This window comes from Lepus europaeus, chromosome 13, assembly GCF_033115175.1.
Source record: "Lepus europaeus isolate LE1 chromosome 13, mLepTim1.pri, whole genome shotgun sequence".
Taxonomy (NCBI): domain Eukaryota; kingdom Metazoa; phylum Chordata; class Mammalia; order Lagomorpha; family Leporidae; genus Lepus; species Lepus europaeus.
Genome location: NC_084839.1, coordinates 80,854,055 through 80,967,435, shown reverse-complemented (window position 1 = coordinate 80,967,435; position 113,381 = coordinate 80,854,055). Strand labels below are relative to the sequence as shown.

At 53.4% G+C, this 113,381-nt stretch overlaps 7 protein-coding genes across 9 annotated transcripts; 3 read left to right on the top strand and 4 right to left on the bottom strand.

The window, feature by feature from the left end:
• The first annotated feature begins 38,863 nt into the window (after positions 1-38,863).
• Positions 38,864-45,545, top strand: SFTPB (surfactant protein B). The gene is made up of 11 exons (XM_062208729.1): positions 38,864-38,933; positions 39,237-39,364; positions 39,587-39,658; positions 39,894-40,019; positions 40,237-40,374; positions 40,568-40,657; positions 43,116-43,299; positions 43,456-43,616; positions 44,426-44,506; positions 44,981-45,059; positions 45,458-45,545. The coding sequence occupies exons 1-10, from the start codon at positions 38,864-38,866 to the stop codon at positions 45,041-45,043; spliced, it is 1,113 nt and encodes a 370-aa protein (XP_062064713.1). The 3' UTR covers positions 45,044-45,059; positions 45,458-45,545.
• Positions 45,546-46,546: 1,001 nt separating this feature from the next.
• Positions 46,547-80,525, bottom strand: USP39 (ubiquitin specific peptidase 39). The gene is made up of 13 exons (XM_062209776.1): positions 80,227-80,525; positions 79,136-79,205; positions 76,823-76,917; positions 75,217-75,353; positions 71,886-72,038; positions 66,839-67,064; positions 64,952-65,029; positions 61,384-61,451; positions 60,714-60,902; positions 56,101-56,243; positions 51,624-51,759; positions 47,784-47,870; positions 46,547-47,006 (listed from the first exon to the last, which is right to left on the bottom strand). The coding sequence occupies exons 1-13, from the start codon at positions 80,492-80,494 to the stop codon at positions 46,959-46,961; spliced, it is 1,698 nt and encodes a 565-aa protein (XP_062065760.1). The 5' UTR covers positions 80,495-80,525; the 3' UTR covers positions 46,547-46,958.
• A 969-nt stretch (positions 80,526-81,494) lies between these two features.
• On the top strand, positions 81,495-86,912 carry C13H2orf68 (chromosome 13 C2orf68 homolog). Its single transcript, XM_062209775.1, has 4 exons — positions 81,495-81,669; positions 81,749-81,867; positions 82,625-82,776; positions 83,017-86,912. The coding sequence occupies exons 1-4, from the start codon at positions 81,563-81,565 to the stop codon at positions 83,137-83,139; spliced, it is 501 nt and encodes a 166-aa protein (XP_062065759.1). The 5' UTR covers positions 81,495-81,562; the 3' UTR covers positions 83,140-86,912.
• Positions 86,913-89,047: 2,135 nt separating this feature from the next.
• TMEM150A (transmembrane protein 150A) lies at positions 89,048-93,020 on the top strand. Its single transcript, XM_062209769.1, has 8 exons — positions 89,048-89,115; positions 89,695-89,852; positions 90,248-90,295; positions 90,567-90,653; positions 91,183-91,250; positions 91,591-91,718; positions 91,899-92,076; positions 92,254-93,020. Exons 2-8 carry the CDS (start codon positions 89,788-89,790, stop codon positions 92,493-92,495), a joined length of 816 nt encoding a protein of 271 aa, XP_062065753.1. The 5' UTR covers positions 89,048-89,115; positions 89,695-89,787; the 3' UTR covers positions 92,496-93,020.
• Positions 93,021-93,690: 670 nt separating this feature from the next.
• RNF181 (ring finger protein 181) lies at positions 93,691-95,424 on the bottom strand. Its single transcript, XM_062209770.1, has 5 exons — positions 95,268-95,424; positions 94,582-94,712; positions 94,296-94,405; positions 94,060-94,134; positions 93,691-93,838 (listed from the first exon to the last, which is right to left on the bottom strand). Exons 1-5 carry the CDS (start codon positions 95,351-95,353, stop codon positions 93,779-93,781), a joined length of 462 nt encoding a protein of 153 aa, XP_062065754.1. The 5' UTR covers positions 95,354-95,424; the 3' UTR covers positions 93,691-93,778.
• Positions 95,425-97,290: 1,866 nt separating this feature from the next.
• VAMP5 (vesicle associated membrane protein 5) lies at positions 97,291-105,852 on the bottom strand. Of its 3 annotated transcripts, none has more exons than XM_062209773.1 (3): positions 105,787-105,852; positions 98,269-98,406; positions 97,291-97,746 (listed from the first exon to the last, which is right to left on the bottom strand). In XM_062209773.1, the coding sequence occupies exons 1-3, from the start codon at positions 105,787-105,789 to the stop codon at positions 97,537-97,539; spliced, it is 351 nt and encodes a 116-aa protein (XP_062065757.1). In that variant the 5' UTR covers positions 105,790-105,852; the 3' UTR covers positions 97,291-97,536. The 3 variants fall into 3 exon arrangements, with proteins under 3 accessions (XP_062065757.1, XP_062065756.1, XP_062065755.1); XM_062209771.1 differs by lacking the exon at positions 105,787-105,852 and adding an exon at positions 105,351-105,545 and having other exon boundaries at positions 97,537-97,746; positions 98,267-98,406; XM_062209772.1 differs by lacking the exon at positions 105,787-105,852 and having other exon boundaries at positions 98,269-100,763.
• Positions 105,853-108,533: 2,681 nt separating this feature from the next.
• On the bottom strand, positions 108,534-112,854 carry VAMP8 (vesicle associated membrane protein 8). Its single transcript, XM_062209768.1, has 3 exons — positions 112,745-112,854; positions 111,234-111,389; positions 108,534-108,962 (listed from the first exon to the last, which is right to left on the bottom strand). The coding sequence occupies exons 1-3, from the start codon at positions 112,745-112,747 to the stop codon at positions 108,819-108,821; spliced, it is 303 nt and encodes a 100-aa protein (XP_062065752.1). The 5' UTR covers positions 112,748-112,854; the 3' UTR covers positions 108,534-108,818.
• Positions 112,855-113,381: the final 527 nt, after the last annotated feature.

Below are 113,381 nucleotides of genomic sequence, written 5' to 3'. Positions count from 1 at the left end.
ATCCACAGAACACAACAGGAGCACGCAGGCATTCTGCTACATCGCTACCTTTGGGGGTGGCTTATTACGCACCTGGAGAGAACCGGCACATAGGGTAAGAGCCAGAATGGAGTTTGGTCCCTCATGTCCTCTCTGGTCTCATCCCTACCCTATTCCTTTACCCTAACTACTCTGGGTGCCTTGAATCTACCCAGCAGGCTCCCACCTCAGGGCCTTAGCACTTTGCCCGGGATGCTCTTCCGGGTGGCCTCCTGGCTCTGGGGTTTCTGGGTCCCCTCCTCAGTGAGGCTGTTCTGATGCCGCCCCCTTCAGTGTATTCCAGCTCCTCCCGCATTTAGGCTTTCAGCATGTCCACCATCCGCCGCACCATACACACACATTACTGTCTCGTGCGCTCACTTCCGTCTCCCCCTGCCCTGCAATGGCTGGGGGCTGAGATCTCTGTCTGCCTCAGTCACTGCTACGTTCCAGCTTCTAGAACAAACCATAGGCACTCAATCATTGCTTAAGGAACAGTGCCCACCCAGCTCGCCCGCCGGCTGCTTTGACAGAAGAAACAGTGGCTCCCGGGGCAGACACCGCTGCTCTCCCCCTGTGAACCCTGATGGTGTCTCGAATTCACTCGCTCCTCTGGCTTTGGGTCTCCGAGGGGACAAGGGCTTCACGTGAGCCGGGTCATTCTCCCTATGGATACATCTAGAGCCAGGAGGCTTCCACCAGCAGGAGCCCACCTGTGGAGGACAAGCAATCCCCGTCCGGCGGTCTCGCTCCAGTGCCACCTGCTGGACGCTGCACTGAGGCTGGGGATCTGCAGTGATGAGAACAGAAACTTCAGCAAGGAGGCACAGCGTCCCCCTCAAGGGTTCCACGTCCAGTGGGAAAGATCATACAACTGTGACCCCCAGTGAGGTGGCAGGGGCTGCCGGAAAAGTGGTGGGAATTTGGAGTGGGGCAGAACAGCGCCGGGGGACTTCCTGGAGGAAGGGGTGTTTGAACCAGACTAGAAAGAGGTGGGATTGGGCTAGGCAGATGAGTGCCCATGGCTTGCTCTCTCCCGTCCTCTGAACCTTTGCTGCTCACCCCTGCGGCCTCCCCACGCTGCAACTTTCCCCCGTGGAGCTGCAACTTTCTCACCTTGAGCTCCCTCCATCCACGCTTTGTTTGCACACTGCCCAAGAAGCCCTGCCCCAGGAAGACATGGCAGTGCCAGGCTGTGCTGGACCACAGCTCAGAAGCATCTGCAGGCTGCCGGGAGCCGCTCACCCGCAGGCTCTCAGCTTCCTCTGTCCCGAGTCTGACTCGGGCCTGCCCTCTCCTGGTCCCCTTCCCTCCCCACAACATCTCCCCGTCCCCTGGAGTCCCCACGCTAATGGCCTGTGATGGGGGCCAGACTGGAAGGCCCCAGCCCCCGACCAGTTCTCTGCCCCTCTTGCACACCCCATGGGATTCTGTGTCAGCGAGACGATACTCCCCATCCTGTGAGCCTCTTGCTGTTAGCATTCGGATCACTTTTGTAGTTCTGTTTGCCTTCATTTATTAATTTGTTCTGGGTTTATAATTATCTGAGAATGAAAAGCATGAAGTGTAAGAGTTTAATTCAAGCCCTGGGGCACTGTGGCCACACGCTGCTTTTCATGACTCAAGTTCAAGGAGCGCTGGGCTGGGAGCACTCTGAGCTTCCTGCTGGTCTGGGCTCAAAGGGTGATGCATTCTCTTCCCAGGACCTGCCCTGCTCCCTTGGGCCTCCCACCCCTGCCCCCTGGAAGCCCCAGATCCTCCATCTGTAACAGGAGAGGACTGGGGAGCAGGCGGAACCCGCAGACCTCCAGCTCTTCGCATCCCTAGCAAGCAAGGATCTGTCTGAAGCCTCTTCCCAACGCGGAGCCGGACAGCAGAGGGGAGAAGGGAAACCTTCATGTTTGGGGGAGCAAGCTCAGCTCTGGCCCTCCTGAACTGCATGGGGGTGGGGGGGCAAGGGCCTCATTGGAGCCGTCCCCCACCCCTGGAACACGCAGGCTGCGCCAGCCAGGGGGCGGCCGGGGCCGCTCACTCCTGCTCTTCAGGGCTTTGTTCATTGGGACCCAGTTGTCAGCGGCCTAACAAGCCTCGGCTTAGCTGGTGTCTCCTGGGAGCTGTCCCCAGTCCCCGCGCAAGTGCCCCATGGCGAGATGTGAAACCAGAATGAGAGCTGCTGCAGCCGCCGCCGCTGCTTTTAGAGGGAAAACAGCGTTCAGTTCTCTCCAGAGTACATTCCTTCACTGTGAAGTCTTCCCTGCCCATCTCCCCCGGCCCTCGGAAGAGAAACAAAACACCCTGGGCTGCTGCTTCTGTACACATACGCACACGCACACACACATGCACACACACACCACCTATTTTTACAGCTCTCTGAAAAAGTCCCAGCTGATGGCGGCAGCCAGAGAACATGAGGGGGCAGAACGGAGCTGACGCAATGCCATTTATTAGCAGGGAGGAAAATTAATAAGGCACCCGCTGGAGGGCTGCTCCCCAGGTCTGGGAAGCCCCAGGGACAGCTGTGGATCTGGTGGTCTCCTGGCCGAGACCTCGAGACGCCCAGGCAGTTGCAATCTTAGCTCAGCACAGCTGGAGGGAGGCTTGCAGATCATCTGGTCCACCAGCCGTGCCAAATCAAATTGATTGGTAAGGGCTGCCTGAAGCTCTGTGTTGAAAAGGATTCTGAGGCTGCCCCTGGGGCCCTTGGGAATGAGTGCTGTGATTGATTAGCCATGTCTGCCATGGAGAGACCAGGAGTAGCAGGATTCACACCCTGTGTTCACCATTTCCATTGCATGGGTGGCAGAGACAGAGTCCCCAAGCTCGTTCACGGGACTTTCCCTTCTCAGGCATCTGGCCACTGGTGCTTGGTGATGGGTGCTGAGTTCCTCTGAGGACTGGAGGTGGCATATCCAAGGCCGTCTCCAAGAAGCCAAAGCAACCTCTGGGTTTGCTTCTTTGGTCAATTGCCTCTTTCCTGGAAATAATTGGTAAAGGTCTCATAGAAGTGACAGTCCGTTCAACCAGTGCAGGTGAACTGGCAGACCGGGTCAAAAAGAATCCACGGGTGACTCTAACTCACCATTTGGGCTTTTGACAATCAAATCCCCAAGTGGCCAAGGGCATGGTTCTAATCAGATGGGTCACCGACCATCTGATCTCTGCCCAAGAGGCTCGCATCAGACTGGCTTAACCACTTCCTCTCCCCCAGCTCCTCCTGCCCTCCCAGCCTGGCTGACTTCCTTCTGTCGAGCCTGGGACAGACCCCAATTCCTCGGCCAGGGGATGCTTCTGCAGCAGGCTGGACACCCGTGGCAAGGCTTCCTGACAGCGGCACTTGCACACACCCTCACACATACTCACACATGCACTCGCACTCCCACACTCACACATTCACGTTTACACCTACACTCATACACACATATATTCATACACACACATACTCACATACACACACATATATTCACACTCACAAACACATACACAAAGACACATACACACGCAAACACACTCACATACTCACACACATTCATACTTATACATACACTCACACTCATACACACATATGTACTCACATACACGCACACACACTTACACATTCTCACACACTCACATACTCATACACTCACACATACACACCTTACACCTTCACTCACACACACAGACACACACTCTCCCACATACATTCATACACACAGACACACGCACTCACCTTCACACACATACACTTACATTCACACTCATACACTCACCCTCACACTCATACACACACAGAGACACACTCACACATATGTTCACACTCACAAACACATACACACAGACACATACACTCTCACATACACACATTCATACTTACACATACACTCACATACTCAGTCACTCATACACACACTCACATATGTACTCACACTCACATACATGCACACACACATTCTCACGCACTCACATATACACACTCATACACTCACACACATAGGCTCACACTCACACACACACGTACACACACATTCACATACACCCTCACTCACACACATACACACACTTTCCCACATACACTCATACACAGACACTCATGTTCACACACATTATATTCACACTCACTCACCTTCACACTCATACACTCACACTCAGAGATACACTCACACATACAGACACACACTCTCCCACATACACTCACACATGCAGACACACACTCATGTTCACAACACACATACACTTACATTCACACTCATACACTCACCCTCACACTCATACACACACACAGACACATTCACACATACACGCACACAAACTCACACAACACCTGCGGCTCGATTCTGCAGCCTTCTAAAGCGGACTCCATTTGCAATAGCTCCAAAGCCAGTCAAGTCCCTCCTTAGTGTAAAGCTGGGGACACTGAAGTCTGGGAAGGCCACGAGCCGGCTTCACGTGCCCCGGGAGGGACAGCGGCTCCGGGTCTAAGGGCTTCTAAGGGAACTCAGTTTCCTCCTTTACCAAGTCCAGGTGGAGAGATTGCTGACCCCCGTGGGGTTGTCGTGAGCATTGATCATCAGTGTTTTCAACGGTTCACACTCGGCACGTGGCACCTACTAACAGTACCTTGGGCTTCTCTCCTTTCAGTGCAGTTCTACATACAGAGAAGAGGCCGCTGCTGTAGTAGGTTAAGCAGCCGCCTGCAGTGCCAGCATCCCATATGGGAGCCGGTTCAAGTCCCAGCTGCCCCACTTCCGATCCAGCTCTCTGCTCTGGCCTGGGAAAGCAGTAGAAGATGGCCCAAGTGCTTGGGCCCCTGCACCCATGTGGGAGACCCGGAAGAGGCTCCTGGCTCCTGGCTTCGAATCACCATTGCAGCCATCTAGAGAGTGAACCAGTGGATGGAAGACCTTTCTCTCTCTGCCTCTCCCTCTGTGTCTGTAACCCTGGCTCTCAAAAAAAAAAAAAAAATAATAATAATAATCTTTAAAAAAATAAAAAGCAAGAAAGAAAGCAAAGGAAGAATAAAACTAAAATGCATAGTGCTGGGCTCAGACCCTACCACACACACTTCCTCCAGGCAGCCTTCCCTGAACACCTTCAACCCATTCATGCCCCCTGCATGAACTTCTAGGCCGGCCTGCCTGGGGTCTGTCCTGAGAGCCCTGTTCCTCCAGAGTCTACAAGTCACTCAGCTCTGGGCTGAGGACACAGTGGGTGCTCAGTCAAGGGGGTACAGGAGGCCCTGGGCCCCCCCCATACACCTCACCCCGCCAGCCTGCCCATCGCATCCCCTGGCTCCTGGCTTTCCACCCCCGGTCTGGTTTGTTCCTGCCGCTTGTCTCCACGTCTCCAGGGCTCTGTTTGCATGAAGGGAAAGTCGACACACACAGAGCCCAGAAAGCATCCAGTTGCTCCGGGCAAGCTGCCAGCGATTGAGTGACCTGCAGCTTCCTCCCCAAATCACATTCCACTGGCACGGATCTTGCCCCGCCTGACGCCAGGCTCCTAACTCGCCCCCAGAGCAAACATTTCCAGTTGGCAGCTCAGCCTTGTTTTTCTGAGGCCCTAATTCAGGCTCCCTTGTCGAAAACAGAAAACAAAATGCATGGGACCAGAAATGAAATAAAAATCAATGTAAAAAGGGGTGAGGGGGTAGCACTGGCTCTGAAGAGGAGATGCTTCGGGCGGGCGCGCAAAAGCAAACACACAAGCTCGGGTGCGCCGGCTCTCCCGCCGACTGGGAGCCGGGATCAATTCATTCAGGCTGCCGCCCCCTCCCGCTCAAGCCTCGCTCTGTTCTCATTCACAGCTCTGAGCTGGGCGGGGGAGGCAGCGGAGCCCGGAGGAGAGGGGGGTCGGGGCTCCGGGACCCGTTTGTTCCATCTGGGAGAGTGGAGGTGGAGAAAATCCACTCGGCCAGCCGGCTTTGACCCCCCAGTGCAGTCGGGGCACAGGGCCCGGCATATGTATGTGGGGCACGCGGGCACCGCTGGGTTTGCCTTCTGCTGGGTAGAAAGATGTCACAACCCAGGCTCTGCAGCTGGAGGCCTGGCCAGCCAGGAAGGGCTGAGGCTGGCGCCCAGGCCTGCGCAGGGGGTCGGGGAAAGGCAGGGAGTACAGCCGAGGCCCTCAGTCAAGGCCTGGGCTCCTGGGGTCGGGACTCCCATGGTCAGCCCCCAATAGGGCACTCAGAGACCCCTAGGAAGGATGGGCTCAGGCAGGGGTGCAGGTGCCCGTGTGGACAGCTGGAGGGCCGGGAAGCAGGGAGGCAGAGCCAGGGAGGCTCCATGGGGGAGTAGGGGCTGGGTGAGGTGTGGAGCGGGCAAAGGACAGCAGAGCCCCAGGTCTGGCTGAGCCACAGGGCTGGTGACAGGGCTGGGAAGAGCTAGCTCCCTGTCCAGGAACGAGGGGAGTGGGTCCTGCAGAGGAGTGCGGGGTTCCCTGGCCCAGGACACGCAGGGCTGGGCTGAAATGGAGGGGCTCAGGGGAGGGGGCATCACACAAGAAGCTGAGAGGCATGAAAGAGGAGGCCAGTAGGCACTGGGGGCACACACGAGGACCCCGTGGCCAAGGACCTACTCCACGGTGTAGTGCCCCACATGGGAAAGGGCTGGCACCACGGAACCTAGGTGTACAATAGAGCCCTGGGGAGTGCAGCCTGAGGCAGGGTACCCCCCAGAAGCCGATGGCCAGGCCACCGGTGTCGCAGTCCCCTGGGGCATGGATGCGCCTCCCTGCCGGACCCTGGCCGCCCTGCTGGATCAGATGAACTGAACATTCAAGTGGAGGAGTCCCTGCCTTGGGCAACGGCCCCAAGCGCTCTGACCACCCCATCTGTCCTCCCCTGCCATGCCCCTGTCTACCCAGAACCAGGAACCACAAGACTTCTCACTTCTCCTCTGTCATGAAATAAAAATCTTCAGAACATAGTGAACAAGTGAAAGAAATGAGTCTGTAATGGTGGAAATCGAGGCCCGGCGAAGGCCAGAGGGAGAGGTTTTGAGAGCACGCAGGGAGTTTTCCAACCAACTCTCAAATCCGCTGTCTCCCGGGGAAGCCCCAAGGGCAGCTTTTTAAAAAACCGTTTTCCTCTCTCAGCTCCCAGAATAGTAAGCTGACTCTCTAAGCATCCTCCAAATGTCTTTTTTTATTGTCATTTTGGACTCGTGGACTTTTTTACGATATGTGCTGTGAATCGATTCATAGCGAGGTTTCTGCTTATCTGTCTCCACTTCGATCCCACTTTGCCCAATGGAAGCCCCTCCACGCTGGCCCCCACGAGACCCTGCTAGCTTCACGGCCTTCTGGTCTCTGGTACAAGATGTTCCGGGCTCAGCGTGTCCATTCCCTATTCCAGACGGCAAATGGGCAGCTCTCCAAGAAGCCTTCATTCCCTGCAGTGAGAAGGGAGACTTAGAGACCACACTCTGGGCACTTGATGTTCTCAAAGACACTAGAGTCACTCTCTCCTTTTTTTTTTTTTTTTTTTTTTTTTTTTTTTTAAGATTTATTTGTTTATTTGAAAGACAGAGTTACAGAGAGGAAGAGAGGTCTTCCATCCACTGGTTCACTCCCCAAATGGCCACAACAACTGGCCCAGGTCCAAGCCTCACTCAGGAGCCTGGAACTCCATCTGAGTCTCCACGTGGGTGGCAGGAGTCCAAGCACTTGGACCACCTTCCGATGCTTTCCCAAGCTCAAGAGCAGAGGGCTGGATCAGAAGTGGAGCAGCTGGGACTCGAACAGACGACCATATGGGAGCCTCACCACAGGTGGCGGCTTCACCCCTTCGCTTCATTTTCTCAGTCTTCTAGCAGACCTTGAGTCTGGCCTCCAGAGCAAGCCACACCTGCCCTTTAAGGCTTTCTCTGAGATCCCAGGCTTTCTCTTCCTTAAAGCTAAGCTCTGCCCACCCGAAGCCAGCTTCTCCCATCTCTCCCCACGACCCAAAAACAAACCTCAGTCCCAGGGCTGGCCCACCAGCCCTCAGCCCTCGTCACCATCGCTCTTGATGAAAAATGCAACTGTGAACTTCTCTTTTGCTTCTGCTTTTTCACAGACTTTCTCTAGTTTGCTCATATGTTTTTTTTTTTTTAAGATTTATATATTTATTTGAGAGGCAGAGTTATAGAGCGAGAGAGGGAGAGAGAGAGAGCGGTCTTCCATCTGCTGATTCACTCCCCAGATGGCCTCAACAGCTGGAACTGGACTGATCTGGAGCCAGGAGCCTCTTCCGGGGTCTTCTGCATGGTGGCAGGGGCCCAAGGACTTGGGCCATCTTCTACTGCTATCCCAGGCCACAGCAGAGAGCTGGATCAGAAGCGGAGCAGCCGGGACTAGAACCGGCGCCCATATGGGGTACTAGCACCACAGGCAGATGCTTAACCTTGTCCACCACAGCGCCAGCCCCAGTGTTTGTGTGTTATAAAGTGAGGGACACTGACACCAAAATCAGACCTCAAGGGAATGGCCTTCCCCTCTCTGCCATAGTGTTTCTCCTCTACAAAGCGAGGCTGAAAGTATTTTCAATGAGAGAATTCAGACAAAGTTGTTAGCACAGTGCTTGACAAAAGTGAGTTCCAGAATGCGTTTGTTATAACCTGCCGTAGAGACCCACTCGGGCTCCTGAGTGCCCAGGGGCAAGGCCTAGAGACCTCACGGCGCTGGTCAGCAGGAACACAAAGCAGTAGGCCTTTGAGAGAGGGAAGCTCCAGCTTCTTATTTCAAAGGAAATACGAGCTCTGTGGATGGCTTACGTTGCAGCTGTGTGCGTGGGGGGCCGTGAGGGGACAAGCCAGGACCACTGCATGGCAGGGCCTTGGGAGGTCTTGTCCTGTGCGGCCCGAGGCAGCGGCGAGCCCGGCTCTCCTCTGCATGCAATCAACGTGGCTGCCTACAGACACGGCTCTTCCTCCTCTGTCCGCACTCCACCTGCGCACGGAGACCCTGCCGTGAGGCTCACCTTTGCCCACAAACTGTAAGCAGGAGGGGGCCTGTGTCGCCTCCAGACAGAAGCCTGGGGCTGAAGGGACAGTGGCCTAGTCTCCTTTGCAATTGTGGAAGCACAGGTCAAGCTGGAGCCTCCCTCCACCTGCGCTCTCCCAAGCCGTCCCTGCCGGCTGTGAGGGACAGGTCAGGGGTGGGCCATGCTGCCCCCGGGGACCTGGGCTTGTCCCGTAGCAGCCCGGAGCCCATCCTGGGCAGCTCAGCTCAATGGCTTGCTCCCTGTCCCGGGGAGCCTGCTTGTTTCTGTCAATCAGCTCCAACCCCTTCTCCTCCTTAGCGGTGAGCTAACCCTCTCTCTGCAATCTGCAATCTTTTCCTGTCGCCTCCACCTGCTGCCATAGAGCTCGTACTTGCTGATCAGTCTCCCGCAGCCCTGCCTCTACTGTGTGGCTCTGCCCCTCGCTGCTTCGCTCTTCAGGATATCGTAGCTGGAGACGAAGCCAAAGACGGCCTAAGTGCCCCAGCTCATCTCTCCATGTCAATCTACACGTGGGCTTTCCCCACCCCCAGCCTGGTTCTCTGAGCTAAGTACCAATCCCTGGTCCAAATAGCTATGGAGATGGAGGACAAGTGAGGGTGTGGTATTACAGGATGCAAAACACAGCACCTGCCCCAGTGCGGGACTCGGGCACAGCCACCTGGGAGGAGCAAGGAGGTGGGCAGGCGCCAGCCCTGGGTGCGGGACAGGTGGGAGAGAGGGAAGGAAGTTTGTGCTTAAGTAGTAAATCATGTTAGCCTTCCATCTGCGAGATGCTAAACATCTGGCTGAAACCAGAGTGCTGTTGCAGAACATCTGGATCCTCGCTCGGCACGGTGTGGAGCAGCTGAACCCTTGGCAGCATCTGTGGGAGTGACTGATGTGGGGTCTCCTCTGTGTGTTTAACATCACATGTGTGCTTGCCTTTGCCTGTAACACAAAACCAGACTCAAACTACTTGAAATCTGCAAAGAAAAACTCGTGGCTCACTGGGCTGGGAAGTGCAGAGAGGAGGGTGGCTACAGCAAGAAGTTATTCCAGGGGCCGGCGCTGTGGCTCAGCGGGTTAGCACCCTGGCTTGAAGTGCCAGCATCCCATATGGACGCCGGTTCGAGACCCGGCTGCTCCACTTCCTGTCCAGCTCTCTTCTATAGCCTGGGAAAGCAGTAGAAGATGGCCCAAGTCCGTGGGCCCTGCACCCACATGGGAGACTGGGAAGAGGCTCCTGGCTCCTGGCTTTGGATCGGCACAGCTCCAGCTGTTGCGGCCATTGGGGAGTGAACCATCGGATGGAAGATCTCTCTCTCTCTCTCTCTCTCTCTCTCTCTCTCTCTGCCTCTCTTCTCTGTGTAACTCTGACTTTCAAATAAATAAATAAATCTTTAAAAAAAAAAAAGAAGAAGAGGTTATTCCAGTAACTGAACAACATCACCAAGTACCTAGGGTCATTGCTTCCTGCTATCCACTTTACCCCCAAACCAGCTCCCCTCAGAGGTCCCAAAAAGGCTGCCGGAGGTCCCCATGGTTATACTCATCCTGTTCACATTGAGAAAGCGGCATCATATTTTCCCAGCATTCCCAGCAACAGGCTTGACATTCGCTCTGATCGAGGACATGCCACGGCCAGTCCGACGGCTGTGACCACAGGATGATGCAACGCGTTGACTGGCTCAGTCACAAGCTCTGTCTTGGACCCAGAGATGGAGCCAGAATCTTCAGAACTATGTGTGTCTCCAGGGTCGAGCTGGAGAGTGTCAGGAGGCCGGAAACTGTGTCGGGAGGCAGGTGTGTCTACTGCTGCTGGCCCAAGGCAGGACAGAGGGCGAGGGAGAAGTCCAGGGCATGGCTCCCTCCGCAGGTCACATGCTGACCCTGCATGTCCATAACTCTTGAAATGAGCATGCCCCCTGGATTCTGTACCCTGGTGCCAGGCCTGGCTGCAGAACAAGTTACTCCAAGACCTGATGGCTTCAGACAATGAACGTGCATGCTTTCACGGTGTGTGAGACTCCAGAATTTGAGAGTGGTTTGGTGGGGCAGGGGGTCCTGGCCTGGGGACTCCATGACGTTGCAGTCCAGACCTCCAGGTGGGAGCAGGCACTGCTGTCATCTGAAGACCCGACTGGGGAGGGGGAACCCACTCCCAGCATGGCGCCCCCACGTGACTGCTGGCAGAAGAGCACCTCCCCACCCGGTCTCCTCACAGGTGCTGCTGGAGCTTGCTCGCATCACGGTGTCCCCCAGAGTATGAGATCCAAGGGAAGACCAGGTGACAGCCACACTGTTAGGACGGGCCTCAAGGTACCCCATGATGCCCTGAACCGTGGCTTCTTCGCTTCCTGTCCTGGAAGGCTGAGCTGACACACGTGCTGGATCTGTGCCAGTGCTGTGTGTCGTGGGATGACTGAGAGAGAGACGCGATTGATTTTTTTGCTTATATATTTATATGAAAGTCTGGGAGACAGACAGAGCACCATCTGCTGGCTCACTCCCCACATGTCACTTTGGCCAGGACTAGGCCAGGTCAAAGCCGGGAGCTTGGAACTCAATCCAGGTCCCCCATGTGGCCAGAACCCAACTACCTGAGCCATCACTGCTGGCACTGGCAGGAGGCTAGAAGCAGGAACCAGAGCTGGGAATCAAACCCAAGCACTCCGATGTGGGTTGTGGACATCCTAACCTCCAGGCTAAAAGCCCACTCCTGATTGATTATTGATGCCTGCCCTGACCCAAACCCGCAGCTATTGTTCCCTATCCCATTGACAACAGAATTCGTGCATGTGCTCAGAGGAGGTAGGCCCCTCCTAAACTATCCATCCCTAAACTATCCATCCCACGGAAGTGCATAATCCCATTCATTCCTGCACAGACTGTCTTAGGGCTAGCGTCTGGCCAGGCTGGACAGGATAAGGAGAATTTTGGTGGCCAGGTTCTGGGAAAGTATTTTCTCCCAGATTTCTTGCGGGAGAAAGCTATTTCCTTGGAAGGCAATTTCAGGATCCGATGCTCAGAGGTGCAGCTGCCACCTCACAGCCACAGCAGAAGCTATGAGAATCCCTGGGAGACGGACCCAGAGCCCAGACATCACGGGGCTGTTCGATCAACCAGAACTGGAATCGCCCTCGTTTGGACATCTTGCTTTGCGAATCAGCAAATGCCCTTTTGGAATCTTCTGGGTGGCTCTTCTGTTCCAGGAGCCCCGAGGGGCCCCGACCCCACCCATTTTGTGAAGGCCAGCCGAGTTCCTTGCCTGCACCCTGAAAGAATGTGCCTGGGTCGGACGGATGGCGCCCTCTGCACCAACACAGGCACACCCTGGAGCCTCTCCTCGGCCAAGTGCAGAAGGAAGCCCTGCCCTTGGTCCTCGCCCCTCATGCTAGACAGACCCAGGAATCCAAGCCCCACATGCTGGGGCTCTGTAGCAGGCTTGTCAGTCTCTGGGCAAGGGGAAAGGCCCTGGGCCCCAGAGAACTTGTCCACGGCAGACCCCTAGACACTCAATCACCCAGGGTGGGAGCCAACGTGCTGGGAGGTCAGAGCCGGCAACGTGGGATCCGCTCCAGGCAGCCCTCCCTCCTTCCCGTCCTAGTCTCCCCCCTCTCCCCCCTAAGAGCTTCTTCCCCAACACCCATCGCCTCTGTCTTTCTCAGTGAGGTTTTTCCTCTGGACGCGTGGACGCTAAGGAGAAGGAGCACACTTCCAACCTTGCTTGCCGCTGGATGGCGCCACAGCAGGCAAATTGTGGCCAGTGAGCTGTCCGGGGAAGGATGGCATCAACTCTCACTCCCCAGCCCTTCCTCCACTCTGGGTGGGCCTTTGGGGTCATGGGACTGTGGGCAACACCCTAGAAACGGTGGCAAGACAAGGAGCCCGGGATCCCAACTAGTCCTGGCCCTCCCGCCTGGGGCAGTTACGTGAGCGCAGCTCCCATCTCGTCTGAGCTTCTCTGCCGCTGTTCCCTTCCTTTCTCCTCCCCATCCTCACATCCCCCTCCCTTCCCCATCTCAGCCCACTGGCCCCTTGCAAAGTGGCAGGTGACGGGAGCAGGCAGCCAAGGGTGCAGAGGGCCCTGCTGCTCCCCGGTCCCCATGAACACGTCCCTGTCCCAAGGGCCCTAAGCTACAGGGGATTTGTTCTGCCTCCAGCCCCCAGGAGCCTCCTGCTGTGTCCAGCTCTGTGCTCTGTGGATGACCTGCTCCTGGAGCTGGGGCTGAGAGCCAGCCAGGGCACCAACCCCAGGCAGCCGAATGCCCAGGGCCCCACTCCCAGCTCATGAGCCCACAGGGACCGCTGTGATGCCTGGAACTGGACGCCGGCCTGGGCTCCAGACCATCTGGCTGTGCCCTCTGGCTTCCCCGGAAGGCAGGCTCTTAGACGTCAGGGGAACTGAGCCAGCCCAAGCTCAGGACTGACACCTCCAACTCTCCCCTCCAGCCCAGTTCCGAGCTTTTCCCGGGTGGGTGAGGTGGCGGGAGAAGGGGGGACAACGAGGCGTCTGTCTCACGGGGAACCTCACAAAAACCACTGTGCAGGCCCCTTCCCCTCGCAGCCCGGCCTCTGAGCCCCGTGCCAGCCTTCTGTCCCCGCTCAGCCCTCACAGGCGACAGATGGTGCCTTGAAGACCAGAGCTGGGACAGGGCCCAGGGGTGCCGATGTCAGCTGCACCAGGGCTCCCCTTTCATCGCCCAGCCTGTGGCTGGGGCAGCCCCAGCTCTTCGCCCAGCTCAGTGGGGCTTAGCAGAGCTGGGAGGCTGACAGCAGGGGGCCCCCTGGGAGTGGAGGCCTGGTTGGGAGGGGGAGAGATGGCCCAGGGGGTGGAATGGAGGCCAGAGCAGCCTCACTGGGCCTCCGTCCAGGCAGTGATGTGAGCACAGGGAGCAGAGGACGGCGCCCCTCTGCCTGCGGCTGTCTGCGGATACAGTCTTGCCCTAGGCCGGCCCCTGGCTCTGGAGACCCCCCCCCCCCCCCCCAGCAAGCTGCGCCAGTCCTTGACGGGAAGCCAGGCTGGGAGTGGCTTCGCCTGACCGTCCCCAGGTCACTTACTGCCCCATGCAGTGCCCTGGTGCTGTGACGTCACCTCAAAATTCCCGAAACACTTTCCATCTGGAGTCAACGCCGCTTGCAGCTGCTCCGAGGACCGCGCCCCACGGCCAGCCACGGACTGGGATCGAGTGTCCGTCCTTGGGGAGACCAAGCTTAGGGCAAGCTTAGGAAGAACAAATTCAAAGGCAGCTTTTTTTTTTTTTTTCAAAGAACAGACTCAAAGCTGATTGCCGCTAGGGGCACAGAGAAGCTCTGAGCCCAGAGGAGCAGGTGAGGCCCACAGGGCTCAGGACTGGGCCAAGGGCACTGGGGAAGGGAGGAGGAGGAGCCAGAGACCAGCAGGCTTCAGAGAGTTCCTGGAGGGGCCGAATTGTGGTGCAGTGGGTTAAGCTGCAGCCTGCGGTGCCAGCATCCCACGTCAGAGGGCAGTTTCAGCTGCTCGGCTTCCCATCCAACTTCCTGCTGATGCGCCTGGAAACTGGACAGCACATTGTGGCCATCTGGGGAGTGAGCCAACAAATAGAAGATCTCTCTCTCTCTCTCTCCCTCTCTCTCTTGTTCTCTCTCTCTCTCTCTCTCTCCCTCTCCCTCTCTCTCTTTTCTCTGATGCTCTGTCTTTCGAATAAAAAAAAAAATAAAGAAATACTGAAGTGTTCTCATGCAGAGTTACATCTTTTTTTAAAAGTTCCTGAAAAATTGGATTAAAAGATAAGCTTATTTTGGTGCAAAAATTTTTGAAAACTCACGTATAATTTTTTCATAATGTGTATTTTCCATGCACTTTGAAGTCGCCCCATAGTTGGGAAGCTCTCTCATGCACACACTCACACACCCCATGCCATCCTGCATGCCATGCGCCCCCAAGCCTACATTCTACTCTGCCAGGAATACCCTCGGTCTATCCCAGAGGCTGCTCAAATGTCACCTCCCGGTGAAACGTCCCCCCTACGCCGGCCCCACCTTCTGGCCCTCCCCGCCAGCAGATTCACTGGTGGGCGCCTTCCTCGGGGCTCCAGCAGGGCTCCCTCAGCACGGCCACAGCGCTGGGTCAGAAGATGGCCTCGCAGCCTGTGTGTCCATCAATCCAGGGCCACCAGGCCAGGCTGAGGCCCAGCGTGACCGCCCCAGCGCCTGCCCTGCACTGGCCACAGCCCCAGCGACTTCCTCAGGCCATGGAAGACCCAGGACAGGGGTGGGGAACCTGTGGTCCAGCCCGTGGGCTGCAGAAGGCCCTCAAAAGCGGCTGGTCTGGCCCTGCCAAGGCAACGGCAGGCGGGACTCGACTTCCAGTACGTCTACAGCAGGCTCATCTTTACGTTGATCATTTCGTGTGGCTCACGAACAGTGCTAATCTCCAAATGGCCCGCTGCTCCAGGATAATAATATTCACGGTGTTGTCCTAAGAAATTGGCGAGATGACAGGAGGCAGATGGCACACCCATGGGATGGTCTCCTTCAGCCCGTTTAAATCGCCAAGTGTGAGGGTGCGAATCCATGGTGTTCCAGAGACTACGGAACAGGGGCTGACTGGCTGCTTGTTGTATCCTGGGAAGACTCTGAATTCCAAGTGTGCAAACGTTCAAGTGCATTGAGAGTGGCCCTTATTTAGCCAGCATGTCTCCACTCACTGGAACTCCGGCCCCGGAACATTCCAGATGAGCAGAAAGAATTCTCTCTGGGAAAACGGAGAGCCAAATGACAACAAGCCTGACTTCATTCACCCTGTGTCCCCACAGCTGTTGGACAGGGATCTGAAACCAAGGACAAACATCACTCAGGCCAGGAGAGCCAGGGTCACTTGGAAGTTATCAACCAGAATTTCCCTCATTTGAAGACGTGCATTTTTTTCATGTTTTTTTTTTTTTAATGTATTTATTTATTTGAAGGCAGAGTGATGGGAGTGCAGGTACAGAGAGAGAAGTTCTGGGCCAGGCTGAAGCCAGGAGCCAGGAGGCTCATCTGGGTCTCCCACGTGGGTGTCAGGGGCCCAGGTCCTTGAGCCATCTTCCACTGCTTTCCCAGGCCATTAGCAGGGAACTGGATCAGAAGCAGAGCACCCAGCACTCAAGTCTGAGCTCCCACATGGGATGCCAGAGTTCAGGCAATGGCGGAACCCAGTGCACGGCAACACCGGCCCCTTGTCTCATGTTCTAACGTTTTTAAAATCTGAATGCATCGCTGGGTTTAATGAGGTCATGTTTCTTGCTCCTTAAAAAAGCAGTAATGTCCTTACATCAGTGGTGCTTCCTGTAGTCGACAGCACCTTAGAACTGAGCAGGTAAACCAGCCACTTAACTCGCTTTAACTAGAACTGGAGGGGCAGGTGGGCACAGCAGGTCAGGCTACTGCCTGGGACACTTGGATAAAGTCCCGCCTCCACTTCCCATCTGGCTCCAGCGGCGGGTGATGGCTCAAGTGCTTGGGCCACTGCCACCCTTGTGGGAGACTCAGATGGAGTTCTAGGCTCTTGATTTGGGCCTGGCCCAGACCTGGCTTTTTGAACATTTGGGGAGTAAACCAGTGGATGGACAATCTCTCTCTCCTCTCTCTGCCTCTACCTCTGTAACTCCGCCTTTCAAATAAATAGATAAATCTTAAAAAAAAAAAAAAAAAAAGTTGTCTGGGCAGAGACCTGGAATCCCACTGAGGACTCCAGTTCCCGTCTGAGGGCAGCATGGGGGCTGGTCTACCCAGAGAAGTGGGCAGGGCTGGCTTCCCTCTTCCCTGGAGCTGCTGGCTGCAACCGTGCACCCCATAACAGCCTCCTCACCCCTGCCCCGCCACTGGCCATCTCCCTGAGCACAGGGCCGCCCCACTCCACCCATCCACACCCTCGAGCGGCTAACTGGGCATCTCTAGGACACGGGACGTGTCCCTGGCACCTAACACTTTTCAGCATGGGACTCTATACCCAACATCCTTTGAGCCTGGAATTCTCAGTCCCTGTCTCCGCCTCAGGTCGAGTGACCCAGGCCCGAGGGCCACCTCCGAGATCCCCCCCCTCCCCGCCCGGTCCTGCCCCCACTTCCTGCTGCTGGCACTGGTCTGTCATTGCACGTCACCGCCTGGCTGATCTACTCGGGCGCCAGCAGGCAGGACCTGGGGTTTCTGGGGGTTCGGTTGCTGATTTCATCTCTACAGCTCCGGGCGGGCCCCGTGCCTTACACACCGGCCGCAGGAGCCCACGTCACCCCCAGAGCTCCGACCTGCCCGAGGAAGATGGAAAAAGTGCTCCGTGAGCAGGATTACGAAATGACAGGGGTGACGTGAGGGGCTTTCGAAACCCGGGAAGGAGCCTGCCCATGTGAACCACAGCCCCTTGCTATTCTCGGCCGCCACAGGATTTCAGCTTTGGACTCAAGACAGCTGCCCCAGCACGCAGTCAGCTGGGGACAGAGCGGCGCCGCCACCGCGGGCCTCTGCTGCCCCCTCGTGGCCGCGGGCCGGCAGCTAAGCCGGGTCAGACGGGCCCGGTAGCCGTTCTCTGGGAGACAGATGTGCACCTCGAGCTTCCGGGCGGGACCTCTCTGCACCAGGACTCCAGGGACAGCTGAGAGACGCCTTCCGTGTTCTTCAGATTCCCAGCTTTGCAGTTTAGCTCGAGGGCTGAACTTCGCTGACCTCCTTCACTTTCCTAAGCCTCAGCTTTCCCGTCTGTAGAATGGGAATGATGCCACGGCTGCTACCTCTTACGGAATTGTTCGGCACACAGTGAAGGCCCAGAGCAGTGGCCACGGCTATGATGATAACAAAGAGAATCTCGCGGACCCGCCGCTTCTCTGTTCTTCCTCGCTGCCCTCAGACCCCTCTGCCTGAGCGGGATTTCTGGGCAGGCTGTGAGCAGGTGTCTTACCCACCATTGGATGACCGGGAACAGGTGACTGCTCCTAGGTATCAGGTGGTTTTGCCTTTTTCTTGTATGCTCCAAAATTTCTACAAGAAACAAGCTTACTTTTATGTTCACAATCAGTTGTACTTTTTTTAAATAAGGAAAAACATAAAGAAGAAGAACATATTCTGCTACATGTGTTGTATAGAATGTTCTAGCATGTAAGGGTAACACAAAAGTTCACAGAGCGATGGGCAGCAGATGCCACCTGGGAGGCCCGTAGTGGAGTGCCTGGTTCCAGCCCTGGCCACTCCACTTCCGGTCCAGCTTCCTGCCAGTGCACAGTCAGTGCCCAGGTCCTTGCATCCACATGGGAGACACAGGCAGCTCTGGGTTCCAGGCTTCTGCTCAGTTCAATCCTGGCTGTTGCAGGAATTTGAAGAATGAAGTAGCAGATGGAAGATCTCTCCCCACCCCCGCCTCTGGCTTTCAAATAAGAATGAAAATAAAGAAAAATTAAAAGAAAAATTAATGAAAATGCATACTTTTAAGAGTTATGCATGGATTTCAAAACCTTTTTGCACCAATATAAACATGTTTTCATTCCATTTTTTCCTTAAAGAACCCCTATAAAATAGATTTATCTAATCTCAGACCATCAGTGATTAGTTCATGTCCAGTCTTTTTGCAGTTCTAAATAACACTACAATTAGAATCCTTTTAGAAGGGCCGGCACTGTGACATAGCAGGTAAAGCCACCACCTGCAGTGCCTGGGAAAGCAGTAGAAGATGGCCCAAGTCCTTGGGCCCCTGTACCCGCATGGGAGACCTGGAAGAAGCTCCTGGCTCCTGGCTTTGGATCGGCCCAGCTCCAGCCATTGCAGCCATTTGGGGAGTGAACCAGCAGATGGGAGATCTCTCTCTCTCTCTCTCTCTCTCTCTCCCTCTGCCTCTCTGTAACTCTGCCTTCAAATAAATAAATAATTTTTAACTCTTTTAGATTATTTTTGATCAGCTGTGATCACTTCTCTATAATATTTCCTAGAAAATAAATTCTTAAATGAAGTGGAGTATTTGGAAAAAACAAAAAAGTTGAATTCTGATTACAAAGTGGATGGGAGTGCTCGCTTTCTTTCTCTCTTTCTCACTCCTCAATACATAAAGATTCTTTAAGACACTTGGGGTTGGCGCTGTGGAGCAGTGGGTTAACGCCCTGGCCTGCAGTGCCAGCATCCCATATGGATGCCGGTTCTAGTCCCAGCTGCTCCTCTTCTGATCCAGCTCTCTGCTCTGGCCTGGGGAAGCAGTGGAAGATGGCCCAAGTCCTTGGGCCCCTGCATCTGCATGGGAGACCCAGAAGAAGCTCCTGGCTCCTGGCTTTGGATCGGAGCAGCTCCAGCCATTGCAGCCAATTGGGGAGTGAACCAGCAGATGGAAGACTTCTCTCTCTCTCCCTGCCTCTCTTCTCTGTGTAACTCTGACTTTCAAATAAATAAATAAATCTTAAAAAAAAAAAAAAAAAAAAAGGACACTTAACCCATGAACCTTGGAACCATGCAGATTCTCCGCTGCCCTCTGCCACCCTGCATTCATCCGCGGCTGCCCACCCCACGCTCATGGTCACTAGTGTGGCCCAGCCTTTCTCCTGGGAGCGTGGCACCATCCCGCCCCACCGGGAGTCAGGCACGGGAGGGAGAGACATCTGTCTTTCCACATGAGGGATTTAAGAGCCCACACACTTCCCTGCCCACCCCCTCCGCCGTGGGGATTATGGAAATCGTGTTGAGATGGTCTCCCTGTGGCCTGATTGCTGAGGGATTAAGATGAGCAGAGCCCCCCTGCTGACTCAGACCACCTGTGATGCCAGCTGCTCCACTTTCCATCCAGCTCCCTGCGAATGCACCTGGGAACGCAGCAGAGGATGGCCCAAGTGCTTGGGCCCCTGCCAGTCACATGGGAGCCTGGTGCCAGGGCTGCTCAGTGCCACTGACGGGCTTAGATCACCCTGCGGGCTGGCTCCTGTCACACCACCTGGGCCCAAACTCCTCCTGAGATGCTTTATTTCCATGAGAAGCTGAAGTGCCTCTGAGCTCCTGGGATCCTCCAGGGGCCCAGCGTGGCCTCTGTCCTCTCCCTCTGCTCCAACAGCACGCTCGGGGACAGCCCGGCTTGGAGCAGGTCCAGCCAGGGAGTGGGCAGCCGGCCGCAGTGGGGACACAGCCATCCTGGAACACAGCAACCTGTCTGGCTCTGTGCAACAGCCCAAGGCCAAGGTGGCCGAAGGACGGTATTTCTGCCCACAACAGATGGAAGAATCTAGGGGGGTTCCGTTCCTGCATTTCCCTCTCACTCCACTTCTGGGGGAACTGACTCTGGCTAGGAACCCCCGATTTCCAGGGGCCCTTCTGTTCATCATTGCCCACAAAGAACCCACATTTCCTCCCGTGCCCACACTCCACACATTCCTGGGGGCGGGAGAGGAGACCCTACCCTCCTCTCCCTGTAGCTCTGTGGCTCAGGTTAGGCTAAGGGTCTTCCAAGGTCACATGGTGAGCTGATGGATGAACTGGAATTCAAGCTTAAAGCCCAAGCCCAGGTGTCTTCGCCCATCAGGGCCTGCCACCTGCGGGATGTATGGTTACAGTCCTTCAGCTCTCTCCAGCACCTGCTCTGATCTGTGTCACTCGCTCTGGAGGACTCTCAGCCTGTGAGCTCTGACCCTCTTCCCTGGATTTAGGAGAATAGTTTAGCCTCTTAAGCTGCTCACCTCAGCTGATTTCCCAGGGAGCCAGCTCTTGTCTGCCTGAACCCCTGGCATCCGTCTCCACCTCTGGGCCTGGAGCCGGTGCCCACCCATCCAGCTCCCTTACCAGACCTTACAGCTGAGCGCTCAAGCCCACTACCCCACCCCTGAAACACCCCCTCCTCTGGAGGTTTCTCTTCTTTTTCTTTTTTAATCATTTTTTGCCTCTACTTCATGTTACACTTTTTCAAAAAAAGATTTATTTATTTATGTGAAAGGCAGAGTTACAGAGAAAGAGAGAGAGACAGAGACAGAGATCTTCCATCCACTGGTTCATTCCCCAAACGACCACAACAGCTGGAGCTGGGCCAATCTAAAACCAGAAGCTTCTTCCAGGTCTCCCATGTGGGTGCAGGGGCTGGACCCAATGGATCGGAAGTGGAGCAAACCAGTGCCCATATGGGACTCAAACCAGTGCCCATATGGGATGCCAGCATGCACCCCAGGCAGCAGCTTTACCCACTACACTACAGTACCAGCCTGCATGTTTCACTTTTTAAAACAACTGTTGGCAAGACAGAGAGGGAAGGGGTGGGGGAGTAGAGAGCTCCCATCTACTGGTTTACTCCCCAGATATCTACAACAGCTGGGGGGCAGAGTGTAGGTGGGTGCAGCTGGAACCAAGAGCTGGCTCTCAGCTCAGGTCTCCCATATGAGGGGCAGGTACCCAATTAGTTGACCAATCATCGCAGCCTCGCAGAGTCCACATAAGCAGGAAGCTGGATCAGCAGCTGGAGCCAGCCTCAAACCCAGGTGCACCCCTGTGTGCCACACCCATCCTAACAGGTGTCTCAACCACTAGGCCAAATGCCCACCCCTGGAACTTACTTGAAGATATTGGAAAACAAACAGCAAATCGGATTTTTTGCGCTGTCTGTAAACTCGGTGAGACAGAGCATCCCCTGGGTGACCCAGCTGCCAGCGGTAGTTGCCCTGGCCTTGCTCACAGGGAAGTCCACAGCCAAGGTCAGCTCATCACCACCATCATTTTTGAGGGCTGACTCTGTGTCCCAGAAGCCTCTTCCCCAACTCCCGGATTGGAGTTTACTGATGAGAGGACCTTGCCCAGGGTTTGGAAGACAGAAGTGAAGCCCGGGGCTGTGAGAACAGAAGCGGTGGCTTCAGCAGGTGCAGGGGTGGCCTCTGTGTCCTGACCTCCTGTGGCCACTGCCACGGCCCTGGGGCCCTCTCTGCTCTCTCTGGCTCTAATCGCCAGCTCTACCAAGCCTCACCCTGAGGGGTGGTTCCTTGCTGGGTTCCCTTGGGCCAGCTCAGCACTGACCCCTGCAGGGAACTCAGTCACCCGGCTCTCAGAGCTCCTTTGTGTGTGCAGCAGACTCCACAGATGGCTTGGGGGTTACCGGAAGGGTTTTGTCAACCTGCACAAACAATGTATCTAAACCTCAGATATCAATTCTTGATTCTTATGAACTGCTCCACCCTGCTCCTCCACTGGGCTACAGTTTGGCCTCTCCAAGCTCACACTGAAATTCATCCCTGTGGGAGGTACCAAGAGGGTGAGGCTTACAGAAAGGATTTGGGGGCCGGCGCCGTGGCTTAACAGGCTAATCCTCCGCCTTGCGGCGCCAGCACACCAGGTTCTAGTCCCAGTCGGGGCGCTGGATTCTATTCCGGTTGCCCCTCTTCCAGGCCAGCTCTCTGCTATGGCCCGGGAAGGCAGTGGAGAATGGCCCAAGTCCTTGGGCCCTGCGCCCGCATGGGAGACCAGGAGAAGCACCTGGCTCCTGGCTTCGGATCGGCGAGATGCGCCGGCCACAGTGGCCATTGGAGGGTGAACCAATGGCAAAAAGGAAGACCTTTCTCTCTGTCTCTCTCTCTCACTATCCACTCTGCCTGTCAAAAAAAAAAAAAAAAAAAAAGGATTTGGGGAGGTGACCAGGCTCAGACAAGGGGATCAGGGCTGGGCGCCCACGATGCACAGGCTCCCTGTGTCTTGTCATGATGCCCTGAGCTGCCTAAGGACTCTGCCAGATGTGGGCCCTCCACCTCAGACCAGAGATGTGAGCCAAAATAAACCTTTTTTTTTTTTTTGATAACGTATCCTGTCTGCGGTATTGCGTTATCAGCAACAGAAAATCCACACCCCTGTCTCAGCACCAGGCCTGCTGCGTGGGCTCTGCTAAGACTCCGGGCTGTGTGCCTCAGCAGGGCGAGGTGCTGCCGGACCCCCGGAGCCTCTCCCTTTCCTTTCTCTCCCCCTCCCCAGCCTCCATGAATCACAGGGCTCGGTAGAGAGCCATCTGGCCCAGCAGCTGAAGCTGCTTGGGATGTCCGCGTCCCATGTCACCGTGCCTGGACTCAAGTCCCTGCTGACTCCAGCTCCCAGCTCACACAGACCCTGGGGGACAGTGGTGATGGCTCAGTTACCAGATTGGGTTCCTGCCACCCACGTGGGAGACCTCGATGGAGTTTCCAGCTCCCTACCTTACCCTCTCTTCTTATTAAAAAAAAAAAAAAAAGCATCCCATATAGATTCTGGTTCAAGTCCAGGCTGTTCCACTTCCCATCCAGCTCTCTGCTATGGCCTGGGAAAGCAGTAAAAGATGGCCCAAGTCCTTGGGCCCCTGCACCCACATGAGAAACCCAAAAGAATCCCCTGGCTTCAGATCAGTGCAGCTCCAGAGGTTGCGACCATATGGGGAGTGAACCAGTGGATGGAAGACCTCTCTCTCTCTCTCTCTCTCTCTCTCTCTCCCTCTGCCTCTCTGTAACTCTGACTTTCAAATAAATAAATAAATAAATATTAATAAAAAAGAAAGGAATCACTGCTGTACTTTCTGCTTTTTTTCATTCACTTTCTCCCACTACGCTAGATTTTTTCTTCGCAGTGGCTGTCACTGACTCGGAAACATTATATTTTAGGGGGATGTGTGTCTTCATTACCCATGGCCACAAGACGTAGCTGCTTAACATGATGAACTGCTTCTGTAGGCCAGGAATCCAGGAGTGGCTTTGTTACATGGTTCTGGCCCAGAAACTCCCACAGGGCTGCCTGCACTCCAGACCTCAGCGGGAGGACCACCCTCGGAGGGCTTGGCTGGGGCCTGCTTGTCTGCCTTGGGGGGGGTGGGTGCTCGCTGGAGGCTGCTGGAGCGTCCTCATGGCTGGTCAGCCGGCTTCTCCCAGAGGAAGTGATGCAAGAGAGACAGCAAGGCAGACGCCACAGCACCGTATACGATCCAGTTCCCCAAGTCACGCACCGTCACCTCTCCCCACGGTCTCGTCATCAGAAGTGGGTCGCTAAGCCCTGCCCATGCCCCAGTGGAGGAGAATTAAGCTTTGCCTTTAAAAAAAAAAAAAAAAAAACGCTGGGCAGCAGAGAGGAAGAGAGGCAGACAGACAGAGGACACTCCCATCCTCTGGTTCACTCCCCAAATGCTCCTAAGAGCCGACTGGCCGGCCCGGAGCTGGGAGCGGGAGACTCAAGGCAGGTCTCCCACCAGGGCGGCAGAAATCCAATTACTTGAGTCATCGCCTGCATGACCAGGAAGCTGGAGTGAGGACAGAGAGCAGGCACTGGCACCCGGGCACCCGGATGTGGGCTGCCGACATCCTAACCGCACCTGAGCTGCTGGGCCAAAAGCTCGCCGCAAGCTTCGCTATGTGGGCAGAGTTTAAGGCCGGTAAAGTGGGAAGAAAGAGCAGGATGAGGAATCAAACTACCTATGTTATTTTTCACTCTTGAGAAGAATTTCATTTATTTGAAGGGCAGAGAGATGGAAAGAGACGGACAGAGATCTCCCATCTGTGAGTTCACGCCTCAAGTGCCCGTGACAGCCAGGGCTGGGCCAGGAGCCCAAAACTCCATCTGGGTCTCCCACACAAGTGGCAGGGACCCAAGGACTTGAGGCATCACCTGCGGCCTCTCAGGGCTGGGACAAGGGCACCACGGTGTGGAATGTGGGCCTCCCCGGCAGCAGCTTAACCACCACACCTAAAGCCCACTGCAAGATGCCCACTTTTAACTTTCCTTTCAAGCATGGATGCCTTGGGCAAATGACTTCATCCCTTGAGACCCGCTTCTTCTGCATAGTGAGAGGACTGACTTGGGCGACCGCTAGAGTTGGATCTCAGTGTGTCTCTGTGCCCCTGTCCTCAGAACCCCAGGCCTGGACCCCAGACCTCTGACAGCTTTCCCTTCAGCCCGCCCCCATCCCAGCAAGCCTCAGCCCTCTGCTCTCCAGGTGCTCCTCCAAGGCTCAAGGCCCTCCCCCGACCCCTCCCCAAGGTGCTCTGTCCTGGGCACACATGGGATCACCGTGGATACTGACACTCAAACCATGTCCCAGCTCAGCCCACCACCTCTTGCTAGGAGCCAGGTACCTGCAGGCGCCACAGCTCCCCCAGGAGACTCCAACGTGCAGCCCGGGCTGAGAACCACGGCTCCAACGTGATTCGCCCTACATCCAGGGGAACTGTCCAACAAATCAAACAACACCGCTTGTGCCTAGTGACTGAGTGGCCCTCTTCCTCAGGCACACGTACACTCTGAGAGAGCTTACGCTGCTGGGGTAAGAGGTCCAGCAGAGCCTCGCAGCCAGAAGTTCCACATTCAACCAACCACAGACCACAAAGATTCACGGAGAAAACTTGTGGCTGTATGTTGGGACCAGCATTGTGATGTACCAGGTTAAGCTGCTGCCTGTAGCACCAGCATCCCTTCTGGGCACTGGTTAAAGTCCTGGCTGCTCCACTTCTGATCCAGCTCCCTGCTAATGCACCTGGGAAGAGCAATGGAAGGTGGCCCAAGTGCTTGGGTCCCTGCACCCACATGGATGACCCAGAAGAAATTCCTGGTTTCTGGCTTCAGCCTGGCTGTTGCAGCCATCTGGGTATTAAACCAGCAGATGAAAGATCTCTCTGTCTCTTTCTCTGTCTCTCTATCTCCCTCCACACTGTAACACTGCCTTTCACATAAATAAATCTTTTTTTAAAAACCCTGTGTCTGTATGAATATGTCCACACTTTGTTTTTCTTGTCATTATTCCCTACACAACATAGTATAACAGCTATTTACATAACATGTTCACCGTGTTCAGTATTATACTTGAGTGCTCGTTTAAAATGCACCAGAGGATGTATGCAGGTTACAGGTAAACACTATGTGATTCTACGCGTGTGTAAGGGACTCCAACACTGGTGGATTTTAGTGCCCAGGAGTCCTGGAGCAAACAGCCCCTGGATGCCAGGGCTGGCTATATTTACTTCTCAGTTCGTTACACTGGGGTTCTGGTATCTCGAGATCATTTTGCTCAATATTACCTAAGAGAGGTAACTGGAGAAGCTTGGAAAAGCTTCATGGCCAGGATAGAACCTTTTCTAGAGCTCTTTCCCTTGCTCTGGGTTTCTCATCGTGGTATTGTTTCTGTGGGAAAAATGGATCCAAATTTTATCTTTTCTTTTTTTTTTTTTTACTTCCACCACCTTTTCCTAGAATATAACCTGCTATAAGTGTGAACAATGCCTGCATAGTTCTGAGCTTGTACATGCGCATGTGTGGGTGTGAGAAAAGTCAACATTCACCAAGACAGGGCAGAGTGCAGTGGTAAGGAGCAGGCAGCACTGGGACCTCCTGACAGGGGGCACGTGGGCAGCTGCGGGGGTGGGGCTCCATGGGTGCTGAAAGCCAGCAGCTGGGCGCCTCTGACCCTCAGCCTAGGTCCTCCCCGCCCCATCACCACCTCAGGAAGCCACTGTGCAAGGTGACCAGAGCCTCAGTTTACCCAGGACCAGTGGGTTCCTGGGGTGCAGGACATTCAGTGTTAGGACTAGGAAAGTTCTGAAAAACCAGGACAATTGTGGGTCTGTGCGCACCACCTCCATCTTTACTGCCTAGACAGCAAGGGGAGTCGGAATGAGGGCCTGACGCAGTGGTTGGCTTTAGGAGTTAAGATGCTACTTACAACACCCCCATCCCATATCAGACAGCCTGGGTGGGTGAGAGAGATAGAGAGATACCTACCATCCTCTGGTTCACTCTCCAAATGCCCACAATAGGTGGGGCTGGGTCAGGCTGAAGCCAGGAGCCAGGAACTCAGTCTGGGCCTCCCATGCAGATGGCAGCCATTGCCGGCAGCCTGCCAGGATGCACAGCCGCAGGAAGCTGGATTCGGAAGTGGGGTTGGGACTGCATCCCATGCGCTCTGGGATGGGATGCAAGTGAGTGCACCACACGCCCACTCTAGGAACAGACTTTTTACTATGTCGACGACAATCAGATCATAGATTGTCTTCCTGGGAAAAATTTCCATTTATAAGAGTCCAATGCACTCTTTCTGATCTGTGAATAAATAAAAATATCTTGTGAATAAATCATGGCGCAGATCCGTGGATTCCCCTTTCCCCTCCAGCTCTCCCTTGGTCCCCAGGCCCCCAGCGTCTGTTTCTGGGCCTGCCCAGTCTCCTCCCAGCTTCCCATCTCCCTCATCTCTGCAGGCTGCGCACAGAGTGGCCCAGAGCAGCCTCCCACCTGGCCACGCCCAAGGCACTGAGCCTGACTCCCCTGCCAGGGCGGGCTCCTCGGTCGCGCCCCACACCCTGGGGCTGACACTGTGGTGAGCAGGCAGCAGCGCAGGAGCCGGCCATGAACTACAGGGAGCCGTGGAGCAGAGGGGCCACTGAAATGCAAACCAGACAGGCGACAGGCGGGCCAGCAGGACGGAGGCTGCCACCACGGCCTGACGCTGCCCTGACCTCCTCTAGCGATGGGCTCTAAATCTTGTCCGCAGGACCCCTGGGATCCACACCCTAAACCGCCCCCCACCGCTAAGCCAGCGCCAACAGGTGACTGCGGCTTCCCACCAGCCAGCGCAGCCGCTCTCTGCTCCACCACCATCCCCTGTGCCCCTTCTTTTCTGGTTCGCTTTCAAGGCCAAAAAAGAGTCGACCCCCACGTGCCCCTCAGCGTCAGAGGCTCTGGCCAAGTCGGGCTTCCTCCCAGGACGTCCCAAGGACCCGCCTCCAGTTCCCAGCGCGGCGCCCCGCCTCTCCATCCCGCCGCGCCCTTCATCCCCGCGCCTAGACGCGTTGTATAAGGCACTGAAGTGGGGCCCTTTTGAAAACAGAGTAAACAGTGGTTTCCTCGTGTTCCTCTCGGCCCGTTTCCCGAGTCTGAAGAGTCTCAACTGAAGAGCTCCCTCGTGGCTTCCCCACCCACCCTGGCTCTGGCCTTGACCTTTGGGGAGGGGTGTGGAGGAGGGGCGTGGCTGGCCAGGATGGCTGGGCCGGGACCGCAGGCCTTCAGTGTCCTCTTCCACGGTCCCCTCCCGACGCCACGCTGGCCCTGGGGTGAGAACCAAAGGCAAGTGACAAGCCAGGGCGCCAGGCTGGCAAGAGCCCCAAGCCACACCCCTAACCACTGCAGCACCCTGCCTCCTCCGGGCCCCAGCCCAGGCAGCCTCCCTGGGCGGCTCCTTCAGCCATGTTAGGGCCCAGAGACCTGGCTTCTCTTCTAGGATGTGGCTGGAGCCTCAGGGGAGAGCTAGAACAATGGGACCCCCTTATCAAGGGCTGATCCGGGTCCTGCCCGGCTCTGCGACTTCCCTTCTCAGAAAGGCCAGCTCCTGATTTAACACATGGCCTGCTGGATTCTGAGTCACCCCGATTGTGTGCAGGGACAGAGCAGCCATAGACCCTCCCTGAAGCCACAGCCGGCCGCTGCCGCACCACCAGAAACGGGCCTGGCTTCCTTCTGCCTTTGTCACCAGCTCTTGGTGCCTTAAACGGAAGGTGCTAGAAGCAGAGACCCTACAAGTCATCAGCCTCACTCACAGCCCGCCTCAGGGGTCAGCACTGGTGCCCCCCCTCTCCCCCCAGGAATCAGGGTTGATGTGGTCCAGAAGGGAGAGTCTCAGGTGCCTCGTGTATCAGAACTTGCATGTTTCCCACACGGGGCACTCCTGCCCCTCACTCACCACCCACCTCAGGGGTCAGCACTGGGCCCCCCCGCCAGGGGTCAGCACTGGCGCCCCCCCCCCCCCAAGAATCAGGGTTGACGTGGTCCAGAAGGGAGAGTCTCAGGTGCCTCGTGTATCAGAACTTGCGTGTTTCCCACACGGGGCACTCAGAGGAGAACGCACTGAAGCTACATGAGTGGCTGATAGGGACGGAGCTGGTCCCCGGGGCGGCCCCAGGCGCGCTCCTTCCAGGGACACCTGCAGCCCTGGAAACCGAGGCTGGGTCCTGAATGGGCTCCCAGCAGCCGTCACTGTTCTGCTGCCGGGCCCAGGGGAAAGGATTTGTAGCAAAACCAGAAGCGGTGGGGTGCTGGTTTCCAGGGCCCCTTGCATTCAGTGCCCCACAGCCAGGCCTGCAGACTCTGCACACCCACATGTACCAGAACCTGGGCTCTGGGGGCAGCTGTGTGGCTCCACCAGTTAGCTAGCTGGGTGTCTGTGTGTGCGTGAGAGAGAGCGAGCCTTGGGGATTCACTCACTCTGCCTGTGTAGTCACAGACCCTGCCTCCCAGGGTTGGTTTAAGCCTTCAGGCATTTGGAACACTGCCGGCTTGTGATAGCTTGGCTGTCATTATCATCAATATTATTTCAAGCACTCGGCAGATACGATCTGCTTCCTCTAACCCCTTCAAGTGCATCACTCAAGGGCTGGCATTGTGAAAGCAGGAAACGAGTCCTGTGATCCCCAGGGCGGCGCTGGGTGCAGCTGTGGCGATGTCTGTGAAATGCAGGGACATGCGCCAGAAGCCGTGGTCAGAACATTCCAGAGAGTTCGGCCGGACTAATGTGTGCTCTGCCATTCAGCTCAAGCATCTGCTGAACAGCGACTGTGGGTGTTGCTCAATGTGTGCCCACACGCTTCCCTTCCTCCTGCCTCTGTGTCCTGGTGAAGGGGGAGGCAGACACACGCCCTCATCTATCAGATAGACACTGAAGGGCAGAGAAGTTGTGCTCAGACCCAGCGGGCTCCGGACTCCTGGCAATGAAACCCTGGCACCCTTTGGAATGCCTTTTTTAAAGCATTTTTACTTATGTGTATTTTATTAGAAGCTTATTCCTCATTTTTCACAATAACTTTAAGTGCATTGCAGGGGCCGGCACTGTGGTGCGGTGGGTTAAGCTCTCACCTGTGATGCCGGCATCCTATATGAGTATTGGTTGGAGTCCCCAGCTGCTCCACTTCTGATCCAGCTCCCTGCTAATGCACCTGGGAAAGCAGCAGAAGATGGCCCAAGTGCTTGGGCCCCTGCACCCACATGGATGACCCAGAAGAAGTGCTTGCCTCCTGGCTCCTGGCTTCGGCCTGGCCCAGCCAGCCCTGGCCGTTGCAGCCATCTGGGGAGTGAACCAGCGGATGGAAGATTTCTGTCTCTCTGCCTCTCCCTCTCTCTCTCTCTGTAACTCTCATTCAAATACGTAAATAAATAAATATTTTTTAAAAGAACATAGTAAAAGTAGTACAAGGACTTCCTATATTTCCTTCACCCAGCTTTTCCAAGAATTAACATCTTATAGAGCCACAGCACAGTTATCAAAACCAGGATACGAATGAAGCTACAACACTATTACCTTCAACTTCTCTCCCGATCTCATTCGAACTTAGCCTCTTGTCCTACTCGTGTCCCTCATCTGTCATAGGGCCACCCACTGCCTGAGCTGCCACAGGTCCGAGACGGCTCCCTCCCTCTTTGTCTTTCATGACAGTGACATGCACTGTGACATGACGCTGTGACAGCACAGCGGCCAGCTGTTTTGTAGAACGCTGCTCTCTTCGGGCGCGCGTGATTAGGTTGTGGCCGTCGGTTTGGGTGAGGACATTGCGGAAGGGACATTGTGTCCTTCCTGCACCTCACAGAAGGAGGCACACGGTGAGCGCACATTCCTGATCCCTGGGCCCAGGCGGCCAGGGACACACTGCAAGCTCCTGCTCTCCCTTTGTGACTCGCCTGTATCTCACAAGGTGACGCCTTGCCTTGTGTGACTGCGCCCTGTCTCCTCACACCTCTCTCTTCCTGCTCTTGCCCAGTTCTCGGCTGCAACAGTCAGCCCTGCCATGTGAGCCCACGCTTCGTTAACATTTACCAACCAGCTTTCCTTCTGTCCTCACTTCTGTGTTTATTGACATCAGTTGGAAGCAGGGATATGCTTTATACTGTGTGACAATCTCATATTGACTGTGTAGCTCCAATCGTCTCAGGTCTGACCATGGGGAGCCCCTTCTGTGTGACTCCTTTGTCCTTTTGTAATGGCCTCATCGATTCTGAATTTTCCTAGCAATGAAAACTCTTCCGACCTCATTTGCACTTTCTCTGGCCCAGCCCTAAACTCAGCCATTTCTGCAAGGAACCCTGATTCCTTGTACCCGAGATTGGTGCTTAGAAACCAATACCTTGAGACAAATATGCTGTTACTAGGATGTTTTTTTAAAGATTCCTTTATTTATTTGAAAGTCAGAGTTACAGAGAGTGGAAGAGAGAGAGAGAAAGAGAAAGAGAGATACTCCATCTGCTGGTTCACTTCCCAAGTAGCCACCCACAGCCAGGACTAAGCCAGGCCGAAGCCAGAAGCCAGGAGCATCTTCCGGGTCTCCCACGTGGGTGCAGGGGCCCAAGGACTCAGGCCATCCTCCACTGCTTTCCCAGACCACAGCAGAGAGCTGGGTCAGAAGTGGAGCAGCAGGGAAGTGGAGAAGCGGCTCCGATATGGGATGCCAGCACTGCAGGTGGCGGCTTTTCCTGCTATGCCACAGCAACAGCCCCTAAAGTTAATTGAAAATTAAAAAAAAAAAAAAAAAAAAAAAAAAAAAAAGACGAGACAGGGCATGTTAATAAGAAAGTAGGTGAACTCTGCAAGTAGGCAGTTATTTAGCACTCCTGAATCTCACCTTCCTTCTCTACAAAATACAGATAACAGCATTTAGCTCATAGGATTGTAGTGAGGATGAAAGAGAATGCATAGAAAGAGTTTAGCGGCCGGCGCCGTGGCTCAACAGGCTAATCCTCCGCCTTGCGGCGCCGGCACACCGGGTTCTAGTCCCGGTTGGGGCGCCGGATTCTGTCCTGGTTGCCCCTCTTCCAGGCCAGCTCTCTGCTATGGCCCGGGAAGGCAGTGGAGGATGGCCCAAGTGCTTGGGCCCTGCACCCCATGGGAGACCAGGAGAAGCACCTGGCTCCTGCCTTCGGATCAGCGTGGTGCGCCTACCGCGGCGGCCATTGGAGGGTGAACCAACGGCAAAGGAAGACCTTTCTCTCTGTCTCTCTCTCTCACTGTCCACTCTGCCTGTCAAAAAAAAAAAAAAGAGTTTAGCACATAAAAGGCCTAGATAAAATTAGAAAATAAAGCATAGTTTCCTATTGGAGTATGATTGCTTTAATGCAAATTTGATCCATAACAATATCAGTTGACCTCAGGGAAACGAGAGAGTGAATGAAAGCTTTGAGGCTTGTCCCAAGTTCTCTTCATCTAGTTGTAATAAAATAGCTGTACCAGTAGGTGGCAGCACAGGTACCACTGCCTTTAAGTCTGTTTCTTAATACGTTTCGCTAATAAGATCAGCACAGCAGGAAATGATCCACGCGTGCTGCATAATGAAAGCAACTGTGAAATTCACACCCCCATACAAAACATGAGGAAGTAATACACAACTTTAAAAAGATTAAATAAAGGAACAATGCCCCACATCTAAGCACGCCTACGAAAGAGAAGTACCTGCAGTAAATTCAAGTGATTCTGCCCGAACCTGGCCCAGCCACGGGCCCCCGCCCCTCCGGCGAGCCAAGTCTCGGTCTGAAGCAAGAGACAGAGACTCACTCAGTCTGGCTAATAAAGGGGTGGAGGATGAGGATGGGGCCTGGGAGGAAGATGGGGCCATCCAGCCCGAGAATGAGTCGTTCTGACTTAGGACCTCAGGGGCGCTGCAGGCTGTCCCGCCACTGGCAGCGTCCGAGTGTTGCCAATCCTGCTCCCAAGAGGAGCGGGAGAGGGTGAGCGACAGCGGGGTGGGGGGCTCACCGGTGGCATCCTGGAAGTGTGCCGAGGGAGCTCCCGGTTCTCAGCCTGCATGGTTGGAAAGCACAGCGTACACAGGGCCCCATTTTCCTGCAGGCTAACCCTTGGTCTTCCCAGTTCCCGTCACAGAAATGTCTTCCTGGTTGGAAGTGCCACCGTGACACTGGGTGGCCACACGGCGTCTGCTCTTCCTTCCTGACACCACCCCCAGTTCCCTTGGAGAATCATCTGGCACCTACTGCGTGTGGAGTCGGGATCCATCCTCCTACTCCTAAGCCAATAGGGTCGTCCAGCTCTCCGGCTGCCTGGCTTCCCTCTCATCCTAAGGTGGGTTTGGGAATTTGGTATTTGGATCAAGAAACACAAGGGCAGGAGGAACGGTGGAAGTTCATTCCTCCCAGCGATCGTGGCACTGTCCCTGCTTCCAAGACCATCTGAGCTGCCTGGTTCCTGACTCAGCTCAGTTCTAGAGCTTCCCTTCCTCTCTACAGCAGCCATGGCCACCCCATCACTTCCTCTTTCTTCACTTAGCCTGAGTCCATTTCTGTTGCTTGCCATCAGTGAGCCTGGCTGATGCACCAGCTCATCGGAGGGAGAAAGGTCTCCACATTTCCCCTCCCAAGGGGAGTCCAACATGGGACTGAAGACCACATAGGACCCTCTGCCCTGGGGCATGAGCTCCCAAAGATTCTTAGCCAAGGAGAAGAGAAGTTTATGTAATTGCTAGCCCTAGCCAACAGCTGGTTGGCAGCTTCTGATGGGAACGTGGTAAACCTGAGCTCTCTTGGCAAGGTTAGCCCACCTATGACAAACAGGGAGCGGAGGAGTGCCGTTTCGAGTGGTTATTCAACTCTTGAGAACAGCCTGAAGATCAGCCCCTCTCTATTGCACCGTTCCTCAGGCCTGTGTGGGGCCAGGATGGAGGAGATGGCCAGCACGGTCAGTTTCTTTGTTTCTCAACCCATGAGCACTTGCAGTTGTGTGTAGAACCTTCTGGTCCTGCTGTTCCTCAAGGGCACAAGCCCAGGTTACTACCCCAATTACAAGGGAACCCATGGCCCCATTCTTGGAAGAAAGACAGCATGGTGCAGTGGTACCCAGACTGCCTAGGTTCAAATCCCAAGTCTGCCATGGCCACGGCTAAGATTAAAGGGATATGTCATTTAATCGCAGCCACCACCCTTGTAAAGCAGACCTTTGAATCAAAATGCACAAAGCATTTAGGACTGGAAACACAGTTACTCCACATCACTGCCTTCGCAACCCTGCCTGGCATCAGGGTACTATCAAGTGACCAAACCTCAGACCGCCGACTGGAGGGACATGCCTGCCTCCTCTCATTCACTGGACACCACACTTCTCAAAGGAAAACATTCGAAGGAGGTCGACTGTTGGCAGAACAGCCCAAGGAGCTCCATGGACCTAGAAACCGTTGACAGTTATTTTTAAAAACAACCATTTAGGGGCTGGCACTGTGGCGCAGTGGATTAAAGCCCCGGCCTGTAGTGCCGGTATCCAACATGGATACTGGTTTGAGTCCCGGCTGCTCCACTTCTGATCCAGCTCCCTTCTAGTGCTCCTGGGAAAGCAGTGGAAGATGGCCCAAGTCCTTGGGCCCCTGCATCCTGTGGGAGACCCAGAAGAAGCTCCTGGCTCCTGGCTTCAGATTGGCTCAGCTCTGGCCATTGTGGCCATTTGGGGAGTGAACCAGCAGGTGGAAGACCTCTGTCTCTCTGTCTCTCTCTGTCTCTCTGTCTCTCTCTCTCTTCCTCTCTCTGTAACTCTTTCAAATAAATAAAATGAATATTAAAAAAAAAAACCATTTAAATCTCCCAGGAACTTACCTAAGTACATAGAACAAACGAAGAAAGGAGCCAGGTGCTTCTTCCTGGTCTCCCATGCGGGTGCAGGGTCCAAGTACCTGGGCCATCCTCCACTGCCCTCCTGGGCCTCAGCAGAGAGCTGGACTGGAAGAGGAGGAACCAGGATTAGAACCTGGTGCCCATGTGGGATGCCGGCACCACAGGCAGAGGATTAACCAAGTGAGCCATGGCTCCGGCCCCAAGGGTGGGCATGTTCTCACTCACTCTCCCTCTCAAACAAATATATAAATTCTTAAAAGATTTTACTTATTTATTTATTTATTTATTTGAAAGGTAGAGTTACAGAGAGGCAGAGAGAGAGAGAGAGAGAGAGAGAGGTCTTCCACCTGATGGTTCACTCCCCAGATGGCCCCAATGGCCAGAGCTGGGCTGACCTGAAGCCAGGAGCCAGGAGCTTCTTCTGGGTCTCCCACATGGATGTAGGAGCCCAAGGATTTGGGCCATCTTCCATTGACTTTCCAGGCCATAGCAGAGAGCTGGATCGGAAGTGGAGCAGCTGGGACTCGAACCAGTGCTGATAAGGGATGCCGGCACTACAGGTGGAGGCTTAGCCTATGGTAGCTCTGGAATATTCAAGGAGAGAAGGCCTACACTTCTAGGAGTGGAGAGTCCCTACTCGCACTTCTGGGAATCAAAAGTCCCTGTCAAGGTCTCCACGGGTGCCTGAAGGTCAACCAATGAGGATCAGACCTGCCTCAACCTTTAACCCCCATGCGCTGTATCTATAAAAGGAGCCCTCCCAACATCTGAAGTGTGACTTCCCCGGCCCCCCACTCTGTTGGGACCAGGGAACCTCGCTAGGGAGTGGAATCCCAATAAAAGCCTTCAAATGAATTGATTCATCTGCCTGGGAAGATTTGTTACGCGCCGGACACCTTCCAGCCTACTATGCCACAGCGCCGGCCCCACAAATAAATTTTAATTAAATAGATATTTTAAAGAATTATACACCATGACCAAGTAATATTTACCCAGGAATGCAAGGTTAATTAGCATCCAGAAATCAACGGATGGAATTGACCACATCAATAAAATAAAAAAATAAAAACACATTCTCTTCTCGGAAGCTGCAGAAACATCATTGACAAAATCTCACATTTCTTTTTTATGTAGCAGCCAACAAACTGAAAGGAGAAGAGAACTTGCTCAACCTGACAGAGGGTGACTTTGGAAAGCCCAAACCTGAAGTCACACTTAATGGTGAAAGACCGAACGTTCTCTGGGGCTGGGCTCTGGCACAGCAGTCAGGACGCCACCTGGGATGCCTGCATCCTATGTCAGAGCGCCTGGGTTCAAGCCCCGCTCTCCTTCCAATTCCAGCTCCCTGCAAATGAGCACTCTGGCAGGCAGCTCAAGGACATGGGTCCCGGCCACCCACATGGGAGACCTAGGTTGGGTTCCAGACCCCTGCTGGTGTGGGCATTTGGGGAGTAAATGTGTGTGTGTGTGTGCTTTTCAAATAAACAAATAAATAAATAGACTAAATGCTTTCCCCTGGGGACAAGGAACATGACCAGGACTGTCTGCTCCCTTGGCTTTTATTCAGCAGTGTCCTGAAGATTCCAGCCAGGGCTATTAGGCAAAGAAATGAAGTCAAATCCATCCAGACTGGAAAGAACAGGTTTGACTATATCTATTTTTAGATGAGATGATCCCATGTGTAGAAAATTCCAAGGAATTCAATAAAATGGTGAATCAAAATCAAGGTGTGTCTCGATGGTGTAGATCCCATTCTCAAAACTACATGGACCATTCGGCGTGAGAGGTCACAGATGAGAATTAATCAGGGGCTAGTACCAGCCCTCTAACTGTATTTTTCTGTGAGTAAAGTTGATTAAATTGCTTTAGAGGTTGTTTTTGGAATTACTTTCAGAGGCTGGCACTGTGGCGCAGTAGGTTAGGCCATCACCTGCAGCACTGACATCCCATATGGATGCCAGTTTGAACCCCGGCTGCTCCACTTCCAATCCAGCTCCCTACTAATGCGCCTGGGAAAGCAGCAAAAGGTGGCCCAAGTTCTTGGGCCCCTGCACCCACGTGAGAGACCTGGATGAGGCTCCTGGCTCCTGGATTCAGCCTGACCCAGTCCTGGCTGTTGTGGCCATCTGGGATGCCAGCACTGCAGGCGGCAGCTTTACCACGATGTCACCACGCCGGCCCCAGGATGTAGGCATCTGAACCTGGGTATTTTATTTTTAAGGGTAAGAGTTTATTGGGGGAAACCTGACAGACCAGAGGGAAGGGGTGAAGGAGGAAAAAGAGAGAGTAAAAGAGAGAGAAAGAGAGGAGAGAGAGAGCTTGAGAGAGGAGAGGAGAGGAGTGAGACAAGAGAGCGAGGAGAGAAAACAGAGAGAAGAGAGAAGAGAGAAGAGAGAAGAGAGGGGAGAGAGGAGAGAGAGCCACGTGTTCAGGAACAGGTCCTTTTAAAACTTCACCGGAGGGCGGGCAGGGAAGCAGAAGCAGCGAATCCCATTAGGATGGGGGTGGAGCTTGACACCGGTGGTTGGGCCATGTGGCCACCTGGCTTCCAGCAGTGGAGGCAGGGGCTAGAGCCTAGGATGGTGTCAGGGTGTAGATCCTGCCATAGGTAAGACTGCGCCATTTTCCTAATATTCCCCCCTTTTGTTCTTTATAAAGCAGGCGCTGTATGGGAGTACATTAGTCCCAAAAGTCAGGAGGGGTAGAGGGACGATGATCTGTCTTTAGAGCTACTTCCTGCTGACATGGGGTGATGAGGTTCTCTCTGCTGGCATGGGGCGATGTCTCAAGCCGCTGTCTCCTGGGTGGAGAGCCGAGTATATCCTTGTAGCAGCATTTGGTTGACCGCCGGGTTGTTGAAGGCCTTGGTTCGTTCCATTATCACCTCCTGTAAATGCTCAGAATTTGGAAGACCCATGTGTGGATGGAGATCACGAAGTGTTTGGTGACGTGGAAGGAGTTCCGGGGGTGTGTTTTGCGACTGGCAGAAATCCAGGACCCCAGAGCAGCTCAGAGATCCCCAAAGGGAGATCAAGGTCACTGGGGGAGCCTGGATCAAAGTCATGGCACCAATGTAAGATCGCCACAAAACACACCACACACCGGAGTAAGGGAAAGGATTTATTGGGGAAAATCCAGCAGACCATAGGGAAGGGGCGAGGAAGGAAAAGAGAGAGAGAGAGCAGAGAGGAGAGGAGAGATAGCGAGGAGAGAAGAGAGTGAGCGAGCCAAGAGGAGAGAGGAGGGAAAGAGAGAAAAGAGAAAGAGTGAGAGAGAAGAGGAGGCTCCACCTGGGTCTTACCTGCTGTACTGAGTGCCTGCCCTCCCAATCTTTGGGCACATGTTTTCACACTCTTGGTCCATTTCCATGATGGCAACTGCGTTTGTCAAACTGACAAGGGCTTGAGGCCAACAGAAACTACGCGAGTCCTTGACAATGACCTTGAGTGTGTCACTCAACCGCCTTGGGTGCAGCTGTTTTTGTCATGGTACTAATTCAAGAACCCTGGAGTGCTTCCTGGAGATGGCCACCTGTGAGCTTCCGCCAGAGAGCGAGTTCGTGCAGCAATCAGATAAATTGACCTTGATCCTGGCCAGGGAGATGTCGGTGAGCTCACACTCTCCTCCTCCACTCACGGGCAAGTCTACCCCACATCAGCTTAGAGCTTCTGCCCCAGTGTGCCTGCATGGTGGGGACCTCCTCTGAGAGCCACCGAAGCCACTCAGGGCAGCTTCTCCTGAACCATCAGCTGTATGCCTGCCGTGGAGGGGCCCGCTGAAGCCCGTCCCCCACACCCTCCATCCTCCTCTCTGACTCTTGGCTCACTTTGTACCGTGTAAATCCTCTTCTGACTAATCCATAGAACTGGAGGAATTTTTCTAGGAGAAAAGGTAAGAAGGGCTGGGAGGGTCCTGGGTTTGCCCTTCCGGTGCTTGCCCTGGGTCAAGAGCCAGGCAGGAAGCTCTTCGGGCCATTGCACAAGAGCAGAGGAGGACTTGGGAGGAGAGGGTGGCAGAGGGACCACCCTGGCTGCCCCAGCCGTGCGTCGGCTTCCCTTGCTCAGCCTGGAGAGGTGGGACAAGGTGTGGAGACCAAAAAAGGCCCCTGTTCAGAAGGGGCCAGGAACCCAGGCCTGTGGGAGTCGGGGCAGGGACAAAGGGAAAGTGAAGTGGCCACCAGCCCAAATCGAGGGAGGAGGGCAGGAATGCCCCTGCTGGGAAGGGGCTGGTTCAAAACACCTGGAGGGCTCTTCAGGACAAAGACAAACACTGAGGTCACCACTGCCCCCACAGAGCCCTGTCCCATGCTCCCGCCCCCAGCTATAAGAGCCCCTGCCCCAAGCAGGGCACCCAGGCTTTGGCGGCGTCATGGCCAAGTCACACCTGCCGCCGTGGCTGCTGCTGCTGCTGCTGCCCACCCTCTGTGGCCCAGGCACTGGTGAGTCCCCCCAGCCCCTCTTCACCTCCCTGTCACCTGGGACAGGTGTGGAAGGCCCATCGTAGGGGTCTCTACCACTTACTGAGCACTGCCCCGTGCCAGGTATTGGCCTAGCTCTAGGCTTTGTTGAGGCTGAGAGAGACTGCAGGTTCTGTCCACGGCCACACAGTTGGTGGGTCCCGGAGCAGGTGGGACCCAGAGCTGCATGACTCCAGCGTGTTCAGTCCCAGCAAAGGCTGGGTGAGGTCAGGGACCCAGATGTAGCCTCACCCCGACTAAGGCTGCCCTGGCCCCCAACTGCAGCTGTCTGGGCCACTTCACCCTTGGCCTGTGCTCAGGGCCCTGAGTTTTGGTGCCAAAGCCTGGAGCAAGCATTGCAGTGCAAAGCCCTGGGGCACTGTCTACAGGAAGTCTGGGGACATGTGGGAGCCGTGAGTACCACCACCACGCGTGGCAACACGGGGGTCTTTGATGAAGGGAATGGGATGGGATAAACAGGTGGGGTAGATTAGATAGGATGGATGGTATGGGGTGGATGGCATGGGATGCCGTGGGATGGTGGACAGCCGCCTTGCCCTGGGAGAGCCCCACCCAGTCACTGGATTTGGGAGCATGACCCACTCACGTGTCCCCACCGTGGGCCCTCTTCCCAGGATGACCTGTGCCAGGAGTGTCAGGACATCGTCAACATCCTTACCAAGATGACCAAGGAGGCCATTTTCCAGGTGATGAGGCCCAGATCCCGGAGGGAGCCTGGGGTCTGAGAGACAGACAAGATTAAGGAGGCCATCTCCTGTATGAGCAGGAGGCCTGGGACTGAGCTCAGCTGTGCAGCTGGAGACAGGCTTTCCCAAGGGGAAGGGGGTCAGTCTGCCCTGGGAGCTGCCCTGTGTCCAGGAACTCTGGGTGGGGGCAGGGCTCAGGCAGGCCAGGCTGACCACTCCCTCTCTATCCTCCCAGGACACCATTCGGAAGTTTCTGGAGCATGAGTGCGACGTTCTTCCCTTGAAGCTGCTGGTGCCCCAGTGTCACCACGTGCTTGATGTCTACTTCCCCCTCACCATCACCTACTTCCAGAGCCAGATCGTGAGGGCCTGTGGACCTGCCTCCTACCTACCTGCTTCTCCATGCACCCCATGCCCACCCCAGTGCTTGCACACACACACACACACACACCGCCCGACCTGCTCCCTGCCATTCTACGCCCAAAGTCATTGGCTCTCACCTATGAGCCTTGGGCCAGCCTAGCAAGACGAGGGTTCTCTCCCTCCCCTAACTACCCCTCACCTACTCTGTGCCCTAGAATCCAAAGGCCATCTGCCAGCACCTAGGCCTGTGCCAACCTGGGTCACCAGAGCCTCCGCTGGACCCTCTGCCTGACAAGCTGGTCCTCCCCACACTGCTGGGGGCCCTCCCAGCAAAGCCTGGGCCCCACACGCAGGTAAGGGAGCCCCCAAGGCAGTGAGGTGGGGAGCTAGGGCCACAGCTAAGGCCCAGGAACACTTGCACTCTGGAGGGCAAAAACCAGGAGGCAGAGGAGAAGCTCCGGGCAGGAGGGAGAGAAAGGGGTGAGGGGCGGGGAGGCGGAGCCCGGAGGACAACTTCCGGCAGCACTCCCGGATTCTCTCCCGCAGGATCTGTCTGCGCAGCGGTTCCCCATCCCCCTGCCCTTCTGCTGGCTCTGCAGGACTCTCCTCAAGCGGGTCCAGGCCATGATTCCCAAGGTGAGGCGTCCCCGGCTCCAATCCCAGCCCTGCTGGGATCAGCTGGGGAGGTGGGGAGCCACCCCTACAGCCGCTCAGGCCTGCAGGTGCCAGCTTAGAGTCCATAGGACAGCCAGGAAGCCCCTGCTGTGACAGGCACAAGGCCAGGCGCCAAGGAACAGGTGAGACCTGAGTCTCTGCGGACAAGTTGCTCTAATTCTCCCAAAGCAGGGATTCCCCAGAGGGACTCCCCCCTGCCCCCACCCCTGCAGCGTCCAATGTGGAGTTCTGCAGACCTGGAGTGGCCATGACCACTGGCCCCATCAGCCCATCCCACAGCCCTTCCCCGAGGGCACCCCACAGGCCACCTTGTCACTGAGGCTCCCAGCATCCACCTGCGTGGGGACAGTGCTGAGTGCAGAGCACGGGATTCACTCGGGATGAGGCCATGGACGGCCGCGGAGGCATAGGCTGTTGGGTCTGGGAGAGGTTCTAAGGAGGGCGTGGCTAAGCTGATGCCAGAAGCCTTGGGGGTGGGGGAGAGGACCTGCCCAAGGGAGAGTGGGCTGACAGCCCACGGAGATGACTCTAAGCCCACTTCAGAAACGCACAGCTGACAGCTTCCTGAGGGTCTCAGTCTCTCCCCCGCGGTGTGCAGAGAGGATCGGGCAGGTGGGAGGCGACAATGAAGGAAGTTGCTTACAACATCACTGCAGAAATCACAAGGAGAGGTGTTGGGGCAGGGCTTGGAGCCAAGAGGGTGGGCTCCACAGGCCCTAGAATGGACAGCCTCGGAGAGTGAGAATGAGAGGAATCCCAGTGATGCCTGCAGACCGAGGCTCTCCCGTGATGTGCCAGCTGAGATGGGTGAACTTGATAGGTTCAGGCAGAGAGCGTCTCTCCTGGCCACGTTAAGTTGGAGATGCCTGTGTGACACAGGAGCAGGAGGCTGAACACCAGGCTTTGGGGGACTCTGGGTGTCACTGGCTGTGGGCCAAAGTGGAATCCAGGGGAAGGGGTGAGGCTGCTGAGACAGCAAGTGGGCAGAGAGGGGCACCGGAAGTGGGCAGGGAGGGGCACCGGAAGTGGGCAGGCTGCACAGGCAGCTCAGACAAGCAGAGGAACCTGAGGAGGACAGCCCACCAGATGGGAGCCAGGAGGAAGCAAGTACTTCAAAAACCAAGCGAGAGGCCGGCGCCGTGGCTTAACAGGCTAATCCTCCGCCTTGCGGCGCCAGCACACCAGGTTCTAGTCCCGGTCGGGGCGCCGGATTCTATCCCGGTTGCCCCTCTTCCAGGCCAGCTCTCTGCTATGGCCCGGGAAGGCAGTGGAGGATGGCCCAAGTCCTTGGGCCCTGTACCCACATGGGAAACCAGGAGAAGCACCTGGCTCCTGCCTTCGGATCAGCGAGATGCGCCGGCTGCAGCGGCCATTTGGGGGGTGAACCAATGGCAAAAAGGAAGACCTTTCTCTCTGTCTCTCTCACTATCCACTCTGCCTGTCAAAAAAAAAAAAAACCAAGCGAGAGAGGACACCAACAGCGGATCTGGTGAGAGGGAGGGTGTCGGTGACCTTGAGACTTGTTCTGGAGGTGAGGTGGGGACAGGAGCCCCAGCAAAGGATGGGAGAGGAAGGGGCCAGCACGAGTACTGACCACTCTTCCAGGAAGGTCCTCTGGGAAGGGTGGCAGAAGTGGGCGAGGCTTTTCCAGCCAGCGTCCTGTGTAGATGGGGCTGGCCAGTGAGGCGGGGAGTTGTGAGGTGGAAGAGAGAAGGGGTGACGCAGGGCACACAGGTCCAGGCTGGCCTTTCGCAGAGGAAGGACAGCCCACCGTAGTCATTGCAGCAGGAGGGGAGACCCAGTGGGAGTTCGTGTCACCAAACGTGTCCATCTGGAAGGTGCCACAGTCCAGAGAGCACTTCCCTGAGCCCTGCTCTTACCCCAGCCTCCTGGCACTGGGGAATAGCAGGGGGCTGCGAGAGGGGCAGGTCAAGGTCAACCTTGGCGTGTAAATGAGTGAGGCAGGGGAGGGTAAGCCACAGGCTCGCTGCTCCCTGCCTTCAGCTCAGAGGTTGTCTTTGCAAAATTGGAAAGAGTGGGGAAACTGCCGGCTGCCCCAGGCAGGGGCTCCTAAAACCACACACCTGTTGGCTCCGAGCCAGAGAGGGGCAAATCCACCTGTGGGAAGCAGAGGGCTCCCTGAGCCCGGAGGGGGAAGATGCAGCTCCCCTGCCTCTGGGCTGGCCACAGTCTTGCAGCGAGTCTAGGGCCCTTGGAGTCAGACTCGGTTTCCCTGCTGGCTCCTGGACACTCAGTGGCTACACGTCAGTCCCAAGTCCCCTAGACCCTCTGTCCTCAGCAACCTGGGGTGCAACTATCACCCATCCTGAAGAGCAACAGGGGCCTTATGCCAAGCGCCCAGCACCAGAGCCTGCCCAAGGGAAGGTTCCACCCTGCCCTCTCTCTGCCCCCACCTCAGGGTGTGCTGGCCATGGCTGTGGCCCAGGTGTGCCACGTGGTACCCCTGGTGGTGGGCGGTATCTGTCAGTGCCTGGCCGAACGCTACACTGTCATTCTGCTGGAGGTGCTACTGGGCCGTGTGCTGCCCCAGCTGGTCTGTGGCCTTGTCCTCCGGTGCTCCAGCATGGACAGCATTGGCCAAGGTGAGCCTGCCGTCCGCCACCCCAGCCCGCAGCCCGCGGCCTATTTCCCCCCTTCCGGGCCCTGCACCACCCTCTCCTTCTCCAGTCCCCCTGCAGGGGGGGGGGGGGCAGGAACCCCACACCTCTGCACGGCAGCCTTGACTGTTTCCTCTCCAGTCCCACCCACTCTGGAGGCCCTGCCAGGGGAGTGGCTGCCGCAAGACCCAGAGTGCCGCCTCTGCATGTCTGTGACCACCCAGGCCAGGAACATCAGTGAGCAGACCAGGCCGCAGGCAGTGTACCACGCCTGCCTCGGCTCCCAGCTGGACAAGCAAGAGGTGAGGAGCAGGCACATGGGGGTCATGGAACCTAGGGCTCATCCATGGTAGAGCGCTGAGCACAGGCAAAGCCAGAGGCACCCAGCCCGGGCCAGCCTAGAGCTCAGGCGGGCACACAGGACGGAGGTAACGGCTGTGACTTAGGGCAAAACCTGTTAAGAGGGGCCACTTCTGGACCTAGGGCTGTGGGCTCTGGGGGACTGGCAGGCCTCCCTCGTGAGCTCAGTGAGTGCCAGGGGACGGTGGTTAGGCCCAGTAAAGCCTTGCCAGAGGCCCCATGCTGTCCTCTCTCCAGTCCCCCCACACACACCCAGAGTGTACTACCTGCAGTTGTGGCCCCGGGGTGCCACTTGGTGCCCTTGCTGTGAGTGGCACCTGCCACTGTCTGGTGGATACCAGATGAGCGAGGCCAGACCCCTGGAGCCAGGAAAGGGCCTGCCTGGCCTTCTCTCCAAGCTCCTGTGCCCACCCCACCCTCCCCGCAGTGTACCTTAGAACAAGGCCACCTGCAGAGTCCCAGGGGCTCTGCCAATGTCCAAAGCAATGACAGGACGGTGATCTGAGGCAAGCTGCCCGCATCTCTGCCCAGAGGCAGCACCAGTGTGCCCAGATTTTCCTGCAGAAATCCCTCATTCCGGCCGGCTTCAGCTCGCCGAGGGTTCGGCTTCCAGCCATGGTGGGTGAGTGAGGGCCGATGGCCGGAGCTACACCCAGAGCGAACAGGGAGGAGGAACAAGAAGGCAGGAGAGGCCAGGGCAGGGCCTCGGCCCCCACCCCTCAGCCTCCAGCATGTCTGTGCCTTCCTCCAGTGTGAACAATTTGTGGAGCTGCACAAGCCCCAGCTGCTGAGCCTGCTGTCCAGGGACTGGGATGCCCGCGCAATCTGCCAGGTACTCGCCCGGCCCCGCAGCTGGTCCTAGCACGTCCCTGAGCTCCCAGAGTCCCGCCAGTTCCGGCCTGTGGTCCTCAGGGTCCCTGCTCTCCCGGGGCAGGGGCGCAGGCCTGGGAGGCACTCTGTTTTCACATAGAAAAGACTGTCTCCAAGTGGTAAGGAAGTCACAACAGAAAGGGGAGGAGCAGTCTGGGAAGGGAGGGGCGGCCGAGGAGTAGTTTGATGTCTATTATGGAATGGGGCTGTGCTTGCCGACCAGGTATGCGGGCACACAAGGGTCTTAGGGGGTGAATGCCCACCTCCTCCAACTGTGTCTATGAGGTCACCCCAAGAGCATCCACGGAGGCAGCAGGTGGACTGAGAGCTGTGCCTTCTGGGGCAAGGAGGGGGAGGGGGGCTCTGTGGCCCCCTCAGAGCTGGACGTGGGGAGCAGAAATGCCCAGGCCAGGCCCTAATACCGCCCCTGTGGCAGGCCCTGGGGGCGTGTGTGGCCACGCTCAGCCCTCTCCAGTGCATCCAAAGCCCTCACTTCTGAGGACTCAGCTGTCCAGGTGAGTCCAGGCCCACGGTGGGGTGGGGGGCCGGGCAGGTCTTGTTCTCAGGCTGCACCGTGTTCATCAGCTCCCTCCCCTGAGGGCCTCTGGCGGCACCTTCAGGAAAACTCCTACCCATCCCCACGGCGGCCAGAGAACCCCCCAGAACAGGCCAGTCTCCCCTTCCCAGGTCCCAGGGCTCCCAGCCTTCCCTGTTGACACAGGATGGGCAGTGGCCTGACAAGGCAGGCCTGGGTGCTGGTCCCAAGTCTGCCCTCACTGGACTCTGGGTCCCTGGATGAGACACATGGCCCTTCCCTGTCCTCATCCTGTTGAGCCGCAAAGCGGGAGCCAGGCCTGAACTCTCCCCCTGCCAGCTGCCCACGCGCACCCTCCTCGCTGCCCTTCTTCAAAAGGACCTTGCACTGGTGGCTGCAAGACCCCAGTGTGTAGCCGCAGCCCTGCCTCCACCTCGTCTGTCCCAGCCTGAATCACAGCCCAACACCAGAGCCACTTCTGTCCCGTCTGGCAAGCAGCAAGAGCAGTGTGCCCCACAGCAGGTCTGCAGAGAGGCCCCACAGTCTTCACTCCACCAGAGCCACACGAGGCTCCCACAGCCTCCCAGGGGCCAGGCTGACCGAATACTGCCTCCCCATCCCCCACCCCCACCTCACTCCAGAGACTGGCTTTACCGCTACTTGCTAACAGTCTACGAAGTTCAAAATACAGAAGAGAGAGGCTGGTGCTGTGACCTAGCAGGTTGGGCCACCACCTGCAGTGCCGGCATCCCATGTGGGCACCAGTTCGAGTTCCAGCTGCTCCACTTCTGATCCAGCTCCCTGCTAACGCGCCTGGGAAAGCAACAGAAGATGGTCCAAGCGTTTGGACCCCTGCCACCCATGTGGGAGACCCAGAAGAAGCTCCTGGCTCCTGGCTGGCCCAGCCCTGGCCATTACAGCCATTTGGGGAGTGAACCAGCAGATGGAAGATCTCAATCTCTAACTCTTACAAATAAATAAAATAAATCTTTAAAAAATAAATACACCAAGGGGACGTGCCGTAGTGGACTCCCTATCGGGACCTGCTTCAGGGGGTGCTGAGCCCACTCTTCCTCCAGGCAGCTCGGAGTCAGTGACGGAGCCTGCTGGAAGCCCTTTCTACGTGAATTCCCATGGGCACTCTGCTCTGGGGCACGCACGGGCCTGGCTGAGACTCGGAAGTGCACTGACATAAGCAGCTCTCTGCGTCTCCTTCCTTTCCCCCACACTGAGCCCCACGCAGCCCGAACTGCCCCCGGCGGCCGCCAGCCAGCACGTAACTCAGCACTTTGAGTCAGACGGTTTCCTACTCAGAGGCAAACGCAGCCGCTCCCACCACAGACTGACAGGGAGAGACAGCACAACGTCCCCCAGGTGACAGACTGTGGGGCAGACGAGTGTAGATTAAAAGAAAATAAATCCTGCCCTTAGCCAGCTGCCTAAGAGGATATAAAACATAGCCTGGTATAAAAACAGGAGAATATTTAATCCATTTCAAAAACACATCAGGAAATGAAGGGGGCACAGGAACATAATCTACAGTAGAGAAGGGGCTACAGGCTCCATGCTTACTCCCAGAACCACGAGGCTTGATGTTTGGAGGAAACTCCCTGTCCTTCAGACACTCCCAGTCACTCAGAAATAAACTATATACATCTGCAAGAGCTCTGCCCTGCGGAGCGGGAAGGCAGCTAGACAGCAAGGAGAAAGGCGCATCCATCCACTAAGTCGATGGAAGGCAGCTGGTGACAGCGCAGAGCCTCCCCAGGTGGGCGGGCGGGCGGCTCTGACGCTCTGCGGCAGGCAGAGCCCACGGACGCTGGGCTGCCAGACCTGCCACTCCGGCTATCAGCCACAGCGTCAGTGCTCTCGGCTCCCCTCAAGCCCCCTGCTGGTTGGTTTCATCATTATCTCGCCTCTTCCAAATCTGTAAGAAATGAAAACAGACACTGACCAGCTGGTCTGGGAGGCATTCAGTGACCAGATATTTCTCAAACACCTATGCTGTGCCAGGTAAGAGACAACCGTCACCCTGGCCTATCTGCTGCACGCCGGCCAGAGGATCCCTCTCCTTCCACTTGCAGTCTTCTACCCACCCTTCCTCTCAGTCTCCATTCCAAACGTCCTTTCTGAAAAGCACACGTGGCCGTCTATGACCTCAGACGGAGCCACTGAGGAAACAGAAGTCTCCTCTTCTACAAAGCTTTGGCTTTCCCTAGTCTGTCTGCCCTCTGTTACCAGGACTAAGGCAGCTGCAAAAAGAGAGGACTGTCCTCGCAGAGTTCTCAATTCAGTGAAGACCAGACAGCCCACAGGCTGCAGCTGGCACCCCACGTGAGAGGATGGAGAAAACGCTGTCGAGTCACAGAGAGAAGGGCTAACGCTGCCCGGGGCCGTGGGCAACGCTTCGGGGACGACTCCTGGCCGGCTTCCCTGCAGAGTCCAGGCCCTTCCTCCCTGACGGCAGACCAACATCTGCAAAACTAACCTGCTCACAACCACCACCTCCTCTGCTCACTCACAGCCAGCCATGCTTCCCTGTCTCCTCGTTTTCTCAAAATCTCTGCGCGACCTTTAGGCCATGTAATGCGGCCCCACCTCCCTCAGGACACCCACTACGCTCCCGGACTGCCAAGCGAGATCCTAACTCAGCCCTACCTCCTGCCTCGGCCCCCATCACCCCTCTCCCTGGGCTCACACCCACCTGAATGTAGGCCTCTGACAGGGTGATCATCTGGGGAAGGATGTCAGTCACCTGGAGGTCCTGTAATTCATACCACTTCCCAGTCCCCTGCAGAAAGTAGGAAGGGCCGGGTTAGCCTGCTCCCTACAACCAAATGGCATAGAAGGAAGGGATGACAGCTAAGAGGTAGAAAAAAAGAACAGTCACTGGACACCGTCCAGCAAGAGTCCCAGGAAGGAGCATGGTCTCGGCTGGGCTTGATTCAACTCGATTCAACTGTGTCGGTCGTGGAAAACTCAGTTCTAGCCAAGGATTCCATGAAGTGCAGTGGCGTTTCAACCACTTCTGTATGCTTTTAAGAAGTAGAGGGGGGTTGGCACTGTGGCATAGCAGGTAATGCCACTACCTGCAGTGCTGGCATCCCATATGGGAGCTGGTTGGGGTCCCGGCTGTTCCACTTCCGATCCAGCTCTCTGCTGTGACCTGGGAAAGCAGCAGAAGATGGCCCAAGTCCTTGGGTCCTTGCACCTGTGTGGGAGACCCGGAAGAAGCTCCTGGCTCCTGGCTTTGGATTGGCTCAGCTCCAGCCATTGTGGCCATTTGGGAAGTGAACCAGCAGATGGAAGACCTCTCTCCCTCTGCTTCTTTGTAACTCCACCTTTCAAATCATTCAATCAAAAAATAAGTGCTGAAGGAAGTAAAAAAATGGGCCTGGCATTGTGGTATAACAGGTAAAGCCACTGATTACAATGCTGGCATCCCATATAGGTGCAAGTTTGAGTTCTGGCTGCTCCACTTCCGATCCAATTCTCTGCTATGGCCTGGGAAAAGCAGTGGGAGATGGCCCAAGTGCCTGGGTCCCTGCTACCCACATGGGAGACCCAGAAGAAGTTGCTAGCTTCAGCCTGACTCAGCCCCAGCCATTGCAGCCATCTGGGGAATAAACTAGCAGATGGAAGATCTGTCTCTCCTCTGTAACTCTTTCAAATAAATAAACCTTAAAAAAAAAAAATACTGAGGGGTAGGTGTTGTGGCATAAATTATGCCACCCTTGGGATACCCAAATCCCATATTAGAGCACCATTTCAAGTCCTGGCTACTCCATTTCCAACCCAGTTTCCTTCTAATGTATCTTGAGAGGCAGCAAAAGACGGCTCTCTTGGGGTTGGCATTGTGGTGCGGAAGTTTAGGCAGATGTTTCCAATGCCAGTATCTCCTATCAGAATGCAGGTTCCAGTTCCTGCTACTCTTTCAATCCAACTTCCTGTTAATACACCTGGGAAGGCAGTAGACAAACAGCACAAGTACTTGGGCCCCTGCTACCCACTTCAGCCCCGGCTGTTGAGGTCATTTGGGGAGTGAAGATCTTTCTTTCAAAGAAATAAATCTTTAAATAAAAGATAGCCCTCTCAGTCACTCTGCCTTTCAAACAGATGAAAACTACATTTATTATTTTGAAAAAAAGAATTTACGTGGACACTGAGGAGGAGAAAGAGGAAGGCCCTCTAATCCTCTGTAAGCCGTCTCCTTCCTACTCAGGAATGGCAGACCAGACATATTCACTGAGGAGGTGACCAGTGCCAACTACCAGAAGCTAGAAGTGTACACCCCCACCCTCCACACCCTCAGCCCAGAGTGCCGCAGCAACAGGAGTCAGGGAAGTATCCCAGTGACACTGCCTACCATACAAGCATGTGACCTCTGGCCTGTAAAACCAGAGCTGCAAATACTGCAAAGCCCACCTCTTTTCATGTTTCCATGAGCAAAGGGGATAAAGGTTTCTGGATTAAGGCAGAGGCACTTCTGACCACCCTCCTGTCTCACCCATCCAAACTTGTAGGAAATGCCAAGAATCAAAAATCAGTATTATATAGTTATTACATGGAGCAGGTGTTTGGCACAAGACGTCCATATCACATAATGGAATGCCTAGCTTGAGTTCCCAGCTACGCTGCTTCTGACCCAGGTTCTGGCTAATGTGCCTGGGAAGCAGCAGGTGATAGCACAAGTACTTAGCTCCTGCCACCCATGTGGAGGCCCAGCCCTGACTGTTCCGGGCATCTGTGAACAGCAAATAGAAGATCTCTGTCTTTCAAAGAAAATAAAAATAAATAAAAATTGTAAATCAAATAAAATACAGGTATTCCAGACATTCAGGATATTCCAAGAGCTGAGAATACAGAAAACAGAAACAAACCTCAGGATCAAATAAGCAACGACTGGTTAAGAGTGTGGGCTTTGGAGCCAAGTGTCTGGGTTAAAAGCCCAACTCTGACTTCAGATTGATCAAACTCTGGGGCTGCAGTTGTGCCGCAGCAGGTTAAGCCTGCTTGTAGACACTGGCAAAGGAGGGCTGGTTTGAGTCCCAGGCGTTCTGCTTATGATCCCTGCTAACACTCCTGGGAGGGCAGCAGATGCTTGCCCTGGTTCTTGGGCCCCCGCTAACCATGTGGAAGACCCAGACGAAATTCCTGGCTTCTGGCTTCAGCCTAGCCCAGCCCTGCTATGGCCATTTGCAGGGAATGAACCAGTGAATGGAAAAATCTATCTCTGTCTTGCCCTCTGCCACTCTGCCTTTCAAATAAATAAACCTTAAAAAATAAATAAATAAATAAACTCAAACTCTTGGCCGGTGCCGTGGCTCACTAGGCTAATCCTCTGCCTGCAGCGCCAGTACTCCGGGTTCTAGTCCAGGTCAGGGTGCCAGATTCTGTCCCGGTTGCTCCTCTTCCAGTCCAGCTCTCTGCTGTGGCCCGGGAAGGCAGTGGAGGATGGCCCAAGTGCTCAGGCCCTGCACCCACGTGGGAGACAAGGAGGAAGCACCTGGCTCCTGGCTTTGGATCGGTGCTGCACGCTGGCTGTGGCAGCCATTTGGGGGGTAAAGCAAAGGAAGGAAGACCTTTCTCTCTGTCTCTCTTACTAACTCTGCCTGTCAAAAAAAAAAAAACAACAACAACTCAAACTCTGCACCTAGATGTCCTCATCAGTGATAAAGATGATACTAACACCCACTGTAGAGGTCTGCAGGACAGAAATGAAATGAATGTACATGAAGCACTTGGCATGCTTTCTTGCACACAGTAGAGCACTTGATAGTCAGAGCCAGCTATTATTAAATCCACTGTCCCATGAGAGACTAATAAAGAACAATCTGTGCTAGTAATCTATGTGATACCCAAATAAATCTCAAGTACATGTTTTATCTGCTTTCAGCTGAAGACATTCAAAAAATTTTTGAGCTCAAAGGGAACTGTAAATCAGAGCTTTGTAAACTTCAATTTCACACAAATCGGAGGCAGATCTTGTGAAAGTGCAGGTTCTGATTCAGCAGGTTCAGAGGCCGTGACTGCATTTCCGACAAGCTCTTGGGTTCTGCACACGCGTGACGGGAGGCCCCCACTTGGGGTAGTAAGGTTCTAGTCCAGGATGCAGGTCAGCCCTGGCTGCACATTCAAATCTCCTGGGGAACTGGAAACATCACAATGCCAGCTGCACCTCGGGATAACCTAATGCTGACTCTTAATTCTGCTGGCTGATTATTCTTTGTTGCAGGGACTGTCCTGAGCTCTGTAGGCTGTGTAGCGGCCTCCCTGGCCTCTACCCCAGTTAAAAACCACTGTCCTAATGTCACTGGTCTGCACTGGAGCCCAGGCATCAGGATTTCAAAAAGTTCCCCAGGTGAGTCTAACACGCAGCCAGAACTGAGAACCACTGCCTTAAGCTAACCACTGACAGGTCGATCACTCGCAGAGCCCAACGACAAGGCCAAGCACAGGCAAACAGGAGGCGGCTGCCCTCTGACATGCCAAAGGAACACCGGTTTGGCCACTCGGCTCCACAAGCCAGTCAGCAGCCACTCACATGATGAAGCACATGGATCCGGTAGGAGCCCTCAGAGGGCTTGCCGTCGTGGACGATGTTGGCGATGAGGTCATACGTGGTATTCTTGTGTACCGCTTGCACTTCTTCAGACAAGTATTCTCTCAGGTCCACATTTCTGGTGATGACGAAAATGAAACCAGAATATCAGACAAAGGTGAGGGGCTCCAGGATACTGTCCTACACAAACCAACCATAGAGCAGGGAAGCCCTACTTTAGGATCCTAGCTCTCATGCAGAGCCATGAACTCTAGGTTTTTTGGAATTCACAAAAGTTGCCAACAAGAATGACAGGCTCCATGAGGAAAGCACCTTTAAAAGCAGGCATCATGATGTTGGGGATGGCGCTGTGGTGCAGCGGGTTAAAGCCCCAGTTTGCAGCACTGGCATCCCACATGGGTGCTGGTTCAAGTCCCGGCTGTTCCACTTCCAATCCAGCACCCTTCTAATGGACCTGGGAAAGCAGTGGAGTATGGCCCAAGTCCTTGGGCCCCTGCACCTATGTGGGAGACCCAGAAGAAGCTCCCGGCTTCAGATCAGCTCCACTCCAGCTGTTGGGGCCACTGGGGAGTGAACCAGCAGATGGAAGACCTCTCTCTGTCTCTACCTTTCTCTGTAACTCTCATCAAATACATATAAATAAATCTTAAAAAAAAAAAAAAGAATTGTATGGCTATGTGCCATACAATTAAACAAACAAAAAAAGGCAGGCACCATGACACAGTGTTAAGCTTGTATCGGAGGAAAGGTTCAAATCCTAGCTACTCCACCTTTTGATCCAGTTCCCTGCTAATGTATCTGGGAAGCAGCAGACAATGGCTGAAGCACTTGGGTCCCTGCCACCCACATAGGAAACCAGGATGGAGTTCCTGGCTCCTGGCTTCAGCCTGGCCCAGACCCAGTCTTTGCAGTCCTTTAGGGATCAGCAGATAGAAGATTTCTCTCTGTCACCATGTCTTTCAAATATATATACACACATATATATATATATTTATAGATTTATTTATTTATTTGAAAGTCAGAGTTATAGAGAGAGAGAAGGAGAGGCAGAGAGAGAGAGAGGGAGAGAGAGAGGAGAGGCAGAATGAGAGAGGGAGAAACAGAGAGAGAAGGGGAGGAGGAGAGAGAGAGAGAGAGAAAGAGGTCTTCCTTCCGCTGGTTCACTCCCCAATTAGCTGGAACTGCGCCGAATCAAAGCCAGGAGTCAGGAGCCTCTTCTGGGTCTCCCATGCAGGTGCAGGGGCCCAGGGACTTGGGCCATCTTCTAATGCTATCCTAGGCCATAGCAGAGAGCTGGATCAGAAGAGGAGCAGCCAGGTCTCGAACCGACATCCATATGGGATGCCGATGCTTCAGGCCAGGGCTTTAACCTGCTGCCCCACAGCGCCGGCCCTCTATATACATTTTTTAAAAGCATGTCTATGGGATGGGAGGGTGGTGTTTGACCTAGTGATGAAAACACCCAATATGAAGTATCTGCATTTGATACCAGCTCTCGCTTCCTAACTCCAACTTCCTGCTAACACATATGCTGGCAAGCAACAATGATAGCTCAAGGGGCTGGATTCGTGCTATCCATGTGGAAGACATGGACTGAATTCCTGGCTTTGGCCTGTCCCAGCACCAGCCATAACAGACCATTTAGGGAATGAACCAGCAGATGGGAGCTCTCTCTCTCTGCCTCTTAGACAGACGGACAGACAGACAGACATAGATGGAGCTTGTCTGGGAGTCAAAGTGCAGGCCCTGGACTCACTCCAACATGAACTGGAACCCTGGCTCTGCTTCAGAGTTGAGCATAAGCAGGTTACGCAACCCAAGTCTCTTCTAAGAGAATGACAGTCACTGTGCTGCTGAGACAGTATGGATTAAGTGAGGCAAACTGGTGGAAACTGTCTCACCCCTGTCCTACTTGGGAATTCAGCTACAGTTGCAGTATTCAGTCAGCATCTGGTCTTTGGCCTTAGGTTACCAGCGCCTGAACACTATGAGGAGGGACACCTTATGTCACTATTTTAACGATCTCAGTATGAAAACCAGGCAGACCATTCAGATTTATTTATTTTTTGAGATCTCGCTTCTTTGTTTTCCTTTTAGTCAAGGAAGTAGCAAATATTTAAATAACATAAATGTACCCAAGGAAGCTTAAGCACAACAGGGGAATTTATTCAGGGTTTTCAGACTAGGAAACAGGTCTGGAACCAAACAGTGCAAAAGAAACAGGATCCTGTTCTGATTTCTATGTGTTGGAGGTAGATATCTGATCTGATGGACACTGTTCCATATGTAACAATCAAGTTTCAATGAATAGTCACTGTAAAAGATAATTCTGTTCTGCATCCTAAGACATCCACATGAGCTCAAAATAGCCACCCCTGCTCGCAGGCTGCTCTAAGCATTTCTCATGCTCTCTTGCCCTCCGCAGGAAGAGCGGATCATGAAGTCTGGATCTGTCTCACTGAGCCCCACACAAGTCTTCAGAAGCATTTATACTTGAAAATTCATAACCGAGCCAGAACTGTCTGTGGCCAGAGAGGATGAGTACATGTTTAGTCACTTGGTTTCAGAAAACAGGCAACAGAGTAACTACGTTCATTTCTCAACCAGAACAACAGTACAGTTTAGAGGATGACTATGTAGATCAGAGTGAATCTTTAAACAAGACCTCAAAAAATCCTTTCTGCAAATCATTATAGGGCACCTAGCCACCCTAAATGTGATAAATCAGACTGAAAAATGAAGAATTAAAAGGGTCCTTTTCAAGTAGGGACATTTGGACAATCTAGAAACATGCAACTCTGAAAGTATTACAGAGCATGAAATAATACACCGCAGGTTTCCAGAATTTGCCACTCAGTTTGATATTCTCTGAAAGGCTAACTTGTTAAGAGTTAACTTTTTCTTTTTTCAATTTGTTTGAGAGGTAGAGACAGATACTGGTTCATTCCCTAAATGCCTGCAATGGCCAGGACAAGGCCAGGCATCAAAGCTAGGGGCCAGGAACTCAATCTAGGTCTGCTATGAAGGTAGCAGGAATCAAATTGCTTGAGTCATCTCCATTGCTCCCCAGGTTCTGTATCAGGAGGGAGCTGGAGCCAGGGGCCAGGAGTTGAACCCACGTACACTAATGTGGGATTTGAGTGTTCCAACCAGCTTCTTAACTACCAGGCCAAATGCCTATACCCTCAGTGTCTTCTTCTTAACTTCTCCAAAGCAAGCTTTCTGAAGGACAAACTACTGAAGTGAGAGTTATCAAAAAGCCAAATACAACTGGTAGGGAAACAGTCACAGCCCAAGCCCAGAAGTAAAGAAACCAGTGGGGCAAGACAATTTCCACAGTGACTGAGCAGCAACTGCCATGCGTACCACAGCCCTACTGCCTCTGAAACTGCCTGGAGCCAATAGCCCACAGGGCTGGTTCTGTGGCACAGTGGGTTAAGCCACTATTAGCAATGCCAGCATCCTGTATCAGAGTGCCAGTTCAAGTCCCAGCTGCTCTGCTTCCGATCCAGTTTCCTGCTAATGTGCCTTGGAAGGCAGCAGCTGATGCCCCCCCACACACACACATATACATATAAGGACTGTTCCTTCCTACCAGGGACAGCTAATGGCACACTGGCGTGTGCACATGCGCGCACACACACACAGAGACTGTTCCTCCCTACCAGGAACAGACATGGGTGCCCTGTGGCAATCCACAAGGGGCCAGCTCTGAAAAGTCTGACTCAGTCTTTCAAAGTAAGTACCTCTGTGGTCCCTCTCGGAGCAGAGAGCTAGCCACCATGCCCTCCATTCCACTCTACTTGTCATACTAACAAGATGCTAGTGAAGAACAGACAGACGGGTATGGGAAAAGAGAAAAAGGAAATTCTCCTTAAGCCCTCATTACAGACTTTCTCTTGTCACCCCTTCAGCCATCATGGAATCTGGAAGTAAAATTGTTCTACCTGGAAGCACCATGCAGGCTCAGCTAGTCCAGGCCTCTCATGTCATCCAAGAGAGAACACATGCAGAAAATAAACAAATGACCAACCTGAGGCCCCTCCACTAGGACACCCCCTAACTCAGGCCTCTTAATTGTAGACAACCACTCTCTTGAACACTGCACACAACTAAGAACTGGAACTATTTTCAAAGGAGAAAACTAGCAGTCCTGGTACAGTTGAGGGAGCTGTGAAATCAAAGGGGACAGCGGGATAAAGAAAAGAGGAATTAAGCATTTGTCCACTGTAACTTCCAAACTTCTTTGTGAAATTCCAAAAAAGACTAAAAAATAACAGTTTTCAAAAAATGCCTATCTTTAGAGTTCCTGAGATATGTATACTTCCAAAAAAACTTTAACTGATGTAGTGTAAGTAGGCTCTATGCCTTATCAGCCCCAACTACAACAATTAATAGTGGTATAGAAAGAAAACCAAGCTCACTGCCCTGAAGAGCGAGAAAGCAGGACATAACTCACGTAATAGGGAAGTTGACGATCGTTGGATTCTTCTCCACAAAGAAGTTGTTCTTCGTGAATCTCTTGATACAAAAGATGAGATATGGAGGCAGCTTGGTGAGCTGGAAGCGCTTCAGAAAATTCTCCTTGTAAGTCTTATATTCCTAGAAACAGAAAAGAAAAATTATCAAATCAGTGCTGGAGCTTAATAGTATCAAAGTAGGTACTGAAGCAGGAGAATAAGTTGTTGAATATAATTTTGCTTCACACCTAGAATTCAGAAGACACCTGGCCCCAGAAACCACAAGTGAGGCTTAGGATCGGTACTCTGGCTAATGCTGATTAAAAGACTTCAACTGGGGCTGGTGTTACAGTGTAGCAGGTAAAGCTATCACCTGAGATGCTAGCATTCCATCTGGGTGCCAGTTCGAGTGCTGGCTCCTCCATTTCAGCTTCCTATAACGGCATGGAAAAGCAGTGCTAGATGCCCCAACCACATGGAAGACCCCTGGATGAAGCACCCAGCTCTTGGCTCCAGCCTGGTCCAGCTCTGGCTGTTGGGGCCATTTGGAGAGTAAATTAGCAGATGGAAGATCCAATTCTGCCTTTCAAATAAATAAATTAAAAAAAAAAATACTTCAACTGGAGTAGTGTAGCAGGCTAAGACGCAGCTTGAGACACTGGCATCCCATAACAGAGTTGCAGTTTTGAGTCTTAGACGCTCCAATTCAGATCCTACTTCTTGCTAATGTGCCTGGGAAGACAGCAGAAGATGGTCCAAATACTTGGGCCTCTGCCACCCAAGGTGGGAGCCTTTAGCAGAGTTCTGGGATCCCAGCTTTGTTCTGGACAGGTTCCAGCCAATGCAGCCATTTGGAGAGTGAACCAATGAACAAAGATTGATCTGTCTGTCCTTCCCCTCTGTTATTCTTTCAAATAAACAGAAAAAAACTTAAAAAAAAAAAAAGTAAGTTATTTCAACTGTGGAATGTGAGGGTCAATTTCTACAAGGAAAACAAAAACTAAGCAGGCAGAGGATTTATTAAAAGCTACAGAATTCAAACCACACAAGGTTCACTTAATTAAAACTAAGGAGAAACATCCTTTCACAGCAGTGAGGATCCTGTCATCAGAGTATCCCAGCACTCCTTCCTTCTCAAAGGATCCAGAGGGCCAAAGGCAGTCTGACACGCTGCATCTACTGAGGACCTCCCAGTAAACATGGTGGTGGGCTGAGAAGGACCCAGGGCATATGGCCAGAACCAAGGGCTTAACAGTGGTGAACAAGAGTTTGTCCTTCCTTAACCCAACTTCTTATTCCTAGTAAAAACAGAGACAGGAGTGAAAAACTAATCAAACCAGACAGAAAATACCAGTGACGGCATCTTTCTCTAGAGCAGATAGGCTGCAGAGGGAACAACAGACCCCTCTCCAGATCCCATAGTTTCCCAGGGAAACATTTTAATTTGAAATTAGGATATGCATACTCCAAAACTCTGTGGAAGATAACCTCATAAAATATCAAATAAAAAGTCAAATTCTGGGTCCAGCACTATGGTGTAGCAGGCAAAGCCTCCACCTGCAATGCCAGCATCCAATATGGGCACCAGTTCAAGTACTGACTGCTCTACTTCTGATCCAGCTCTCTGCTATGACCTGGGAAAGCAGTAGAAGATGGCCCAAGTCCTTGGGCCCCTGCACCCATGTGGGAAACCTGGAAGATGCTCCTGGCTCCTGGCTTCAGATTGGCCCAGCTCCAGCCGTTGTGGCCATTTGGGGAGAAATCCAGTAGATGGAAGAATCCTCTCTCCCTCTCTCCCCCCCTCCCTCCCTCCCTCTCTCTATCCCTCTCTTTCTCTCCAACTCTGCCTTTTGAATAAATCAATCAATCTCGGGGGGAAAAAAAGGTTAAAAAAAAATCCAGGGCAAAAAACATCTGTGGCAAAGTAGGTTAAGCATCTGCCTGCGGCACTGGCACCCCATATGGGCGCCGGCTCGAGCCTGGCTGCTCCACTTCCAATCCCACTCCCTGCTGATGGCCTGGGAAAGCAGTGGAAAATGGCCCAAGTGCTTGGGCCCCTTCACCTGCATGGGAGACCCAGAAGTTCTTGGCTCCTAGCTCAGATCTGCCCAGCTCTGGCCGTTCCAGCCATTTGGGGAGTGAACCAGCCACTTCTAGCATGACAAGGTCCACAGACCTGCTCACCAGGAAAACTGGGGGAAATTATTAAATGGCCATAGCAAACGAAGAAAAATGTACTAATAAAATGTTTTTGAGTAAATATTTTTTTAAAAAGTTTTACTTTTCAATTTTCTGAACTGCTACTAAAATAAAATCTAGTAAGTTGGTAAGAAAAGCAGGAATCAGGCCGGCGCCGCGGCTCAATAGGCTAATCCTCCGCCTAGCGGCGCCGGCACACCGGGTTCTAGTCCCGGTCGGGGCACCGATCCTGTCCCGGTTGCCCCTCTTCCAGGCCAGCTCTCTGCTGTGGCCAGGGAGTGCAGTGGAGGATGGCCCAAGCCCTTGGGCCCTGCACCCCATGGGAGACCAGGATAAACACCTGGCTCCTGCCATCGGATCAGCACGGTGCGCCGGCCGCAGCGCGCTACCGCGGCGGCCATTGGAGGGTGAACCAACGGCAAAAGGAAGACCTTTCTCTCTGTCTCTGTCTCTCACTGTCCACTCTGCCTGTCAAAAAAATAAATAAATAAAAAAAAAAAAAAAAGAAAAGAAAAGCAGGAATCAGTGGTATCTGACCTAAGGCCTCATTCTTCCAGCTGTCAGACAGAAACTCCAAAGGTACACAGGGCTGTCTCTCCCCATGGACTGTCCCCTGCTTCAAGGACGTCCAGATCAGCAACCATGGGCAAGTGCTGGCCCCTGAACAAGACAAGGCACTTCAATGTGTTCAATGTCATCCAGGCTGCTGATACCAAAAAGCAGTTCCAGGAACTCTGAGACTGGATGACCACTCATGCCCCAAAATGAAATAAAGGTTATTTTAAAATTCAAAATAAATAAAGGAGGGGAATTAAAATAAGAAATCAAGAAACAGCTAACTAAGCAGATAAAAAGAAACTTTTAACTTGATAGAGAGCAATATTACAGTAAGAATACATTATTTCATTTTATTATATTTTAGTTCTATTTCACTTTTTAAAAGATTTATTTATGTATTTGAAAGACACAGTTACAGAGAGAAAGAAGAGGAAGAGAGAGAGATCTTCCATCTGCTGGTTTACCCCTCAAATGACCACCATGGCCAGGGCTATGCCAGGCCAAAGCCAGGAACCAGGAGCTTCTTCCAGATCTCCCAAATGGGCACAGAGGCCCAGGTACATAAGCAGGGAGCTGCATCAGAAGTGGAGTAGCTGGGACTCGAACTGGCACCCATGTGGGATGCCAGCACTGCAGGCCATGGCTTTACCCACTGCTGGCCCCTATTTTTTCACTTTAATATTAACTTTGTAACATTCCTACTTTTCTCAGTTTCTACTGTCTTAACTACCCTTCCTTTCTCTATGCTACCCAAAGGCAGCAGAAAGCTTAAAGGGATGTATGCAGACACTTCAAAAAGTTCATGGAAAATCTGAATTGAAAAGTGAGTTTCTTACGGTACAAAAAATTTTGGTTTTTTTTTAAAGATTTATTTATTTGAAAATCAGAGTTACACACAGAGAGAAGGAGAGACAGAGTGGCAGAGAGAGAGAGAGAGAGAGGTCTTCCATCCGCTGATTCACACCCCAGTTGGCCACATCAGCCAGAGCTGCGCTGATCCAAAGTCAGGAACCAGGAGCCTCCTCCAGGTCTCCCATGTGGGTCCAGGGGCCCAAGGATTTGGGCCATCTTCTACTGCTTTCCCAGGTCATAGCAGAGAGCTGGATCAGAAGTAGAGCAGCTGGGACTCAAACCAGCACCCATATGGGATGCCGGCACTGCAGGCAGTGGCTTTACCCACTATGCCACAGCACCGGCCCCACAAAAAATTTTGAAATTGATGGGTAGTCTGTGCATAACACATTTCCATGAACTTTCTGAAGAACCCTTGTAAGAAAAGGACAGGAGGGGCCGGCGCCGCGGCTCACTAGGCTAATCCTCCGCCTTGCGGCGCCGGCACACCGGGTTCTAGTCCCGGTCGGGGCACCGATCCTGTCCCGGTTGCCCCTCTTCCAGGCCAGCTCTCTGCTGTGGCCAGGGAGTGCAGTGGAGGATGGCCCAAGCCCTTGGGCCCTGCACCCCATGGGAGACCAGGAGAAGCACCTGGCTCCTGCCATAGGATCAGCGCGGTGCGCCGGCCGCAGCGCGCTACCGCGGCGGCCATTGGAGGGTGAACCAACGGCAAAAGGAAGACCTTTCTCTCTGTCTCTCTCTCACTGTCCACTCTGCCTGTCAAAAATTAAAAAAAAAAAAAAAAAAAAGGACAGGAGGGACACTGTAAGTTAAGAGCTGGGGTTGACCAGCTGGAAACACCAGGTGGTCTAGGAGGCTTCATAAAGATGATATACTTTATAACAGATATAACGTTATAACAGATACAACGTTATCACACACATGTGGTAACTCCCAAGGCCAAAAAAAAAAAAAAAAAATGATGAAAGGTTTTATTAGCGGGGCTGAAGTGCGAATGGCCTACCTTCTCAGTGATGCCATTGAACTTGGCCAGGATGTTGAAGAGCGGCACCTGAGGGATAATGAGCTGCTCCTTCTCATCCTTGTAGAGGGGGGCAGTGGGAAGGTCGAGCGTCAGGTACATGAATGTGGACTCCACCATTGTCTCCTGGTACTCATCGTTATGCAGCAGCTGCTCTTTCTCCTCAGCTGGCTGAATGTGGGTGAGAAGAAAGGAGGGGAGGCTGTGAGCAGCTCTGAGCCATGAGCCAACAGAGGGAAACAATGTGGCTGCTGCCCTGACACTTTCCCCTCCGCCAACTGCAAGGAAGAGAGGTGCCCCAGCGACTGGGCAGCTTTGCATACTGCAGCACCACCTGAGGACTAACTCGGGAACCAAAGGGTTTCCTTCTGAGAGATTTTGCTACCTAAAAACCTCTCAGAGTATCTAGAAAGCTTAGCTGAGATTCCTGAAAAAAATATACTAGCACCACTTGGTGGCCATCACACCAGCAGCCCCCACCCAACCACAAACTCCCCAGCATGCAGTGTGTTGGCATGTGGCAGTGCTCTGCAGAACCTGCTCGGGGTCGGGGTTGGGGGAGGAGGTTTGCCAGTTCTCTAAGCATCGCTCTGGCTCCCCTAAGTCCTCTCAGACACCATAAACCAGTCCAAACCAGATTCAATCCACTCACCAGGTCAGGATGGGGAAGCTTTTTGGTAAAGATCCGCATGGACCCCTGGAAAACATCAGTCACAATAGCTGCACAGAAAGCGAAATACAGGTCTGTGAGGTTGGAAAGCAAATCACAACTATCTTTCCAACTCCTGAATCTCTGAAATAAACCACCAGCTTCTAGCACAAGATCCAAACTCTCACTAAACACGGGTTTCCCTCTGTAACATACACCATCAGTTACTTTTACAATTATTTGTGTAAATAATTATTTCATGTCTCCTTCACAACACAGGGCCTGGCCAATAAGACAAAGAGTAAGTACGTTTGAAGTGAATGATTTATAGAGCCTGGACATACAGGGATCATAAAAAATTCACAAGCAAAAGAAGGAACTTCCCATAACCACATGCTTCCTGCCAAGGGAGCCAAAGAAAAATGACAGACTTAGAGATGGACCAAAAGGCAACTGAAGCATTGAGACAGAAAGCACAATCATGTTCTAGAATCCTGCCAGGACTCAGGTTCAGAGAACTCACAGGGTAAGCACAGGTTGAAAACACCTGCTGGAGGCGGCAGACTCATTTAACAGAAAGAGCCCCAGGCCACAGCCCCACATTAAGCTACCATCAAGGCCACTGGAACACAGAAGACATGAGGGGCTGGCATGGTGGCACAGCTGGTTAAGCTGCTGCCTGCAATGCTGCCATTCCATATGGGAAGGAGTTTGAGTGCCAGCTGCTCCACTTCTGATCCAGCTCCCTGCTAATGAACCTGGGAAAGCAGCAGGTGGCCCAAGTACTTGGGCCCCTGCCACCCAAGTGGGAGATGTGGATAAAGCTTCTGGCTACTCGATCCTGGCTTTGGCCTGACCCCGCCCTAGCCATTGTGGCCATTTGGGGAAGGAACGAGCAGATGAAGATCTCTCTGTCTCTCCTTCTAACTAACTCTGCCTTTCAAAACAAAAACAAATCATAGACTAGGAGTTTACAACACACTGTCCAGCCCCATAGCTTGAAAAATGGGTCAGGATTTCTAGGGCACAATTTCATTTGCTTTTAGTTTTGACACACAATTGTACATATTTATGGGGTACACTATAATACCTCAATACACATACACTATGTATACTATCACATCAGGGTGACTGGCATATCCATCACCTCAAACACTTAGCATTTCTTTGCTTGGAAATATTCAAAACCCTCTGCTAGTTATTTTGCAATATACAATGCAATGCTCTCAACCTGTTACTCTACCAGGCTAGAGAACATTAAAAGTTACTATTCATATCCAATGATATCGCTGTGTGCACTAACATCCTCTCTCCACCCCCCTGACCCCTTTCCCTCCTCTGGTAGCCACCATTTTGCCTTCTGCTTTGTTTTAATCTGAAAGGTAGAGTGATGGACAGACACAAAGACAAAAAGAAATCTTCTATCAAACGGTTCACTCCCCAATGCCCACAACAATTAGAGCTTGACTAGGCTGAAGCCAGGAATCCAGATCTCCCACATAGGTGGCATGGATCTCCCCAAGCACTTAGGCCACCACCTGCTGTCTTTCAGGGTGCATATTAGCAGGAAGCTGGATTGGAAGCAGCTGGGGGACTTGAACCAGGCACTCTGATATGGGATGTGGGTGTTCTAAGCAGCATCTTAATAATTGCATCAGATGCCCACCCCCCCACTTGTTTTAATGTGTATTCATTGTTATTTATTTGGAAGACAAAGAGATCTTCTATCAGCTGGTTCACTCGCATATGTCCACAACAGCCAGTCTGAGCCAGGAACTCCATCTGGGTCTCTGATGTGAGTGTCAGGAACTCAAGTACTTGAGTCATCATCTGCTGCCTCCCAGGCGCAATCAGTAGTGGAGTGGCCAAGACTCAAACCGGGTACTCTGGAATACAGGATGCAAGTGTCCCAAGCACCACAGTACCCACCCTCCCCCAGGTTTTTGAAGAGAATTTTTTTTGTTTTAATTTTTATTTAAAAAGCAGAGAGACAGAGACATAAAAATCTCTCACCCACTGGTTCACTCCCCAAATGCCTACAATAGCCGCAGCTAGGTTAGGAGACAGCTGAGCCCAAAACTCAATCTAAGTCTCCCACACGGGTGGCAGGGACCTAGGTACCTGAGCCATCACCTGCTGCCTCCTAGGGTACACACTGGCAGGAACCTGGAATCAAAAGTGGAGCCAAGGGGCCAGCACTGTGGTGTAAAGCTGCCACCTGCAGTGCCAACATCCCCTACGGCTGCATGTTCGAATCCCAGCTGCTCCACTTCTGATCCAGCTCCCTGCTAAGTGCCTGCGAAAGCAGTGGAAGATGGCCAAAGTGCCTGGCCCCCTGCACGCCCATGGAAGACCTGGAAGAAGCTCCTGACTCCTGGTCAGCTCCAGCCATTGTGGCCATTTAGGGGCTGAACCAGTCTCTCTGTCTCTGCCTCTCTGTAACTCTGCCTTTCAAATAAATAAATTAATTTTTAAAAAAGTGGAGCCAAGACTGGACCCCAGGCACTCCAATATGGAACACTAGCATCCCAAGCAATGTTTTAACTGATATGTCAAACACCCACCTTTGTTTTCTGTGTTTATGAGATCAGCTTTCTCAGCTTCCACATAGAAGTGAGAACAGTTTTTATCTTCCTATATCTGACTTGTTTCACTTAACTTAATGTCTTCTAGGTATCCCTGCTTATTAAAAATACCACTGGGGAGGGCAGGTATTTGGCCTAGCAATTAATTTGCCATCATAGATACTCGTGTCCCACACTAGACAACTGGATTTGATCCCTGGGGCCAGCTTCCTGCTAAGGTACAGCCGGGAGGCAGTAGTGATGACACAACTAGCTGGGTTCTTGCCACCTGCATCTGAGAGCTCCCAGCTCCTGGCTTCAGATAACTGCTGCTGGAGGCTTCTGAGGAATGAACCAGCGGATGGGAGCTCTGCGTATCTGCTCCTATCGAACTCTCAAGTTAAAAAAAAAAAATTGGGAATATTACTATATTCTAACAAAAAACATGGAGAAGGGCCTGCTGTGGTTTAGATGTCGTCATCCCCTAAAGGTTCACATGTCAAAGGTTTTGTCCCCAGGGTGGTGGTACTGGGAAGTGGTGAGACCTTTAAGAGGCAGGGCCCAGCGGTAGCTCATCAGGCACTAACCTTTGAAGGAAACACTGGCTTCCTAGAGTTCTTCCCAAAATGAGATGTTGCAAAAGTCTGAGCCAGATCCTTGAGTCTCCCTTTCTCTGGCTTCCTATATCAATATTCTTTATTCCTGTCATCCACTATGGGGCCCTCATCAGGACCCGTGCCATGACATCTGGGTGTTCAGCATCCTAAACTGAGCTAAAAAAATTTATTTTTTTTACAACGTTGGCCTGCCTCAAGAATTCATTACATTACGAAAAACAGACTAACATAGGGCCTATTCATGAAGAAAATTTAGCCTGTGTGTACAACAGATACCTTCTCCCCTCCCTGCCCCCACAAGATAAACAGTTAAGAACAAAAGAATGGAAAGTTGTAAAGTTTTTTAAAGGGAGCTAACAAGAGCTTCTTTGTACAAGCAGCATGACTTACTCTTCTTTTTCTTCTTTGTGCCCCCAAGAGCTGAGTGCAGAGCATTCAGGAACCAAGACAGGAAGTCGACTCCATCGCCTGGAAAAAAGGAAGGGTGGAACACACTGAGGCTGGGAGTCATTCAGGAAACCCTCACCACGACTCCGTGACTCCATTCCTGGATTTGCTCCTTCCTCTCTGGCCACATCATCCTGGTCCTGTTTATCCTCCTGTCTGAACACTTACTGCTGGTGCTCTTCAAGGTCAAGCTGTCACTCTTCCAATCTTTCCTCTCTCACCAGGCTCTCCGAGCCACACTAGCATGTTCAATTTTCATCTCTAACCCAAACTTGTGTCTCATTACCCAGGGACGACCAAAACCAATGACCAACAACTTCTCCAGGGTAAGCTCAGGCTTCCGTGTTCTTTTCTCTAGCTGACAAAGATTCCTGTCTCAAATGGGAGAAATTATTTGCAAATTATGCAACTGATAAAGGATTAATACCAGAATCTACAAAGAGATGAAGAAATTCCTCAACAACAAAACAAACAACTCATTTAAGAGATGGGCCAGCAACTTAAACTGACCCCTGCTAGGGTGGGGACTTAAACTGACATTTTTCAAAAGAGGGAATCCAAATGGCCAACAGACACATGAAAAAATGCTCAGGATCACTAACCATCAGGGAAACGCAAATCAAACCACAATGAGGTTTCACCTCACCTGAGTTAGAATGGTTTTCATACAAAAACCAACAAGCAACAAATGCGGTAAGGATGTGGGGGAAAGGGTACCCAAATCCACTGTTTGTGGGAAGGCAAACTGGTAAAGCCACTATGGAAGACAGTTTGGAGATACCTCAGAAATCTGAAATGAAATCAACAAATAAAAGAGCTATCTGCACCTCCATGTTTATTGCAGCTTAATTCACAATAGGGAAGGAGGCAGCCCCCCAGAGCCCCCGGTCCAGCTGGGGAGGAGGCAGCCCCCAGAACCCCCACCCTAGCAGGGGAAGGAGGAAGCCCCCCAGAGCACCCACCCTAGCAGGGGAAGGAGGCAGCCCCCCAGAGCACCCACCCTAGCAGTTTGGGGAGTGAACCAGTGTATGGCAGACCTCTCTCTGTCTCTCCCTCTCTCTCTGTAACTCTGCTTTTCAAATAAATAAATAAATCTTAAAAAAAAAAAAAGGTTAATACCCTAGCCACGCTAGCTGTTGGAATTCAATGGTCCTACACAGCTTGGTTGTCACCTGGTCACAGGGCAAGGTGTTCTCAGATGAACATTTTACTGCTATGTTGTAAACTCCCAAACACCATCAATAGGCATGCCATAACAAAAAGGGTCTTCAAAAAGTTCACAGATGATGCATATTATGAAAATACCATACAGATTTCAAATATTTTTGCATCCAAATAAATATATCGCTTAGTTCAATCAGAGAGGAGTAAGGAACCTAACCATGCTGTACATCAGTCACTCATTTGGCTACTATCAAGATTCACTATTAAAAGTGAAAATAGGGGTCAGCGCTGTGGCATAGCAGGTAAAGCCGCCCCCTGCAGTGCCAACATCGCATATGGGCTCCTGTTCAAGTCCTGGCTGCTCCACTTCTGATCCAGCTCTTGCTATGGCCTGGGAAAGCAGAAAATGGCCCAAGTCCTTGGGCCCCTGTAGCGGTGTGGGAGACCCAGAAGAAGCTCCTGGCTTCAGATTGGCTCAGCTCCAGCCGTTGCGGCCATTTAGGGAGTGAACCAGCAGATGGAAGACCTTTCTCTCTGTCTCTCTCTATATATATAACTTTACCTCTCAAATAAATAAATGAATCTTTAAAAAAAATAACAAAGTGAAAATAAATTTGCTCATCAAACTAGTTTTGTTGTCAAAGCAATAGGAGTGACCGCTTTTACCTTGTTTGGTGATCTGAAAAGTCTTCTTGCTGCAAAGGACAACAGCCTGAAGCATCTCATGGGGAGAGACATGTGCCTTGAAATTTCGGGGGTTCCAGAGCTTTCTCATCAGCTCCCCAAAACGCTGGACCAATAAGAACATGATATCCCCTGGAGGTCGCTTGATGTTCTTATAATTGTCTTCTTCCAAGAAGTAGTTCCGGAGAGGAGGAACATTAGATAGCGCCTGCAAATCGAATATTCCAATTAATCCAAAGCCCTTTGGAGAATCCTATTCAGAACATCCTTCCTACTGAATCTGGTAGGAAGCACAGTTCTATGAAGACTGTGCTGATGTGGGTATCACAAAGGAATTTGTAAAAAGGTATTCAAATTTCCAAGCACTGAACAATTTATTTAATAATATCCTCTCTATGGGGCCGGCGCTGTGGTGTAGTGGGTTTAAGCCCTGGCCTGAAGTGCCAGCATCCCATATGGGTGCCAGTTCTAGTCCCGTCTGATCCTCTTCCGATCCAGCTCTCTGCTATGGCCTGGGATAGCAGTAGAAGATGGCTAAGTCCTTGGGTCCCTGCACCCACGTGGGAGACCTGGAAGAAGCTCCTGGCTTCAGATTGGCGTAGCTCCTGCTGTAGCAGCCATCTGAGGAGTGAAACAGTGAATGGAAGACCTCTCTCTCTCTCTGTCTACCTCCCTCTGTAACTCTGTCTTTCAAATAAGTAAAATAAATCTTTTTAAAAAAATGCTTTCTTTCCACTTTAATTATGTCTTGGACAATACTTAAATTCACAAGGCGCTGAAGGCTAGAAATCCAAATACTTTCTTCACCATCTTGTTTTTTTCTTTTTTTTCCTTAAAAGCAGAGTGACAGAGAGAAAGGGAGGGGCAGAGAGAGACATCTTCCATCTACTGGTTCACTCCCAGATGCTTCCAACAGCCACAGGTAGGCCAGGCTGAAGGAACTCCACCTAGGTCTCCTACGTGGATGGCACAAAATCAAGCACTTGGGCCATCAAATGCTGCCTCCCGGGGGCATCAGCAGGAAGCTAGACCAGAAGCAGAGGAGCCAGGACTCAATCCAGGCACTCTACCATGGGAGGCAGGTGCTCCAAGTGGCAGCAACTCACAGTGCCGTATGCCTGCCCCCTTTTCACCATCTATTTTGATTTACTACATATTTTTAAAAATGAAAATTGTCTTAATAAAATTTGATGCTTTCTTGCAATAAAACCACCTAACTGTAAATAAACGTGAAGGCAGGAGTGGGCATTTAGCCTAGTGGTTATGATATCCATGTCCTATATCAATGCATGGGTTAGATTCTCAGCTTCAGTTCCTGACTCCAGCTTCTTGCTAACGCAGACCTGGGAGGCAGCAGGTGATGGCTCAGGTAGCTGGGTCCCTGTCACCATAAGGGAGATCTGGATTAAGTTCCTGGCTCCTGCCCCAGCCAAGGCCTGGCTGTTGCAGGCATTTGGGGAATGAACCAGCAAATGGGAGTTTTTTTCTCTTTTATAAAAATATACTCTGTTATGATGGAAAATGGTCAAAAGTTTAAAAGATCAAAAATAAATCTAACCTCATTAAGCAAAAAGAGGAAGATAAACACATGAGTGTCAATTAGAAAACACATGCTGGGGCCAGCACTGCGGCACAGTGGGTAAAGCCATTGCCTGAGGCACTAGCATTCCATATGGACATTGGTTCAAGTCCCAGCTGCTCCACTTCCAATTTAGCTCCTTGCTAATGTGCCTGGGAAAGCAGCAGAAGATGGCCCAAGTGCTTGGGCCCCTGCACTCACATGGGAGACTTGGAAGAAACTCCTGGCTCCTAGATTCATATTGGCCCAGCTGTGACCATTGTGGCCATTTGGGGAGTAAATCAGTACATAAAAGATCTGTTTCTGCCCCTCTCTCCCACTCTAACTCTACCTTGCAAATAAATGAAAAAAATCTTAAAAAAAAAAAAAAAAAAAAAACCACACATGCTCGTTAATCTGAGCCCTAAAATTGGATGGAGACCACAGAATAGATTCAAAATAAAAACGGAACATCACCACAGGTTCTTCCTGGTAAGTTCCTGAGTCCTCACCAGCACAGTACTTACTGTAAGCCTGTTCCCTAGGCAAGGCCATTCATTGAGAACAGAGGATACTGTGTTCCACTGGACACAACGAACCCAAGTATCTGGGAAGACAACTCAGGACACAAAGCACCACCACCATTGGGGACTGGGGAAGCCTCTACCAACTTACCCCAACTAATGAAACAAGGAACAATCACCAGAAAAGGATTACTCTCAAAAACAGATAAAGTTTATCCTCAATCTCCATTACCCATTTATGGAGAAACTTGCTCTCTGACTTCAGCAACAATGCGAATAGCAGCAGGCATCCTCAGGGAGGAATTGTCCAGGCTCCAGAGGGATGACCAGCACCTTTCCACTCTATTTTAGCAAAAACGTCATCACAGAGAATTTGTTCATCTGCTTACTTTTATAAATAGAAACCTTCCTACAGGAGCCAACACTCATCAGAAAGCCAGACTACTGGCCTGACCATATCCTAATCCTCTCACTCCACCCTGTAACAGCTTTCACAAAGCCATGAGAGAGTGTAAGAGAAGATATTTGAAAAGACCCTCTTCACCCAAGAATTTGACCTCTCTAGGGACTAGGCATGATATCCAGGTAGGTATCAAATCTAACAGACACAGCATTACAATATTTTACCCAATTCTATATGGGAAAATTCCATTTAAAAAAGTCTAAAGGCCAAATAAGAAATGGGAGAAAACATCTGCAACATATATAACAGAAAAAGGCTGAAACAGGGATACTTCAAAAAGCTCATGGCAGAGGTAGCACTAACTGCCACCTGGGATGCCAGCATCCCATATCAGAGTGCCTGGTCCAAGTCCTAGCGACACTGCTTCAATCCAGCTTCCTGCTGATGTGCACCCCGACAGGCAGAAGATGATGGCTCAAATACTTGGGGTCCCTGCTATATACACGGGGGACCACAAGGCGTTCCAGGTTCTTGGCTTTAGCATGGTCCAACTCTGGCATCTGGGGACATTTGGAGAGTGAACGAGCAGTAGAAGATCTTTCTTTCATACAAAACAATAATAATTTCTTTTTTTTAAAAGGCAAGTTTAAGGGCCAGCACTGTGGCATATTGGGTAAAGCTGCTGCCTGCAGAACCGGAATCCCATATGGGTACCAGCTCAAATCCCAGTTGCTCCACGTCCAATCCAGCTCCCTGCCAATGCACCTAGGAAAGCAGAGAACAGCCCAAGTGCTTGGGCTCCTGCATCCACATGGAAGACCCACAGGAAGCTCCTGGTTCCTGGCACAGGATCAGCCTAGCTCTGGCTGTTGCGATCCTTTGGGAAGTGAACCAGAGGATGGAAGATCCCCACTTCTCTCTCCCTTTTTAGCCCCCCATAACTCTGCCTTTCAAATAAATAAATCTTTTTTTGAAATGTTAAAAAAAAAAAACAGTAAGTTCAGGGCAGGCATTATGGTTCAGTGCGTTAAGCTGCCACTGGGGATGCCCATCCCATTCTAAGAATGCCTGGTTCAAGTCCCAGCTATTTTACTTCCTTTCCTGCTTCTTGCTAATATATACCTGGGAGACAGCAGATGATGGCTCAAATACCTGAGCACCTGTTACTCGTGTGGGAGACCTGGATGGAGTTCCTAGCTACTGGCTTCAACCTGGCCTATCTCTGGCTCTTGTGGGTATTTGGGCACTCTGCCTTTAAACAAACTCACTCTGCCTTTAAAACAAACAAATAAATAAATCTTTAAAAAAGGAGGCTGGTGTTGTGGTGCAGTAGGTTTAACTGCTGCTTGCAATGCTGCTTGGGTGCCAGTGTGCATCCCGGCCACTCCACTCCCAATCCAGCTCCCTGTTAATGTTCCTGGGAAAGCAGTGGAAGATGGCCCAAGTGCCTGGGTCCATGCCACCTAGATGGTGTTCTAAGTTCCTGGCTACAGTCTGGCCCAGCCCCAGCCACTGCAGCCATTTAGAGAGTGAACCAGCAGATGGAAGATTTCTATCTCTGCCTCTCTTAAATAAGTAACTCTCTTAAATAAGTAATTAAAAAAAAAAAAAGTTGATGGTTAAACTGTTAGGTTCTATTGATTATAACTCATCAATAAAATGAACATGAGATTATGATTAAGAATGCTGCACAAGAATATTAATTTCAGGGGCTGGCACTGTGGCGTAGCCAGTAAAGCTGCTGCCTGCAGTGCTGGCAATCCCATATGGGTGCCAGTTCGAGTCCTGGCTGCTCCAATTTTGATCCAGCTCTCTGCTATGGCCTGGGAAAGCAGTAGAAGATGGCCCAAGTCCTCGGGTCCCTGCATGCACATGGGAGACCCAGAGGAAGCTTCTGGCTCCTGGCTTTGGATCAGCCCAGCTCCAGCCATTGTGGACAACTGGGGAGTGAACCAGTGGACAGAAGCTTTCACTTCATAATTTATACATTTTTGGTCAATAAGCCTATGGTTTTGCTTGCAATTTTTTAAATCATTTTTTTCTTGGTAAAATGATATTTTTTAACCTATACTTATCAAGATTTCTTATTTTTTCTATAGTGTGTACACGATATTCACATATTTAAAAAAAAAAAAAAAGCTTAAAATAGAAAATAGGACAACTGAGCATTCTGCTTTTCCTTTTTGGGGTATAAGCACAGGGGAGGAATAAGGAACCAGACAACCAATACAATGAATACATCATTTTAAAAAAAGGCATCTAGTATGTTTCTTATTTGATATTGCCAGGCAATACCGACTCTATCCCTCTTTCCCTGGAAGTTCCAGAGGCTAGGAATTTCCCCCCACCTAAAGCCTCACCACTCACAGCAGCCCTCTGAGTAGACACAGAGAAGTACTGTTTGCTGCACAAAACTCAAGCGGAGTCCTCAGCAAGACTCAGAATCTGGGCCCACTGACCACTGGGAGGGAGGGATTTCCTGTCTGACACTCAGGCAGTTCCCAGCTTACTGTGTCCTCCTCACCATTCACGTCTGGATCCTACCTGCAGGACAGCGTTGGCATAATCGTTGGCCTTTATGTTATTCAGCCCCACGATCCCTGGCAGGTAAGTGGTACCATCATAGGCCCGGGACAATTTGGCTTGCTTGTCCAAGTTTGCAATTTGCTGCTTTGTGAATGTGGGCTTCAAGACATACTGCAAAACAAAAGAAAATTCTAAGTTGTTTTAGAGTTGTAAACAGAGTTCACAATATATACCTGGAATGGCAACTTCTGCCACAAACAAAAACATCATGCAACAGACATAAAGACAAAAGTACTCTCATTGCTAATCTGCAAGGCAATCTCTACGTTGTTTCAAATATTTATTTATTTGAAAGGCAGTTACAGAGAAAGGTAGAGAGAGCAAAACAGAGAGAAAGAGATAGATCTTCATCCTCTGGCTCGCTCCCCAAATGCCCACAAGGACCAGGGCTGGGCTAGGCCAAAGCCAGGAGTCCAGAACTCCATCTGGGTCTCCCATATGGGTGGCATGCACAAGGCTCCAATGCACCCCTTCCAGGCACATTAGCAGGGAGCTGGATGAGACGTGGAGCAGTCTGGACTTGAACAGGCGCCCACACGGAGTCCCAGTGTTGCAGAAGGTGGTTTAATCTGCTGTGCCACAGTGCCAGGCCTAGGATCTCTATGTTTAACCTCAAATCACTGAGTCCTTCTTCAGACCTCACATCTGGTCTACTCATGAAAGTAAACTACCAGAAACCGTAGAGACTCAGGTCTCTGAGGACAGCAGGTTTCAGGTGAACCTCACCCAGACCAGCACACGTACCTAGCTCACGGGCAGGTGAACCTGCTCCCCTTTGGATAGGACTATGGATCTCCAGGACTTCCTGGGACTACAGGGACAGGATCAGAATCTTCCCAGTCACAGAGTTACCAGAGAGACTCTGTGCCATATACTAGACAGAGGTCATCATGAACTCAGTGTGAATCTTTGCCTTTATCCCAGTTTCTCCCTCTGTAAATATTGTCCCTAACTCTCTTAAACACAATTATTACCAGGCCTATAAAACTTCAAAAGTAATATACACAGTATTTTAAAAACTCTGAACACTAAAAATAAACATTAAAAATAAACAGCACCATAAACTCATAAAACTCAGCAGCAGAAATACACACCCCTTGCCTGGTCAATAGAAGCACTGTGGTGCACCAGTTAGGCCATTGCCTGAGATATCCATATCCCATATGTGAGTGCCAGTAAGAGTCTGACTGCTCCACTTCTGATTCAGCTTCCGGCTAATAAATCCTGACTGCTCCACTTCTGATTCAGCTTCCAGCTAATAAATCCCGTGAAGCAGTGGATTATGGCTGAAGTGCTTGGGCCCCAGGCACCCACAGAGGAGACCTGAATAGAGTTCCAGGCTCCTGGCTTTGGCCTGGCCCACCTGTGGCTGTTGTGGGCATTTGGAGAGTGAACCAGTGTAGATGGAAGATCTCTCTGCCTTTCAAGTAGATGAAACAAACACTGGTGCCAGTACTGTGGTGCAGTGGGTACAGCCACCGCCTGCAGTGCTGGCATCCCATATGGGTGTTGGTTTGAGTCTCAGCCACTCCACTGCCCATCCAGCTCCCTGCTAATGCACCTGGAAAAGCAGCAGAAGATGGCCCAAGTGCTTGGGCCCCTGCACCCACATAGGAGAACCACAAGAAGCTCCCAGTTCCTGGCTTCAGATTGGCCCAGCTCAGGCTACTGCGGCCATTTGCAGAGTGAACCAATGGATGGAAGATCTATCTCTCCCTCTCTTTCTGTAACTCTGCCTTTCAAATAAATCAATCTTCCAAAAAAATTAAAAATATGTTCCACTTGCTAAAAAGGAAAATAATCAACAGTCCAAAACTAACTGAGGCCTACAACAAGGGCTTCTCACTCTCTCCACTTAAGAACAAGATCCCGGAGCTGGCTCTGTGGCACAGGTTAATCCTCCGCCTGCGGCACCGGCATCCCATATGGGTGCTGGTTCTAGTCCCGGCTGCTCCTCTTCCAATCCAGCTCTCTGTTGTGGCCTGGGAAGGCAGTAGAAGATGGCCCAAGTCCTTGGGCCCCTGCACCCGCATGGGAGACTGGGAAAAAGCACCAGGCTCCTGGCTTCGGATTGGTGCAGCTCTGGCTGTTGCAGCCATTTGGGGAGTGAACCAACGGAAGGAAGACCTTTCTGTCTCTCCTTCTCACTGTCTGTAACTCTACCTCTCAAATAAATAAAAAAGAAAAATCTAAAAAAAAAAAAAAAAAAAGAATAAGATCCCTTGGCACAGGTCTCAAACTGGAGCTCACAGATGGGACACGCCACATCATGGATGAAAAGGAGCCAGAAGCTGTTATGCAGCTTGATATCCACTGTCTATGCCAGGCTCAATTCATATCTCCACTCCAACATATGGAAGGATAATTTATTTCACAAAAGCACTTCATGGGGCAGACGTTTGGCACAGTGGTTAAGTTGCCAACTGGGATGCCTACACCCATAGTGGAGAGCCTGGCTCAATTCTGAGCTCCTTCACTTCAATCTAGCTTCCTGCTAATGCACACCAAGAGGCAGCACGTGGGCCCCTGCCACTCATATGGGAGACCTGGATTGAGTTCCAGGCTCCTGACTTCAAAATGGTCCAGACCCAGCTGTTGTAGGCATTTGAAGGATGAACCAGTGGATGGAAGATCTCTGACTCTGTGCATCTCTCTTTCAAATAAAATTAAAATGACAAGATTTTTAAAATCCTCCAAACAACAAAAGTACTAACTCCTATTACAAAGTAGCCACAGGCCCGGCATTGTGGCACAATGGGTAAAGCTCCCGCCTGTGACACTGGCATCCCATATGGCTGCTCACATCCGATCCAGCTCCCTGCTAATGTTCCTGGGAAAGCAGAAGATGGCCCAAGTGCTTGGGCCCCTGCATCCATGTGGGAGATCTGGAAGAAGCTTTTGGCTCCTGGCTTTGTTCTGGCCCAGCTCTGGCTGTTGCAGCCATTTTGGGAGTGAACCAGCAGATGGAAGATCTCTGTCTCTAACTCTGCCTTTCAAAAAAGTAAAATAAAAAATTTTTTAATGTAAAACAAATCTGTAAAAAAAAATGGAGCCACAGTTCTTCAGTCCTGGCTCTCACCGTTAAGATTGGAAATGACATTCAGGTCACAAACCACAGACCACAATTATGAATTCTGATGTTATTCGCTTTCCCCAGTTCTTCCCAAAAAGAAGCCTATTAAGCCCAAGAGACAGAGGGTTCTTCCCTAACCATGGGTGACATAGTTCCCGCAGAGCCCTGCGAAAGCTCCCACATCAATCAGTGCCAAACCAGCCCTCTTAGACACACCGTGATGTCCTCCAGCGAGGAGTCGATGATCTCGTAGTTGTCTGGGAGGCAGTAAAACTTGAGGGTGTGGAGGTTGAGGAAGACATGATGGCTGAACTGGACACTGTGAATGTAAGCATGAGACTTCAAACCCCGGCCTGTAGGGAAGGGTAAAAGGCTGTGAGACAAGGGCACGTCCTGGAGGGGCACAGATCAGGTTTGCTTTCCCTTTCGTCACCTTGCACTAGAACACGTTACGGTCAGCAAAAACAAAGCACTCTGCCATTCATAAAACGACTCTCCCACATGAACGTCTCTCATCACAAAAATTAGCAAGAAAGAATAGCACAGTAGTTCACTTCATTCCCTGCACAGTGTAATACATTAACTAAGGAAACCAATTTCAAAATGAAAATGCATGTGATATGAGTTAGTTTCATACAGGCCAGACGTCAGGAATAGCTCATGTGTACATGCACATACACACGGGCACACGTACATATCCTGTGACAGTCCAACATTACTGAGTCCTGAGTCTCCTACTGTCCGTGTCAGGCCAATCCTGCACCCATGTACCCTCACTCAGTCTGGAACTCCTGGACTCTCCCCCTCTCCACCCATTCAAATCCTCCATGTCCTGCTAGTTCAAGTCCCACCTTACCTCCTCCATGAACTCAAGATAACCTTCCAGCTAACACTGCTCTTTGCATACTTCCCACTGTCCTTATTTTTACTGTGACACAGTCTAACAGTAATCTTTATTGTCTTGTAGCACTCAATGATGTTTCATGAGTCCACTTTGACTCTTTATAAAAGCAAAAAATGCAGTTTGTATCTCTAAACCAAAGAATGTAGTTCATATCTCTTTTGAATCCTTCCAATGTATACAGCACTGGTATGAGTGAGTGGAAATAAAAAATTTCAAAAAAGAAGCCACCAAAAAGCCCTTAGAACAAAAGGCTTCTCCAAAAAGATACACGTGTAGCAAACAGTAGAGATTCAGAAACCCAGAGTCTTTGAGATCAAAATCTTTCAAACAACTCATTCTTTCTTCTTTTCACATATATTCAGGTTTTGACTACAAAACTTCCTACTGGTATTCTAAGAGTACTCCAACTTCCTAGGAATAAAGATAGGAAATCTTACACAGGACTCCTAAAAGTAGTTTACTTTCTTTTTTTTTTTTTTTTTTTTTTTTTGACAGGCAGAGTGGATAGTGAGAGAGAGAGACAGAGAGAAAGGTCTTCCTTTTGCCGTTGGTTCACTCTCCAATGCCCGCCGTGACCAGTGTGCTGCAGCCGGCGCATCACACTGATCCGAAGGCAGAAGCCAGGTGCTTATCCTGGTCTCCCATGCGGGTGCAGGGCCCAAGCACTTGGGCCATCCTCCACTGCACTCCTGGGCCACAGCAGAGAGCTGGCCTGGAAGAGGGGCAACCGGGACAGAATCCGGCGCCCCGACCGGGACTAGAACCCGGTGTGCCGGCGCCGCTAGGCGGAGGATTAGCCTACTGAGCCGTGGCGCCGGCCAGTTTACTTTATTTCAAAGCAACAACAAAGCTCACTGGAATACACCTGCAATGGGCTCTGAAAACTTAACAATTTTATAATTTATAGCGTTTATTTACCCTGAAAGTACTTGCCACACACCAAACAGGCATATGCGTTGATATGCGACAGGGAGATGGAACACAGTTTCTCAAAGTCAAAGTCTAGCACACTCCTAAAAAAAACCAAAACAGAACAGAACAAATACAAATGATTAGGACTGGACACCTGGGAGAGCATCCAAATGACCCAGCCTTGCCTCCACATCCCAGTGTCACACAGCATCATTCAGAGAACGGCATGGCGGCCATGAACAACTAGGGTTCCCCACCTCCACTACAGTGCCCCAGCAGCATCAGGCGTCTCCACAACACACAATGCCCATGACCTTCTTTCTTACTACTATTTGTAACCAGTCACTTTCTCTGGAGGGAAAGCTACAGCAGAACTAAAACTAAAGTAGCAGGGCCCCAAGAGTATTCTGTGGAGGAGAGGACATGAACAGAGTGAATAAACTTTTATAAAAGTAAAATGGAATTTTGCCCATAAAAATAAATGGCAAGTCTAAAGACTTTTAGGAGAACAACTACAAACATGTCCATTTATTCAAGTGCAAGGTAATAGTATGTGAGTACTGGGTAATGAAGAATAAAAAACTACCTCCACGGAATCCATGGACAGCAAAGGACGCACTGCTGACGTATTAACTCTTACCGACTATGATCCCACAGAACTGCACTATCTAATACAGGGGTCACTAGCAACATGTGGCTATGGATAATTAAACTTTAGGTAACTAAAATTACATGAAATCTGAAATTCAGTTCTTCAGTTGTAAGGGAGAGAAGCCACATGTCAAGTACCCACTAGGCGTATGTTGCTCAAGCTTTCCGTGCTGGACAGTCCTTCCCAGGGGCAATTCCATTACTGCTCAAAGCTCTGTAGGCAGTGCTACCCTGGGACACAGGCTGAAAAGTATCCCACATGCCACCTCCAACTCAGTGAAAAAAATAGCACAACGAGGTAACTATTTCTGCTTTCAAGAAATTTTTTGTTATCTTCCTACTGAGTCCTAGGCACCTAGAAAAGTACCTTGTATGTAATCGGTACTCAATAAATATTTAAATTTGTTATTGCAAATTATTACAACACACAAACTCAACATGAGCTAAGAGCTCTTCATGCATATGCCCATCCTTAAACAACATGCTCTCTGACGTTTCTATAACACGTATTCTACCAGTTTAAACTGAAGAACAGGTTCAAGTCCTGGCTCCACTCTGCATCCTAGCTTCCTGTTAATGTACACTCTGGGAGGCCGCCTTTACTACTAAAGGCTCAAGTAGCTGGGTCCCTGCCACCCATGTGGGTGACCTGGACTGAGTCCCTGGCTCCCAGCCAGGCATGTAAGGAGTTAACCTGCACACAGGCACTCCCTGCCTCTCAAATAAACAAACAGAAATTGTTTATGACAACTGGAGCAGATACTTGGTACAGTAGTTAAGACATCACTTGGGTCGCTCACAGCCATATCAGAACACCTGAGTCTGAGTCCCGGCTCTACTTCCAATTCCAGCTTCCTGCTAATTCAAACCCTGGGAGGCAGCACAAGACAAACAGCTCAAGTACACCCCTGCGGGAGACACCAGCTGAGCTCCTGACTTTGGCCTGGCCAGCCCTAGTTGTGGGCATTTAAGGAATGAGTCAACAGGTAGAAAATATATATATATATCTCTCTCTCTGTCTCCCTTTCTTTGCCTTTCAAATAAAGAGTCAAAAAAATGTTTAAAATTTTTTAATTTTTTTTATTTTTTATTTATTTGAAAGTCAGTTACACAGAGAGAGGAGAGGCAGAGAGAGAGCGAGGTCCTCCATTCACTGGTTCACTCCCCAATTGGCCGCAACGGCCGGAGCTGCATTGATCAGAAGCCAGGAGCCAGGAGCTTCCTCCGGATCTCCCACGTGGGTGCAGGGGCCCAAGCACTTGGGCCATCTTCTACTGTTTTCCCAGGCCATAGCAGAGAGCTGGACTGGAAGTGGAGCAGCTGGGTCTCGAACCGGTGTCCATATGGGATGCCGGCGCCCCAGGCCAAGACATTAAGCTGCTTAGCCACAGCGCCGGCCCCTTAAAATTAATTGAAGGGGCCAGCGCTGTGATGCAGTGGTAGACCCGCCGCCTGCAGTACCAGCATCCCATATGGGCGCTGGTTTCCCAGGCACATCAGCAGGGAGCTGGATCAGAAGTTGAGCTGCCCATTTAGGATCCCAGCATCGAAGGCAGGGCTTTATCTGCTACACCACAACACCAGCCCCTTAATCTGTGTCTTAACCGCTAAGCTAAAAGACTGGCTCCTCCACTGTTCTGCTACCTCTGGTGTCTCTACCCTACCAACCTGTTAATGGTATCCAGGTACGGGCAGTGGCGGCTCCTCCGGTCCTCAGAATCCACGCGGCCATTCTTCGCTAAAAGGAAAATCATCACAGGCTTTGAAAATGAGAAACCAGTACTCAAGGCCAAACACAGAATGAAGACACAACCGAAGACACACTAGCACACAAAATAATCCATCAAGATGAGCTCCCCATTAACATAAACTCCTTTCAGAGAGCAACAGCCACCAAAAAATTGTCTGCTAGTGGAGTAAGCCACAAACTAGAATATATTTGGTACATGTATAAACAAAAGACCCACTAACCTATTACGTAAAGAATTCCATGAAGCATGAGAGATATGAAACATATCACAGGTTACAAGATAAACTGAATGTAACATCCACCAACAATTTAAAGAGCATAAATGAATGCCCTTCAATCTAACACTTGCCAAGAACTATAAGGTTTTACTCTATTTGCAGGCTGGGAGTTAGTCTGGCAGTTTCGTGGATGCTAATGGAAGACCCCCAACTACTGGGTCTGAAACAAAGGAGTCTGTTACAGCAGTAACAGCAGCAGCCAAAAGACAGCCTTGCTATCCATTCTCTTCGTCAGTTCTCACAATGCGACATTAAGAACCCACGCACGGTGCGCTGCCCGAAGGTGGTGGAATCCTGAGGTTGGAGATCCTAACTCCTTTTTTAAACGAGGCTGTGTGCTGGTGGCCACCTCCTTCGCTCTACTGGGAAACGCCACCTCTGCCCTCCCAGACTGTTCACTATAGGAACACCTTAGACGAGCCAGCCTCTGGTCGCTGTGTGCGCAGAGACGCGAGAAGCCGATGGAGGAGTCTCCCAACACCAGAAGCATAGCCAGTGCTATAGTGCAGGAGGCCGGCGCTCAGCCTCTCCAGTTTTCAAATTACAGCAGGATCCTACACCTGCAGGCTTACGGGAAAAGTGTTGCTGCTGCTGCTATCAGAAATACTCAAATAACTCCGGTTACTAAAACTGCCTCCATAGGAACATCTGGATCCCCCTCCCCCATCCAGGCGGGGAAGTCGCAGAAAGTCAAAGACAAAACGGAGATGGCGAAGGTGGGGCTCGCGCACCTCGCACCTCCCGCTCGGGCTCCGAGTCCTCGTCCGCGTCGCGCTCCCGTTTAACCCGCACCACCGGGACGGCGGCCGCCGGGGCCTCGCGCGCGCTCGCCGAATCGACCTCCCGCTTCACGCGAACCGGGCTGCCCCGGGAGCCCGCCGCCTCCGGCTCCCGCTCCCGATCTCGCTCTCGCTTGACACGACCCGAGCTGCTTCGGGACTCGGACTCGCGCTTCCCGCGGGTGGAACCACGAGACTCCCGCTTGGACCGGGCGGACATCGCCACTACCGGAGAGAGCGTCCAGCGCAGGCGCCGGGCACGCGCAAGTGCGCGGCGCGCAGCCAATCAGGAACGGGGCCGGTGGAGCCCGCAAAGCGTCCTACGGGTCGCCAACGGGGACAAATCTATGGCGCTACAGAAAATTGTGGGCGGAGTCGCTCCATTCCTGGCATCTTCAGGCTCTGTGCGCTTCTGGGAACGTTTTGTGGGCGAATTTCCTCTTTACCTATCATTTTCAGCCTAAAACAACGTGAACTTTTCCCTGCCTATACGGTTTTATAACTCGCACGAGATACTTAGAGCCTCGGGAAGTCGTTTCCCCCAGTCCCGGCGCCTCTGAGACTGACGGCCCTGCACGGGAAAACAAGGCGATAAGGCCCGTGCGGCAACGTGGCAACCCTAATTCCACAACTAGAGGGGTCTAGCTGTCAGGAAAATGCTAAGGCCAATAAAGCTCTCACCTAGGAGCCTATTACCTTGTTTGCTTGTTGTTTTTTTACATTGGGGCTATAGCTGACCCACAAGGACCTGCACGTTTAACGCGCTCGGTTCGCTCCGTTCCGACGTGGATGCGCCGTGACATCGCCACGATCTAGGGGTCCTGTCCGGCCCCAACCCGAGTGAGCCTGTCCTGGGCGGTCCGGAGCTCAAAAACCGCTGGGCTGGTACTGAGCGACTCGAGCGGGGCAGGGGAGGGCCGGGCCGGGCCGGGCCGGGCGAGTCTTGGCGGAGCCGCAGCCTGCCCAGCACCCGGGCGCCTCACGGCTTATTTGAGACAGGTGCTCTCCGTGTTCCCATGTACAGGTGAGGAAACTGAGGCACGGCGGGGTCAGCTCAGTTCACGCAGCTGGTGCGAGTGGTGTTCACGGGCGTTCGTAGATGTGCCTTTTTTTCTGAATTTTTTGTAAGCCGAAGTCCCGCCTCCACCCGGTCGGCGCCGCGGCGCTCGGGCCCGGAAGTCGGGACTCGCGGCCGGAAGCCGAGCGCGGGCTGGCTCGGGCCTCCACCGGCGGGAGGGCGGCCGTTGGGGCCGTTGCGGTGGCGGCGACTCTGCGCCCAGGGCTCCAGATGGAGGCGGCCCGGGATCTCGGGCCCAGGCTCTGCTGCAAGCCTGGAGGGCGGCTGGACATGAGCCACGGCTTCGTGCACCACATCCGACGGAACCAGATCGCCCGGTACCTCCCCGCCCCGCGCCACCGCCACCCTTGGCCTGGCCCGGCCGGCTGTCCCTGACTCCCGCTCGGCTCCCCGCAGGGACGACTACGACAAGAAGGTGAAGCAGGCGGCCAAGGAGAAGGTGAGGAGGCGGCACACGCCTGCGCCGACGCGGCCCCGCAAGCCCGACCTGCAGGTGTACCTGCCACGACACCGAGGTGAGGCCACCCGCCCCGCCGTCTCCTCCAGCCTACGCGCTCTTCCCTTCCGCTTAGGGGGGCTCAGCTGACCTCATCCCTTCCTCCCCGGGGCTCCCAGATCTCCTCTCAGTGATTCTTCCCAGGGAACTGGGAAGGCTCACGGCCCCCAGTTAAGCATCGCTGGGTACCTGGAGGCCGACAATAGTTGTCTGTCTGCTGGCTTGCCCCATCGTACCGTGCTGTACGCAGCATTCCCACCACCTGCCAGGGAGGAAACCTGGCACAATTATGAGCGACCAGGAAGGAAGTGTAGGATCAACCCAGCAATTGGCCTTTTCCCAACTTCCCTGCGACCTAAAGAGACCACATAGGGCACTGCAACCGCTCAGCATTAAAGCTTTTAGAGCTTCTGTATACTGAGCCCCGAAGATAAGGAGTATCACGGCAAACCTTCAAGGAGGGTGCAAATGTTGTGGTCAAGAGCTCGGTCAATGGCAGAGCCTTGAACTGAACCCAGGTAGAACTCTCTCTACCCTTACACTACCTTCCGGTCCTCTTTGCCAGATACTTGACACTGTGTACCTCCTCAGTGACAGGAGTGTGCTGGCCTCCAGGCAGGGATGCAGAGGTAAATAAAAGTGACAGGTGGCACACACACACACAGTGTCCCCAAGAAGACTGGTGCTTTCTTCATAGTACGTTTTCCTGCATCTTCTCTGTGGGCAGGGGCGTCAGCGGCGTCTCCCTCTTCCCTCACTCTGATTCCTCCTTCCAGATGGCTCTACCCGCCCAGGCAACCCAGACTTGGAAGAGTCCAGTGAAAGCAGCAGTAGTGGTGGCTCTGAACTAGAGCCTTCTGGCCATCAGCTCTTCTGCTTAGAATACGAGGCGGACAGTGGCGAGGTCACATCAGTTATCGTGTATCAGGTATGCTCCGCAGAAGCAGCTGCAGCCTGGGCTGCCACACAGTGATTCCCAAAGGGGGAACAGGGTGGGGGGGTTCATGGCCCCCAGTTGAGAGTCATTACTATTACAGGGGATATCTGAGAAATGGCAAAAAGTCTTGAACCAAGCAGAGTTCTATAAGAACGTGTTGTCCAGGGATACGGCAGGTTGCCTTTCTAGAAGCATCCAGGCCCTGAGCTTCCTGACTCTTCCTCCACATAGGACGATGACCCTGGAAGGGTGAGCGAGGAGGTGTCTGCCCACACGCCTCTGGATCCGCCCATGCGAGAGGCTCTCAAGTTGCGTATCCAGGAGGAGATTGCAAAGCGCCAGAACCGTCACTGACCAACTTGAAAGCATTCTCTGCAGGCTGGATTCACTGCCCGTGGAAGCGTTCTGCCCAGGGAGCTCAGCCGTAACCTGAGGGCACCTGTTTGATCTTGACACTGCCAGAGCTGCTGCATCCACAGGGTCATTCCAAGATTCCACCTGGCCCATCTCCCCCGCAACCACTTACTGGTTGGCCTGTTTACCAGCCTCATATTCTGGAATTCTTTGAGAATTCGGTGTGGCTGACTTGGTGTTCTGGGAGCACAGGCTTGAGGGCGTACCAGGGTTTATGAAGCCTTTTGCTGTCATGCTGCGTTCTCAGAGGTCACATGCCTGACTGCTTTGTGTCCCACCCAGCTCCGTGAGCGCTGTTATTTCATAGTTCCTTTCCTTCGTGTTGTGCTCACTTCACGTCCACCAGTGTTTCCCTGGACTTTTTTTTTTAGCTTTATTCTTTGTTTTTCCTTTTCTTCATCTCTCTGCCTCAGGTCGAATCTCTCAGTTCTCTCCCCACCCCCTCAACAAGACTGTGTACCTCCAGCTGCTCGGGACCTTGGAGGTGGGGGATTGTGAGGCTCTGCCTTTCCAACAAGTTCTCCAAGTAATTCTGTCGCCAGAATAAAGTGGGAGACCTTTATTTCTGAGGCCTACTCACAAGCACGTCTCCCTCCCCTCCCACGCTTTCGTGAGCTGCTTGCATGCGCCACACCACTGTCAGACAGCAGACCTAGGGAGAAGATCCTGGTGCTAAACCACAAGGATTTCTTGCAGCAAAACCTGCCTGGAGCTGCAGAATTCCAGCTGCGAATAGACTCCTCTGCTCAGGACAACCAATGGAGAATTATCGAAGCAAGCTTGAAACTAACTCTCCAACCGTGACTTAAAAGTCTAGACCATAAGTACAAAGGGAAACTCAACATTAACAATAATTGCCTGTTTGGAGCCCTAGTTGCAAAAAAAAAGGGGGGGGGGGGGACTAAACAACTCTCCTTATCTGTTCCCTCTCCCTGTCCAATGTCCTGGCCCATGCTTCCTCCCTCGCTTATCTCAAGGATATGCATAAGGCAGCTTCAAAAAGTTCATGGAAAGTGGAATCGAAAGACAGTCTGAATTGTCTGTGAGCTTATTGAAGCCCTCTGTTGTACGTATAACTGAGGCCCTGAAAGAGTCCCAGAATAGCACTGCTCTTCCCTAGGGAACATTTTTTTCTACCACAGGGTTAGGCTAAGGTCTGAAGTCCACAAGACATCGTGTGCACCAAAGTTTCCAAGGCACTTCTATCTGCGAGCAAGTCGGCGTGACCTCAGTGACTTGACATTTACAGCTTAAGTGAGCCGGTGAGCCCTGGAACTTCCCGAAACCAAAGCCCTCTGGCCCCCTGGTTTCTCCACAACAGGATCTCAGGATCAGCCTGGCAGTTCTATGGCAGCAGTTCTTCTCCTAAAAGACACCCAAGGGAACTGTTGGTTTGTGCCCCACACTCCTGAAAATCATCTCACTTCAAATGGGGCAAGGTGGCTCCTTCAGCTACGCCATTAGAACATGGGATGCTGAGTTGCAGCCTGCAGTGCCAGGGAACGCTGGGACAGTGAGTGAGGCAGATAAGGTCAAGGGGCCTGGTTGTGAAAGCCAGTGAGCAGAGTGCTGCAGACCCGCAAAGCTGCACCAGGTTAAGTGCCTTGAACTTACCAGTCCTGGGCTCAGGTCTGCTTTCAAAGGAGAAAAGTCTTTGCCCTCTACTTAGGCAGCTGGCTAAAAGTGCCTTCTGTTCACTCCCTCCACAGCCTGGGTCATGCAGGCTGTGCCGAACCCCACCCCCGTTCTTCACACAGCCTAGAGGACCAGTCACTCTAGTCCTCCAGCTCCTCAATGGATGCTATGGTTAGGACATAGGACTTCACTGGAATTCCATGACGGCTTAGAAGGAAATACTTTCTGGATTCATCTCACAACTGGATCACCTGTGTCCTATTTTTATAGAACTCAGAACACCAGAGGGTTGAAGTCTGGGGGCATGACCCCTGACATTTGAGCTTCTGCTCCTGTTTTGTGTGGAGGGACGTTGTCAGTGTTTACACATCGTGTCCTTTCGTGTGTTTGTCATGGGATCCTCCGAGATCCCCTCAGGTAGATGGATTGAAACTCCTTGCCTCTAAACTTGCTTTTCTTGCAGCACTTTGCTTATCAAGTGTATGTAAAACATTTTCTACCCAACAGAGCACTCTAATCCGTGTAGCATGACCCTGTAAAGCACTAAGCCTTGTACCTGGAAGAGAGCCTGTCCATCAGCACTGGGCTCCTGGAGGCAAGGCTGCCTCTCTGCAGAGGGACAGCCTCAGCCTTACGGCTAACTGCCACCCCCTATTGGGAGCCCAAACTGGTACTATCTCATCACTGGACCTGCCTCCAGACACCTTCCACCTGTTACAAAAATTGGTGCTTTGCCATCCAGGACTGTGTTCTCCCACTGACTCCAGGATGTCTCAGGACTGCCCTGTGTTGTGTGGGACAGTGGCAACACTTTTGGACTGAATAGAACTTTCCAACTGGCTGCTTCATAATCAGTGTTCGTTTGATTAGATAAATTTTTGGCTGTCCTAAAAAAAGTCTGATAGGCATATCTCTCAGCATTCAATATGCAGTATTAATTCTTAACTGAAGGTAAGCCTGGATTTTAACGCTTTGTGTTTCCTGAGCCAGCAGGTGATGTCATAGGTACAAGGAACTTGGGCTTGCGGGGACTTTGGGCTGTGCAAGAGTAAACACTAAACCTTGAATCACAGCCAGTTGGCAGAGGTAGTGCTTAAAGAATGTAACACAAGAAAGGAAGGGAATTATACAACCTTTTGCTTTGTTTTTGTTTTGTTTTGTTTTGTTTTAATTTGAAAGAGCTCCCATCGATTGGTTCACCCCCCAAATGTCCACAATGGCCATGGCCTGAGCTGGGCTAGGCCAGAGCCAAGCTTCAGTCCAGGTCTCCCATGTGGATGGTAAGAACCCAGTTATTTGAGCCATCACCACTGCCTTCCAGAGTCTGTATTAGGGAACTGGAGCCAGGAATTAAAACCAGGTATTCCTGGTGGGACATGGGCATCCTAACCACTGGGCCAAACCACCTTTCTCTAGAAAGTTTTGTACCCATTGAGAGTTAGAGCCTCTGGAGACCAGCCAGCCAGTGGGCCCTTGTAGGCAATTACAAGTGCATCTCCCTGTGGAAAGGATGCTCATGTGGACGGTCCACTCTGAGGGGCACTGCCTGCTAGAGATGAGCCCATGTGGAAGCGTTTGGAGGTGGTATGTATCCAGTCTGCCATTCATTTGGGAGGACCAGTGAATGGTTAGTAGATCCCCAGCTAGCTCACAAATTTCGGGGAACCTTTCTAAGTAGAAAGAACATTAAGGACATCACTTTCCTACCTCTGAGCTGCCTTTTGGGAGAATCGCCATGGCATGTTGACAATTAACTACTTGAAACATCTTAAATCCCCTCATCGAATTCCTGCCCTGTCGAGGGATCAGCTTGGAAGAGCCATAGGCACCCACCCCAAATGTCCCCAGGAGTTGGAGCAATGCTCAAAATGAAAACCTGAGTGACAACTCCACTGCCTGCAACAGATGAGACTGCACTGCTTGTGTTAAATGTATAAAAAGCCATATGTTCTGTTTCCTCATTTCCAGTGTTTCTGCTGTGTGGATTAATAAAATTAAGTGCAAATTATGTGACTGGCCCAAGAAAAAAGGTTCTTTTCAAATACAGTATTTTTTTAAACAATAAACTTACTATTTTTACAGCACTGTTTTTGCCAAGAGTTGTGAAATCACTTATGTACATGGGGGACTGGAGATAAAATGCCAGCCACAAAGTCACTGCACCATAGAATCAGCACTGGAAATCTCATCTTGCTTTTCCTGTAATTAAGAACTGTCCTGATTGGAACATACCAGCCAGACTCATGAAGCATTAGAGCTGGAAGGGCATTTTTAATGGCATTTGGTCCTGCTTTCCTGGTGCAGGACTCTTCCCTACCAAGCACCCAGGAGGAGCTCTCCTTTCATAGAAAGCTCTATCTTAGGGCAATTTTTTTTTTTTTTTTTTTTTTTTTACAGGCAGAGTGGATAGTGAGAGAGACAGAAAGGTTTTCCTTCCGTTGGTTCACCCTCCAATGGCCGCCGCAGCCGGCACACCCTGCTGTTCCAAAGGCAGGAGCCAGGTGCTTCTCCTGGTCCCCCATGGGGTGCAGGGCCCAAGCACCTGGGCCATCCTCCACTGCACTCCTGGGCCATAGCAGAGAGCTGGCCTGGAAGAGGGGCAACCGGGACAGAATGCGGCGCCCCAACAGGGACTAGAACCCCGTGTGCCAGCGCTGCTAGGCAGAGGATTAGTCTATTGAGCCGCGGCGCCGGCCAGGGCAATTCTGTTTTAGGAATTAGATTGTCATATTGAGCCAAAAGCTACCTCCATGTCACAGCTGTGGGGTGTTGATGCCTTACCCCATCATGTTAGAACAGCGAGCTTTGAACCCCACTAGTGATCCTGCCATGATTGGACAAGCACTCAAACCCAGCTCAGCATACAGTGAATGTTGAGAACCCCAAAGCCCCAGCGGGATCACAGCTCTAATGGGCAGGTGAGAAGAAGGTGCCTGTTACAGTGGGAAGGCTGCTGGGCAGGACCATGGCTCCTCCGAATTAGAGACACCCTCCTCTGTCCTCGGGCACAGAGCCTGGCTAGTAAGTAGGTGGGCTGGATTTTGTCCTCCCTCACCCAGTTAGCCAGGTATTGTAGTCCTGGCTCCACACAGCCAAGCTTCTTGATGTGACTGGGAAACGCTCTCTCCTTCATGCCACTGTAGGATTTCTTCATCTCTCCGCAGCACAGGGTCCTGTTTGTGCACATAACCTTTGCCTTATCAGTGTCACTTCCCAGCTTGCAACCGACTGGGCCCGCACACCCTCAGATCAGGATTTGCCCTGGGGTTAGCTCACCAGTGCTCCAACACAGCACGGGGCTGGCAGTCACCCTTGAAGTATGTGACAGGAAGTATTCCACCCTTTTCGGTCATGAAAAGAATGTCCAGGAGTGGACACTTGACCTACAAAGTTTGGTGAAGCCAGCGGATGGTTGCCACACTATCCCGTTTCCTTTTCCTAAATCCTGACGCCCCTCTCACCTTCCTCTTCATTGCTTGGCAAGACCTGGCCGTGTTAATTCTTACCTCCCCTACACTGACACCTTCACGAATCTGTTTAGAATGGCTAACCTTTGGTCTCCGTCTCAAGCAAGTGCTGAGCAGTCGGACACCGACTGCTGTCCGGCACTCCGTGTACTCGTACGCCAGGAAAAACAACATTTATCTGTTGAAAGCAACCCTCCTCCCGAACCTGCGGAGCTGCGGGAAGCACAGGCCAAAGTCAAGGCGCCTGAGTTTCCTAAGGAACAACCAAGGCTTTGTGCTCCCTTCTCTGGCACCCGTCTCGGGCCGGGGACAGGGGTGCCACGTTGAGGGAGCTTCTCCAAAGCCTCACTGCCCCGGGTCCAGGTTGCAAAATGTGCAGGGGGGCGGGAGGAGGCTTCCTCCAGCCGCGTGCGCGATGACAATCACAGGTGGAGCCGAAAGGCTGACTGTCCCTGCCTCCCGGCGCTTCCGCCGCAGGAACGAGGTAAACGAGCGGTCCTGCCAGCATCTCGGTGTCTGGGAGGTCCCCGGGCCACAGCCCTCGGCGCTCAGGTCCCCCAAGCTGGGGCGCCGCCCACGCCTCCCCCGTGACGCGGCGAGGGGGCTCGGGAGTTGTAGTCTGCGGCAGGGCGCGGGCGCCGGGGCCGGGGCTGCGCGGACTCCACGTCCCGGCGGGCGGCGCGGCGCGGCCTGGGGCCGCCAGGGGCGGGGCCGCTCGGCCCTTTAAACCTTTCAGGGCTGCTCCGAGGGCCGCAGCCGGAGACGGCACCACGAGGGGGCCGAGCAGGGCGCGGCGGCTGGGCGCTACGGGGAGGTGCGTACTGGGCTCCTTCCTCTCCTGGGGCCTCTAGGGATTCCTTGGGGAGGCCCCTGTCCGCAGGTCCCCAGGGGCGGGAGGGTTGCCGGCCGCGGGCTCCTGCCCACGCTGGGGTCCCCGCGCCCACGCGAGCGGGGGCCGGACCGGGCTTCCCGCGTGAACCCGCCCCTTGGCCAGGGCGCCGTGATCAGGTGGTTGCCTGCGCGCCGCCGCCTCACCGCCTTCCACCGGGCCCCCGCACACCGTCCCTGCTTTCTTTGGCGTGGACCCCTCGATTGTCTTAGCTCCAGCCTTCTCCCAACCCGGGTCTCTCAGGCGAGGGAGGGTGACTCGCTTTCCAGATGCTACAGCTCAGCCTGAATCTCTCGGCATGCCGGTGGCGTTGGGGTGGTCCGCGGAGACCCCTCGGTGGATGCCAGGGGTGTCCACGTAGGAGCCAGGGTTCAGCCCGAAGTTAATGGGCTCCTAGGCCCAAGGGCAGCTCCGGATGAGGTGTTGACCACCTCTCTCCCTCCCCTTCCCCCCTCTCCTGGCCGCTCACCAGACCCTGGACTTTGATCTGTCTCTCCCCACCAGGCCAGGGCAGCTGATGGTTGTGGCCCGCCCCCTCCTCCCCGCCTACCTCTTGTCCTCCCCCCCACACCACCACCACCCTGGCTCCCCTCCCTCATGACCGCCTGGATCCTCCTTCCTGTCAGCCTGTCAGCCTTCTCCATCACCGGCATATGGACTGTGTGAGTACAGGGGGAGGCGGCAGGAGCTGGGGGGCACACAAAGCCCCTTGTCCCGTTGCAGGCTCCAGGGTGGTACCCGGGGTCACTCTGGCTGTCTCCAAAGCCTGGCCTGGTGCCTGGGCACACCGCCCCTTGGGACAAGCTGGCACCACTGCTGTCCAGCAGCGTCTCCCTGTCAGACTGACTTGTAAGCTCTAGAGGGGACGACTTCCAGAGGGCCATGCGGCAGGCTTGGGTGTGGTGTGGTAACATCAAGCCTCAGGGCACTCCAACTTGAGCCCCCAGCAAGGACAAGGAGGCTGACTGGGGCGAGAAATCAGAGTGGAGGAGAGGAGTTGGTGGGGGGCGGCCAGGCTGGGAGGGGTGGGGGCGGGGTGACAGTTCTGCTCCCGCAGGTACGCCATGGCCGTGATGAACCGCCACGTGTGCCCTGTGGAGAACTGGTATGGAGCACTCTGCAGACAGCCTCACCTAAAGCTCCCTTGCGCTCTGTCCCCCAGCCAGTGCAGTCCCCAGTGTCACGAGCCCCCAGGCATGGCTCCCTGCCCGTCCACCCACTTCCCACCATCCCTTCATCCCTCCGGCTTGTTGCAGGCAGGCCCTGGGGTGCGGCTCTCCTGCCCCTGCTGGGGAGGTCCCTCTTTAAGACTTGAAACTACAAGCCAGAGGCCAGGGCACCCCCTCCCCCAGTCTACTTCCTGTCCTGCCTGCCAGGTCCTACAACGAGTCCTGCTCTCCTGACCCAGCTGAGCAAGGGGGCCCCAAGACCTGCTGCACCCTGGACGATGTCCCCCTCATCAGGTAAGGCCTGGAACCTGGGCAGGTCAGGGAGACCCTCAGCCCTCCCAGACTTCCAAAATGGCCCTGGCTGCTCGCGGGGGTCAGGAATAACCGTTATCCTAGGGGCAGTCACGATGCACTGGGCCTCTATACGTAGTCTCTCATCCTCCTCCCACCGGTGAGGCAGCTATTGTTTCTATCATTTTATCGCTTCGGAAACCGAGGCTCAGTGTTGTCGCTTGTCCGGGCCACACAGCTGGTGAGTGGAGGCATGAGACTCCAGGCTCGAGCCTTCTGATTGCCCAGCCCAGGTTCTGGGCTAAGGAAAGCCTGACCAGCCGCAGGCCTCGGCAAGGAATCTCAGGTCTACTGACCACTCCTGGCTGCTCTCTTCTCCCCCCCCTCACCCCCCCCCCCCGCCCCACGTGAGCTCAGAAATCAGTGTCTTGCCTGCAAAGGAATGGGCACAGATAAAGCAGGGGAGAGCCTCCGGGCCAGAACGGGGCTTCCCTGGGACTCCCCTCTCACTCTGCCCTTGCCCCTCCCTCAGCAAGTGCGGCACATACCCCCCAGAGAGCTGCCTCTTCAGCCTCATTGGCAACATGGGTGCTTTCATGGGTGAGTTGGCCCCGCAGCCCCACCTTGCACATGTCCCCTCCCCAGAAAGGCCCAGGAAGCCCTCGTCCAGCTCAACCCTCCCCCACAGAGGGCCAAGGCAAGCGGGGCAACCTGTGTCTCTCCCATTCCTTTAAGGCCAAAGGCCAACTCCCACATAGCCCACACTGTCCACCCTGCTGGTCCGGGCCTGAGGAAACCCAGCTGACCACATGCCTGTCCATTGCCTTCCAGCCCTCAGGGCAGGAGCACCAGAGCTGCGGGCAAGCCGGCAGGCTCGCTGGGTGGGGCCGGGGCTGGAGAAGGATTCAGAGCCAGCCCCAGCCCTGCTCTCCTCCTGCAGTGGCCCTGATCTGCCTCTTGCGCTACGGGCAGCTCCTGGAGCAGAGCCGGCACTCCTGGGTTAACACCACGGCACTCATCACGGGCTGCACCAACGCCGCGGGCCTCGTGGTGGTCGGCAACTTTCAGGTGCCCTCCTGCCCACCCAACCTGGCCCCTTGAACTCTCCCGTACAGGGCCTGGCTGCCTGCAGGGGCAGCAGCACCTCAAGGCTGGGGGCTGGGGAAGGAGGGTGTGGGAGGGAAAGGAGAGAGGAGGTGGTGGAGTGCTGGGGCCTCGTCACAGACCAGCCCCTCTGTCTGGGCCCAGGTGGATCACGCCAAGTCCCTGCACTACGTGGGAGCTGGCGTGGCCTTCCCTGCGGGGCTGCTCTTTGTGTGCCTGCACTGCGCCCTCTCCTACCACGGGGCTGCCACGCCCCTGGATCTGGCTGTGGCCTACCTGCGAAGTGTGCTGGCTGTCATCGCCTTCGTCACCCTGGTCCTCAGTATCCTTCCAGGACTGGGCAGCCAAGAACTCATCCTCTAGCCCAGCCCTTCTCCCATCCAGGATGGCGGTGGGGAGTTGGGGGGAAGGCTGATGGCGGGGGGGGGGGGGGGGGGGGGCAGGCGCTATGGCCTGCCGCCCACACATCCTCATGAACATTTCCTTAGCCTCATTCTAGGTGGTGTCTTCTTTGTCCACGAAAGTTCTCAGCTGCAGCACGGGGCGGCGCTGTGCGAGTGGGTGTTTGTCATCGATATCCTTATTTTCTATGGCACCTTCAGCTATGAGTTTGGGGCAATCTCCTCAGACACACTGGTGGCTGCACTGCAGCCTGCCCCTGGCCGGGCCTGCAAATCCTCCGGGAGCAGCAGCACCTCCACCCACCTCAACTGCACCCCCGAGAGCATTGCCATGATCTGAAGTCTGGGGAGGGTGGCTGGCCTGGCCTCCGCAGCACCCCACCCCATATCTGCGTTTATTTTGTACCAAAAACAGTGCTGAGAAAAGTATTCTGTTGGGATCTGGGCTTCCCCACTTGCAGAGAAGTGGCCAGCCCACGTCCACCCGTGCCATACAGGAGCAGGCCCTGCCGGCTGCCTCAGCGGCATGACCTGCTCCCCCACGCTGAGGTGGTGTTTTGTGTTTAAAGGTCACCTGTCCTCACTCGCCCAGCCAGCCCTTCAGGTGCCTTCTTATCCCAGTGCCAGAGCCAGACCACTGGGGTTCCTGCTGCAGGAATTGGGGGGCTGGGGACAGCAGAGGGGATAGGAGTCGGGGGGGGGCACGCCTTAGTTTATGGGAAAGCCCACATCTGGGCCCACTGAGCTGCACTGGGATTCTTCACTCTGCCTCTCACTTCTTTTAGGGCAAATAACACAGCAGAACCACGGGGGTATTTTAGTACTTTTTTTTTATATATACCTATTAAAAGAATTCTAATTTGCATCTTTGTAGTCTGTTCTGGAGAGTCAGAGAAGGCCTGGTCCAGGATGGTTTTCCCTAAGCAAAGGAGGGGAGGAAGCTCTGGAGTCCAGCCCACTGCTCTGTAAGAGCAGGACTGCCAGCAACACGGGACGCCAGGTGCCATGCGATGCCCCATAAGGACCTGGGGACCTGTGTTCCTTTCTAGGCCTCTCAGACGAAACAGCTGACCTGGTCTGATCACCTCACACTTCCTTCCCCCGCTAGGCATCTAGTTTGAGCTTTGATTCTTTAGCCAGGGCGGGGGGGGGGGGGGGTGTTCTAGGGAGCCGCTTTAAAAACGTTAAAACCAGTGTTCTCAATGGAGCCACAGGAAAACCCGTGGGATTCCAAGCATTAACTAAAAGTTCCAAGGTTAACTAGGAACTGCAGGGGGATGGGGACGGGGGCTGGTTTATCAGCTTTAAGTGGCTCCTGGGCACCAGATCCTGCTATGTTGTGCCTTTGAACCATAAAAACACAGAGGCCCAAGCCCTGGCTGGCGCAGTGGTCAAGGTTCCTGGACTCGGGCTCCGCTGCCCTGAGTGTAGATGGGCCAGCAGGGAGGGAGCAAGAGCCCGACGCCTGCCTTCGTGGTTTAGGACCACCTTCACCAACAGCAACAGAGACCTAGTGGAGGATGTGAAACCCCCGGTGAGGCAGATAAAGAAACCTTTAATGAGGATTCAAGGTGCAAGAGGAAGCTGTTGTGGCCTGCCAGCCAGCGCTCAGCCCCGGCCGCCTCACGTGTACATGGCTCCGTGCAGGTACTCTAGTCGATGCTGCTGCTGCTGCTTTCGAGCCTGGAAGACAGAGGGCACACTGGGCAGGGACCAAACCTAAAGGTCTGTTGGGGGAGGGGCTGGGCTGGGCTGGCTCTCCCTGGTCTTAAACCCCTCCACAAAGCCTCTGGGAAGGCGGTCAGAGATTCTGAGGTCTACCCACGCCTGCTGAAGTGGGAAAGGAGAGCTGTGAGGGCAAGGGGCACAGGGAAACCATCCCAGCCCCCCACCCCAGCCTCTACCTTATCTCTTCTGTGCTCCTCGTAAGTGTCATCATCAGTGGGCAGCTCGTGGCGGCACAGGGGGCAGGAATTTGTCTGGGAGAAGCAGGGCAGTGTTTCCAGGGGTCTGATCTTCACCCTTAGAATCACCTCCCAACTCCCAACTCCCACCCTTCCCTGATCTCTCAACAGTCTGTAAACCAAGTTAGAGACCTGGGCCTGGGGCAAGGTGAGGACTGGAAGAAGGAGACCAGTACCTTGCTCAGCCAGGGCAGAATGCAGTTGGCGTGGAAGAGGTGGTGGCAAGGCATCTCAATGACAGTCTCCTCCTCCTCAAATTCCAGAAGGCACACGGGGCACTTGAGCTCTTTAGGAGGGAGTGCTGATCAGAAGAGCTGCCCGCAGGTCCCCCTGCCCAGCTCCCACTCCTGAAGGGCGCCCTGGCCCTGGCCTGGCCACTGACGGCCAGACCAGAGTCCTGCTGGAGGAAGGGGGAGCATCTGTCACCTTGCCCCCAACAACAAGAGGAATGAGTGGCCTCACCAGCCTGAGAGCCCCTGATGACTGTCCTGGGGAGGTTCTCGACCACAGCCTTGGCGGCTGGTGGAGGCAGGTGGTGATCCCAATCTACTACCAACCCCAAGTCTTCAAAGTCCATCCGATTGAAAAGTGACCTGGGGAGGAGGGTGCAAGGTTGGACCCCAGGAAAACCAGACCTCCCGTTTGTCCATCACCTACTGGGCACCAACAGATAAATGCCCTATCCAGCCAATAGCAGTAACAGCTACCCTCAGGGGGGTGCTAATGAGATAAAAAGCAGGATGGGAAATAGTTTTACAGCTGCTGTCTGATAACCCCAGCACGCAGACTGATCATTCCCATTTTGCACATAGGTTGTTACTCAGATAAGTTCTTCAGACCACGCAGGAACGAACTGGCAGAGCCAGATTGCGGGCTGGCTGTGTGGGCTTCCGAGTTTCCGAACCTAACCCCGGTGGCTCACCCCTGGCTCCCAGAGCTGGCTGCCCTCCCACCCGACTCTCACCACCCTCCAGTTCCAATCTTACCAACTTCCTTGCCCCGGTTCGGCCCCTAGAAAACCCCCCAATCTCGCCTTCCGGACTAATATTCCAGATTATTTATCCGTCCCACCCCAGATAATCCTTAACCAGTAAGCCCCAATCCAGAAACCTACTGCCCGGACGCACGCCCGAACACCGCGCACCCACCTTGCGAGCTCCAACAGCATGTTGGTTCGCGTCTCCCGTTCTGGGTCCAACGGTTCGCAGTTGTGTTCATCAAAATAGGACGCCATGGCTATTCCACGGTCTGACACCGCGCTCGGGCCCCCGCCCCGGGTCGATGGCAGCCTCACGGTGCTGGCCAATAAACTGGCAAGTTGAGAGAGGATGGCCAATCAGAGTATCTAACGGGCGGGTATAGTGGCTCACTAAAAAAAAAAAAAGCCGGAAGTAGTAATTTGGGCGCCTCTCATTGGCTAGGATAAATCAGATGATCAAGGAGTAAAGCCAATGGCAGAAACCAGGGCTGGTTAAAGCGTTTGTAGGAATCCGAGACCGGAGAGAATTCCCGGGAATTTCTGGCTCGATAGCGTTTTTGGTGCTCCGGAAGGCCGGGCGTCTGAGCAGTTAGGGTCCTCAGTGTGCCCTGAGGCCGCGAGGGCCTCGGCCATGCGATGCTGGAGACCGGACGCGGGCCGCGCGCTCGGGAGAGGCGGACGCGGGATGCGCGCTCAAGGTTCTACGAGCCCGGCTGGAACGACGGCTCTGCGCGCGGCTCTGCCCATGTCCCCGCCGGGGCCCTTCCGCCCCGCTGCGCTCAAGTTGGTTCAGTGGTTTGCGCTTGATTCCTCCCCAGCCCGCGGAGGGCGGGGAGCGGGGAAGCCTGCGCATTTCTCGCGTGTTAGGTAGAATAATAAAGGGCGGGGCAAACCTCCCAACCAAAAGGCAGAGGTCTGTGCCCTGGGGCTTCACCTGTCCCTGGACTGCCCATCTGTGTGACCTTCAGCCCATTGCTCAACCTCCTCTCCAGCATCTGTATAACCAGGGCTTCGAACCACAACATTTGTATTCCTGGCTGCACACGAACGATGAGAGGTGCGGCTTTAGAAAATAACTCCAGGGCTGATGCCCTAAGAAGATTCTGATTTAAGTTCTGCCGATTCTAATGAGAGAACCACTGCCCTCAATGACTGGGACAGCCACTGGTTGGCATCTGGTACTGTCTGATGGATATTTTCCACACCGCATCAGTAATTCTCCCAGTGGTCCTGGGAGCTATGCGTCCTTATGTCCTTTTTACATCAGTAAAACCTGAGTTACAGCAGTGGCTTCACCCAGATCACACAGCCTGTAAGTGGTGTGGCTGACCAACGGCAGGGCTAAAGGCTTGGACCCGTCTTTCCCACCACCGGAAGGGGAAAGCAGTGACCTCTGCGAGGGATGAAGCTCCACACAATTCTCAGAGCTTGTGGTTGTTCCTGTTGGTAGCCCTCACTCTACTGAACAAGCAACTGCTTATTTTACACACTTGACTCTGAATTCCCCTTGCCACTCACCTGAGTTTGAGCTGCAGTTAAGTGACCCAGGGAGAGGCTGCCCTGCCTCCACCATCTTGGTTGGCCTTCTGTGATGTTGCATGAGGATCTGTGCTGAGGCCCTGAAGGTACCACCTGCCTAGCCGTGGGTGGCCCTGGAGCTTTGAAAAAAGCCCGAATGAATCCTTTCCTACAGGACAAACTCCAGGCTACACTTTGTGTCCACAGCACCACAGGAGCTCTGGGCACCTGCATTCTGGTATGTAAAGGTTGAAGAAGAACCTGGGCCGGAGAAATTGGGGAGGGGAAAGTGTTCAGGGGCAGCAGGGGGGAGGTCTAGATGATGGTGAGAGACTCATTTACAGAGTTTTGAAGTCCTTTCCTCTTTGGCACCCCATCTCTCAGCTCCCCCCTCCAAGATGTCAGAAAAACAACAGATTTCATCCTGGCTCCAAAGTGGAAGATGGGTTCAAGGATCTGGTTTGGGGGCTACTGTGTCCTCACTCCCACACCTCAGAAAGGTCTGTCTGTGTAGGGCTGGATCAAGTAGGGAATCGGAAGCGGGTTATACTACTGGGGTGGAGTCCTTTGGGTGGCAGGCTTTCTAAGCAGCCCTGAGGGTGGAGGCAGAGCAGGATTTGCCAACCTGGGGGGCTTCAGACACACACATGTACACGTGAAGCACACATCATCATCATCATCATCTTTTCTTCCAACAGCAGCTTTTACTGAGCTCCAGGTGGGGCTGGCCCGGCATGGCCAGTGCAGGAGGCTGCCCTTGAGGGCCAGTCTGGGGCTTGTTGGGAGATGCAAAGGTACCCACATCCGGGCTGCCCTCTGGCACTCACTGAGGTGGCTCAGAAAGGAGCCAATAGCAGGGTTCTCTGGAGACTAGAACTGGCCCGTGCAGCTCTTCGGCCTCTCTCCCAGGCCCAGCTGGGTCATTCCCCAGGTCCTGAGGCAGTGGTTGCATCCTGGGCTTGTGGGGCAGTACTGTCCCCACTGTTTTGTGGGAGAAAGACGGCCAGCAGTACAATCAGGATGATGAGCAGGCCACCGGCCACCACCAGCCCCAAGTAGATGCGGCAGCGGATATTCTCCCAGCGCTTCTTCTGGGCCACGATCTTGGTTGTCTTGCTGAAGGCTGAGCTCTGTGGACACCCGCAGACACAATGGGAGTTAGCATTGCCCCATGGCCTCAGAACCAGCGCCTCCCAGCCTGGCCCCGGAAGGCCTCCTCTCTCCTGCGTCCTCCCCTCCCTGTCCCCCTCCTCCACAACCTGCCCTGGATCTTCCCAGCCTCACTCCTGGCCTCAGGCACTGGTGTAACCCCTGACTTTTTGCCCTGCTGGCTCAACCCGCCCCTGCCCCCTTGTTAACAATGCCAGTCCCCACCCTTAGGAAGCTACATAGCTTCAAATTAAGGGAGAACATAAACCAAAATTTTATGTTCTCCCATAACAACAAAATCAAGAATGTCTTATTTTTGAAGCCAGGCCATTGCATACCTACTAGGAGTGCCTCAGAAACCCAGAGGCCCCCATGCTGGCCCCTAGCCCCCCCCCCCCCCCAGCTCCCACCAAGTGTCTGGATACTTTGGTCAGAGCCCGAGCATTCCCTCCAAGGCCTGCGCCCAGCCCCTCCCTCCCCTCCCTGACCCACGGGCCTCACACCATGTCCAGCAGTTGGTCCGAACGCTGCTGTAGCTCTGCCAGCTTCCCATCGCGCTCCAGGACCTTGTCGAAGTTGTTGAGCATGATTTCTGTCACCTCGTCGGCCTGCCGCTGGCATCGCTCCAACTCTTTCCCTGCCTGGGCACCAAGCCCCAGGTCAGGGCTGCATGAGGCCCCCATCTGGCCCTCATCTGGCCCTGAGACCTACAGTCCTCTCCCCCACTGTGTGTGGATTCAACATGTAAGTAACAGGATCCTTCGTGTAAGGGTGTGATGTGTTAGGGGGTGGGGCTGGGTAAATGCCACTCGCCATTTAAAAAATTTTTTTCCTGTCTTTTTAAAAAATAGTATTTGAAAGGCAGAGACAGAGAGAGACCTTTGATTTGCTGGTTCACTCCCCAAATGACCAGAACAACCAGGGCTAGGCCAGGCTGAAGTCAGGAGCCAGGAACTCCATCCAGGAGTCTCCCAGGTGCATAGCAGATGCCTCCCACGTGCCTTAGCAGGGAGCTAGATTAGAAGCAGAGTAGCTGGGACTTTAAGCGGCACTCCCAAACACGATACAGAAATCCCAGGCAACAGCTTAACCTGCTGCACCACGGCACGGCACGTGGCCTCCGTGGCTCACCTTTGGTCTCACAGTCTCCTCCCCTTGCCCATTAGGCAGGACATAAGTCGGTCCTGGATTCCAGCGAGGACCCTACCCTCCCACAAAGCACCTGCCCTGTGGCTTCCCACTGATCTAAAGAGGCAGCCAAGCCACTTGGCTGGCAGCCAGACAGGAAGAAACGCACCCTTCAGGCTAAAAAGGTAATTTGGGATCAGCATGTATCAATCCAGCCTAACCCTCTTCTCCTCCCCGAAACTGAGCAACTCAGATCTCCTTCCTGGCCACTTCTGCCTCTTGGTCAGGAGCCCGCTGACCACATCAGCGGCCACAGTCACTCCCTCTCTGCCCGGGAAGCTCAGCTGTCTTAGCCTCTGGCCTCCCACTTCCAGATAGCCAGGGTCTTCACTGGGGTCCAGCTCACTGCCAAGAGACCAACCCTTCCTTGGATTTTCCCAGCCTGAGCAGCCTCACCTAACAGAAACACAGCTCCTTTCAGAGGGCTGGAAAGGGAAGGGCAGCTTGCAAGCCGGGAGAGGTTGAGGGCACAGGAGAAAGGAAACGTCTGGGTCATGAGTAAGATAGGCACTGGGCTCTGCCTGGGCCAGAGAGACTCGGGGCAGGAGGCAGGTGCAGGTGCTGGGACATTTCAGGGAGATGACGATCAGCAGATTAGCAAAGCCCAGCAGCTCCTCACCTCAGCCTTGATCCTCACCTCCTCCTGGCAGAGTATCAGCTAAGCTCCCTTTCCTGCCAGCCCACATAGCCACTGTCTGCAGCAGACCGTTTGGCACTCAACTGAACTCCACTCAAAAGCAGAGGACTTAAGTGTTGGGAAGGATCCAGTGGTCACAGAGGACCACCTCCTCCTCACGCAAGAATCCCCCCTTCAGGATGCTTGCAGCTGCTTTGCACACGGTCTCCACGCATTCCCAGTGAATGAGTCCTAGCTCTCCAAGTGGACCACAAGCTCCCAGGGAGAGGGTGGAGTGCAAGGCCCTGCCTCCATCTGCCACCATCCTGGGGGGCCCAGGAGGCCGGCACAGTGCTGACCGCTGCAAGGACTCAGTCAGTGGGTCACTTGCATTGTATCCAAAAGCAACTCTCATTCTCAAGAGATGTTCTCCCAGTGTGTTTATCCAGCCCAGCAGGAATTTCGCGGGCCAGGCATCTGAAACCCAAATAGGTCAGTGTTTACTCATGAGCCAGAAAAACAACCTGCCTTCTAGCGGGGTCAGGCAAAGCACTGGGAGGAGGGGCGCTCACAGGTTGGGGGAAGCCGTAACTGGGGAGCACAGAGGAAGGGTGAAGGAGGGCAGGGAAGCTGCCCTCCTTCTCCCTTTTCCTGAGCCAGCCACCCTCCTTGCCATGGCTGCCCTATTACTCCATGAGGCTCCGTGATGTGGTCCTTTGAACTCCCCCACATTCCAAGGGTCTAAGGCAAAAACTCGGGGATGGACAATAATTTGGAAATAAGAATCACTGCTAGAGACTGGTGGGGTGCTGGGCATTATTTTTGCTACTCTGAATGTGACAGCTGTTGTTCTCGTTCTCCAACAAGGGGTGATGTGGGGTCACATTCTCCGCGGAGAGCTGGCTGGGCCTCCAGCTGTAATCTGGAGCAGTCTCGCCACTGCGAAGCCAGGCCTATCCAGAGCCAAGATGGACCCAGGCTGAAAAGAACACACTTGAAACACAGAGCCGTCAGACCCTCAAGTCTCAGGCTCTCCCTGGCCCACTCAACCAGGGGAAAATGGACACAGACGGTATGCACAGGTGTCTGCTGGCACCGCGCGAGATAAAGCACCAGGCAAGGGGGGAGGCAAGGGCCGTGCTGCCCGATCTTTTAAGGAGATCTCTCTCTCCCTCTTTCTCCCTCTCTCTCCCTCTCTCTCTCCCTCTCTCTCCCTCTCTCTCCCTCTCTCCCTCTCTCTCTCTCCCTCTCTCTCCCTCTTTCCCTCTCTCCCTCTCTCCCTTTCTCTCGCCCCTCTTTGAAGAGTAAACAGTGACACTGTGAGATATGAGCTGTAAATGATGTGGCTGCCCACAGAGGGTGCAAGTAACAAGGTGAGAACTGTGATTGGAAGCATGGGATAGGGGAACCCTTGCAGGATAGGTTGGAGCTGGGGCACTGCAGCCTAGAGCCGGGGGAATGCCCCAGACAGTGACGAAGCAGACAGAGGGTAAGGGTGAAGGGGCAGGGTGGGGCTGGAGAGAGCAGTAAAAGTCCAGTAGAGGAGGCTGGCTTGGAGGGAATAGTAACACACAGGTGCACAGGGCCAAGGGCAGTGATGGAGAACATTTCCCCATTGGTGCTAGACAGGCACAGATGGAAGTGAAAAAAGCCAGGGCAGAGAAGCCAGCCATACAGCTGGGGAGAAATGCCATCAGCCAGAGCGTGGGAAGATGCCCACCAGGCACAAGGAAGGGGAGCAGCAGAGAGCACAAAGAGGAAGGTGGGTGAAAGGCACTTCTGACAGCTGCCAGGGGCTTACAAAGCTTGAGGGGTTTTGTTTGGTTTTGTTTTAACATGTTTATTTATTTTTATCAACTTGAAAGGCAGAGCTGGGGCTGGCATTGTAGTGCAGTGGATTAAGCTATTGCCTATGATACCATCATCCCATATGGGTGCCCTTTCAAGTCCTGGGTGCTCTACTTCCAATGTAACTTCCTGCTAATGCGCCTGGGAAATCAGTGCTAGCAAGCGAGCAACAGAGAAAGAAAGGAGGAAGAGAGAGAGAGAATCTTCATCTGCTGGTTCACTCCCCAAATGCCCACAACAGGCAGGGCTGGGCCAGGCAGAAGCCAGGAGCCTGGAACTTCATCCAAGTTGAATTGGAAGCAGGGCAGCCTGGACTCGACCCAGCACTATTGATATGGGATGCGGGCATCACAAATGGTAGCTTAACTTGCTGCGCTACAACACCCGCTCAGGCTTGAGGGTTTGAGCCAGGGAGAGTGGGAGTCCTTGTTGCCACACAGAGGGTGACAGTTACACAGGAAGTGTTCTGACAGACCATCACTCTGCACAGAATATCCTCCTACAATGCACAAATCTCCAGGCGGGCTTCTCCGGGTGTCGTACTCTGGGTTCCTTCTCCGAAAACACAGCTCTCTCAAACCTCCCTGCCGTGCCCTCTCTCCTGTTCAGTGTCATCACATGGGTGCAGCTTCCAGGCTATCATCTCCTCCCTGGGTCAGCACTCAGCTGAGCCCAGAATCTAAGTGTGGGCGGGGCTCTGCGCTGCATCCCTCTGTGTGTTCAAATCCTGCCTCTGCCATTCACCAGCTGAGTGACTGAGACTGGGGACACAGCCTTCCTGAGCCTCCACACCCCTCATCTGTAAGGTGGTGATAATAGTGACACCTGCCTCATAATGCCAGCTCAAGGTTATGTAACAGGTCGTAAACAAAATGCTTGGCACAATGGCTGACACATACCAAGTGCTCAGTAAAGAAGAGTCACTAATATTGGTGTAGCCCACATTTCCCCAGCTTCTTTCCCTGCCAATCTTGGTGGTTCGCAAAGCCTCTTAGATCATTTTACAACATGCTCAGCCAAGCAAGGTCTTCCCCCATTGCAGACCTGGGTGCTTCAATTCAGAACCCTCTGTGGGCCTTTGAGAACCAGCATCTCATTTCTTCCCATTGGGTGCTACAGGCTGTTGGAAATGTTTGACTTTTTTTTTTTTTTTTTTTAGATTTATTTATTTGAGAGGTAGAGTTACAGAGAGTGAGAGGGAGAGACAGAGAGAAAGGTCTTCCATCCATTGGTTCACTCCCCAGAAGGCTACAATGGCTGGAGCTGTGCCGATCCAAAGCCAGGAGCCAGGTGCCTCTTCCTGGTCTCCCAAGTGGGAGCCAGGAGCTTCCTCCAGGTCATCCTATGTGGGTGCAGGGCCCAAGCACTTGGGCCATCTTCTACTGTTTTCCCAGGCCACAGCAGAGAGCTGGATCGGAAGAGGGGCAGCCGGGACTAGAATTGGCATCCATATGGGATGCCGGCGCCGCAGGCGGAGGATTAACTACTGTGCCATGGAGCCAGCCCTAGGTTTGACATCCTGAGCAGTAATAGCAGCCGCCATTCATTCAGCACGTGCCCTGAGCTAGGCACTGCACTGCTGGCTGTTCATTTGCTCCATCTCCATCTCACGTATTCCTCACACCAGTCCACTGAAGACAGCATTACTCTCCCAGCTTTACAGGAAACTTTGGGGCAGAGATGTTAAATCACCAGCCACGATCAGAGGGAACAGAAGCTCTGGGAGTTGAACCAACATAGATTCCGGGGATCAGCATCTCAACCCCTGTGGTAAGTTAGGTGCAGATAAAGGGAGGTTCAGTGCTTTAGCTGGCCGGCTGAAGACCACCACACCTTTCAATGCTTGTGTGCACATGAGGGAGGCCTGCGGCTCCAAACACAAAGTCTTTGGAGAGAGGCCCATTTATAAGATTAACTCAAGTAATTACTCATTCACCTGTGTCTTTCCCGTACTGCTTTGCTCCTCCCTGATCCCCTGTGCCTGTCATCACGGCTGGCACAAAGGAAATGCCCATGAAATTATTGCTGAATGAATGAGTCACAGAAGAGAAAAGCAGAAAAAGAAGAAGGATCAGGTAGGGAAAGGTGAGGGGGAAAAGGAAGTGAAAGTTTCAGAAAGAGAAAGGGACAGGAGTTAAAGAAGGGATGGGAGTATGAGGCTGGGAGACAGGAGGGTGGGGGAGACAGATCAACACAGTCAGCCCTCCGCATGTTCTCCATCTGTGGGTCTGACTACCACAGACCGGAAATACTTTGTAAAAATGGCATCTGGGGGCTGCTACTATGACGTAGCAGGTTAAGCAGCCATCTGCAGTGCCAGCATCCCATATGATTACCAGTTGGAGTCTTGACTGCTCCACTTCTGATCCAGCTCCTTGCTAATGGCCTGGGAAAGCAGCAGAAGGTGGCCCAAGTCCTTGGGCCCCTGCACCCATGTGGGAGACCCAGAGGAAGCTCCTGGCTCCTGGCCATTGCAGCCATTTAGGGAGTGAATTAGCAAATGGAAGATCTCTCTTTCTCTCTCTCTCTCTTTCTCTCTCTAACTCTGCCTTTCAAATAAATAAAATAAATAAATCTTTAAAAAAATTACATCTGGCCGGCGCCGTGGCTTAACAGGCTAATCCTCCGCCTTGCGGCGCCGGCACACCGGGTTCTAGTCCCGGTCGGGGCACCGATCCTGTCCCGGTTGCCCCTCTTCCAGGCCAGCTCTCTGCTGTGGCCAGGGAGTGCAGTGGAGGATGGCCCAAGTCCTTGGGCCCTGCACCCCATGGGAGACCAGGATAAGCACCTGGCTCCTGGCTTTGGATCAGCGCGGTGTGCTGGCCGCAGTGCGCCTACCGCGGTGGCCATTGGAGGGTGAACCAACGGCAAAGGAAGACCTTTCTCTCTGTCTCTCTCTCACTGTCCACTCTGCCTGTCAAAAAAATAAAAAATAAAAAAAAATTACATCTGTACAAACATGCACAGATTTTTTTGACTTGTCATGTTATTCCCTAAACAATAGTATAAAGCATTGTCTGAGGTATCCTGAGTAATCTAGAGATGATTTAAGTCTACAGGGGAATGTGCACAGATTCTATACAAACACCAGGTCATTTCGTAAAAGCGACTGGCGCCTCTGCAGACTCTGGTGTCCACGGGTGTCCTGGAACCAATCCCCAGCGTATATCAGCGGGCGACTGTGTACCTTCTCCAGACTCTAGTGCACTATTTGTTCAGGTCCTGAAGCTTTTCAGTTTTCCCCAACAAATTATCCTGGCCTCAGCCTTCATTTCAGGAGTTTCCTCTTCAGCTGGGAAGCTAGGGGTCACTTAAAAGCCCACCCCTAGCCCTGCCAGGTCCCTCGTCCTGCACACTCAGAAGTGGACTCGGCTCTATTCTCAGGGCCCCGCTCAGTTTCCTGGCATGGCCTCTGAGTTCAGTGCTACCTTCCTGCTCCACTTCCTCTTCCTGCCTGATTTCCCTGGGGACCAGGCCATGCATCAGGACCCCTAGCCAGGCCACATCCATCACTCTGCCAACTTCTCCAAGGCAGAACCTTAAAGCACCAAGCCTGCTTCCTGCCTGGCCCACCTTCCCACAGACCTTGGGACAGGGGAATGGTGGGGAGGGGGGTGTGCTGGCACCAGCTGTCCCTAACATCTCAGCCTGGCAAGACTGGACAAAGCCAGAGGCTGTAGCCAGAGTGGGGGTGACTCAACCCAGGGACATGTCACTAGGTAGAGGTTAGAAAGGAATCGGGCCATACTCAGATAACTTCAATGAACTTTTACATAAACATTTTTCTTCCCCGAGGGAGGGGGAGTGTCTGTCTGCATCCACCCTGCCATGGGGCTGGAATCAGTAGCCATCCCGCTCAGGTTTCCAGCTCCAGGGCCAGGCTTGGCTCCTACCGCCTCCGGGAAGGGCTGGAGAGGTCATCGCATTACCTACCACTCCTTAGCAGTGAGTTGAGTGCCAGGCGGGTCTCGGCCATTGCACCCAACAAGGCAGCTACTGGTGACCCCACTTCTCGGATGCGGAAAAGGAGGCTCGGGGAGGTTAAGTGACTTGCCAGGAGTCACAGAACCAGGATCCCAACTCGGAGACCTACTCCAAAGCCGGCGCTCCCAGCCACTTGGCTCCGGAAGAAAGGCAGGCGCGAGCCCCGCTCACCACGCGCTGCGCGGGGCAGCCCCACGGGGCGCACGCTCCCCTCTCCCTCCCGGGCTGCGAGCGCGGCCGGGGGAGTCTAGCCCGGGTGCCGCTCGCAGCCGCCAGTCACCTCGTCGGGTCCGAGCGCACGCCCCTGGTCTCGGACCTGTGATGCGTGGTCTGACCCCTGCGCTGGCCCTGGGTCCCTAGCCCGCCCGCCCCGCCGGGGGCTCACCATCGCCGCCGCTGCCGCCGCCTCGCCCGCGCCCGGCTGCTCTGCCCGTGCAGCGGCAGCGGTGCCAGCTGCCGGGGAGGAAGCGGAGCGGGGCGGGGCCGGCGGGGGCGGGGGCGGGGGGCGCGCCTTCCGCGAGCCGCGACGGGGACCAAGACAAACCGAAAGCGGCCGGCGACAGCGACCGGGGTCAGTGGGGGCGCCTCCTGCCGGGCCGCCGGCGCCCGACTTGGAATGACACCCCAACCTGGTCAGGTGCTGCTGTGCTGCCGGGCGCCAGCCTGCAGGTTAAATGCAGTTCAGAGCCCAGTGGGTGAGATGGGCATGTGGAGCCGGCCCTGGGGCCCTCTTTGGTGCTGCATCTGACACCCTGTAGGTGAGCTAGGGAGGTATCATCTGTTCATTCAACAAGCATCTGTAGAGTGTCCTTGTCAGGCGCTGTCGGCACTCGAGAGGCCATGAGCAAGCCAGGTAGGGTCTCGGTGGGTGCATCTCACCCCAAACCAAAGCAGACACATAAAAGTTTTGGAACTAGAGAAGTGATGCTTGCACAATATTCTTCCTTTTTAAATTACTGTGTTTTTTTAAAAGATTTATTTATTTATTTGAAAGAGTTACAGAGGAGAGCCAGAGAGAGAAAGAGATCTTCCACCTGCTGGTTCACTCCCTAAATGGCCACAACAGCTGGGGCTGTGCCAGGCCGAAGCCAGGAGCCAGGTGCTTCTTCCAGGTCTCCCACATGGGTGCAGGGGCCCAAGCACACGGGCCATCTTCCACTGTGTTTACCAGGCGCATAAGCAGGGAGCTGGATTGCAAGTGGAGCAGCCGGAACTCAAACCAGCCCATATGGAATGCTGGCTCTGCAAGCAGCGGCTTTACCCACTACAACACAACACTGGCCCCTTAAATTATTAATTGACTATTTGAAAGGCAGAGCAACAGAAAGAGATCTCTGATCAGCTGGTTCACTCCCCACATGGCCACAATGGCTGGGGCTGAGCCAAACCAAAGTTAGGAACCAGGAACTAGATCTAGGTCTCCCATGAGAGTGGCAAGGACCGAACTACTCGAGTCCTTATTCCCCTCCCCATGTTGCCCAGGGTCTGCATTAACAGGAAGCTAGAATTGGAAACACAGTCAGGACTCAGAGCCAGGTACCCTGACAATGGGATGCAGGCATCCCAAATAGCATTTTTTTTTTTTTTTTAAGATTCATTTATTTATTTGAAAGGCAGAGTTACAGAGGCGGGGGTGGAGAGGGGTCTTCCATCTGCTGGTTTACTCCTCGAATGGCTGCAACAGAAGGAGCTGGGCCTATCAGGAACCAGGAGCTTCTTCCGGGTCTCCCACGCAGGGCCAGGGGCCCAAGCACTTAGCCAAGCAGTGTCTTAACCACTTCACGACTTCTGAATACAGTACCTGTCTCTGAATTGTACATGTTGAAATGTTATACTCTAAGTCCTGTGAATCTCACCTCAACTTAAAAAGAAAGCAGACCCTCACGGGGAAGCCGCTCACGTTCCTGTGTCCCGTCCTTGGCACCGGAGCAAGTGCAGCCCTGCCCTGATAGGAACCTGCTCCTCCATTCAGGGATGGGGAAGGGGGCTGGCTGCTGCCACTCCAGAGCCTTCCTCAGCGGAGTCTTCCTACCCCCTCCTGTCCTCTCCCCGCTGCACAGAAGTCACCAGCACTTCACTCCAGCGTCTCAGATGAGACCTCCCGTGACAGAGGGGCTGAGAGCTTCCAGGCCTGGAGCTGGGAGCTCAGACCCCACCCTTACTGGGGAAAGCCTCGGTCTCTAAGAGTCTTCACTTCAGCTCTTTGGACCTTAGGCCTAGGAGTGAGCTGTAGAGAGCGAGGATGGACATTGCCACGGCCAAGCCTGCCCTCAGGTCTCCCCTGTACTTGCACTGGCCCTCCTCAGATCACAAAGCTGGGTTCCAGGCCCAGACTTCCGAGCTGGTCTCAGACCCTGTCTCCTGAGCCTGCCCCTTCCCCCACTGGCTCCCAACATCAGGTTGTTTGCAATTCTGGGAAACCTATGGAGGCGACAGAGACAGAAAGGGCTAGCACCCTCCCCACCCAACAAGGCAGACCGGGTGCCCGGAAGAGCGGCAATGATGGTGGGACCCGGTGGGGAGGAGCGGGGCCTGAAGACAGAGAGGCTCATTGTGTGTGGAGGGAAGGAGGGCCACGGGCCCTGTCCTGTGACAATGACTGTGCCCAGCCATGGGACGCGGGGGAGAGACACTCGCCCCCTCAGGACAGCAGAGACCCAGCTGGGCAGGGGCTGACCACACACAACACTCAGAAGCACCAGAGAAGGAAAGCAGTCCAGTTCCTCTGGCGTTCAGGTCTAGGCTACGGTGGGGCTGCTGCAGAAGAGAGGTGGGGACGGTGGCAGAGGCAGGGCCCCCCCCCCCCATCCTAAGCACCCGTTCCAGGGAGGCTTCAGGGTTCAGCTAGCATTTACAAAAGCGGAGGAATAAAAGGATGTGGCAGTAGCCCTGGGGCACACGTAAGAATCCTGCACATCACCCTAAAATGCTGTGAAGGTTTTGGATTTTCTAGGTGAAAAGACCCCCAGAAAAGACCTCCTTTCGAGATCCCTGACAACAAATGGAATAGGAATAAAGAAAGCTCCCTAATGTACCTCCCCGGGCCTGTCATGGGAATTGCTCAGGCAGAGGGGTCCTCAGGTGGAGTAGACCGGAAGGGCAGTTGGGGACAAAGGGCCTCATACACATGGGGACTCGGGAAGGTCTTTATTGCCCCCCGGCCACCAACAGTGTCCCAGCTGAGCCCTCTAGGTCTCTCCAACTTGCTCTAAGGACCGTAGAACGCAGCCACAGTCCAGCTGTCTCCTACTGGGGGACCGAGGTGCTGGGAGGGGGGGTGCATCCTGCACCAGAGGGGCTCCGGGGGAGTCCAAGCAGCATTCCCGGGGAGGAGGAGAGAGAGGAGCAAGGGCCCCTCTTGGCACCCATTCTGGAGGGTTGCCCCTGAAGAGGGGAGGGCGGGATGGGGCGGGCCCCTTAAGTGGGAATGACACCAGTGGACAGGAGCACGACGATGAGGATGAAGATGAACACGATCACGCAGATGATGATAATCATCTTCATGTTCTTCCACCAGAACTTGCGAGCCACCTTCTGCGACGTGGTCTTGAAGTGCTCCGACTGCCGGGGGATAAGATGCAGTGAGTGACCCGCCACCCCGCTCACTAGAGCCGCAGTACTCACTTGCCGTCCATCAGCATCTTAATCATGTTAACTAACTGTCAACTAAAAGATCACCCATCCTGACCTGTTGACACATATATCTTCAGTCTGGCGGAACAGGTTCAAATTTGGAATTCTGAGCTCCTGGGAGTTCTCCACCTGGACATGATGGGGGAGAGGTGCTCCCTTCTCTTGTCCTTGCACTGTCGTGCACATTGAGGGTTTGTTTTTTTTTTTTTAATTATTTGAGAGGCAGAGACAGAGACAGACAGACAGAGCTCCGATCTGCTGGTTCACTCCCTAAATGTCTGCAATGGTCTGGGCTTGGCCCAAAGCTAGAAGCCAGTAATTCAATCGACATCTCCCACATGGGTGGCAGGGACCCACCTACTTGAACCATCGCCTGATGTCTGTATTAGCAGGAAGATGGAACTGGGAGCTGGAGCTGGAGATCGACATGGGACACGGGTGTCTTCACCAGCATCTTAGCTGCCAGGCCGAACCCCTGCCCCTGAGTGATCTGGTATACATGCACACACCCAGGGAGTCCACACTGGCAGCACAACCTGCCCTCGGGAAGGCAGACCCTGGGGCCGAGGGGTGCAGGCTCCGGGCAGGGCACATGCCCTGGCTCTGTGACTCCTTGTCCCACTAAATTTTCTCAGGCACTACTCAAGTTCACTCGGGCCTCAGAAAGCCAGAGCCAGTCTCTCTTAGCTGGACACAAATTCCCTCCTTGAGTAGCTGGCCTGGGTCCCCGGCTAGGGAGAGAGAACAAGGCCCAGCAAGATGTGTGGGAGATATTATTCTAACCTTCAGCTGGCAGAGGATCTCAGGACAGGAGGAGCGCACTGCTCTTCCCAGCATCTTTTTAAAGTTGACTCAGCAAGACTCTCGCAATTTTCCACCGCCTGCCTCATAACTCCTGGAGAAGGCCAGAGGCCCAGGGAGGTTTTCCCAGAATCAATATTTGCTCTCTGGGGATTGGGGGGGAGGATCAGATCCAAATGATTGTCAAGGTCAGCCTTCAAAGGGAGAATGTTTCATAGGAGAGAAATCTAAGAATGCAGGGGCTAGGGCCAGCATTGTGGTGAAGTGGGTTAAGTTGCTGCCTGCAATACAGGCATCCCATACGCTCCACTTCTGCTACAGCTCCTTGCTAATGTGCCTGGGAAAGCAGCAGATAATGGCCCAAGTTTTGGGGTCCTTGTTCCCACATAGGAGACCTGGATGGAGCTCCAGGCTCCTGGTTTCAGTCTGGCCAAGCCATGACTGTTGCCATTTGGGAAGTGAACCAGCAGATGGAAGATATATCTCTCCCTCTCTCTGTAAATCTTTTTGTTTGTTTGTTTTTAAGATTTATTTTATTATTGATTTGAAAGGCAGAGTTACAGAGAGGCAGAGAGAGAAGTCTTCCATCTATTGGTTCACTCCCCAAGTGGCCTCAATGGCCGGGGCTGGGCTGAAGCCAGGAACTTCTGGGTCTCCCACATGGGTGCAGGGGCCCAAGGATTTGGGCCATTTTCTATGCTCTGCCACAGCAGAGAGCTGGATCAGAAGTGGAGCAGCCGGGACTTGAACCAGCGCCCATATGGGATGCTGGGACTGCAGGTGGCAGCTTTACTGGCTATGCCACAGCGCTGGCCTCTGTAAATATATATATATTTTTAAAGATTGATTGATTTATTTGAAAGGCAGAGTCACAGAGAAGCAGAGGTAGAGAGAGAGAGACAGAGACAAAGAGGTCTTCTATCCCTTGGTTCATTGCCCAAATTGCTGCAACATCTGGAGCTGGGCTCATCAGAAGCCAAGAGCCTGGAGCTTCTTCTGAGTCTCCCATGTGGGTGCAGGGACCCAAAGACTTGAGCCATCTTCTACTGCTTTCCCAGGACATAGCAGAGAGCTAAGAGTAGACGGGACACAAACCAGTGCCCACATGGGATGCTGGCACTGTAGGCAGCAGCTTTTACCACTACACAGCAAAATGAGCGGGCTGACTGAGCCACCTGTGTGGCTCAGAGAATGTCTCTGTGGGTCACCCCACCCCACACCCCAGTCATCAGACTCATTCGTTGGACCCATACAAATCAACGGAGCAGAGCAGAATAGGAAATGGGGACCCAGCTCATGCCAATTCCCGAAATAGATGCAAAGGCAGCAGAAACAGCAGACCCTCGCCCCTCCCTTTCACCATGCCCTCCCTTGGTCCCCAGGGTCTCCCCGTCTCACGGTGGCTTCCAGGTCCTCTGTCTTGTTGCGCAGCTGGTCCAGGTTTTCTCCTCGTGCCAGGATCCGCTCCACATTCTGGGTCATTATATTCTTGACTCCCTCCACCTCACTCTGCAGGTTCCGCACTCGGTCATCTCCGCCTCCGCTGGCCGTCTCCTGCACACAGCACAGGGGCTAATTAGGCCAAGTGGCAGAGGACCAGAGGGAGACCCAGCCACGGAGGCCAGGGCAGCGGAAGGCCTCAGGTGGACGTCAGCCTTTATAATGCTTGCATTGTTTACAAACTATCGTTTCCTGCTTTACTCATGTAATCAATAATGCATCTGTAAGGCCCAGCAGGTGAGAGCTGATGCTGGTGATCACTCAAACTTTTGGGTTCTCAGGGCTCCTGGCAAGGAAGAAAGCAGCATGGCTAACTCCCTCTTGGCTGCTTCCTCCTCCTCATGGGGTCGCGGACACTGCAGAGCTGGCATCTCACAATGTCCCCCTCCAGCGCAGACCCACCAAGTCCTAGAGCCCTCCCTTGCTTCCTGGATCCCCCTGAGTCCTCGTTAAACCTGTCAGTGCCAGCCAGCAGGACGCCCCACCTGGCCCAAGCCTGCTCCCGCTCCAGGACAGCTGCTGGAAGACTGCTTCGGCTCCGGGGCTTCCTGGACAGCCTGACCCTAGTTCCATGGCTATGACCCAGGGCCAACAAGTCCCTCACAAGGCGCCATGATCCGCTGAGCACACACTTCTGCTTTCCCTACCTCTCAGCAGTCCTCGACGCGGGCACCAGGCCGCTGCCTGCCCGTGCAGATACTAAATGAAAACAGCCGCCTGGGCGCTGGGCGAAATGGAGGACAAGGGCTGCCCGCCTGCTGTCTCATCCCGCAGGCTTCATGATAAGGTTCTTGATCAAGGAGGGAAAACAGGCCTCCCAGCCTGGCCCTGGGGGGGGGGGGGGCGGGGAGGGAGGCCCAGGACCTTGCCAAGGGTGTGGGGCGAAGCTGGATTATCGCAGAGAACCAACGTCTGGGTCTTTTACAGGCCCCTGGCTGCTTCCTTAGACACGGTACACAGAGGGATCCTTTTGGTTTCTGCATAGGGAGAAAGCGGGAGGCCCGGCGGGAGAAGTCCCGCCGCCGCTGGCCTGGAATCTGAGCCGGGAACAGCAGAGGCGCTTGCTGTCCAGCGGTGTCACAACACCCAGTTTGGCCCTGCCAGGGGGAGGCGAAGGAGGGGGGCGGGCAGAAAGTGGCAGCAACTCTTTGCCTGGAGTTCGGACGCCCCCCAACCCCCACCGCGGCCCTGCTCGGGGCCAGCACCGCGGCCGGGGGAGGGAGGTAGTGGGGCAGGGACAGGAACACCGCCCAGGCGGCTCAGAAGTATTTGCGGCCAAGTTGTCAGAGAGGCCACAGACAGCGCCGGCCTCAGCTCTCTGACCTCACCACCCACCCTCCCCTCTCGGCAAGGCCAAGCCCCAGTCCCCAGCCGCCCTTTACAAAGCAGCCCCCGTCCGGATCGCTCACCATGTCTGCGAGTCGCTGGGGCCCCGTCCGCGGCGGAGCTCACCCAGGCTGCTTCCTCCCGGGCAGCCCTCGCTCCACTTCCTGCTTGCTCCAACTTTCAGCCCGCCCCTGCCCACCTCCATCCCTGCGCTCGCGCCACACCTCACGCAGGTTTCCTCAGGTAGGCGGGCGCCCGCCCCTGCCCTCCCAGTCTCCACCCAACCAGGGCTTAAACTTAAAGCCACAAGGCTCCTCGGCAGGCACTGAAGGTCTTGCCACTTGCCAGGACCGACAAAGCAAAGATCAAGCAGCCTTCTAGGTTTCCTGAGGCGGGACCGACTCCTTTTCATATCTGGGATATCTAACTCTTAAGCACCCTTCGGGCCGAGATCACGTGAAAACAGGTGCAGAGGTGACAAGATCTTGCCGAAGCCCTTGTACTTAGGACTGCAAACACTGGGAAAAGTCTGGAATGCTGTCATCCCAGGCTCGGGTGTCAGAAAGCTCAGGGTTACCGGCTGCATGCTGCCGAGTGAACTTCCTCACCTCTTTCCATTTTGCAGGTGCAAAGGAGTAAAAGACAGCTCACACAATGTGCCTGACAGTGCCTTGAACAAAATAAGTAATCAGGAAATGATGGCCCACCAGCCCTTCCCCT

Coding starts and splice junctions, on each gene's coding strand:
- SFTPB (XM_062208729.1), top strand. CDS start 38,864: ATGGCCAAGTCACACCTGCCGCCGTGGCTGCTGCTGCTGCTGCTGCCC. Junction 40,658..43,115: donor TCCAGGCCATGATTCCCAAG/GTGAGGCGTCCC, acceptor CCCCCACCTCAG/GGTGTGCTGGCCATGGCTGT. Junction 44,507..44,980: donor ATGCCCGCGCAATCTGCCAG/GTACTCGCCCGG, acceptor CCCCTGTGGCAG/GCCCTGGGGGCGTGTGTGGC.
- USP39 (XM_062209776.1), bottom strand. CDS start 80,494: ATGTCCGCCCGGTCCAAGCGGGAGTCTCGTGGTTCCACCCGCGGGAAG. Junction 79,206..80,226: donor GCCCGAGCGGGAGGTGCGAG/GTGCGCGAGCCC, acceptor TTTTCCTTTTAG/CGAAGAATGGCCGCGTGGAT. Junction 76,918..79,135: donor TACCTGGATACCATTAACAG/GTTGGTAGGGTA, acceptor GGTTTTTTTTAG/GAGTGTGCTAGACTTTGACT.
- C13H2orf68 (XM_062209775.1), top strand. CDS start 81,563: ATGGAGGCGGCCCGGGATCTCGGGCCCAGGCTCTGCTGCAAGCCTGGA. Junction 81,670..81,748: donor CGACGGAACCAGATCGCCCG/GTACCTCCCCGC, acceptor GGCTCCCCGCAG/GGACGACTACGACAAGAAGG. Junction 82,777..83,016: donor CATCAGTTATCGTGTATCAG/GTATGCTCCGCA, acceptor TCCTCCACATAG/GACGATGACCCTGGAAGGGT.
- TMEM150A (XM_062209769.1), top strand. CDS start 89,788: ATGACCGCCTGGATCCTCCTTCCTGTCAGCCTGTCAGCCTTCTCCATC. Junction 91,251..91,590: donor CAACATGGGTGCTTTCATGG/GTGAGTTGGCCC, acceptor CTCCTCCTGCAG/TGGCCCTGATCTGCCTCTTG. Junction 91,719..91,898: donor TGGTGGTCGGCAACTTTCAG/GTGCCCTCCTGC, acceptor GTCTGGGCCCAG/GTGGATCACGCCAAGTCCCT.
- RNF181 (XM_062209770.1), bottom strand. CDS start 95,353: ATGGCGTCCTATTTTGATGAACACAACTGCGAACCGTTGGACCCAGAA. Junction 94,406..94,581: donor CATCAGGGGCTCTCAGGCTG/GTGAGGCCACTC, acceptor TCCCTCCTAAAG/AGCTCAAGTGCCCCGTGTGC. Junction 93,839..94,059: donor AGGAGCACAGAAGAGATAAG/GTAGAGGCTGGG, acceptor TCTGTCTTCCAG/GCTCGAAAGCAGCAGCAGCA.
- VAMP5 (XM_062209771.1), bottom strand. CDS start 105,393: ATGGCCGAGACCCGCCTGGCACTCAACTCACTGCTAAGGAGTG. Junction 98,407..105,350: donor CAACTCACTGCTAAGGAGTG/GTAGGTAATGCG, acceptor CTTGGTGCCCAG/GCAGGGAAAGAGTTGGAGCG. Junction 97,747..98,266: donor GACCAACTGCTGGACATGGT/GTGAGGCCCGTG, acceptor GGGTGTCCACAG/AGCTCAGCCTTCAGCAAGAC.
- VAMP8 (XM_062209768.1), bottom strand. Junction 108,963..111,233: donor CAGAGGACCTGGAAGCCACC/GTGAGACGGGGA, acceptor ATCCCCCGGCAG/TCGGAGCACTTCAAGACCAC.